The sequence below is a fragment of the Cnephaeus nilssonii genome (assembly GCF_951640355.1).
Source record: "Cnephaeus nilssonii genome assembly, chromosome: 7".
NCBI lineage: Eukaryota > Metazoa > Chordata > Mammalia > Chiroptera > Vespertilionidae > Cnephaeus > Cnephaeus nilssonii.
Window position 1 is genome coordinate 41,903,771 of NC_137078.1, and position 144,179 is coordinate 42,047,949.

Below are 144,179 nucleotides of genomic sequence, written 5' to 3' on the forward strand. Positions count from 1 at the left end.
TCCAGCTGATTGTACACCACAATAAAGTCTTTTAATTTTAACCATTACATTCTTAGTATTTAATGAGGATATGCCTGCTCCAGTTATCTATTGTTGCATAGCAGATTGCTCCAAAACTTAGCTTCTTAAAACAACCAGTTTATTAAGTTCAGAGATTTCACAGTTCACAAATTCAAACAAGTAAAAGTAGAAATGACCTGTTTCTGCACCAAGATGTCTAGAGCCTCAGATGGGAACACTAAACATCTGGGAATGACTCCACAGATGGAGCTGGGATCAACTGGAAGCAACATTACTCACATGTCTGGTGGTTGATGCTGGTTACTGGCTCAGACCACAGGTGAAGATATTGACTCCAATGTTCAAATATCCTATATAATAAAGAGGAAAATTAACCCTCATGTCCTCACAAGATGGCTGCCTACAATCAGGCCAGCAGGGGGGTTAGTGAGGGACAACCGAAAAACTGAACAAGCAGGCTGTGTGGGGCAACCAGGCTGGCAGGGGGGACAGTTGGGGGTGATTAGGCTGGCAGAGGGGGCAGTGAGGGGAGAATAGGCTGGCAGGGGGTGGGCAGTTAGGGGTGACCAGGCTGGCAGGCAGGTGAGTGATTAGGAGTCAGTGGTCCAGGATTGTGAGAGGGATGTCTGACTGCCAGTTAAGGCCCGATCCTGGGGATCGGGCTTAAACCAGCAGTCAGATATTCCCCGAGGGGTCCCAGATTGGAGAGGGTGCAGGCTGGGCTGAGGGGACCCCCTCCCCATGCATGAATTTCATGCACCAGGCCTCTAGTCTATACTAATAAAAGGGTAATATGCTTATTAGGGTGGACGACTTTCAGACATCCATCTGGACATCCATCTGGGACCATAAACTCTTTTGAATGTATAAGTCTGGAGTGGCTGGTGGTTTTAGTTTGTGTACCATGAGGATGAAGTCAATTCTGAGGAAAGCAGGGCCAAAAGTTGGAGAGAGAGACTGATTTCAGATGATATAGTTTGGTCTTTCAGGTCTTTTGTGACAGAAGTCCACCTTTGGACTTCCTGGTTTGTGAGTTCAATGCTTCTGTTTTTTTTTTTTTTTTTTTTTTTTTTTTGCTAAAGCTACTTTGCCTTGTGTTGTCTGTCACTTTTTTAATGAGAGAGTCTTGACTACTATCAATTCCAAAAGTACAAAAGCAAGACTCAGTCTCCCTCCATATATGAAGAAACTAGAGGCCCAGTGCATGAAAGTTGTGCATGAGTAGGGTCCCTAGGCCTGGCTGGCGATCAGGGCCAATCAGGTTCCCTGCCTCCCCGCCTCCCCCTTCCCTTGCTCCCTCAGCAACCTGCCGTCACCGCTGGTCGTCCGCCATGTTTTGTGCCGCCCCCTGCTGGTCAGTGCACATCATAGCGAGCAATCAAACTCCCGGTCTCCCGATCGAACTCCCAAGGGGACAATTTGCATATTAGCTTTTTTATTATATAGAACTAGAGGCCCGGTGAATGAGTTTGTTTGTTTGTTTTTTGCATTGAGCGGGAGGGCGGGGGGGTTCCCCCCAGCCCAGCCTGCACCCTCTCCAATCCAGGACCCCTTGGAGGATGTCCAACTGCTGGCAGTCAGACATCCCTCTCACAATCCTGGACTGCTAGCTCCTAATCACTCACCTGCCTGCCAGCCTGGTTGCCCCAACTGCCCCCCTGCCAGCCTAATCGCCCCCAACTGCCCCCCCTGTCGGCCTGGTCACCCCCAACTGCACTCCCTCTCCGCCAGTTTGGTCACCCCTAACTGCTTCCCCTGCTGGCCTGGTCACCTCTTACTGGCCCCCCGCCAGCCTGGTTGCCCCACGCAGCCTGCTGTTCAGTTGTTTGGTTGTCCCTCACTAACCCCCCTGCCGGCCTGGTCATAGGCAGCCATCTTGTGAGGGTGTGATGGTCAATTTGCATATTACCTCTGTATTATATAGGATGGTACCAATCACACCATATTAAGAAGTATGCAAAACCAGCCCCAAACAAATGACCAGTATGTATGGAGGGAAAGCAAAATGACAAAAAACAAACAAACAAACAAACAAAAAAACAGTGGCATGCAACCTAGAACAACTTAGGCAAGAACACTGATGAGTAGTCTGACATTGGGTTTTAGGTGTTGAATAAGGAGATGTGCTAAGCAGTTTTTTGTTTTTCCTCACTTTTGGTTGTTTGGTTAGTGATTGTTTCCTGAGTTATGGTATAGACAAGAAAGAGTTATCCACAGATCAGTAAGCAACAAAAAAGGACATTGCTACTTCAATGAAAGTGTTTTTTTTGGATGCTAGTTACCACATGATTTATTCACAGAGAGCAATATGCACTAATTCAGCTTTATGCTTCCTGACTTTGACTTAGTATTACAGAAAAAGTAAAACATTTAATAACAAATTGGTTGTGATCATTGAGTATGAGCGTTTAGCATACTGTGTGAAGAAATGAAATGGGCAGCAAAGACTAGTCTTTTCCCCCATATGACATTGGTCTGGCTATTAAAGAAAGACTGCTCATGAGCTTGGAATATGAGGAATGAGATGAAAACATTTTTTGTTAATGACAATGATAATGCTAGTGAGATCATTTCAGTGATATCTGTTGGCTTGCTCAAAAGCATTATCAGTGATATAGTATCTTATTTTCAATCTTGAAAGAAAGGGATCAGGATTTCTTAAGAAGACTTAAATGCTTAAAATGCCTTAATTGCTAAGAGTAAGCCTCATTGTATTTGATGCTTTTTTTAAATGGATAAAAATATCAATGTTCTGTTATTGGGAACATTTTATTTATTTTTGATTAATTACTTTATTTTGCTAATTACATTAAAGACTCAAGCAATTTGACAAAGTACAGAGGAAAAATTATAAAATAATCATACCATCAGTAACATTATTATTCCAGGATTATCCTATACATATATAGAGATAAAAGGTGAGAGAGAGAGAGAGAGAGAGAGAGAGAGAGAGAGAGAGAAACTAAATAGCATTAGTTTTATAAAAATTATATCATACTTTTTAATAGAAAGTCTTCAGTTTGATTTTACTTATATTATAAAATCCAATTTACCAAAAGACACTGAAATGAAAGTAAATGTAATTAAATTTAACACAAGAAAAAGAAATTGAAGTGAAAATGAAAGCTGCTGATAAATGTTCCTTCCCTAAAAAAAGAATTGCAAAATTATAAATAAATAAAAGCAATTGAGAAGTTAGAGTCATCTTATTTAACCATATGTACTAATTTTAGATTCTATTGGTTGACTTCCTGCCAGAAACGGCAAGGAAATCACCAGTCTCACTTGCCTTTCCCATCTTCCAATTTTTTCAGTTATCTTATTCTAATTTTGCCAAGTTTTAACACATTTACATTTGGTTCTATAATTATCATTACCATAGTTGCTTATAATTTAGTATGACATTTAGACAGATTAAATGTTCACCATGGGATTTTATCACTGCTCCATTACAAAGTTGATTCATATTTCAGTTGGATGTAAAGGGTACAAATGTTTTCTATTTCTTTCTTTTGGTTGTTCAAAGGCACCTGTCTTATGACTTTAAATTAAATACAACTTGGTTGGGTATAATGCTTTTGGCTCATACTTTTTTCCTCTAGAACTTTATAGCAATTGCTAAATTATCTTTTGGAATTGAATATTATTGTGAAGATATCTGAGGCTAGCCTGATTTTGTCTCCACGTTGGAGTGACTTGACGTTTTTGCATAAAGTTTTAATCATTGAAGTTCAAAACTTTCACCAGGATATGGCATAGTGTTGAAAGCTCTGTGTCATATTTTCCTGAAAAACAATATAGTCTTTCAATATGTAAATTCAGTTTTTTATTTTAGCAAAAGAGTTTTATATGATATATTAGAATACGTTTCCCTATGTTATTCATTAGTTTCTTAATTCAGGGGTGACAATAAAGGATCATCTTTGTTCTCAATATCCATTACCACCTCTGAATTTTCTTTAATCTTTTAATCTTTTTCTTCTACAAGCACTGTAATGATCTCACTGTAACAACAACAACAACAAAAACAACACACTTTTTTTTTCTATGTTAGTAAGTCTGTGGCTTCAACCCCCACTTACTACTGTATATTTCTATGTGTTTGGAAGGGAGAGTGGGAGAACAAAAGGAGGGTTTATGTGTCTTTAAAGTTCCAACTTGATCAGGAATTTCTTCTAATTCTTTTTTTCTTTCTCTTCTAATTCTTAAAGCTCTTCTGTATCTATCTCATTTCTTATTCACCATTATATTTATTTTAGGTTTTCTTTCTCCCTCTTTGCTTTCCTTTAGATTTCTCAGAAGCTGTTTCTTTCTGGGACCATTTCCTTCTTCTTAGAATACATTTTTAGAAGTTCCTTTCCTAGTATCATTTGGTAGAAAACCTTCACAATTTATTTTATTTGGAATGTCTTTCTTTTTGTACTGTTGTTTTTTTCTCTTACTACTAGAGGCTCGATGCACAAAATTCATGCAAAGGTAGGCCTTCGCAGCCCCGGCTGCCGCCTGCACCCACCTTGGCATGGTGCTGCCCACGTCAGTTGCCACACACCCTCTCCCCCAATTCCCTGGTTCCATGGAGCCCCCTTATTGATTGCCTTATGGAGGGTGGCCTGGGTCTCCCTCTTTGGGGTAATCATGGAGCCACCTGATTGATTGCCCTGCCGGCCAGTGGCCTGGGCCTCCCTCTGCAGGGCAATCATGGGGCGATGGCCAGCCGAGCTCCCAACCCATTAGATCGCACCCACCTTGGCTGGCCTGGCTACAGTGGGTGTCACAGCATGGTTGTACGGACGGTCGTTCTGCTGTTCTGTCATTAGATCGATTTGCATATTATGCTTTTATTATTATAGACTAGAGGCCTGGTACACGAAATCATGCATGGGGGAGTGTCCCTCAGCCCAGCCTGCACAATCTCCAATCTGGGACCCCTCAAGGGATGTCCGACTGCCTGTTTAGGCCCGATACCACTGGTGGGATCGGTGGGATCGGGCCTAAACGGGCAGTTGGACATCTCTCTCACAATCTAGGACCACTGGCTCCCAACCGCTCACCTGCCTGCCTGCCTGATTGCCCCCTAACCACTCCCCTGCCAGCCTGATCGATGCTTAACTGCTCCCCTGCTGGCCTGATTGTCCCTAACTGTCTTCCCCTACAGGCCTGGTCACCCCCAACTGCCCTCCCCTGCTGGCCCAGTCACGTCTAACTGCCCTCCCTTGCCAGCCTGGCTGCCCCCAACTGCCCTCCCCTGCTGGCCTGGTCCCTCCCAACTGCCCTCTCCTGCTGGCCTGATTGCCCACAACTGCCCTCCCTTGCCAGCCAGCTTGTGGTGGCCATCTTGTATCCACATGGGGGTGGCCATTTTTGACCACATAGGGGCGGCCATCTTGTGTGTTGGAGTGATTGTCAATTTGCATATTACCTCTTTATTATATAGGATGATGACTAGGATCACTTTTGTTTCTCTCTCTCTCTCTTTTTTTTTTTTTTACAACTTTTGGTACGGCCTTTATTGGTTGCAACAAGGGGAAGAGGAGGGGATACTACAGCTCCAGGTTCTGTGGCAGCTTCACAGACTTTGTGGCCACCCTCTGAAAGCTGTGCTTCTCTTACTGTGATGACTAGGGTCATCTTTGTTGTTCTGTTACTGTGATGGCGAGGATCCTTTGGTAGAATGTAGAATAGGAGTGGTGATAATGGGAGCATTAATCAAGGTTCTGTCAGAACAATAAAAACCATTCTAGCTATTTCAACAGAGAATATTTTTATTTCTTTTTTTTTCAAGGTCCTCACCCTACCTTAGGAACTACTGGTGTTCATCAAAGTAACCACAACCTACTGCTAATTAAGTTTTATGAAAAGTACATTAAAGTTTTAGTCAAAAGATCTGGGCTTGGTTCCCAACTTTGTCATTATCACCTAGGAAAAATTATACAATTTGGTCCTTATTTCATGGGACTATAAAGTGATAATAATAATTAACATATCAAGTCTTTCATGATTGTTATTTTTCAGTCTTAATATAAAAAAATTGTTCCCATATTCCCATTTACTTAAAGTAAGCCTTTACATATAACTTTATAATAAATCACAATGTTTATTATCTTTGTAAAACATTTCTGAATAACAATAAACTTGTTTGTTTGCTTGTTCACTTCTTATATTAACATCAAATGCATTAGCATGTTAAGTGCATGAGGGTCAACAGAGAAGATGCAATAGAAGAAACTGGTTACCTAGGTGATGGAAGAATAAACAGCTGTACTTCATAATAACAAAAATAAGCACCAGTCATAATAGTACTAAAATTTTTATAAAACCAGCCAAATTAAAGACAAACATTAGGAGGATGAGCAACAGCAGGGAGCTCTATCAGCCTTAGGACAGGAGGGAAAAGGCAGCTGGGGTTTGTAGAGTTCAGGAGCTCGGGATACCTGATGGAACACGGAACCTTGACAGTGACCGGGAATTGGGACAGAGGACTCAGGAGACAGACAGTACAGATCACAGACAGGGAGGGGCACCTTCGGATCATACCTTTCTGCTTCCCTTCAGTCTTTTGCCATCAATTTCCATTGGCTAGGCTTATCTAAATGCCAGAGGGGTAGGGTGCCTGGGAACTAGAGTTCCCCCTTTACAGTAGCTTGCCCAGGTATATAAATCTAAGTAAAACTATCATTCAGAACTTTGAAGACATTATCATTTTTTTTTTGGTCTCTTCATTTTACAACTTTTAGATAATTATCATGTCTCTTAAAGCTAACTTCCCATTTTTTAATTTATCTTTAACATTTTTCTATATCTTGTGAATATTCAGAGATTTCCTAGACCGTATCTTCCAGATCACTACTATATTCTCAAATTATTTTATGTAATTAAAAAAATCATTTTTTACTAAGGTATCTATCTATCTATTCACTCATTGTAGGTGTATAGTTCAAGAAGCTTTACAAATGTATACAGCCAAAATGTTTTTCAGATGCACTCATGTTGCTGCTTGCATTAGTGGTTTGTTCCTTTTTTATTGGTGAGTCGTATTCCATTGTATGAATATACCACCAATCGTTGATTCATTCACTTGTTGCTGGACCTTTGGGTTGTTTTCAGTTTGGGACTGTTATAAAGATGCTATGAACATTCATGCCTTTGTGTGGACATATGTCCTCATCATCTTGGGTAAATACCTAGAAGTAGAATACTAGTCAAATAAGTGAATGATTAACTTCATAATAAACTGCCAAAATATTTTCCAAAGTGATTGTGCCATCTTATATTCCCACTAGCAATGCATAATAGTTCTTGTTGCTCTACTCCAAGCATGTCAAACTCGTGGCCTGTGGGCCGCATGCTCATTTATTTGGCCTATGTTAGCCTTTGAATTTTTTTTAAAAATAAATTTTATTGATTTTTTACAGAGAGGAAGGGAGAGGGATAGAGAGTTAGAAACATCGATGAGAAACATTGATCAGCTGCCTCCTGCACACCCCCTACTGGGGATGTGCCTGCAACCAAGGTACATGCCCTTGACCGGAATCGAACCTGGGACCCTTCAGTCTGCAGGCCGATGCTCTATCCACTGAGCCAAACCGGTTAGGGCTAGCCTTTGAATTTGACATGCTTGCTCTACATCCTCACCAACACTTGATATTATCAGTGTTTTTAATTTTAGTCATTCTATTGGTAGGTAGTAGAATCTAACTGCAGCTTTAATTTGCAATTTGCTGATGAATAGTGATGATGAGCATCTTTCAAGGTACACAGAACTGATATTGCTATTCAATTACATTGTGACAATGTACTTGGCTACTCACTGCATGCATGCTAAGTGTTATGCTTCAGGAAAATCTCAATTTAAGCCTTGGCTGTCTTTGAATTGTGAGAATTGTCTTTACTCCCATTTTTCAGATAATCCTATTTTCCCAACTAAAATGACATTATTAGGTGTGGGAGTCAGTATATTTTCTCCCCACAAGATGTCCACGCCTGGAACCCCAGAAACTATGAGTGTGTAAGGTTATATGGCAAATGAGAAATTGAGGTTCCTCATCAGCTGATCTTAAATGGGGAGAGTATCTTGAATTACCCAGGTGGGCTCAGTTTGCAGGCCTTTAAAACTGGAAGAGGGAACAGAAGGGGAAGTCAGAGGCATGCAACATGAGAAGCACTCGCCTGATGTTGCTGGCTTGAAGATGGAAGAATGGGGTTGTGAGGCCAGGAAATTGAGCAGAAGCTGGAAAAAGCGGGCAAGCAGATCCTCCCCTAGAGCCTCTAGAAAGAAATGCAGCCCTAATGACACCTTGAGTTTAACCCAGCGAGACTGACTTCAGCTATCAGACTTCCAGAGCTTCAGGTAATAAATAACGTTGGCCCAGTCAGCATGGCTCCGTGGTTGAACATCAACCTATGAACCATGAGATCACGGTTCGACTCCTGGTCAGGGCACTTGCCCAGGTTGTGGGCTTGATCCCCATTAGGGGGCATGCAGGAATCAGCCAATCAATGATTCTCTCTCATCACTGATGTTTCTGTCTCTCTCCCCTTCTCCCTTCCTCTCTGAAATCAATAAAAAATATTTAAAAAAAAGATAATAAATTTGTGTTGTTTCCAGCCACCAAGTTTGTGGTAATTGGTTACGGTAGCATTAGAAAACTCACACAGTTAAGACAATCCTTTGCTGTGAGCATTACAACCCACTGAACAATCAGATGACAGAACACCTGGGCTTGTGTCTCAACCCTTTATCCCCATTCCCACTTTCCTTTTGGCCACTTCATTAACATCACCATTAAGATAATAGGCAGGTTTTCTAAACTCAGTGAGCCTGGTGTGTTCACCTTTGTGTTGCACTAGCACTGCTTCAAGAGGATAGCCTGATGCCAAGGGTAAGTCCGACCGCGAGTGCGGAGCGGTTTCAGTGACCCAGACTTTCCCCAACTTCCAGCAGCGACGGTTTCCTGTTTCCTGCTTGCATTCCAGGAAATAGAAACAAGATAGCAGGTGCATTGAGGTTTGTGACCACAATACTGACATCTGATTTTTTTTTTTAATTGTGCTTATGGTAAATTAGTTCAGTTTTGGCTAAGTAGAAAGCATCTGAAGGAATTTCAGTGCAAGCTTTTCATCATGGGAATACAGTGTATACCATGGGAGCATGCGCAGCAGGTGTACTAGCTGACGAGGACTGCCAATACGAAGTACCACTGGGCAGCTTAAACAATAGATGTTTATTTTCTCACAGTTCTGGAAGTAAAGTCCAAGATCAAAGTGTCATCAGGGTTGGCTTCCTTTGAGGCCTCTCTCCTCGGCTTGTAGATGACTGCCTTCCTCTTATGTCTTCATATGGTCTTTCCTTGGTCTGGGTGTTCTCCATGTCCCAATCTCCTTTTCTCTTCTCCTGCTCTCCCTTCCCCTCCCCTCCCCTCCCTTCTCTCTCTTTTTTTTTTTTTTTTTGAGAGGGAAAGAGAGAGAAACATTGGTCGGTTGCCTCCTGTACACACCCAGACTGGCAACCTTTTGGTGTATGGGACCACACTTCAATCAATTGAGCACTAGGCCAGGGCCTACTCTCCTATCTTTATAAGGACACCAGTCACATTGGATTAGGGCCCATCCCTATGACCTCATTTTACCTTAATGCTCTTTTTAAAAGGCCCTACCTTCAAATACAGTCATATTATGATGCACTAGGGTTTGGAATTTCAGCATATGAACTTTGGTGGGACACAATTCAGTCCTTATCAGGGGACACAAAAGCTATTAAATAAGGCATAAAGAAAATGTTTGGGAAGGCGAAAATGAAAGTATTCAACTTCACATTCAAGATTTGTGCATAAGAAATAAAATTAAGTGGAATTCAAATAATGATAGTTCTGCACTGAAGGCCTGTTCATATTTTTAAAATTAGTTACATAGGGAAATGAGCAAACTGGAATTTATATTAAGCTCTAACAAAGATATAATGAAGTAAACACTAGTATAAAAATAATAAGCACCATGCTTTAAAGTGCATCAATATTTATAAATGTGTGTGGCAACAATCACAGCAAAAAAAAATTATTTCTTGAGGTCAAGGACAATTATAGAAACATATACTAATCCACCTGGCTAAAACTGGAAGAGGGAATATGAAGCTCAAAAGCACTTCTGGGGAAAAATGTGTAAAATCACAATTCATTGTTATAAAAGGATGAGAGATCTTGTAGTGACAAGCCTTTAAAGATAGATATTTTCCATATTTAGGTTAAAAGTAATTTGGACAAATAGCACGAGGAAGAAGTAGAAACACTGTTTAGAAGTGATGTAATGAATCTAGTAGTTTCTTAGCAAACACACAGTTGGAGTAGACTGGTGGCCATTCCTCCCCCTGTTACTGTTCCACCACCCAAAGGCCAACCCAAACACATACACATTAGGAATCTGTAAGCATCTGTAGTATCTGCAGAAAACAAATCAGGAGAGAAGGACAACAAACAAAATTCAATACTCAGTAAATTGTTTTATCCTTTGAAGATACTTTAATTTTACAGTTACTGATTAATTAAAAAACACAGTTGTCTTCAGCATTTCCTAGCTACAGTAGTGCATAGGAAATTCCATTCGAAACAAAGAAGTAAGTGATGAAATAACAATACACCTTAACATTTTACATTGATAGGTTACAGGTTACAAGGTGCTTTCACGTACATTATTTCATTTGATTCTTACACTAAGCAGAAAAAAACAATCAGTGGGAAATAAAAAGGATTTTTTTCTTCAAGCTTATAATGAGTATTTCAGGCCAATGGGCAATCAATACATGAACATATCAAAAACATGATAGTGATACCCACAAGCCACAATTTCTTTTTTTGTGTAGGTTGACAGTTTGATATCAATTGGATATTTAGCATCAGTGAAGGAGGGAATCCGAATAGACACGAGGTTCTCATGATGTTCAAAGAGTTATAAGAGATAAGAAGAAGAAAGATGCCCTAAAAGATCACCTTAACCAGATTAATGTCAAACCATGTTATCCCTTTAAAATGTCATAGAAGGAATCCTATCACCTGTGAAAGTTAGAAGGGACCTTAGAAACTGCCTAATGGAACTCTTACATTTTACAGGTAAGAGAACTGAGGCCAAGGTCATGCTGACCAGACCAGGCCTGAAACTCAGATGTCATGACTTCCAGTCTAGGGCTCACATGCCATCTCCTTATTCTTTACCAAATTAATGCATAATTTCTTCTGTTTCAAATAATGTAATTTGAGGTTAAATACTGATTCATGCCACTTATTTCGTATTCAAGTTTTTATATTGCTCTTGGCTAAATTGTGGCAGAAACTGAGAATTTTGTATAATTGTAAGATATTCTAATTCAGTGTACTTCATCAGTTGGAAATAGACTCCCTTGATATATTTAAAAGTTTGCTCATGTCCTTTAAATAGAGAGTAAAATGTAATGGCTAAATAGCTCTCAAACCAATAATGTATTGCCTATGGGTCAACTACCCAGATAGATTCTACAGCAAGTTGTGCTGGACAATAGCAATTTCATTAAAAAAAAATATTTTTAGAATTCATAGAAATTTTTTGAATTATTGAAAACTAAAATGTAATAATCAAATTGTCATCCCCATGATTTATTAAAATAATTTTACAATAATATACAACAAAGCTACCATAGAATTTGTAGCATCCATATAGAATACAATGATCAGCATGTTCTTGGGCCTAAATGAAATACAAAAACACTAATTAAAATATTTTATACAAATGATGTTTTATAAGTTTATTAACATGATGATATATTTTTGTTACAGCAAACTTGCTACAGCAAAGTAGTTCATAGTTTTCTTGCACATTTTAAATATAGGTGGACGAAAAGCTGAAATCAGTATCAGCCTGTAAATGACGTAACCATGCAGAAACACTTGACAACCAAAAGATGTACGGATTGAGCCAGAGAACACCTCAGACAGGCTTTCCCTATGTCTACAAAGGTCTCACAAGGGGTGGTAGAGATGAAAGGAAGAAGAGTCAGTGACCTACCTGCACCGATAATGAAGCAAATAGAATGCTTATATACCTTACGATCAGTTTGACTAAAAACAACTCTTATATGCACGTGAATTGATCATAAAAAATGAGCACAGTTTATTTTCAGCTATTTGGGTGTGTTGTTTTATGATAGGTCACCGACAGAGAGAAAACCAGATGGGCAATTTTAAAAGCAAACGAAAAAACTATTTAAAAAACGGAGTTAAGCCATGAATTCTCAACAAACACTAAACTAAATGTGCAAAAGTGCTTGAAATTTCCACATGACCACAATATTGTTAAGTCGGTTGGCAAAAGAGTATATAAAGAAACTAAACTCCAGTGCTAAAGTTGTACCTGCATGATCACACATTCTGTTTACTGAAAGAAAAGAGGCTGGAAATTATTACATATCTGAAAATATCACACCTCAAAGTTAAAATACAATTGTGGCCATTTATCAAGTTTGACCCTTTCCTCCTTGAGGAAGCAGAGGATAAAAGCCAAAGTTGCCACAGTGCTTCTACCTCAGGCTGACAAATACAGTACACCCGAATAACACCCTGAACAACTTCCTTTCTTCCTCACTGTGACAAAACATAGCAAAGCAAAAACAAATGAAAAACCTCATTTAAATAAGAGTGTGTCTATAGTGTTTACAAAAATTAAGCCATTTGTTTGATTTAGCAAAGTATTTGTCCATGTTAATGTTCTTTTTAGTTCATTTCTTTTCCTTTAAAAAGTTTACAATGAGGGCTTATTTGAGAAACTTAAAATTCTGTCACTTTCATTAGTCACGTTCTATTAAAATACTGGCTAAAACCCTTATGGAAGAGTCAAGGTTTAGAAGTCCTAGAACTCTCTCTAATACTACAGAAATGCTGATACCAAGGGAGAGAATCTGGGTTTGATAATCCGTATCATTGGTTTTGCCTGTGAATGAGACGTTTGTCACACTGCACAGGCTGGACACTAAAGGGGAGGATGATATAAAAAAAGAGGTGAGGGGAAATAGAACCTTTGATCTATAGGATTCCATATTTCTGGGTCTAGCTACTCTATACTAGTCTATCCAAATTTATTGCCAGAACAGTGCATTTTAAGAAAGTTACTGTTTTAATTTGTATACATTTCCTTGGTGATAAAACATTCTGTCTTCAAAAATTGTCAAGAGTTCTGGCAAAACTGAGTCTGAGCTACTCAAAGTAAAATAATTATTGGACAGTATATGCTCGAGCCATTGACCAACAAAAATATTGACAAGAACTACTAAAAGCAACACTTATCCTTCCCTTCAAAAATCACATAGGCATAACACTGCCCATTTGAAACACGGACAAAATAAAATGGAGCATTGTTTGGAGAAGAACTAATGAAAAGGAAAAAGGAACAATGGGTGTAAGGGGAGAGGAGAAAGACAAACCAAAGAGAAGCAGGAAAGTGTCTAGTTCTGTGTGATGGCACAGACGATGCTTGCTTAGCGGTGCCTGGTTACATAGGAGGACGCGGAGTGCACACACGGATGACGGCAATAAAGACCTCACTCAGTCGCTGGAATGAAGGAACTAGGTAACTGCTTCAACAAGGACGGTCTCAGCTCCACCTTTTCTCCCAACAGAGTGCAAAGACTGAGCGTGAGCTCTGCTGTTGTCTCGTTGCTCATCTTTAAAATTCACTAAATTCTTTTCCACATTTTTCTGTTATAGAGACACGGATATCTTCTTCTTCATAGTCATCAAAGTTGCTGGTATCTCCAGAGCCTCTGAACTTTGGTATGAATGGAGCTTCAACCTACAATTGAGATAGAGAGAAAAGTAAGTGTGATATGGTAATTTGTATTAAGAAATATATTTGGTCTTCATCTTGATTTGTGACAGAGTTCCTAAAACCCTTGGAAATCCCAAAGTACAGAGAGTGGCAAAGGCGTCTTTTGTTACATTAATGAGGTGACTCTAGGAAAGTCCCAGCGTTGCCTAACAGTGGGGCTGGTTGACAAGGGAACCAACCAAGTGATTAGAGCGCTGATTTTCAACCATGGAGCCACATGAATTTTTAAAACATGCAATACCTGGCTAGTTAATCAGGGGCACTGACCTCTTTTCCCTTAGATGGTCAAATAAAAAATGACAACAGCCAACACACTAGCTGTCAGGTGTGAATGCCTGTCTTGAACCATAAATATATAGGTCATATAATAGAGTTGCATCTTATTGGTCACATCACATAATAAGGTTGCATCTGATTGGTTAATTATTGGTACCAGAAATCCTTATATAAAAGTACAGGCACCTGATTTTTTTTTTTTTAAGTCACTTTGGAGCAAAAAGGGTAGGTAACTACTATTTTTTTGGTAAATCAATCAAAATTATACCTAATTTTTTTGGTCATATCAGCACACAATATTTTTGGGTGTGCCCAGAATTTTAGTAATTAGTTTATGTATGCCATGAGATGAAAGAGTTTGAAAATCGCTGGATTAGGGGACTGGAACCTTCAGACCACCAGGGGAGGGGGAGGGGGGTGAAGATTGAGCTCAATCACCAAAGGCCCATGATTTAATCAATCATGCCTAGGAAATGAAGCCTCCATAAATCCCCTAAGGACAGGGTTGGAGAACTTCCGGGTTGTTGAATACATGGGGATTTGGGGACAGTGGCATGTTGGGAGAGAGTAGGAGCTCCGAGCCCTTCCCATGTACCTTGCCCCCCCATGTACCTTTTCCATCTGGTGGTTCTTGAGTCATATCCTTTTATAATAAACTGGTAATGTTGTATGTAAAGTTTCTCAGTTTTGTGAGCTGCTCTAGCGAATGAATCAACCCCCAAGAGCTGGTTAGTCAGAAGCACTAGTGACGAACTGGACTTGAGATTAGTGGCTGAAATGGGGGTGGGGTGGGGGGTTGGGGGGGTTTTCTAGCACTGAGCCCTTACCTATGGGATCTGATGCTATCTCCAGGTTGATAGTGTAAGAGCTGAGTTAACTGCTTGTTGGTATGGAAAAACACACACACATTTTGGAATAACAGGAAAAACAAATGCTTGCCAGTTTCCAAACACTAAGGAAATAAATTCCCACTTAATACATGATGGCATCTTTAAATGCCTGTAAGTCCCTAAATGATAACAGCATTAGAAAAAGCAGCGGACAGTAGGTTTGCTATTAATCTCAACGTTTTCATTCAAGGACTAGTACAGGCCAACACACACTTTTAGAGACTTCTAAGATAATTAACTGTTGGCATCAAGTGCTGGCACTGAAGGTTATAGAACTCTCCTTTTTCTTTTATCAGTTCCTTATTTCTAAAGACTTTATTTTCCACCCTCTTTTCCTTAATTTCTTTCTCCTGAGGTTACAGGTTAACTCTTAGACTTACTTTTAATCTCCTTCCTTTTTAAGTCCCCAAGTTTATTTTGTTTAAAATATCTGGCTATCAAAACTTTCTGAAAGTTGGGAAAAGCAAATTTCTTTTAAAATTACAGAATTGTTAAATTCTGAACATTTTTCTCTTTGGACCCTAAAACTATCTTTCCATTATTTAAAATGTAGTCTTTATAAAGATTATGTGGTGTACTGAATATGTTTGAGGAAAAGATTTTAATTGCTGAGTTGAAAATACAACAATATATACAGCATTTATAGTGTTTACAAATAATCATATATATGGTTATATCATTTCTTCCTCAATACAACACTGAGACAGAGGCAGGGCAGGTATCCTTATTACCATGTGACAGATTATGAAACAGAAACTTGACCAAATTCACATGACTAATAAGGGGCTAAAGAAGTCTCAAATTCATGATTCTCTACCACTAGCCCAGAGTCCTTTCTAATAGCTACACCTGTGGCCTCCAACGTATTTTGATTTATCTTTTAATAAAACATAGAGTATATGCCACAAATATATGTATATTTATTTATGTATAAATTATTTACAGGTATGACTCTACTATTATAAGACATACATACAAATAAGACATTTTAAATAAGGTGAAAATAAGTAGGACTGGAAAGTCTAATATCTTTTTGCTTGCCAGCTGGTTGCCTTGCATGTCCTGCTTTGGGGAATGGATGCTATTTGCACCAGGCATAGGAGGAACTAAGGAGACAGTCGCCTCACATCTGGTCAGGAAGCAATTTGGGATCACACCTATTGATACAGTCATTTCTAGAGAATGATTGTACAGTTCGAGTTTCCAAACTACTTCCTTGTTACCGGTATTTCTGCTAGATTCCTTTAGCTAATTCATTGTTCATGAACACTTGGTCAGAGAGTAAAAAAAATATTATAATACTATTCAAATTAACTATTATTTTTGCACTGCTGTACATAGTTACAATTGAGAAAATAATAAAACAAATAGCTATGTTAAAGTACTGAATCATTTTTATTTGTAAATTATCCTGGGATCCCCAAGTCCATTTTTTTTTTTATAATCAAGATTTGCTGTCAATCCATTTGCCCAGTACTATAACCTGGTTTGTTCCAGTGTATTACTTTAGAGGAAGGAAGAGGGAGAGATAGAAACATCAATGAGAGAGAATCATTGATTGGCTGCCTCCTGAACGCCCCCTACTGGAGATCGAGCCCATAACCCACGCATGTGCCCTTGATTGGAATCGAAACTGGGACCCTTCAGTCTGCAAGCTGACGCTCTATCCATTGAGCCAAACCAGCTAGGGCTAGTGTATTACTTTTTGGCAGATAAGCTATGTACTACCTGGGATAAGGTACGCCCTTTGGAAAACACATAAACTCTAAATGAGCAGTAGCAGTTCAGTTCTATACCATCCTAATCCTAATATATAAAAACCCTGGGTCGTAACGACCAGTAACAACCAAGGCTCGACCAACTGTAGCAACCAGCGCTGACTGCTTCTGCTGCAGGCCCGGTGCCACAGCACTGACTGCTGAAGGGGCTGTGAATCAGGGCCAGAGAGAGGCCTGAAGGGAGAAGCAGGGACTGATCCATTGCCTCTGTGGCAGCTTTTTTTTTTTTTTTAATATATTTTATTGATTTTTTACAGAGAGGAAGGGAGAGGGATAGAGTTAGAAACATCGATGAGAGAGAAACATCAATCAGCTGCCTCCTGCACACTCCCCACTGGGTATGTGCCCACAACCAAGGTACATGCCCTTGACTGGAATCGAACCTGGAACCCTTGAGTCCACAGGCCAATGCTCTACCCACTGAGCCAAACGGGTCAGGGCTCTGTGACAGCTTTTGATCAGCACTTGTCTCTCTCTTTCTCTATCAGTCTGGCCAGCAGCTGCACCTCCATTTCTCTCCAGGCCTCCACCGGGGCTGCTGATCAGCCCTGCCTTTCTGATCAGGCCCTGTTGGTAGGCCCAGAGATGCTGACTGGCATAGGAACTGACCAATCAGAACCAAATGTGGGTGCTGTGAAGAACCAATGGCTGCCTAGGAGGTGGAGCTTCTGACTCTGACTGGCATAGACACTGACCAATCAGAACCAAATCTGGGTGCTGTGGGGAGCCAATGGCTGCCTAGCAGGCAGAGCTTTTGACTCTGACTGGCATTGAAACCGACCAATCAGAACCAAATCTGGGTGCTGTGGGGAGCCAATGGCTGCCTAGGAGGCAGAGCTTTTGACACTGACTGGCATAGAAACTGACCAATCAGAACCAAATTGGCCAGCAGAGGGAAGTTGGGGGCAAGATCAGGCCGGCAGGGGAGGGCAGTTGGGGGCGAGATCAGGCCAGCAGGGGAGGGCAGTTGGGGGCAACCAGGCCGGGAGGGGAGGGCAGGTGGGGGCAAGATCAGGCCAGCAGGGGAGGGCAGTTGGGGGCAACCAGGCCAGCAGGGGAGGGCAGTTAGGGGTGATCAGGCTGGCAGGCAGAGGCAGTTAGGGGCAATCAGGCAGGCAGGCAGGTGAGCAGTTAGGAGCCAGCGGTCCCAAATTGCGAAAGGGATCCCCAATTGGAGAGGGTGAAGCTGGGCTGAGGGAACCTCCCTTCTGTGCATGAATTTTGTGCACCGGGCCTCTAGTTTTAAAAATAATTGTTAAAAATACAATAATGATATGCATAGATTATCAAATGTTTGCTAGCAGCAGAAATTTTTACATCTAACTATAAATATGAAAAGATTAAAAATATGTCATAATCTTTAAAATAAGAGTAAAATGGACAAACCTCAAGCAAATTTAATAAATATATCTATATGTAGCATTAACAATAAATATAACAATAAAGATAATATAAACAGTGATAATTACAAAGGAACATGATTAATTTTATTTAACCCTTTGCACTCACTTGCTTTTTTCTCGATTCCTTTATTCTAATGCTAACCGTGTCGAGTCACACTCAACATCCGAGTGCAAAAGGTTAAAAATATACATTTCTAAAACTGACTCAAGAAGAGGCAAAAAATTGAAGACACCGATATCCAAAGAATTAGTTTGTTAAAACTTCCAAGGAATAAATACAAGATAATTTCTATGTTCCTTAACTTTCCTAAAGAATAACAAACAGAAAATTTACAAACTCATTTTATGAATTTACATAAGCTCAATTCCAGAAAAATAAAAGCTATAGGTCAATAAAAGTTATGACTATGGAAGTAAAAACCCTAAAAAAAAATTTAGCATATTGATTTCAGGCAAATATTGAAATAATACCCCATGATTAAATGGTGTTCACTTCAGGAACGTGAGGCTATCTCACTAATACACTTCATCATAGTAATATGTCAAAGATAAAATACAGTATACTAGGTAGGAATCAAGGATATACCCTTAACTTGATCAAGAATACTTATGCAAGACCAATAGCTAATCTTGTATTTGATGTTTGTAAAACAGGAAAGGCACTCCATTTTAAAGAGGAACAAGACAAGTAGCTTAACAGCACTACTGCTTTAAAATATTATTCCAGATATTGTAGCATATATAACAAAATGGAAATAAAAGTATAAATATTGAAAAGGAAGAGGCAAATGATACCTCTGCACCTGTTAATAAAGTCACTGCATCACTGAAAAAGTTATGGAAATCAATAACAGAATTTAGCAAGGTGGCCAATTACAATAAAAACATAGAAATCATATATTTCCCCTACAATCTATCTATCCTATCTAATAAAAGTAATATGCAAATTGACCATCACTCCAACACAAGATGGCTGCCCCCATGTGGTCAAAGATGGACACCCCCATATGGACACAAGATGGCCACCACAAGATGGCCAGCAGGGGAGGGAAGTTGGGGGGGGGGCAGGCCTACAGGGGAGGGCAGTTGGGGGGGACCAGGCCTGCAGGAGAGAGAAGTTGGGGGGGACCATGCCTGTAGGGAAGGGCAGTTGGGGGCAACCAGGCCAGCAGGGGAGGGCAGTTGGGGGGGACCAGGCCTGCAGGGGAGGGCAGTTGGGGGGGACCAGGCCTGTAGGGGAGGGGAGTTGGGGGCAACCAGGCCTGCAGGGGACGGCAGTTAGCAGTGACCAGGCATGCAGGGGAGGGCAGTTAGGGGCAATCAGGCCAGCAGGGGAGCAGTTAGGCGTCAATCAGGCTGGCAGGGGAGTGGTTAGGGGGTGATCAGGCTGGCAGGCAGAAGCGGTTAGGGGCAATCAGGCAGGCAGGCAGGCGAGTGGTTGGGAGCCAGCAGTCCTGGATTGTGAGAGGGATGTCCGACTGCCCGTTTAGGCCCAATCCCACCGGACATCCCTTGAGGGGTCCCAGGTTGGAGAGGATGCAGGCTGGACTAGGGACACTCCCTGCCACCCCTGTGCACGAATTTCGTGCACCAGGCCTCTAGTATATATATAAAAACCTAAGTGACCATCCAACCATCCAACCAGTAGCTATGATGTGCAATGACCACCAGGGGGCAGACGCTCAACGCAGGAGCTGCTGAGCTGTGGTGACTTGGCAGCTACGGTTCTCAGGTGATGCACCCGGAACCAGAGAGAAGGGAGCTCAATTACGGGGTGTGTCACCCGAGAACTGCCCTCTCGCAATCCGGGACCTCTTGGGGGATGTCAGAGAGCCAGTTTCAGCCCAATCCCCACAGGCCAGGCCAAAGGACCCTACTGGTGCACGAATCTGTGCACCGGGCCTCTAGTCTACTACAATGGGAAAGCGAATACATTCATAGTAGCGGGGGGGCGGGGGGGGGATAAATGGTGATTAACGGAGACTTGACTTGGGGTGGTGAACACACAATACAGTGTACAGAAGATGTGTTGTGGAATTGTGCATCTGAAACATGTATAATTTTATTAACTGTGTCACCCCAATAAATTCAATGAAAAGGGGGAAAAAGAAAATATTTCTACTACATATAACTTAAACATCAGCTTTAAAAAAGCTTTTCAACTGAAGAAGGGAAAGGCTCACCTTCCTCTGGTAAATAGCAATCCAATCTGTTGTGGCAAACCACTTGTGAGTCTTGATGTCACTCACACCATTCTTCAGATTTCCAAACCGTTTCGTCAAGTCCACCTGCAGCAGGTTCCGTAGAAGGTCCTTCAGGTCTGAACTGAAGTGCGATGGGAATCGGACCTGCACACACATACTGTGCATCAAACACACATCCCAAGACTCATGCTATTTCTCTTTGGATTTCAGAAAGTTTTCTTAAAAAGATGATAAGTCATTATATGAACAAAAAATATGCGGTGATAATCTTCAAATACTTTTAACTGCACATTTCAGTCCCCATTTAAGTAGTCTTAGAGAAAAGAATTATTTGGGTGAATGAAATTATGCTTTCAGGCCCCTGTTTTGGTCATGAACTCTCTTAAAGAACATAGACGCCCCCCCCCCCCCCGACCCCCCGGAAAAACATGTATGACATATAGAACTTTTCCAGCAGCGTCAGAAGGTTCCCCGTCTCTTGGATCCCACTTTACAAAGTTCTGTCTTAGAGACATGTAAATTTAAACTTGTAACTTAAATATAAAAACCAGAATATAAAGATATCAGTATGCGCATTTTGAAAAGAGATGATAAAAAAAGAAATCTAAAAATGATTATAAAAACCCACACTTCCTTTCACAGCACAGGAAACCGTTTTCCATGTATTTATTAGTGGGTGAATTTTTAACATAATTCTGCTATTATGCAACAGTATAAAAATGATTTAGATTACTTTACAAGCATTTCCTACTTCCTAAATTATGAAGATTTTACAATGAGTTGACTGACCTCCAGCCTTAAAACAAAACAACAAAAAACACCCAAAATAACAGAAGACATTATATATTAGGCAAGCAATAAAATAAAGTATTAGTCCTAGGAGACCTAGGACTATTTTTGGTTTTGTTTTAACAAATTCTTCTCCTCTAACTTTCTACTCCAACATAACTCCCAGTTCTCACCCTCTTATTAATATGTGTACTGAAAAATTAAAGGATGATATTAGAAGGAATAGCTACATCTACATCTTTTTACTCTTTTCTTTCATTACTGCCTCTTCTCCACTGTCCTTTTCCACTTGTCCTCTTCCCCGTCACACATGGAGGTATGTATGTGCAAATATCTATGTATGTCTGTGTGTGCTCATCTGCACTTTAATTCTAATCCCCTTTCTTTATGATGCACGTCTTGGTCTCCTTTCATATTCCCACGCCCCACTAAACACAAACTCTATTTTCTGGATTATCATGGCATTGACTTCCAACTGACTGTAGACCTCTGTAGAAAATGCTTTAAAGAGTTAACAGATCCATTTCTAAACTTGCATGCTTACATTAGTTCTCTACAAGTACCACCATCACCTTATAACTTGCAAAGTGAATCATCATATTACCTCAGTTGATTTCCACAATGCATTCATTCAACTTTGCTGTTGTATTTGTGGATGGCTGTCTTTCATAGAGTAGAAGTTTCTAGAGGGAAGAAACTGTGCCATTTTTGTGTTTTGATTCCCAGAACTCATTAGATCATTTCAAATAACGTAGTTCATTGATTTTATAATTACTTATTGAGTATCTGCTATGTACCAGGCACTATTCTAACTGTTGGATATACAGCAGTGAGCAAAAACAAAGTCTCCTATTTCATGAAACTTACATCCTAGTTAGATAAGACATACTCAGTGGATATGGCATTAACTCTAGAGATGGAGAAACTAAGATTCAGAGATATTATATAACTTACCAAATCATCAGACTATAAAGTGGCTGAGCTGGGACTAGGCATCTAGTCTTATGATTCCTAGCCTTATAAATTCTGCTCTTTGCACTGTCTTCAAACATATATAACTCCCACTTTCAAAAAGCTCAACATACTTGATGTATATTCTTATGTTCTCAAAATAGAAGTTAAGTCATGAGCATGCACAGCTCGATTCTATGGCAATGCCAGAGTCATAACCAGTCTTCTGACTGCCACTCTCATGCCAAATGTTTCCCAAAGCGTGGTCATAGGACCCACTTCTATTGGAATCAATTGGGAAAGAGGATAAAAATGCAGATTCCCTGGGGCTTTACTTCAAATGATGGGGCTTTCGGCTAGAACTCTGAGCTTCTATCTCCAAGTGACTCATATGTACAGACATGGAAGTTTGAGGAGCACTATTTGCAACTCTATTCACTTCTTTATGCAGAAATTTTATTTTTTTCTGCCAGTAACAGATAAAATTTTTAAAATGTAAATGATAAACTAACATTATTGCCAGACTAGAGAAAAACTAAATAATGTTTGCGCCAAGCAACCAAAGACTATTCGAAGGTTGACTAGCTAGTAAATGACCAGGATTTGGAGGTCAACTCATACAAATTAGCAACCAGAAACTTCATTTTTTAAAAGTCTGAATTAACACAGATAATAAGTTTTATGTTTAAAAAAAAGGCATGTGAATTACCACCTTCCTTGGATTTACTTCTCACACAATGGCTTATTAGGAGTTAGGCACTGTGTTAAACAGCTTATATGCATTGGCTTATGAAATCCAAAACGTAGCACTGAGGTAAGTATTATTATTAAAGGTGCTGTAGTTGAGGCCTAAAAAGATTAAGTAATTTGCCCAATACTGCAGAGCTAATAACTGGTAAAGCTGTAATTTCAAACTCTGACTCTAGCATATACACTTTAATTAGTCTATACTATTTCCACGACTCAATAAACTGGTGATAGTTATTGTCAGTAACTTTACAAAAGACTGAAATTTTCATCTTAAAAATATTTGCTATACATTTCTTTATCCTAGTTGGAATAAAAACTAGAGCATATGGGTATTCAAAAGGCACGCTATTTAAAACATAACACAATTTATCTATATATGGTGGTTATACTCTTTGTTTAGATTCCAAAGAAATAACTTATTTGAAGTAGAGCTATCTTTGTTGATGAATAATTCGCATGAACTGTTCAATGTAATGTGTCAGTTATTCTCTCCTTCATGGTGTTCAGAATGGTGGACAGTATGCACTATATATAAATTATCTTCTGAATTCAGGTAATATGCAATGCAATGCATGAAGAATATATACACCTAAATAAAGTAGTAGCTCTTTATTTTAGAATGCAGATAAAATGATGGTTTTGAATTAGTTAATGTGTGTGTGCATCTGTTTAATCTTCAGAACTATGACTTTCAAATGGGGAGTGGCAGTGGGGGGCGGTAATGGTAGATAACAGACTCATTTAGGAACCTTTTCAAGTTGTAACACATCCTCCTCACCTCCACATCACATGCTCTTGCTCCCCAGAGTTTCTGATCAGTAGCCCACACTCTCATAGTAAGCCATTTATTAATGGGAATCTGTCATAGCCTTAAAGCATACTGAGGGAGAATAATGAGAATCCTTGTGAAAGAATCTTCCACAGGATTGTTCTAAAATGTAATCAGAAATCCAGTTTCTTTTTGACGGAACATACACCCATGTTGATTCATCAAGGTGAAATTAGCAAAACAAAACAAACCAAAACAAAAATTCCCAAAACAAAAGCAAAAAACAAAACAGAAAATAACTTAAAATTATGTTTTAATTACAAAACCTTTACTTATAGTATAGGGTGGGGTAAAAGTAAGTTTACAGTTGTTCATATGGAAAATAATAAAATCACTAGTTAATAATACAAGAATAAAATGTGCTTTGCACACTCACAACTGTAAACCTACATTTTGCCACACCTGGAAACACTAAAGATTTCTATAATGGGAAGAATGACTCATTTTTCCTTCAAAACTGTATCTGGAATGGCATTATTTCTATCACTATTATCAATTATAACAACTGTACAAAGTGTAATCAGAATCCTGGAATATCAGAGCTAGAGGGAGCTCAGTTTAATTTAGTCTAAACCTTCATTTTAAAGGTAAGGAACCTGAGCTCCAGTGAAGCTACCAATTCAGTTATTAGGAAAATAACTTAATCCTCCCGACTCTTCCATCTTCCTGCCAGGCCATGCTAGGGCAAATAACATGGAAGCAGCTGTAAAGAGCCAGATATGGAAAAGAGACAGTCTAGACCAGGCGTCCTCAAACTATGGCCTGCGGGCCACATGCGGGTGTTTTTTTACTTCAAAATAAGATATGTACAGTGTGCATAGGAATTTGTTCATAGTTTTTTTAAAACCATAGTCAGGCCCTCCAACGGTCTGAGGGACAGTGAACTGACCCCCTGTTTAAAAAGTTTGAGGACCCCTGGTCTAGACCCATTAAACCATTAGCTCTAAGAGATAAGATTATTGGAAACTGGCATTATTTAACATGAAAGAGGTGTTTGTGCAATATACACTTTTTAGAGTGTTTATTTGGTCCTTTCCCCCCCCCCCCCCCCCAATATTTCCCATTTATGATTATCCCCCTGCACCCAACATTTAGAGACCAAGTTACTTCTGAATTTCCTCATGGTATATTTTTTAGAATAAATATATTTCTATAGTGAAGTATAGGCAAACAAAATACATGGTGTGTATCAAAATTGTCTGTGATCATTTAAAAACACAGATGTTTAGAATACACAGAAGACCAAGTGAGTCAGTATCCCTGACAGTGGGCATCTACTCATGAAAGCTTCTTGGAGGCAGGGACCACACTGATTTGCTGTATCCAGCACTGGTATGGCATATATGATGAGCTCAAGAAATATTTAATGAATGCATATATTCAAATTTGACAAATACCAATTAGACACCTTCAATGGGCTGGGCACTGAATTTGGTGGCAAACAAAGTAAGACAACGATTCCTGTCTTCACAAAAGTTTACATTCTTGTGAGGAAGACAGATAACTTGGTGATGAGTGACACTTTAAAAATGTTGTCATCCTATCACTCCTCACAAAACCTTGCATTGTAAGTTCTTTATTTTTTATTCTGAAGAAAATGGAGAATCATTGCAAGGTTCTGGGCGGAATAACAGGATCTGATTCAATATTTTTAAAGGCTCACTCTAGTGACTCAGAAGACAGCAGTGTCAGTGGAGGTGGTAAGAAGTGATTGAATTCTGCATATTTTCTAAAGATAGAGCCAAAATGGTTTTCCTGTGCATTGGTGAGGTCTCCAGGGTGGTTTGGCCCGAGTAACTGAAAGGATGATGTTGTCATCAACTGAGATGGGAAAGGTGGTGGGAGAAATGCATTAGCTAAGGAAAACAAAAATCTGTCAGTTTTAGATAGGTTGAATTTGAGATATTTATTAGGCATGGAGATTTTAGGTGGGAAGTTGAATACAAGAGTCTGTAACTCATGAGTCAGGTATGAACTAAAAAAAATGAATTTAGAAATTGTTAGCTGGCATTAAAAGTCATGAAGGAGTATGAAGAAAGAAGAAAAGAGGGCCAAGCCAAGAAGAATGAGAAGGAAAGATCAGTAATGCAAGAATACAACTAAGAAGTGAAGTCACTGCAGCCAAGTGAAGGAATAATAAGTGAAACACTGCTCTTGAGTCTATTTCTTGCTTTGCCACAAACTTCCTTTCGTCTTTGGGCAATTCTGAGTCTTGATTTGCCTACATACATGACAAGGGAGTTAAACTAAATAAAACTAAACATTCTTGTCATCTCAAAAATCTACCAAATGATTTCTTCAGTAGAAAGAATACCTGGCTTCCAACCACAACTCCAGTTACATATATGCTCTATGCTTTGGAGAAAACTTCTTCACCTTTCTGAGTCTCAGTTAACTATTCCATAAAATGATGGAAGTATATTTCATCTGCCAGGTATGAAAAGAAACTAAAGAACTTTTATGAAACTGCTTTGCATCATGTCTAGTATCTTGCAGGCACTAATTCAATACATTTTTCATTTTTTCAACTGTCCTATTAGGATAACATTAAATGATCTGGAGCTGAATTTTTGAACCAAAGAAGGAACCTGGAGGGCAGCAATATTTATCATTATGTTTCTAGACAACCAAGGACAGTTTGTGCTCTAAGAATCATCTGGAGGGTGCAGGGAGTCCCTCCTTTCTTCTTGTCTCATGCTTCACCTGTTACTTCACAGAACAAACTCTTTTTTTCTTAAGTTCTTAACATTTGATAGAGTGAGAGAGAAAATAGATAAGTGTAACCTTGTTTTGTAAGGACAACATTGTAAATATAGCTGACATCCCAAACAACTGTCAAATTACATTATGTAATATGCTAAACCAACTATGAAACTCACTCCGAATTGAGCAGACTCAACAGAATATTTGTTCTGTTTTCAGCACCCATGATAAAGTCTTGTACATTTTGGTTTCAGTAATGACTATTTTTTCCTAAAATTTAAGAGGAAGTTACATCCAAAAAGCCAGTCAGTTCACGTTGTTATTGTATCCACACTGGGTGGTTTAAACTAAATTCACTAACTAGTTTACTGACTGTTTTTTCTTTTAGAAATAAAATAAGGTCAAAATCAAATTTGTGTACATGCAGCTCAATCACAGAAATTACAAAGCTCATCTTTGAAGAAGAAGGGAAAATTTTACTGCTGTTCTTCAGGAACTGGCGGGACAAAAGATCATTTAACTAGTTCATTATCCTTTATGCATTCGGATAAAATTTTCTGGGCCAAAATCACCCAAAAGCGTTTGCACACAGCTGATAATAATCTGTTAACTTCTGTCCACAAGTATGTTGGAGTAAATTTAAAGAAATTATCTCTTATAAATTAAGTGCAGTCCTGAGAAATCTACAATCCCAATAAAGAATTTATGTAGCAAAAATTAGCATGTATAATCATTCATTTTTAGAAGGCGTAACAACTTTTCATAGATTAGGCTTTCTATAGATGTGGTGCCAAGTTCCTCACTGCCTCCTAGGGCCTGGTGAAACTTGAATCAACCTAAATCCTATCTATAAACAGAAAGATCTAGGACAATTAAAAATACTTATTAATATTGATTCCACAACTGTGGGCTTTCTGATCTGTCCTCTTACCTGTGCAGAAACAGTGGTAGACACAACAAATCCAGATGGTTGCAGAGGGCTGTCACCCACCCCATCCTCATTCCCTCCCCTGCCAAACAAGTTGCAAGCATTTGCCCATAGGCCCACTAGAGTAAAGGGCTGTCAAAGCAGGTATTAATAAGAATTTTCAATGATCTCAGAAAGGTTTTAAAAATGGCCCTGGGTTTTATGCAAAGAGAAAAGAATGCTTTTGTATTTTATGAAAATGACTTCTGAGTAGTCTAAGTGTCTTTAACTATAGCCATAGTCAAATAGAAAATGGCATTTTAATTTCCCCAAAAGCACATGTATACCTTCACCTTTTTCACACATCCCCCAGCACCCCTCCCCAACTGGCAAAGTCAAAATGTTCTCTGTTTCTATGAGTCTGTTTTTGTTCTGCTTATTCCTTTATTTTGTTTTTTAGATTCCACATATAAGTGAAATCATACAGCATTTATCTTTCTCTGTCTGACTTATTTCATTCAGCACAAAACCCTTTAGGTACATCCATGTTGTTGCACATGGTAAGATTTCATTCTTTTTTATGGCTGAGTCATATTCCATTGTACATTGTACATTCAGGTTGCTTTCATGTCTTGGCTATTATAAATAATGCTGCAATGAACCTATGGATGTATATGTCTTTTGGGTTTCTTTGGATAAATACCCAGAAGTGGAATTTCTGGGTCCTTTTTTGTCTCTTGTTATAGCCTCTATTTTAAAGTCTATTTTGTATAAGTCTTGCTGTCCCAGATTTTTGTTCGTTTCTATTTTCATGAAGTATCTTTTTCCATCCCTATACTTTTCAATCTGTGTGTGTCTTTCAACCTGAAGTGAGTCACTTGAAGACAGCCTATGTAAGGGTCTTGCTTGTTATCCATTCAGCCACTGTAGTCTTTTGATTAGAGCATTTAATCTATTTGCATTTAAAGTAATTATTAACAGATATGTATTTATTGCTATTTTATTATTTATATTACTGATCTTTTCTTCTTAAAGAAGACCCTTTAACAGGGGGAGAGGGCTCTTTTTAAAAAATATATATTTTTATTGATTTCAGAGAGGAAGGGAGAGGCAGTGAAAGATAGAAACATTAATGATGAGAAAGAATCATTGATTGGTTGCCTCCTGCACGCCTCCTACTGGGGACCGAGCCTGCAAATAGGGCAGGTGACCTGACCTGGAATCGAACAGGTGACCTCTAGGTGCAGGGGTCAACGCTCAACCACTGAGTCACACCGGTGGGGTGGGAGAGCCTGTGCCCGGTTTCCTCTGGACTTTCCCCGTGGGCCTTTTCCCTTTGCTGATTTTGCTTTGTATCTTTTCCTTGGAAGGCACCTTACAATGAAGGTATACGTTATAACGTAATGTATCCATTCCTTGATTATCACTATATGCTGAATTCTTTGAGTCCACCCAGTGAATTGCCTAACCTGGGAATGGTCTTAAGAGACTCTGGACACATGAGGAATAGCCATTTGGCTACTAATCAATTTTCCTTCATGCATCTGTTTACAACTTTATTTTTTGTACAGTGTTTCCTTGTACATTTTTGGTGCTTATTAAAAATGGAATAATATTTACTTTATATATAATGAAGTTAACAATTTTTATTAAATTACATAAGTCAAGGGCTCTAAAGGTATGGTTTCCCTAACAACTGTTCCTTCACTGACTTATTTGCAAGTATCATTTTTGAGCACAATATTAACTTTCATATTTCCAAGAATAATGCAGCCAGATAGAGTTGCTATGGAAACCACAAATGATTCTTGTCATAAAGTATATGGAACTGAGCACAAAATTTAAAGACTGCAGAAACTCAGCACATATATTGTTAGGATGAGGCACAAAATGCAGGAATTATAAGACTTTGCTGTTCACTGTGCATTTTAAAACCTGAACCTTAATGTTGCATGAATAATTTGACATTCAAATACCTCTTCTTTTGTTTTTTTTAAAGGCAAATATGTGTAGGAGAGAATCTCACAAGCTGATTGATCATCTTTTTGTATATTTATACTTGAATAAACTTAAAAATACCAGTTTGAGTTACAATATTGTAATAGAGATAGCACTTAACAATCTAATGTTCAAATATATATGTTAGTGAATTAATCACTTCATTAAATACATTTTATTTTAACTTGAATAGGCCACTGATATCTATAATGTTTATAACATGGTTTCAGAATGGAAAATATAATCAACATAAAATGTTGCTACATAAAATAATAATATACATTTTTAAAAATTATAAAAATTCTGGCCCTAGCCGGCTTGGCTCAGTGGATAAAGCGTCAGCCTGTGGACTGAAGGGTCCCAGGTTCGATTCCGGCCAAGGGCACATGCCTGAGTTTCCGGCTCGATCCCCAGTAGGGGGCGTGCAGGAGGCAGCCAATCAATGATTCTCTCTCATCATTGATGTTTCTATCACTCTCTCCTTCTCCCTTCTTCTCTGAAATCAATAAAGAAATATATTTTTTAAAAAAAATTCTGGATGCAAGTATATTTTTAAGTGACATACTGCATCATCAAAACATTTTAACTACAAATACAGTATTTACAAATAAAAGGCCATAATTGGATTAAAAAATATATATATTTTTATTTATTTCAGAGAAGAAGGGAGAGGGAGAGAGAGATAGAAACATCAATGATGAGAGAGAATCATTGATCGGCTGCCTCCTGCATGCACCCTACTGGGGATCGAGCCTGCAACCCAGGCATGTGCCCTTGACTGGAATCGAACACAGGACCCTTCAGTCCACAGGCTGATGCTTTATCCACTGACCCAAACCAGGTAGGGTCATAATTGGATTTTTAATGACTTGAGCAATAAAAAAAATAAATAAATAAAACCAGTTAGTCTCCTATTTGGCTTTTAGCCACTAAGCAGAGGGATAACACTTTTGTAATATGGAGAGAGGTACATCTAGTTTGGATTTCAGTGATGAAACAAATGGTTTTACTGGGGAGTGATGAGTATGATTTTATATTCACACTAGAGGCCTGATGCACGAAGATTCATGCAAGAATGGCCCTTCCTCCCCCTGGGTTCCGGCACTGCCTTCGCTCAGGCTGGAGTCGCCTTTTCGCTCCAGCCTGGAGTGGCCTTTCCGCTTTCCCACACTGCCCAGAGCCCGGAAGTGGCTGGGGTAGTGTGGAACGCGTGTGTCGTTGCTATGGCAACAACGCAAACTTCCCGCCCCTGGCCACTTGGTGCCTGCATATGCAAATTAACCCACCATCTTTGTTGGGTTAATTTGCATACTCACCCCTGATTGGCTGGTGGGCGTCATGAAGGTATGGTCAATTTGCATCTTACTCTTTTATTAGTGTAGATAATGCAGATCCTAGAGATCACTTAATAGCAATATTCTGCTTTCAGGTGTTCTACTTTAACGGAGGAAAGAGAACAAGGAATAAAAATAACTTTATAATATCCAATATGGGGAGAGACTATCTGGCATCTTTAGTCAAAAGTAAAACACCCTATCATATTTCTAAATAAATGAAGAAAAAAAATCAATTATTGTCATATGACAAACTTTTATGTTGCTACTCTTCTAAGGTGATTAAGATATAAACTGTTATTATTTTTAGAATATATGCAGATTTAAAGTTTAAGCTAATATTGGATCCTAAAATTAAAGTTTGATATGAAATAAAAACATATTCATGAACAGCTGAAAAAAAATGTATGCAATATAGAATGATTGGCAAACGGAGGCCAGTTCATACAGATGAAGATATATTTGTTTTTATTAAAATAATTTTTCAAAGTAAATGAAATTTACTTGTGACAGCATCTTGTCAGATAATTTTATTCCTTTTAGGAAGTTAAGCATAAATAAAAGCAATATAGTAAAGATTCAGGAACTTTGTAATTACCAGCAATTAAATTATTTGGAATTATTATAGTTCTGCATTCTTAGTCTTTGGATTGGTAAAATATGCTTCTTCCATTCAGTGATTTTTAAGTATCTTAGTTCTCGTATCATTCTTCATATGACCTTTGGTTTTTATTCTCTCTTGAGAGTTTGCATAATTACTTTTCAAATTCTTAAAATACAAATCACTTCCTCTATGAATTTCTCTTGATGTTTTCTTTTGTTCATTTCAAAGGTTCTTTTACTGTGACTTTAACATTCTGCTTAGTGGAAACAATTACATAAGAAGTGTGAAGCCTAGAGAGCTACCAAAGTAATAAGGGCAGCACTGATACTTAATGACTTAACATACTTCCTTCTGCCTTTCTGTAAAATTTTCACTGCCTATCTTTAGTTTACTTATCTTAAGAGGTATTTATTTTTCACAAAAATTTCCCCATAAAATACATTTAAATATAACTGAAAATCTTTTGACCCCAGTAGACTGCATAAGCACTATGAGATAAACCTGGGTCTTGGTAAAAATTTAAATTACTAGGTTATGGACATTTAGGTTGCCTTCTTAACATTGCAACTTTTAAGTTAACATTGTGAATTTTAAGTTCATTGTTGCTGACTGTCAGCTTTCACACTACCAGTAAATGTAGAGTGTGAACCTGGCTGAGCTACAAAGAAATACAGACTTTTTCTCTACCTCCTTCCAGATTCTTTAGGTTTATTAGGCTAATTTCTGCCTTAAAAGGTCAGAAAGTACAAAAAAGTCAACTACACCACATTTCAGGGTGATGTCATGTCAAGATTAACACCCTATTCCTGGTCATATTCTAAATGGGGCTATGTAATCTAAAAAACAAACAAACAAACAGGAAATCCCACAAATAAACAGAACATACTATGTGTAAAAATAGCAAAAGGGAAAAATAAAAAGGATCCCTTTCCATAAATTTTATCATAAACATGGAAGGCCTTCTTCTGGGGATTTTAAAATTACTCTTTCTTTGCTATATAGTAGAAAGAATCAGGCTCATCTCTATTAAAATTGACTGTAATATTTTTTTAAAAAAGACCTGTGGTATGAGCCAAGGCAAGAGCGAATGACTAACTCTAAACAAATACTTTGGAAACAAAACTAGGGATTATAAATGTAAAAAAAAGAAGGTTTATGGAGTAATTACAAAATGTAAAATACTGTAACAGTAAATCTACTCATGGTCAAGAAAAATTAGTTATTTCCATTTTTGCTAAAGATAAATGACAATTATAATCACAATGAACATGAACAATTGTTTACATAATTTCTATGTTAAAAATACCTATTTTATATTTACTCTCAATTTTGTGGTGTATGACATAATTCAAACATGAAGTCTTTCCTGAAAAAGCAAGAGCACCTTAAAAAAAAAAAGCCCCTAAAACTTCTCTACAAGGAGACATCTACATGAAATGACTAACAATTTTTATTTATTTGAAGGAATACTCAGAATTAGGGCTATGATGCTGTGTTTTGCAAGTGATAAAATTACTAAAACTGGAAAATGTTTTGTTATTTTGCTAATGTGTAGTTATCAAAATGCCCTTTTTTCTTAAGAGACTTTGATAATTTAACATTTATGCTATTATCTTTAATGAATGCTCGATACAAGGGCAACAACTCTGGACATTTCCATATTTTTTGAATTTAGGATAATATGATGATAACAAATGGCTTCAATCTATAAAGCTTAAAATTCATGTACAGAAATAATAACAGAGGAATAATAAAATGTATTTCTTACCTTTCCAGAAACAATCTTTTCATAAATCTGAATTGGTTGGTCTGCAAAGAATGGGGGGTAGCCAGCTGCCATTTCATAGATTAACACCCCTAATGCCCACCAATCCACTGCCTTATTGTAGCCCTAAGAGGAACCAACACCAAATGTCAGTTAGTGTTCACTCCGCAGAGAATGAGGTCATTGATGACTTCAAAATGACCTTCAAGCATGACCTTCAAAAGCAGTTACTAAGTTATTCAGGATAGAATAAAAAAATGAACAAAACTTATCAGGTCAGGTTTAAATTAAATACGGGAAACTTTCTAAATATTGAAATTAGATATTAGAAAATATTATTAAATCTTCTTCCTAAAATCATTAAGAATATTACAGACAATAAAATATTCCCTATTCAACTGTGATATTTTAATTGTTGCTGAACAACAGAAAGGGAGTAGGACAAAATTACCCCTTGAAGTCCATTTTATGCCTATGACCTTTTGAACCAGGTTTTCTAGAGAATGCTGGGAATGTCAAAAGTTTTGAAGCAAAATAGTAGATATTGCATTTCATAATAAGTAATGGAGTTGACTTTAGAATATGCTTTATCGTTGGAGTTTAGGAGGGTCAGTATACTAAGGAAAGTCCCATCCACTTCACAAGATCTTATGATAGCTAAACACTTAACGTGGAACCCAATAAATGTAAATGTTTAAGTATACTTTATCGACTGTATTGCTTCTCATCTCTAAAAGGTATACAGAAAAGGTATTTCATAGGGTTTTACGAGGACTGACTGTATCTAATGAAAGGAACCAACGTGTATAACAAGTGCGTTGAATGTGCACAGCACATATCCTGAAAGGGTGTTGTGAACCAAATGTACAATGCTAAGGTTATTTTTACATGGGTTGTTTATTCAGTTTAAATTTACTAAAATTAAGATATAGAAGTACTTAAGAAGTTCAAATATTAGCATGTTTACATAAAGTTTGTTATCAACAATGATCAGTGTCAATTGGCACAAAAGATTATGAAAGAACTAGAGGCCCGATACACAAAATTTGTGCCTGGGGGTTGGCCCCCGCCACTGCTGCGGCTGCCTTGGCCTCCGCCCTCACAGCCCCGGCTTCATCTGGAAGGTTGTAGGAAGGATGTCTGGAACGACATCTGGTCTAATTAGCATATTATGCTTTTATTATTATAGATAACCCAATCATGGAGAGGAATGAGCTGAGTTCTTGCCAGATCTTTGGTTAAGTGTATCCTCTAATTATCTTCACCACTCCCCACATTTCAACCTTTTCTCAAAAATTTAGCTTTCCAAACTATTTAGTTTTCAAATTATGAGCTAAAATGTAATACTATAAATAGAGATTTTCTTTTCACTTTTGTTCTGCTTCTGCATGTTTTTTAAAAGGGAGAGACTAGTATAATAGGAATAGCACTTTGTTTTGCTAATGGAAATAGGCATCAACTTTGCTTAACTCTTTTAACTCACTAATGCTGTCATTCATTACAATATTTTTATTACAATGAAAGCATGTAATGTTGAACCAGATCCTTTTACTAAACTTTGATTTCTATGTTGTAGATTGTGTGCTAATGTTCATAATAAATGTGCCAGATGTTTTAATGCCCTAGATATAAAGAATGAAAACAAATCAATAAGAAAAAACTAAATTACAATAAATAAATGGGCAAAGGACATGAAATAATAATTCATACACACACAAAGAAATACCAAATGGCTATAAGTATTAAAACAAATCTAATAAAAACATGAGGCTTAAAATAATATTTATTGCCTATTAAATTAGTAATGATTTAAAAATAAGAATATGAAATGCTGGAGAGAGTGTGGTGAAATAGGCACTCTCATATACGGCTGGCAGGAGTATAAAATGTTACCATCTTTTTGGAAAGCACTTTGGCAATATGTATCAAGAGGCTTAGGAATTTATCCTAAGAAAATAATTTAAAATGCAGAAAAGCTTATACACAAAGACCAAAGGAAACAACTTAAATATTCAATGATAGAAGAACGGTGAAATATTTCGTGGTTACATCTGCAAATGAGCCATTAGAATGATGTTTGCATACTTGTTATCATTCAAGTGAAAAAAAGCTGAATACAAAACTGTACATTCACTATATCTCAACTATGATAACATGCATATAAATTATATAAAAGTGTTTGTTTTTAAACGCTGCCTCTGGGTGGCGAGATTATAGGTTTTTTTTTTATTGTTTCTTTATATTTTCCTGTATTTTCTAAATTTTGTACAGTGAACATCTATTACTTTTACAACATATGTACATTTTAAAAGTTTTGGCACTTATTCTGTCATCATATTATAGGGTGGGGCAAAAGTAGATTTACAATTGTGAGTACATGAAACAGAGTTTATTCCTGTATCATTATTTATTACTTATTATGTTATTTTCCATATGAACAACTGTAAACCTACTTTTGTCATACTCTGTATTTGTTAAGTATAGTTAAAAAAGAAATGTGTTAACAGCAATGATATTTTGATTATAAAAGACTAAAAACTAAAAGATTTCAAGTGTGAAAGATGCATATATGCCTAACCAATGGACACAGACAAGAGTGCTGTAGGCCTGAGGTGGGGGATACCAGGTGTCAATGCAGGGGGAAGGGGGACATTTGTAATACTTTAAACAATAAAGATACATTTAAAAAAAAAGTGTGAAAGATAATGAGCGAAAGCTAAAATAAATCTTTTTTATTCTAACACCTCTATAGGTTAGCCACTTTCAATTATTCAGGGGTAGGTATTCAGCTTCTAAATACGGAGGTATGTGGCTTATCCCTTCCTCTTTTCTTGTTCCTATTTGTGCCCAGTTATTGTTAATTTCTCCTTTCTAGCTTTCTCCACCAAAGAATGGCAGTGGAAAAGAGAAGTTAAACCGTTCTTTCAGATATGAGTACACGTTTCTCTCACCACATTTTCACTGTTTGGAGAAGTAGAACTGTCTTCGGTAAGACTGTAATTATTCAATTGCTGTGATATTTCTATGTTTAAACTAAAATTAAAAAACAATGAACATACATTTCTTTCATGTAAGTGGTAAAGTTGAAACAAAGAACTGACAACTAGCACATATCATCTTTAGATTTGCCTCTTGTTACTGCTCTCCTGTGACTGGGAATGATTATGAAAAATCTATGCTTCCAGCTTCAAAACATGGATCTAGAGGTCAGATTTATTAACACCGTTTCTGTTAGATTCAGAGTTAAAATGGATAGTTTATGGGATTAGTGTTAGACTCTATTTTTTTAGTAATTATGCACAAGTAGATTTAAATTTATAATTTAGACTAAATAAAAATGTAATATTAGGTTAATGAACTGTTTTCATAACAGCCCACACTGATGCATGCCTTCTATCTCTACTTCTTACGTAATGACAGTGTAAGTATACCTTGCTGAGGATTATTTCTGGAGCCAAGTATTCTGGAGTGCCACACAATGTCCAAGTTCTGCCTTTAACTCTTTTGGCAAACCCAAAGTCTGTGACCTACAGAAAAACAAACACACACAAAACGATGAACATTATTTCACAATAAATGTATTTATTGAACTGAAGTTGAAAGTTTAAAATCAGGGTGAAAAATAGAATCAGGTAAAACAAATTAATTAAATGGAATTGAGGCTAATCCATGAGGACCACTACTTAGTGAATATAGTTGAAACAACCCAATGCTGAGTAACATTTCCCATCTCTAACCAAGGAGCCAATGACAACAACAACCACAAAAGTCTTAATAAAAGTGCTAGAAGTGTCCCTTAAAATCCAATGTGTCCTTTGCCATTAATGATCTCATCAGAAGTGCAGCAGCATCAGTGGGGAGATCTGGTAAGTGTGTAAAAAGGGACGCTCCCACTCCATCGACAGCAGAAATGGAAAGAAAACACTGTCACCAGTCCAGATTTGGCAGCTGCATTGTAGTGTAAAAAGCATGGACGCTGCGGACAAACTGGATTCCATTCTGACTCCACCTGCTCTGCCTTAGTGTTATCAGCCTTAAACTGAGGATAACAACAGTATTTTCACTTCATGGCATTATCAGGATTAAAAGAGATGATACAGCCCTGCTGGTGTGGCTCAGTGGTTGAGCACCGATCCAGGAACCAAGAGGTCATGGTTCGTTTCCCGGTCAGGGCACATGCCCGGGTTAGGGGCTCAATCCCCAGTAGGAGGCAGAGGATCGATGATGTTCTCTCTCATCAATGTTTCTCTTTCTCTATCCCTCTCCCTTCTTCTATCTCTAAAACTCAATAATAAAAAACACACACAAAATAAAACAAAACACAAAAAAACGGGTCTCTGAGAGAGAGAGAGAGAGAGAGAGAGAGAGAGAGAGAGAGAGAGACGATACATAAAAAACATTTGGAATAACACGTGGCACTAAATGAGTGCTCACCAATTTAGCTATTACTCATTCTTTATGCAGGAGCCTGTGCTCAGTTCACAGCCACAGATCACAGGAGATATAAACAGGGTCTATCCTTAAGGGGACTTTTTGTTCTCTAATAGCACTGGAACCATAAGCTCTGTTTAAGCTATTGGGGAAAAGTAATTGTCTTCTCAAAGAAAAAAACATTTCAATATTGGTAGTTGTCAAATACGTACAACTTGTTACCTAGTATTATCTCAAATACATTATATATAGTATGTTCAGTTCATACCTGGATATAACCTTGGTGGTCAATTAGGAGATTTTCAGGTTTTAGATCTCTGTAGATGAGGTCTAGTGAGTGGAGATACTCAAATGTTAGCACTATCTGAGCTGCATAGAACCGGGCATGGGGTTCACTACAAAGAAACAAAACATTGGATTTCTGTAAAATGGGTTAACACATAGTAATCAGTAGATTACACAAAAAATTAATATGGAGTTGATGTATTTTGGGAGTAAAATGTATTTTTAAAAAAACTATGTAAATAATCTTGTTAATTTCCAAATATTTAGTAAATCTCTAAATTGTCTTCAAATAATGCTTTGATATGATTAGTGAGAATCATACATTGAAGAAAAATATAACTTTCAAATTGTCATATGTTAAATTATTATTGGCTATAGTAGAAGATATTGATATTTTTGTAATTATGTCTGACCTTAAGGATGACTGAAAAGCAAATGTGCCAATTAGATCGTCTGTCATTGTCATCGCTACTGTTGATAGGTTTCATTTACGTTTCTCACACATTTCAATGCTTAAAGAATTTTACTACATAAGAAGAGTTCTTTACTTGAAATCATCTGCTAATTAATGCCATTTTTACCTAGTCTGTTCTTATTACAAAATGATATATGCTCATTATAGAAAAAATATAATGTCAATGAAAAGCAAGACATCCATAATCCCATTCAGAAACCATAGAAACAATCCTGGAGTCTAATTTCCAATCTTCTATGCATGTTTCCACAGACACATAAACACAGGGATAAGCTGTATATTTGTGTAAATATGTACAATTCTTACAGACATAGATGAGATCAACTGATAGCTCAATGTGACTTTGATGCCACATTCTGAGTATTCCAAAAAGATGTACTGACTTTTTAGTCTGAGTTTCTATTTCATCACCTAATGTATACACTGAATTCTGCTAATCTGCCTGAGAAATTGCAATGACTTTCAGATTTGTGACCTCAATGAATAACCTTAACTAGGAATAGAATTTCCCTCAAGACCATTGGCCTGAATTTGATCTAATAGGACCAGAAATATAGATTAATTTCAAAAAAGGATTACATATGCTGCTCTTTTTGCTTGTCACTATATTTTCTAGGTACTAGCCTCATACACATCAGGTGCTCAGTAAATATTTGTTGAATGAATAAATATGTAAAGAAAAATACATTTTGGGGGCAATCCTATCTAATAAAGAGGGAATATGCTAATTGACCCTCATGCTGTCGCAAAAGATGGTGGTGCCCACAGCCAATAAAGAGGGAATATGCTAATTGACTGCCCCGCCCTCAAAGATGGCAGTGCCCACAGCCAATAAGGAGGAAATATGCTAATTGCCTGCCCTCAAAGATGGCGATGCCCACAGCCAATAAGGAGAGAATATGCTAATTGACTGCCCCACCATCAAAGATGGTGGCGCCCACAGCCAATAAGGAGGGAATATGCTAATTGACTGCCCCACCCTCAAAAATGGCGGTGCCCACAGCCACCAGATGGCGGCACCCATTCCTCTCAGCCCTGCTGGGGCGCCTGCCTCTGGAGTCCCCCAGTTCCCTCAGCCCCCCAGCCGCCCAGGACTGGCCCGAGGCGCAGGTAACCAGGGCTGGCCAAGGCTTGCGCTGCCGGCAGTGGCAGCAGCAGAGGTGTGATGGGGTGTCACCTTCCCCTGATTGCCAGGTCGCCTCCCGCCCCTGAGGGCTCCCGGACTGTGAGAGGTGTCAGGCCGGGCTGAGGGACCCCCTCCCCCTCCAGTGCCTGAATTTTCATGCACCAAGCCTCTAGTATTTTATAACACCCTTCCAGTTTCAGCCCCATCTCATCAACACTGTCACAACTGACATCATATGTTGTATGATAAGGAATGAAAATCTAAGTCTATCATCATGTTTTTATGAATCTAATTACCATCATGAGTCCTGTCTGAACTCACACTTACATGTTAGTTACACCAATATATAATATACTGAAAGAGCTGGACCTATTCTTGGTTTCAGCTTCTTTCTATAAGTGATTATAAATGAACAGTAGAAGCTTACAAACTATTACACACAGTAAAGATAACAACCTATAACCTATTTTAATAACTGTGTAGCCTTTATTTGTAATAACCTAATGAGGTACAGTACATATATATTATATATGTATTTTTAAACCTTAACATAGTAACAGCATTAAGAAGAACTAAATTTGTGCAAAACTAACTCTCATAATTTCATCACTATGATATCATTATCATCTTTTCTATATATTGCCTTTTTATCTTTATCCTTACACAAACCTCTTCTCTAGAATTGTGTAATATTTGTTCAATAAATACTGATATGTTTAAATTCAATTAATTTTTGCATTTCTGGAAATTCTAATAATAGATTTCAAACAATACTTACTAATGGTAGAATATTTACATTGGTATCATAGTGCTTTTATTTGATTTTTAAAAGTCAGTATGTGGCCTTTTATCAATATTTCCATGTAATTCTTCATACAGATAAAATATTACTAAATTAAATGAAATAAAGTTTTACATTGACCATCACTTAAAAATTTGTGTTTTTTTTAAAATACACACACGGCAAGATTTAAGGAGAGTAAAGTATTAGTTACCTGAACCTTCCAATTCTTCTTAGATGTGAAAACATTTCACCCCCAGGGACATATTCCATAACCATATATAAATTAGAATTATCCTATAAACCAATAGGAAGGATAAATAAATCAAAATATTTTAAGGTAGCAGCATGTTCAATTAAAAAAGACAAATTTAAAACTCCACCTGGTAGATTACTAACATTGGGAAATAAAGATTAAATAAAAAATGCTCTAACTTTTTTACATTGGGGCACTCATGTTTCCCCCCCTAGTATTCTTCTACAATTTATTCTGGGATTTTGGCTGTTTTTGCTCTTGAAGGGAACACTTAACTTTTAAACAATTAAACAGCACAGTAATAACTTAATGTTATAGTGTATGCAAAGGAATAACTAGGTTAAAAAATAATTTGCAAAAGTTAGTAAGAACATTTACATTTTATGTACTACATTAGGTCAGAGAAATTAAGGATTTTTAACGTCATCAGGAATTCACGGGTCTTTATTTTATTTAAAGAATAAAGAAGAAAAAAGAAAAGAGGATTAAAATGCTTCATATGAATCAATGTTGCAGAGAGGTGCCAAGTATCAGTCCAAGGAACTGAAAAGCTGCCAACTTAAAGAATAAATGTTTTGAAAATTTATGAGACCCTTGAGCGGAGGGTCAAAGTCTGTTCTAACTCGTATGAATGAAAAGACTAGAGCACAAATTACTAAGTGAAAGAAGATAGTGAGATTGTGGCAGAAAAGGCTCTAGAGAAAAAGAAGATATGTAGGTGTACTGATTTGCCTTACTAAATATCACTATGGATTCTGGTAAATTGAAAATTTTATTTTATAATACAGTCTCATGAAAAATTACATATTTTCCTTAATAAATTCCCCAGGGAGAACCAAAACCTTTAAAAAAAATAATAATCTCCATGTTTATTGCCTGGTTTAGAATCTTATTATAGCTTTATATTTTTAAAAATTATAAGGTGAAAATATTTTATTTGGATATTAATAAAATTTACCTTAAAAGAATACTCCAGTCGAACAAGAAAAGGAAAATTTACTGCCTGTAATATTCTTTTCTCATTCAAAGTATGCTCTATTTGCTTCAGTTTAACAACCTGTAATTGAGAGATAAGTATATTAGATGCATTTAAATGAAATTTCAGTTACTATAATTTTATAAAAAGAAAATGAAATAAATGGTTTTCATAAATAATGAACTTGGATAAAACAAAATCGCTAGAGTTGGACAAGGATGATAGTAATAACTACCAATGAGGTTTATTAGATTCAAATGAAAAAAACCTTACAGAGGATTTAAAACTTGGTCTTAAAATGGCAAACTATGATTTTTAGTAAAGAGGCAAGAGCTAAGAAGAATTAGAATTATAAAACCTGAATAAATACAAGAACAAGTCCTGAAAATTCAATTTGCACAGTTACAAAAGAGGATATACACTAAATATTGGCAAAAAAAAATTTAAGAAAAGGTATCTTTAGGGAGATAGAAATAACTATTTTGCATGTGTGTAAATCATGTGTGATAGAGGCTTATGTGGGCTAATCATAGAATTCAAGAAGTTGAACATGGATAAGAAAGGCAATTAAAGATATCACCCAGTAATTAGTATATACAATTATAGTATAAAAATAATTAACTACAAGTCAGAAGATTTGTGTTCTAATCTAGGTCTTCTATTCAACCCGTTTTGTGACTTTGGAAATGTTATTTTAATTCTTAGAATATCAGGGTTTTTTAAAATCTGTAATATGAAGTGGTTGGATCACCACTGTCAACATTCTAACTAGTTACAGAACCAATTAGTCCATTCTTACCATAATAAACTATATAACCCTACCTGGAGAATTAGTATTGCTTTGTGCTTACTACTTTTAATATACTATTTTGTTGTTGTTGTTGCAGTTTCAGGTTCACAGTAGAACTGAGTGGAGGGTACAGAGACTTCCCATATACCTCCTTCCTCCACACATGCATAGCCTCCCATGATCAACATTCCCCACCAGAATGATAAACCTATTATACTCAGTGAACCTACATTGATGCATAGTTGACATTAGGGTTCACTCTTGGTATTCTACATCTATGGATCTGGACAAATGTATAATGACAGGTATCCACCATTTTAATATCATACAGAGTAGTTTCACTGTCTTAAAAACCCTCTGCACACCACCTATTCATCCTTCCCTCCCCTGGCAACCACTGATCTTTTGATTGTCTCCATAGTTTTGCCCTTTCCAGAAAGTCATATAGTTAGAATCATACAGTATGTAGCCTTTCAGATTGGCTCCTCTCACTAAATTATACGCAAAATATTAGGGGCTGTACAAATAATAACATTTTAATGAAGGATTTAATAAACATACAAATTCGAAGCATTTTGTAGTTGTTGCGCTCCATGTCTTTTCATGGCTTGATAGTTCATTTCTTTTTAGCGCTGAATAATACTCCATTGTCTGAGTGTACCACAGTGTTTACTTTTGTACATTATGATATAGTAGGATTTTTAGTTAGGCACAGACAAGGTGTTACCTTATGAAATAGGTATAAAATCTGCAACAGAGAGGCTTTCTGCGTTACAGCCCTAAGTCAACTATGCATATATGGGGCATAACAATTAAATAGACACAAAGATGAGAGAGTGTGTGCCTTCATGTTGCATAAAATCTGTCCAGAAATACGATGCATGAATACGTGAATAAACAATACAGTACAACTGCCAAATGAGAGTTATGTATAGTGTTCAGAGGGGAAAATATACAAAGGTAAGTAAGTCTGAGTGCTAGTCCATTGGGCTAGAGCTTAGGACAGTACCTCTCAAACTTTGGTAATGAGGTATCCCTAAAAGGCAGAGAAAAATTAACAAGTACCCCTAGGGGTTTTGTCCATGTTTTATTTCAAAATTCATATATCATGTTTACTTCCTAACATTTCTGGTGGTTCAAATACATATATTTAAAAGCATTTAAAAATGATTGTCAGCGAATTTTTTTTTTTTTTTTTTTTTTTAGCCAAGCATTTGAGAAGTTTTTAATAAGGAAGATAGGTCGTATATCATCACATACTCCCCTACCCGACTCAGCATGGCACCATATACTTCTGTGGGTCCAGTTTCCATCAGAGAAGTAGACTATAGAGGATGTAGGAGAATAGTGAAAAGTAAGACTGGAGTGCAGTTAGGGAGAAAATTATGAAGGCTTTGAAAGTAGGCTGCAGAGTTCTGACTTCATTTAATAAACATTAGGAAGCCTTCTGAATGAGATGATATGATACGATAAGGAAAATTTGTTGACAATGAAGAAGGTAAATTAGTAGAAGGTGAAAACTGATACTGTGGAAATTAAGATGTTATTGTGAAAGTCCCGTTAATATTAGTGAGGAACCAAGTAGGTGGTGGCAGAAAAGATTTCAGGGATAACGAATACATTTGAAAGGAAAAATTAACATGGAATGTAAGAATAGAAATCTGACAAGCCCCGGTCAACTTCTTGGTTCCTCTCACTAGCTGTTTGACTTTGAAAAGATTACTTAACTAGAGAGGTTCTTGGCTTAAAGGGGAGATGAATGTCACACAATGTTGTGAAGATTCACTGATATAATAAATGTAAAATGACTTGTAATGCTTGACACATAATATGGGATGAAGAAATGGGATTTCCTTAGTCCACTGAATGCCATAAGTGTCTATAGACGGAAGCGGTGGACCTTCCCCACATGCCACGCACGTCTAATAGCCGCAAACCTCGTGCATCAACTCTGGTCGCCCAATTTTAAAATCAGACTTGTGAGTGACATTTCTGGGTTTGTAAAGAAAATTATGGTAACTCAGGTTCGTAAATATTCCAGCGCATATGGAAGAAATGGGGATGGTTTCCGTTTTGGATGAGTGGCAGTTAACTGGTTAATTTCTGTGCTGATTTATTCCCCTCACCTCATACACCCTAAGATAGGAGAAGACAAAAAGAATTAACTGAAAGACCTCAGACGTTATGAACAAAAAGGTTATTATGGAGTGTATTTTGTTACTTAGTTTTATCAAATTAAATAAACTTGAAAAAATCAGAATATAAAGTCTTTGTTGTAACTCTGAATAGATCCAGAACAATGCCATACAGCAACGATTTTCAACCTCTCATGGCACACATAAACTAATTACTAAAGTTCTGCGGCACACTAAAAACCATTTTTTGCCGATTTGACGAAAAATGTATAATTTTGAATTATTCACACTGGACAGCTATTTTGTTGTGTTGGCTGTGATCATTATTTTATTTGACAATCTAAGGGAAAAGAGGTCAGCGCCCCTGACTAAAGAGGCAGGCACTGCATGTTTTAAAAATACTTGCGGCATGCACACTGGTTGAAAATCGCTGCTGTAGAGAAATGACTTAAAATGGCAGCTACTCTTCTGGGAAATACTCTTTCACCATGATTTATTCCCCAAGGTAGCCTTCTCAGTAACTCACTTAACAAGTCACTGTCTTACAAAATATTTAAAAGTGTAAAAATACGTTTTGTAATCCTTTTAATATTTTATGACTAAAGCACATCTTGTTAATTCCTTAAGGAAGATAACATAAAATATTAGGGGCTGTACAAATAATAACATTTTAATGAAGGATTTAATAAACATACAAATTCGAAGCATTTTGTAGTTGTTGCGCTACCAACACAAGCGTACAAATCACGTGCCCTCTCTGAGACCCAATTATGTCATCCAGAAAATTAGGGGAAGCACTAGCTGCTCTCTAAGAGCTCCGTGCTCGGATTGTACAAATGGGAGCACAGGGCCCAAGGATGAGCTGAAGCTTGAATGAGAGTGTACTGGGCGAGTGTACAGAACACACACACACAAAAGGAATCATCCAGAGATTGGTAGACAGAAGGAAAAAAATAAACAGAAAAAGGCACATTAAAAAAAAAAAAGAAGAGGTTAAAGAGGAAGGAGCATAATTAGAAAAGAATGGGGATCCAGAAATCTAAGGTCAAAACAGTTTTAAGGGAGTGGTCAACATGGTTGTAGACTCTAAAAATGTCACATAAGACAAGCAAAAAGAGTCCATTGGACTTGGTGATTAGGACACTGGATTGGTGACCCGTGGCAGAGACATTTTAGTGAAGTAGCAAGAGGTAAGAGATAAACAAGGAGGCAGCTAAATCATTGTGAGTTAAAGAATTAATAGGAAGTGAGTTAGGGATAGAGTGATTAAACTATTTTTTCCAAGAAGCATGGTTAGAAAAATTATGTGAGAGGGCAGTAGACAAAGATGCACAATTCTGCATATGTGTGTAGGGGGGTGTATTTAATTTTAGAGAGACTTAATAAGCCATTACTCCTTTCATGTTAGAGGTTAGCTTTGTGTTTTGTTTTAAAGCAGAGATTGAATCAGAACCACAGACCAGTCTAGCGCTGTGCTGTCCAAAATGGTAGCCACTAGTCATATGTGGTTTTTTAACACTGGAAATGTGGTAACCTGAATGGAGATGTATTGTAAATGTAAAATATACACCAGATTTTGAAGACTGGTATGCTTAAAATATCTCAGTAATTTTTATATTAATCACATATTGCAGTGATAATGTTGTGGATACATTGGACTAAACAGAATCTATTATTAACATTAATTTCAACTATTGCTTTTTACTTTTTTAAAATGAAGCTACTAGAAAATTTTCTTATCTATATATTCCAGTAAGCCAAAATGTGATTACTAAGAAAATAGAAGCTTAATATTTAAAGCATGAAGAATTCAGGTATCCTGATTATTTATATATACCAATATGTGATAAACACTTAAAAATTACTTTTAATTTTTAACTGAGATATAATTGACATAACATTATATTAGTTTCAAGTGTATAATGATTTGATTTTTAATAGTATGTAGGTTTTCAAGTTTTTACTGCTTTAATTGATATTTTTAATTAAGCAAACTTAATCATCTTAAACAAGAGGGCTTCTACTGTCAATTAAAATGTCATAAAATAAAATCACTAAATTTCTGATACTTCAATCTAAGGATCAAATAATTTTTTCCTTTATTTTTCCACGAGGCAGAATATAGTAGAGAAGCCTGTTCTTTACATGTTAAATTCAATATTTTGTTAGTAAACATACACATACCTATTATGTATAAATAATTATTGAAATAATGTTCTCCTATATACTAAAACTATAACTATGGTATCATACAGTCATAATAAGAATGACAATTAAATGCAACAATAAGATTCTTTGAAGTTGTTAATATTTAAGTCATTATATTGCATCTATTTAGTAATGTAGCTGATAAAACTGAAGTTTACCCTTCAAGTAAATGACAACAAAAACACTAACCTTCTGCTTATCTAAGATCTTCATGGCATAATACTGCTCAGTGGCTTTGTGTTTCACCAACATGACTCTTCCGAAGGAACCTGTTCCAAGGGTTTTTTTCCTTTCAAAATCCTCCAGCCCGGCATTATTCTACATATGCATAAAAAATAAAATAAGCTTTAAATTCAGAAATTCTCATAAGAATACTATGGCAACAACAATAGATTTAGTGATAATCAAAATCAATAATTTAATTTATTAACCATCCATTTAAAAATAATATGAAAGGCTATTGAAATTCCAAGTTATTGGTTCTATTTTTCCCTTTGAATAAAAGAAGGATTTAATATTTGAGAATTATATTGCAAAGCAAAGCATAATAGTAATGGGAGGAAATAAGAGCTTCAGCTGAAATATTAAAGGCTATATTCCAATATATATTATCAGTATTGGACTTCTAACAAATTAGTTTCATATTTTAATAATTACAAACTGACCAGAGGTACACTGACCAAGACAATCATGAAAGCCACAGTCTTAGTGCACTCGCAAATAAGTTTATGACTAGATAAGCTGAGGGATCAGCATCCTTTCACTAGAGTTACCTCTAAAGAAAGCACCGTTATAACTTCATTCCTATCTTTACAGGAGCTTATAGAACTAGAGGATAACAGCGTGAGAGATTCTAATAGCTTTCTCTCTGATGTTATAATGACCCAGTATTACCTAAAACAGTAACACTAGGAAAGAAGAGTTCCTCATGCCCACAAAGATAACCAAGAGTCAGAGTCCCAGAACAATAATCAGCCTCTTTTTCTCCTTGAATGGATGCTTTGTTATGAGCAAACATCTTTGTTTGGCTTTGACTATAGCATAGAAGCAAAGAATTGGAAGCATCAATCTATTGAATTTGTTGCTGTCACAACAAAATGAAAATTACTAGGAACAAATTATGTGCTAAATAGCAATAAATAGTAATTGCTGATCCATTTTTAATAGGTTTTCGTTACAAAGATCTCCATAAAAACCTTAGAAAAATTATTTCCAGCCTGTACAGTGTTGAGCTTGAGAAAGTTGAGATGAAATAGGATTCTTGCATAAGCAACTGAATCCACTGTAGCTGGATTTCGTCTCCATTGAAAAACATATTTTCATTTCAGATTTACAATGATTTTAAATTGCCATGAGATTCTATGTCAATGCAAAGAATACGTTCTTCTAATTCTGACTGAATTACTTAAATTTATGAATTAACAAGAGGCCTGTGCATGAAATTCATGCAAGGGGCTAGGCCCTCGCAGCCGCGGCAGCTTGCCTCGGCCCTCGCAGCCTCAGCTTCGTCCAGAAGGTAGTCCAGAAGGACGTCTGGAAGGTTGTTCGGCTGTCCGGTCTAATCAGCATATTACGCTTTTATTATTATTATAGATATTTAATGTTTTGTTTTATCAACATAGATGGATTGAAATGTTTAATATTAGTTCCCAACTAAACAATGAAAATAGACTTCATTAATAGACCACAGAACATCCTTTTTTGCTAGTCATTGCTTTTTATATAAAAATGCCATCTTCTTCACCTCCTAATGTTTCATGTTAGATAATGTCTAACTTTTATACCCACCAGAGGGATTTAAATTATAGGTCATGCTCTAAATCTTGATAATGATGGCATCTTCATAAAACATCACATTTATTTAATATTAAATATTTTTTAGTGAAAAAATACTTGAAAAGATTGTTTTGTGCTAGGATAAAGGTTTTCAAAATTTAATCTACTATTGAAATTCATTACTTATTTTATATCTTCAAAAAGAGATTTTTTATAAGTATAGATGACTTTTTATATAAAATTTTTAGATCTCAGTTAAAATCTAAATTACTTAAATTATATAAAATTTACTCCATCAAAATGTTTATGAAAGAATCCCTGTGTTTGATATGTTATCAACAGCCAAATGTTTGGGATTAAGAATTTGAAACTGTTCGATAGGATCCCTATTTTTGTAATTAATGAAAATAATAAATATGCTAGCATAGGCATAAATCAAAATTACTATATTTGAAAATATCAAGAGTTTGTAGTAGCTTGAAATTAGTATCACAATTTATAATCAGTAATTATACTGGAAATTAGTTCCTTCTCCAATTTAAGTATACATAAAATTATTAATAAATCAAAACAATATTATGGCAGAAATTCCCATGTTAACCCTACATTTATTAATGCTACATGTAAATTAAGATTTCTAGAAGCAGTAAATTATTTAGGCAAGAATCATGATTTTACTTAATAGAGAATTTTTAAATCATAGAAAAATTGAAATATTCCTTACCTGAGCAGGATTTTCCCATTTTTTTAAAAAGTCTTCTTTGGCTTTGGCTAGAAACTCTTTCACTAAAAAAATAGAAAAAATATTTTTAAAAATTTGTCTTGTAACAACTTTCATATTACATATAAATGTTTGTGCTTTAAAAATACACACATCAACTATGGTCACCATAAAACATGTATTTACAACATGATATACTAGAGAGCTATTCCGTTTCTCTAAATAGGAAACAAATATTTTCTCAAATTTCTAAAAATCTCTAATATCTTCCCATATGGAGATCACTTTGATAATTTCAAATCTAATAATAAAAATGCTATTCCTGAAGACATAACCCAGAAGTAATGTAAAAAGGTTAGGACAATCTAGAACAAAATACTAGTAAATAAACCAGTTGTGATAGTTTAAAGGCCTTTATACTTCAGAACTGAAAACATCTGGAGAATTGAAACTTGTTGATTTGTGGAGTTTCAAATGTAATTGATTTTGACAAAGGGCTATTTTCAGGTATTGGAATTTATATTATTAGTTTTTTCTCTACCACAGAATATTAGTGTTTTCTCTACCACAGACTAACACATAAAGAATACCCACAAAGACTTAAAACAGAACAAGCCACCAAAAACAACCAAAAAAAAAAAAAAAAAAAACCCAAAGAGCTTAAAAATCTCATTCTAACTTTGGCAAAACTAAATGTCTGAACGACTAATTTCAAATGTACATGAAGTAAAGCAACTCAAAACCAGATGCTTATATAATGATTGATAGCCACATTATTTTATAGAGCTGTGGTTTGAAGTTTTAGATTTGTTAAATGATAAATAATTTTAAAAGATTACTCATTTTCATTATCTCTCCACAAAGTTACTAGCAATGATTTCTCTTTGCAACCAACTTCATGTGTTTAAAAAGAAATAATGGAAAAAATAATTCCAGAGAGGTAAAAAGGCATAAACGATATGCATTCTTGTTCCTAGTTAGGTATGCAAGCAAAACCTGACTATACAAGAAAAAATTATTTTAGTCTTTTGTTCAGAAAGCTTCCAATATTTCTCTGACACATGAATCTATAAATAAAGAAGAAAACAGCAGAAAAAAGTATTTAAATAATGTTCAAGTAGTAAAAGGCTATGCAAACTGAACAAAGATATACTACAGTGCTGATGATGATAGTGGTGGGTGATGAGGATGACAAGGAAAAGGCAGAATTGAGAGGCTCACAACTTCTTGAATAAGATAATCCAATAAGGTGGTAGTATTAAAATGAGGCACTTGAAGGTACACACGATTATTGCCCCTTCTCCCCAGTGTAGTACCTTTCCCATAACACTGCTACTGACCAAAAAGGCTATTGGCATTCTAAACCTTCTTTGAGGTTTCAAAATGGGATGAGAGGTACCAAGAGCAGACATTATTTTACCAGTTTATATAAGCTGTCATTTGTATTTTGCTGTTAAAACACTTTCAAAATACCTATTTTAAAAAGTTTGAGAAAAATAATTTTTAAATTAGAATTTTCTCATTGTAGGAAAATCTCACCCACCAAAATAATGAATCAAACAAATTGAATGTAATTATGCAAATTGATCTAATCCCACCCCCACCCCCACTAAGGGGGGGTAGGTGGATTTGGGGTGGAAAATTACATTTTCTTTGAGTTTAGGATGGTTGGAATCATCCTAATTCTAAAAGTTAATGTACTAGTTACAACTGGTTTTATAAGTAAGATTGCGGGGGGGGGGGGGGGGGCGGGGGCGTGGATTGAGCAGACATATCTGCAAATGGCACTGACTTGGCAATGACAGCTATAAAATAAAGAACATAATTTATTGTAAATGCAACTGTAGTTTTTAAGAAGCAACTTGTGATTCCCAAAATATAACTGATTATTTTCTTGAAAAACATTTTTAGTTATCTTCTATTTATAGAACTTGCACATCAAGTTGCAGTACAAACTCTCCAGATGCCTGCCTGAGTGTAGATAATTGGAAGACAAGGAAGAGAATCAGAGTAAGAAAAAAAAAAACAATCCCTAGCATCCTGTTCCAGCTTCTCCCGTCACTTACTGCTAAGTGGATCTGGAGTTAAGAAAACCTAACTGGTCAAAGGAGAAACAAAGCAGAGTCTATTGGCCAAAGATGGTAAATTGAAAGAAAATTTCCTTCTCCCTGCTCGGTGAATGAGCAAGAGGAAAAACTTCTGCTGCTACTTTATTTTATTCACTAAGAGGATAGTCAGGAAATTCTTTGACATATTCTTAGTTGACTGATCAGTGGCACTACAGAAAGTAAATAATAGTTTTCATAAAAATCTTATATAAAGTCATCAGGAATGGGTATGAATCAACGATATTAAATTTGGGGAATTATTTCAATAAATAGATTCTCTTTTAGAGTAAAGGATAAGCACTAACTATAAAGTCACTAAAGAGTTCCATGAGGAAAACTCAGTTCCTGAAGCACTTTTGGTCACATAAGTATTATAAACACATAAAATCTCTAGTTTACATGTGCACTATTTACACACAAAGATGAACATAGTTAACTCTTTGTAAAAATATCAGTAAACCAAACTACACATCTTATAAATATGGACACCAAACATAAAGTATTTCACAACATGCCGGATTATGAACAACTCTTAACATACTAGGCAGTCCAGAACCACATGTATTGGCTTGAATTTTATTCTTTTTAGACAGTGGTGAATTTAAATTTCTAAATGCTTTTCTTTGGTTAGTTTTAAAATTTATATCCACTGATATAAGGTAGTGACAGCTAATTAAGAGAATAAATGGTGGAAGAGACAGCCAAATTCAAACCCCACAGCAGAGTTCCCTATAAAGCATAAACGTCCTCAATGTTTTGGGTTTCTTGTTTCTAATATATAATCTATGCCTACATTTTACCATTTAAGCCATTGTGATATCCTGAAGCAGCCACCAGCTTTGGAGCTTGGTGCATCTGAATGAGGATGTTGGCTCTAATACTTCTCAGCTACAGGATCATGGGTACCTAGCTACAAAGCATCGAACAATGATTAGGGAGAAAATATCTCAAGGAAGGATCTTTCTGCAAATACATTTTGTCCCATACTGATTTACAATGTAGCAAACTAGGTCCGTACTACAAACATAAGAAGGACTTGCCACATATTAACTTAATTTCTTCTCAGAAGTGTACATTTCAATTATATTTATTTTCCAAATAAACGTATTTTGTCTTCAGTTTGTGTTATTGCAAGAGTCTATCACATTGCATTCTGAAGAAATCAGCCTACCAAAGGAATCTTTCTGTCACTCAGGGTTGGTGTGTAGGAATGTTACCCACATTCGCGAGATGAAGCAGCTAGAAACAAAGTGCCAGTTTTTATGCATTTCCACAAGAACATGAACACACTCCATTCTTATCACCCTCAAAATATCTCTGTATATGTTTATACATAGGACACAATATAAAAATTATACTACAAAGTTCATTTTAAACATTAGGAAATTAATTAAAAATTCAAATATTGCATATCTTTATTGCATGATATTCAGATACATGACATTCATGTATATCCTTATACAATGAATAAGAGTGCTTTATTAATTACGCTTAGTAAACTTATTAGGTGTTTTGGGGTTCTGTGCTAAATAAACCACATTACTGCTTATATAAAAAGAGCACGTTGCTAGTTATAGTATGCCATTCTTCAATGCTTAAAAGAGACGATCATTCGTGTTTTGTAAGAAGAGTTTAAAAATTACTATACAGATTACAACCATTCCAGATGTTGAGTTCTCCAGTCTCTTTGTAATAAGATAAATGCCACCTGCATCTTTTACACCTCTTTATAATAAAAGCATGGCATTATTTACATTTTATAATGGATGTCAGAAAAGTAGAAGGGATACAAACAGAAAATAGAACAAAATAGAATATAAACTTTCTAGGATAAATACCCAATTAAGTGCCAGCGGTTTTTTACTCAAAATGTATAACTTATAACAGTATATTCTTTCAAAAACCATTCATTAACCTAGGTTATCTAATTTAAGTGGTGTGTATTAATCTGTATTCCGCTACACTGTCAACTCCCACTGCTTCACAGTGCTATATTTGTTGTTTCTAAAATACCACTAAAAAACTGCAATATAAATCATTTCTATAGATAAAACAACATAAAGCTAAATAAACCATTTCCTTCATTAACTGAAATGTTTTATTAACTCAATATGCTTTATAAAAATATAACTTTATGAGGAGCATAACAACTTGTAAACAAACATGTAAAAAGCTCTAAAGGTAACTTTATTATTATTATTAAAAAGTATTTAGTTGCCTACCAGATACTTCTGGAGAAGAGCAAGCTTGTATCCAAGAAAAATAAATTAAACAATGATTAAATGACACACATAAAAACAACATAGTAGCATGAAATCATCTATACACCTTTCCCCAGAACATTATTATACAGAAATAAAACAATAATGTAGAAACTCAATTATTTGGCTGAATACATTCAGGAAGGTCATTTTCAAATTAAATGGTAAAGAAGGAAAATCAATAATTACTGTTTAGTGCCCAAATCAATACCATTGTAATTCTTCTTAAAACTACTAGCAAAACCTTTAGTTCCTCATAGTAATGATGCTAATAATATTAAGTAACATATATCGAAATACATATCCTATAACTATTGCAATACCATCTCTGGACTTCGTTATTTATTCAAAACTTTACTGAGGAAAGACACTCTGAATTTTAACACTTAACCTCCCTTCAGAAAGGCATTAGTGTCGTTCAGGAATTTTACTTCCTTGGTGCTGGTTTAACAATTTTTTTCAGCAATATGTATTGAGCACTGGTTAGTGGTGCCAGAAACTGAGCTAGACTCTGGGAACACTACAAAGAATAAATGCATCTTCACTATTTAAGGAGATGAGAAGCTGATGGGGAGATAGAACCATTATCCTGGAATGTGACAAGGACAACTAAGAAAATTATAAGATGCTATGCAAGCTTGAAAGAGGAAATTCTTGGGTAGTAAAGGTAAGGCAAAATAGAGGACACAGCATTTGTGCTAAATCTTGAAGGACAGTTTCTTTGGCATATGAGTTGACGAAGAAGACATTCCAGGCTGGGGTGCTCTTGTGTAAAAGGCTTGGAGGAAGAAGCATGGTTTATCCAGTAAATGGCAACCGACTTGTATAGGTGCAGCCGAGGGTATAAGGCTACAGCAGCAGTGGGAGGTATAAAGTGTATAGGCAAGCAGGTGTCCAATCATGGAGGTAATTGTTTGCCATGGTGATGCTTGTCAATGTGTGGGAAGGAATCAGAGTAAACGAAGTTATTCATAGTTGCTAGGCTCTATTTCTTCTGGGAAATAGGAGGCAAGATCACTTGCTAAGGAATAAGGGAGCCAGAATAAGGAGGGATAACTGGGGATTAGAGACCTGAATATTTTAAACCTTGATGACTATCTATGTAGTGAATAAAGGAGGGGGCTTATAGAAAGAGCAAATGTTAGGTATTAAAGCAGTTATATTTCTTAATAGTATGTTTTTTGTAATCATAGTTTATAGTTTTTTACTGAAAAGATTATAACTCATGGGCTCTCTAATCACTTTATAATTAAATTATTTCATCCTTTACTTATCAGAAAGCACAGAAAAGGATGGAAACTGAGATAAATTACCTATAAAAATACCAAGTTCTATCAACAAAGAACAGTACAATCCTTTCCAAAACCTCTGCAAAGTGAAATAGTTTGTTTTCTGTACCCCAACCTCAAACACCCACCTCTTTAGAGTTCTGTATTTGTTATTTCTAAGAATACCCTCCCACACACATGCTAAAATACAAATATTTTCAGTAAACTAAATATAAAACATTCTAGTTGTCACAACATTCCTCATAAAAACCAAACATATAGCAATCAAAGTAACAGAATTATTCTGTAAAAGGTGGTTTCCTACCAGATGCTTCTGATGATTTGCGTGCTTGATCAAAGAGAATAAATTAAACAGATAAATATCACATCCAATAACAGGCCCAAAAGAAGTTTCCATCCATATATGTTCATTAGTATATTTACACATAGAAATAGAATGAAAAATACTTGAGCATACAAATTCAGAAGTGTTTTATATAAGTATTACAACACATTCTCTGTATGTATATATATTGGTATGTTTGTATATACATATATATGTATATTTTTTTAACCAACAAAACCCAATTCTAGAAATGTGTTAATGTATTATCATATGCTACTCCTTTAATCTGAAGAGTAATTGTATTCACTTTGTTGAAGGGACATTTTATTTGCTTCACCGTATTCCAGCATGTTCATTGAAAGCAAATTCACTGTAGCCTTAAAAATTGATATTGGGTACAAAGACCTTTAATTGCTGTAAATGAATTTGTGCAGTTGAGTGGATGGGACCATGCTCATTTTTGTAGATGAAGATATCAAGAAGTCATGCACCAAGCTACACATAAGTGCTTGGAAATTTAGCAGGCAATAAAAGCTGCATTTCCTATTGTGACATTTATCTTACTTTACTCTCCTCTTCTTATGCTCTTTTTAATTGATTCTTTATCAAGTCTTATTTACGAGTGAAGAATATAATTGACTAACTTTCAGTAAACTGTAAAAAAATATATAAACTTTTGGTGAAACATCTACTTAAATGATCAAATTATAAAAAGAAACACATTAACCCAACTAGTGTCTACAAGGACAGATGGATATACTAGGAAGCCACAGTGTACTATACACAGCTAATTGCATGTACTTGCTTTCTCTCCCAACTCGCTCTCTGTTAGAGATGCTGTGGAATTTTTAGGCCATCCAAGCCATGTTTGATTGGAGATGTTAACTATAGGATTTTGTAATAAAAACTTACACTAAAAAGATAGTCATAAAATTAATGACCCAGGCAATCTCTGAAATTTTCTTTGAAATGCGCTTTACTTGATAATTGTTCACTGAGGCGTTTTCTCAGAGGAACATCACATGTGCTAAAGATTTTCCCTTTGATTCTTAATATTCTGTCTTGTTGGCAGGCTGTATAGAGCTAGGAGTGGATCCCTACATGATAGGGTATATACATTTTCCACTTAACTAGATGGTAATTGCCACCATATCCTTGATGCTCCATATCCTCACAACATGTCAGACTTTCTAATTTTTGCTAATCTAATGGTTATTAAAATCATATCTTCTTGTTAAAGATTAGGTAAATATCTTTTTTTAAAGTTTTCTTTTTTAAATGGATTTTTATTCGTTTCAGAGAAGGGAGAGGGAGAGAGAGATTGAAACATTAATGATGAGAATCATTGATCAGCTACCTCCTGCACACACCCTCCTGGGGATCTAGCCCGCAACCCAGGCATGTTCCCTGACCAGGAATCAAACCATGACCTCTTGGTTCATCAAGTCTTATTACTCTTTTATTAGATTCATGATTTATTCATAGGTTCTTAGAGGTTTGGTTGATACTGTAAAAGGGAGATTTTTAAAAATTACTGTTTCTGTTTGTTGCTGATGTATAGTACACTGTTGATGCTTATATATTGATCTTATATCTGTCAATGCTACCAGACTGTTATCTAAATATATAAAAGCCTAAGCAACCATCACAACTGAACGAACGACCAAACAGGCTGCATGCGGAGACTAGGCCAGCAGGGGGTTGAGTGAGGGGTGACCAAACGACTGAGCAGCAGGCTGCATGGGGCGACCAGGCTGGCAGGGGGGTTAGTGAGGGGCAACCAAACAACCGAACAGCAGGCTGCATGGGGCAACCAGGCCCACAGCGGGGTCAGTGAGGGGCGACCAGGCCGGCAACAGGGGTAGTGGGGGTGACTAGGCCAGCAGGGGGGGGGCAGTTAGGGCCGATCAGGCAGGCAGGTAGGTGAGCAGTTAGGAGCCAGTGGTCTGGATTGTGAGAGGGATGTCCGACTGCTGGTTTAGGCCCGATCCCCTGGACATCCCCCAAGGGGTCCTGGATTGGAGAAGGTGCAGGGTGAGCTGAGGGCACCCCCCCTTGCACGAATTTCATGCACCGGGCCTCTAGTCCTCTCTAATAAAAGAGTAATATGCAAATTAACCATCACTCCGCTACACAAGCCATGCCCACCAGCCAATCAGGGTAAGTATGCAAATTAACCCCAGCCAAGATGGCTACCAGAAGGGAGGCTTGGGTTTCCCCGGCAACAGAAGAAGCCAAGCTTTCCACACACTCTGGCGGGCCCAGACCTCCACTCAAGGATACAAAGTTTCAATTATAGAAGGTAAACAAATCCAAATGGCAGCCACGATCCAGCAGGAGGCTTGGCTCTGCTCCAGCCTCAAAGTTTCAATTGTAGAAGGTAAATAAATTCCAGATACCAGGGCCTCTGCTTGGGTCACCACGGGCGTGGCTGGCCTGCAAACCACCACAGGCCCCTCGCCCAGGCCGCTCCACGCTCCAAGGGAACCCCACCCTGATCCAGGACACCCTTCAGGGCAAACCAGCTGGCCCCCACCCATGCACCAGGCCTCTATCCTATCTAATAAAAGAGTAATATGCAGATTGACCATCAATCCAACACACAATATGGCTGCCCCCATGTGGTCAAAGATCCTGCCCCCATGTGGACACAAGATGGCCACCACAAGATGGCCAGCAGGGGAGGGCAGTTGGTAGGCACCAGGCCTGCAAGGGAGGGCAGTTTAGAGGCACCAGGACTGCAAGGGAGGACAATTGGAGGCAATCAACCCTGCAGGGGATGGCAGTTAGGAGTGACCAAGCCGGCAGAGGAGGGAAGTTGGGGGCAAACAGGCTGGCAGGGGAGCAGTTAGACATTAATCAGGCTGGTATGGGAGTGGTTAGGGGGTGATCAGGCTGGCAGGCAGAAGCGATTTAGGGGCAATCAGGAAGGCAGGCAGGCGAGCAGTTGGGAGCCAGCAGTCCTGGATTGTGAGAGGGGTCCCAGATTGGAGAGGGTGCAGGCTGGGCTGAGGGACACCTACCCCCCTCCGTGCACGAATTTCGTGCACCGGGCCTCTAGTTCATTATAAAATAACATTCATATGTTCTCTTGAATTTTCTATATAGACAATCACATATCACTTGTAAGTAATGACAATTTTGTTCCCCTTGTCTTTTTCTTGTGTTAATGTACAGGTCATGGCTATCACTACAGAAACAGACAATGAGCATTCTTTTCCTATTTCTAACTTCAGAGAAAATGTTTCTAATTTTCTTTTTCCACACTTTACTTGTAAAGCTATACTAGAGTTAAATAAGTTTAAGAATATCTTCTTGTTTTCAATTTTTTGGAAGACTTTGTACAAGATTGAAATTTCTGTTCTTTGGCTATTTCCCAGAATTTGATTGTAAAACAGTCCAGTCCTAATTTTAATAAGCCTGAGTAAGGCTTTTAACTGATTACATCTTAAATGGGTACAGTTCTCATCAGTTATTTTAAGTCCTTTCCATGAACAGACCTTTGGCTCTCATTTATCTTTATTTACTATTACACTGATTTTTGCTAATGTCTTTATTAAATATTTTCTTCTTTTGACTAACCACACTGTGCTTTTTATTTTTTGTTTACTTGAATACTTACATTGCATCATGAATATCTTTCTCCTTTCCTAATATAAGCATTAAAATTTTTCACTCAAAATTTTTTTGTCTCTAAATCCATTTTAGCTGCACCCTAAAAGTTTTGATGCATAGTTGAATTTTAAATTTATATTGAGTTAATTCTTGGCCTGTGAGTTATTTGAACTTTTAAAATTCAGAGATATAATATTTGTGTGTTTATTTGTTTAATTAGTCTTTTATTATTCATTAAACTTAATTGCTTTATGGTCAGATACCAAAGCCTAATATAACTATTCTGTAAAATATTTTTAATTTTTTTAGTTGTACTATCAATTTTGTAAGTGTTCTATATATTTCTGTGTATTCTCTGGTTACTGGATGAGAATTCTCTCTACAAATATCTATAAATCTTATAGTTATAATTTCTTCCTCTAAATGGGTCCATTTGTGTTATATATTTTGAATCTCTGTTAAGAGGTGCATACAATTTTTTCTCTTAATTTATATTTTTTATGTGATTATTCATTTTAAATGGTAATCTGTGTCTAACAGTTCTACTCTCTGATATTCCTGAAAGGGTCTGATCCAGTTGAATCTGCTGAATATAATTTATACGTGTATGTGTGTGTGTGTGTGTGTGTGTGTGTGTGTGTGTGTGTGTGTTTGTTTTGATTTGGGATTGTGAACTCAAAATCCAGTGGGTCTTTCCCCACACTCCCCCCGCCCCCTGCCCCAAATATATCTATTGATTTCATAAAGGAAAGGAGAAGGAAACAGAGATAGAAACTTCAATGATGAGAGAGAATCATTGATTGGTTGCCTCCTGCATGTCCCACACTGGGGATGGAGCCCACAACCCGGGCATGTGCCCTACCAGGAATCGAACCGTGATCTCCTGGTTCATAGGTTGACGCTCAACCACTGAGCCATGCTGGCCAGGCTCCAGGGGGGCTTTTATCTGAGAATCCTGCAGGGCATGACTAGAAGATGTTTTGTATTAGCTTCTGCCTGGCATCCAGTGAATGTTACTAGCCTGGGACTCTTGTAATAATGTATTTTATCTCAGCAATTTTCAACTGCTATTGTGTGTGTGCTGCAAGAATTTTTAAATCATGCAATACATGACTATTTACTTAGGGGCACCGACCTCTTTTCCTGTCAAATTAAAAAATGGCCATAGCCAATACAACAATAGCCACCTGGTGTGAATGAATCAAAATTATACCTTTTTTTCTTTTTGTCAGATCAGCAAAAAAATATTTTTTTGGTGTGCTGAAGAATTTTAATAATTAGTTTAAGTGTACCACTGGATGAAAAAGGTTGAAAATCACTGCTTTATATTATTGGCAATTCTGGATCACACAATTAATACAAATTAAAACCTTAAATCTACTGGAGGAGAGGCAATTGGTCACAAACTCTCAGGACAGGCATCCCACACACATGAATGCACACCCCTCCCCTGTCCCTAGGAAGCCAAGCCAAGAAATACAAGCTTCCTCATTTTCTCCCAGGGTCAGCAGAGTGGTTTTAATTTCTAATCTATTCTCTTCCTGAGGCTGTAATCCTTTGAGGATCCTAGCTTTATATAGGGGTCTAAGAAATCTCACGTTGCATGGATCAAAGAAATAGTTTTCTGTCTCTGTGAGGCCATTTAGCACCAAAGCCCTTTGGTTACCAGGGTATGAAAATCTCCTTGGAGTGGTCAGGTATGCTCCCTCTTACAGTTCTGGTTTCCACCTACCATTTCACTTTTTGCACACTGGGTGTTTCTATTATATTCTTGTAAGTTCAGTTATTCATTTAGAGGGATGCTTGCTTTATTTTATTCAGCATTTCTAGGTGCTGTTGGATCCATTAATTTTTGCTCTAGAAGGATTTTCTAATTATCAAGTCTCCAATTTTTGGATTTATTTTTCTGTATAAGAGAAACTTTGTGTTAAGTATACGAGGCAAAGAGATTTGAAAGTTTGTGACATTCATTTTTTTTTTTTATTCTTAAAGTTCAAAACTTCCATCAGGATATAATGAGCCGTTGGGTTTATTTTTTTGTTGTTAATCGTTGTCAAAACTCAATGAATTCTTTCAATCTACAAATTCAGGTTTTTCTTCAACTAAGAAGTTTTCCTAATCATATATATATATATATATATATATATATATATATATATATATATATATATGATTTATCATTGTTTCTGTTCTATTAGTCATTACCTGTTCTTTGGGAATGCTATTCACTCAATTTGTAGAGTTTCCTACTTTTATCCAACTTGACTTTCATCTCAAAATTTCTATCCTATCCATTTCCCCTACATTCTGGTAGGTTTTATCAAGCGACTTCTTCACATCATTAATTTCCTTTCCTGCAGTGATTATTTCAATCTTTCCTGCCTCTAATGCAGCATTAGACCCTGCAAATGCCAGGTTCATCTTGTTATAACCTTCCTTTGTATCATTATTGCTGCTTTTCTAGTCATGCCTCCTAACCAGCTCTCTTTTCATTCTAGTTCCTTGTGTTATATTCCATGGTCACTTGAAAATTTCAAGAATTCAACACAGATGCTAGCTGTAATTTCTTATTTTTAACGCCCCCCCCCCCCATATCTTCTAAACATAATTTCAGTCTCTTCCTACGAAGGCCGTGATTTTTATCCTTTAATGATGCACAATCTCTTTTCACAGGCTCCATGCTGTTGCTTTTCTTGTTTATTCATTCATAAACAATGAGAAGCCTTTCAGAAATTTCAAATGTCCTCCAAGTAAGGTGGATCCTCTCATCTCCTACTCAGGCATGTCAGAAGCAACTTCTCAGATCTATTAGTTGACACATATTTACATTATCAGTTAAATAATCCAGTGACTTTCCGAAGTGGGAATGCAGGCAGGACTACAGGGTTTCTAACTAGGGGTGACATCACCACACTTCACAGAAGAGCCCTGTCACATCTGGAAGAAGAAAGGCCACTTTTTCAACTGAATAGCTAACAAATTTTTGATTGTCCCACTATAACTGTTTTAAATAAAAGTAATCAGCATATTGGATCTGCCACTTATCTCCCTAACAGTCTTTCTTAAAGACTAACAGTCTTTCTTATAAGCCTCATCCCTCCAAGTTTGCAAGGGAGAAACTACTATTTATTTCTTTTCCATGAAGCAAGCTACTCCAAGTAAAACTACTAGTTAAACTTTGGTGTCTGATCGTCAATCTGATACTGTACACTCCTGGGAAAGTTTCCTTCCTTAATTTCAGAACTGATGCACTGTTTTCCCCATTTTTGTGTTCTTTTATATTTAATAAAGATCTAGACAGGGGAATTAATTAAGTGCTTGTGCTCAAGTCTATAACTTTCTGTAAGTCATAAAGATTAATGCCTTCTTTGGAGATTTGCTTTTAACTACAGGTGGCCAAAGTTTTCATTTGGAATGGTGCTATGTATGTTCTGATAAGCTTATGAACCAAAAAAAAAAAAAATTTTAAATGGCTGATATTTTTTATTGATAATGTTAAGAAGTGTTCAAATATGCAAAAATTGGTAATTTTTAGTCACTCGTCTATTCTACGAGAATGTATGAGCTCATCACTGTGTTTGGGGCACTAGGGTAAGTACTGGAAATACACGGATGAACATGGCACTCTTAAGAAGTTCAAAGGTTGAAGACTGGAAACTGACATGCTAATATGTAATTTCATTACAATATAAAGAATTATTACAGTTTATAAGCTTGCTTTGGGAGTGCAGGGGGATCATCTAACTCTATAAAGTCGATGACATAGGCACTAAAAAGCACATGTGGTTTTCAGAATTTTTATGATATGATATAAATATAGAAAGGTAGCAAGAAATAATATATGATGTAGTGTAGTATGACTAGATCAGAATTTTATGAGATGCAAATAAAGCCAGAAGGGGAGGTCATGGATCCTGTATGCCCTACTAAGGAGTTTAATCGTTATCTGAGAGACAACAGGAGTAACTAAAAGTTTTGTGTTGAGTTAAGAAATTGGCAGCACGGAAAATGGTTGGAAGGGATATAAAATGAAAGGCTGAGAGACAGTGAGTAGTTCCTGCAGTAGAATTAAAAGACACAGAACCCTGATCTAAAAGCATTCCCAGTGTCAGTGAGACTAGAGAAAATGGATTTCCGAGCCCATTTCTGATGTAGATTCAGTAGAGATTAATGACCGTGTGCATGTTTGGGGGGTAAGAAACAAGTTAGGAATGAGTATCAGGCTTCTGTTTTAAGCTCCTGTATAGACAGTGGGGTCATTAAGAAATATCAGAATCTATGAAAAGGGAGCAGATTTGGGATAAAGAGAATTCAGTTTTGAATTCAATGTTCAAGTAACGAATGAAAATAAAAAGATGAAATAATTCAGAGAGACCGTAGCATTAAAAGAGGGACAAAGATTCCTAAGAAAACTAACACTTAGTAGGCAGGAAGGAGAAAGGGGATAGTTTTTTAAATAAAAGAGAGTACCACATGTACACAAGTACCAAATGTACAGCTCTAGACTTAGCATTTGCTTATTTCTACAAAGAAAACTATACTCCATTTGTAATTTTCCACATTTTGAAATAGCTAAACATTTAACCACTTATAACATGAGTAAAAATTGAACAATCCCGGAAAAATCAGAATGTCTAATTGTGATTGCTCTGATTCCTGTAGTCGAAAAGAGGCCACAAGGGCATGGCGATGTGATCAAGTCTATCAAACAGTATCTGACTAATCCAGAGCTTTCTTGAAAGAGAAATAAAGTAGCAAAGAAGCAGCAACAATTTTCTTGAGCTAAAACCAACACTTCCAATTGTAAAACCTCTACAACACCACAGTGGTTATCTAAAGATTCTGTTATAATCCGAACTTTCAAAGAGAAAACACGCATTGGCCGGATTCAGAGAAATCTAATGTTTTAAGTATAACTAAGTATATTCAGTTTTGATAACCACAGAAATCCTAAAGAATGTTAACATGTTGATTTTGTAATATTAGCCTAAATTTAAAACACTAGACCAGAAATAACTAGCTACTTACAGGATAATAACAATAACATTTAATTCTTAATATTTTGCATGTAAAAATTTTCCTTTAATGTCTAATATCATTCCATAAACAAATATGTAACAGTGAGGATGAGGTTTATGTTAAATTATAGCAGGATAAAAATATTTATTGGCAATAATGAGGTAATCTTCAGTTATGGAAGAGAGGTCCATCTATTTTGACTTATATCATCATACAGCAAAAATTTTACTTTCTCAGGTTCTGAATTCCAATTTCAAATCTTTTAAGTGTAAATTCTAGACTGTTTTAAAAAAAACATATAACACTGCCTTTAAAAAATAGGATTCAAAGATTAACTTCTAAATATCCTCTTTTTTTAGTGAATACAAAAGATACTAATGAATTATGCTCTAAGCAAATATTTCTCACACTAACAACAGGATATCTATTTTTAGCTGCAGGTTTGGCTTAAAGTGAATGGCGTTCACCCTATGATAAACTGTAGTATATACTATAGTATATTTTCTCAAAAACCATTTTTGGAACACTTGAAAATATGTCATATTATAAAAACAAAATGAAACCAATTATCACAAGAGTACTTATTCTAACAAGTTATTTTTCCCAAAATATTATTTCTGAAAAATTTTAACAAAGCTTCCAAAACCAAAATGTACATACTTGTTTCATCACTAAATCTCTATTTCTCAATGAACTATACACAAAAGCAACCAATAAGTCAATAAAATGTTAGCAACATTTTATTCAAGATTAGTATTTTTTTATATAATTAAAAAGGAGCTAACAAAAAATATTAGAATGACATAGCTAATAAAAAGAAAGTTTATCTTCAGGATCAGATACAAAAACATTCCTCTTATGATGGTGGGTCTTTTCACTCACTAATTTATAACAGAATTCATAGCAACAGCACCTAATAAATATAACAAATCAAACCTAAAGAAATCTAGGAACTGATTATGTACATTGACTATTAACAGTATTAATTTTTACAGTTCTTAATGGATTTTAAAAGCAAATTAAGTATAATGCCTAAATGTAAAAGCATCACAGAAATTGTAATTCATTGTAGCTCCGGCTTTACAACTGTTCCTTTAAAATACATGTTTCCTCTTGTAATTAAATATTTTTTAAAAATACAAAGCTGCAGAGTCTCAGAGAGCATACTTACCACTCATGATGAAAACCAACCTTTCCAAAACATATTGTTCAAAACAACAATCCAGCAGCAAAGGGAGCTATGCTAATCTCTAGAGGTGGAAGCCGATGGTGTAAACACACACACTGGAACATGCAGCACACAGAAAATGAAAAGAGCTGTCTATTGTTTTAGAAAAAAAAGCCCTGGAAGCAAAGCATAACTGCACAGCACGAGATAGATATCACTAGCAAACATCAAATTAATGCCCAAGATGCATCTAACTGGATTTAATTTCTTTCCAGCTAGTTATCCTAGCCTCTTTCATATACCACTAGAACAACTCAAAATGGCAGGGAGAAAATATTCGAACCAGGATGTATAAGATGTTCTCAATTATATCAGCATGAGTTGTTACCACGGCAACATTAGACCAGAATTATCGGTTCACATGTAACCAAGGAGTAGCTTTTCTAACGCTCTAATCAACCGAGACAAATACAATACTGTTTTATTCTAGAGCCATATGATTTTCGAATTACCACGTCTCTTAAATTTAAGCACGTATTTACCCTTCTTACATGTTTCAAAGATATAAAAAAAATTGCTGTTTTCTTCAAATACTCACACAATCCCATGTTGAACCTGGCAAGGAACAAACAGCGGAATGATTGCACCTAAACGTCTTTCAATTACACCAGCTCTTACTGCTGGCTGCAGACCTCACTGATATTAAAATGCTGTGTGCAATTGCTAGTAACTATTGGCGATGAATCTCATTGCCCAAATCGCTGATAGCTTTCATTTTTCATGAGCCATAGAGCTATACTGCACCACAAATGTTAACCATTTAAACATTCTGCATTATGGATAAGACAAAATATAATTCTTTATATATCTTTATCTGTAAAGGAGATCATAAAATAACTTGTTTATAAACTTCTATTAAATTCAACATTACAGAGTCAGATGCCACTTAGGTGCTTTTCAAAAGGGGGAGGCACACTGAAGTTACTGGCAATCACTGCTGAAGTGTACGATTCCTTACGTCAAACAGGATTAAGATGACAGATTGTATAGCAAGGTGGGAAGACTGGACAGAATGGTGAACAGGCTTTTCTGACTCCCAGAGACCTAAAGTTTGTACCAACATGGTACAAACGATCCACAGAATCGTGCCGTAAGTGGAACTTCAGCAAGTGAACCTGCCATTTTTAAAATATATATATATATTGATTTCAGAGAGGAAGGGAGAGGGAGAGAGAGATAGAAACATCAATGATGAGAGAGAATCATTGATCGGCTGCCTCCTGCATGCCCCCCACTGGGGATCGAGCCCACAACCCAGGCACGTGCCCCCGACTGGAATCGAACCCAGGTCCCCCCAGTCCCCAGGCTGACGCTTTATCCACTGAGCCAAACCAGCTAGGCTGAACCCGCCATTGTAAAAGTTGCCAGGTGAGACAGGAGTCCCAGTGATGGGGGAAGAAGTAACTCAGCAAATCTTATCCCCAAGAAGCAACCATGAAACTGGACAAAATTGTCAAAAACAACTTCGTGGCTCTGAAAATTCAGCAATCACAAGCAAACTGAGAAGCATTTATTCATGAAAAACTGCTGAACTCTGCATAAGAGCAGGGGGACTCTTGGGTGGTCTTGCTTGGTGCTGCTGTTTCCCCACAGCTCGGTCAGTATACTAGCTCTTTCTATCAGGGTGGGGGTGGCCATGACAACTAGCAGCTTCGCCACCAGAGGGGGCTGCCTTGATTTGAAGGGGAGGCCAAAACCCCCAAACAAGTGATGTTATTTAAAAAAAAAAAAAAAAGCAAATCATCGGATTAGAACAGAGAAGTGTCCAGCTTTGGTAATCTGAAGTGTGGCCTTGGTACGGAGGGGTCAGCAGCAGACTAGTGGTCTAGCAGGAAATTTAAAGGAAAATGGAAATTAGAGAGGCAGAGAGGGCCTAGAGAGACTCTCCGCATATACCTGGCTGACTAGGAAGCTATCCCATTGGGGAGACCCACCTAGGGCCAGCAGCAAGTCAAAACTGGTACAGACTTTAACGTGTCCTGAACCCCGAATGTGTTCCCCCACCCACAAACCACTCCATCAGCACAGACTGGCTCAAAGTGTGTGAGTACAATGTTTGATCAATCACCCACTAACAACAAAGCTATGCAGACACAGGGAAAACCCTAGCAGAGAAATCAGCAGGCAGACACCATGGGAGATGCAGTCCATAACAAAACAAAACAAAACATAAATAAAAACACCCTTCAGGGGAGAAAAAAATAATCAAAATCCAGAGCTATTACAAAAATATTATTTTTTTAAAGTCCATATTTTGACACAAACATTATATAATCCATAATGAGGAAAAAAACACAGTCAATAGAAAATGTCTCTGAATGGGCTCACATATAGGATTTAACAAGCAAAATGCTTCAAGACAACTATTTAAATGTGTCAAAAGCATAAAAGAAAATTGTGTTTAAAGAATTAAAGGAAAATATGATGTCAATGATACAACAAATAAATATTTAATATAGAAAGAAAAATTATTTAGGACAAAAATTATAGACTTGGAAAATACAATAACCAAATTTAAAAACTTACTACACAGGCCCAACAGCAGATTTGAGAAGGGCAAAAGACTGAATCAGTGAACCTGAAGATATATCAATAGAAACCATCCAGTCTGAAGAATACAGAGAACAAATGACAAAAGAAAAAAGAACAGAGCCTCAAGTTACCAACAAGTATGTAATGGGAATCATAGAAGGAGAGGATAGAGACAAAAGTGAAAGAAAAGATATTTACAGAAATAATGGCTGAACATGCCCGAGTTTGATGGAAAATATTAACCTACAAAAAGTTTAAGTAACACCAAGTAGGATAAACAGAAAGAGTTCCATTCCTGCATACATCATCTTCAAATAATTGAAAGAAGAGAAAAATGAGTAATCAAGTACAGGGAAAAAGCAATACAATTAATTATGACTTTAACAGAAATAAAAGAGATCAGAAAGCAATGGAATGATATATTCAAAGTGCTAAAAGAAAACAGAAACAAACTAGTTTACAATTCTCCATCTGGGAACACTAGCCTCCAAAATCTAAGGAAAAATATAAAATTCCAAGATAAACAACCCAACAATTTCTGTTGCAAGCAGAAATACTTAAGGGAGTCCCTCAGGCTAAAAGAAAATGACAAGACACTAGCCAATACTCAAGTTGACAGGAAAAAAATGAAGAGAACGAGAATGGTAAATATATATAAAAAAAGATTATGTAAATACATATTTTTTATGTTTTTTTCTCTTAATTTCTTTAAAGGACTAAACATTTTAAGACAATAATTATAACAGTGCATTGTTGGGTGTATATATATATATATATATATATATATATATATATATATATACATATACATATATATCCTCTCTAATAAAATGGTAATATGCAAATTAACCATCACTCCGCTACATAAGCCATGCCCACCAGCCAAGCCACGCCCACCAGCCAATCAGGGCGAGTATGCAAATTAACCCCAATCCAAGATGGCTACAGCCACAGAGAGCAAGGTTTCCCAGGTAACAGAGCAAGCCAAGCTTTCCATAGCCGTTGCAGGCCTAAGCCTCCACTCAAGCTACAAAGTTTCAATTATAGAAGGTAAACAAATTCAAACAAATGGCGGCAGAATGGAGCTTGAGAGAGCAGGCCAGGGTTGCCGCCGGCAACAAGGGAAGCAAAGCTTTCCCCACACCCTGGCCGGGCTCACCCGCTTAAGGCTACAAAGTTTCAATTGTAGAAGGTGAATTAACTGCCACAGAAATGGCTGCCGCCCCAGAGGGAACAGCAGGCTTGGCTCCACTCCAGGCTACAAAGTTTCAATTGTAGAAAGAAAATAAATTCCAGATACCAGGGCCTCCCCTTGGGTTGCCAGGAGGTGTGGCCAGCCTGCAAACCACCACAGGCCCCTCGCTCAGACCGCCCCACACCCCAAGGGAACCCCCACCCTTATCTGTGACACCCTTCAGGGAAAACCAGCTGGCCCCCACCCGTGCACCAGGCCTCTATCCTATCTAATAAAAGAATAATATACAGATTGATCATCACTGCAACACACAATATAGCTGCCCCCATGTGGTCAAAGATCCTGCCCCCATGTGGACACAAGATGGCCACTACAAGATGGCCAGTAGGAGAGGGCAGTTGGGAGGCACCCGGCCTGCAAGGGAGGGCAGTTGTGAGGGACCAGGCCTGCAGGGAGGGCAGTTGAGAGGGACCAGGCTTGCAAGCGAGGGCAGTTGGAGGTGATCAACCCTGCAGGAGAGGGCAGTTAGGGGTGACCAGGCTGGCAGAGGAGGGAAGTTGGGGGCAAACAGGCTGGCAGGGGAGCAGTTAAGCATCAACCAGGCTGGCAGGCAGAAGCGGTTAGGGGCAATCAGGAAGGCAGGCAGGCAAGCAGTTGGGAGCCAGCAGTCCTGGACTGTGAGAGGGATGTCCGACTGCCCGTTTAGGCCCGATCCTACCAGAATGGGGCCTAAACGGGCAGTCGGACATCCCTCCAGGAGTCCCAGATTGAAGAGGGTACAGGCTGGGCTGAGGGACAACCCCCTGCCGTGCACGAATTTCGTGCACCGGGCTTCTAGTATATATATATATATATATATATATATATATATATATATATATATATGAAAATAATAACACAAAACTGTAGAAGAAATTGAGCTATGTTGGATCAAAGCAGCTTTATTTTACTAGAATTAAGTCAGTACTATCCTAAAGTAGATTGTGACAATATAAAATGCATATTAGAACAACTAAATCACTATTAAAAATATATTTTGGAAGATGGGTGGGTGGGTGGGAAGAAATCAACCAAAGAGATTGTATACGCGTCTGCATAACCCATGGACATAGACAATAGGGTGGAGAAGGCCTGGGGCTTGAAGGGGCCAATGGGGGATGGAGGGGGACATAGGTAATACTTTCAACATAAATATTTTTTAAAATATATCTTAAATAAAGACTTAAAAATATATCTTTTAGTTATTTAGTTAAAAAAATCAAAGAGGAATTAAAATGAAATCCTATAAATATTTAACATAAAAGAGAGGGTAACAATAACAAAAAAATCTATAAGATATAGAGAAAACAAACAGCACAATGGAAGATGTAAATCCAACCATTTCAATAATTGTATAAAATGTGAGTGGAGTAAATATACTAGTAGATCAAGAGCCAGGAATTATCAAACAGGATAAAAAAAAGTAAGGTCCAACTAAATACTGTCTATAAGAGCCACACTTAAGATTAAAAAATATATAAATAAGTTTCAAGTAAAAAGAGAGAAAAGAATATACCATGCAAACAGTAACCATAATACAGCTAGAGCACCTATATCACTGTATCGACTTTAAGACAAGAAATATTACTAGAGACAAAAACGGATATTTCATAATGACAAAGGGGCCAATACATCTGGGAGCTTTAGTAATTAGAAATGCACTGAACAAAAGAGTCCCCAAAATATTAAAACAAAAATGATGGCATTTTTGTCACTCAAAATATGTTCTCTGATCATATGTTTTCCTGTTCTATTGAATTCTGCTCAACAGCATAAGACAAAACAGAGAAATACTAATTACCAAATTTAGAAATGAAAAGACAACAGGCCAATTAGATAAGAAAACTTAGATAAAATGGAGAAATTCATGCAGGGATACAAATTACCAAACAAACTCAAGAAAAAAAAATCTGAAAAGACCTATAAAAAATAAAAATAGGAATTAGTAATTCATTTTTTCCCCACAAAGCTTAGGTCCACATGGCTTTCCTGGGGAAATCTATAAAACATTCAGAGATATAATGCCAATCCTACAAAAACACCTTCAGAGAAGGATGTAATACTTCCTAACTTAATTCTAGGAGGCCTGATACCAAAATTAGACAGGATCAAAAGAAAATTACATCCCTGGCCGGTGTGGCTCAGTTGGTTGGAGCATCATCCCATGCACCAAAGGGTCACAGGTTTGATTCCAGGTCAGGGCATATAACCGGGTTGCAAGTTCAACCCCTGATCAGGGCACAGGCAACCAATCGATGTCTGTCTCTCTCCCCCCTTCCCCTTTCTCTTTCGGTTAGGGGCAATCAGGCAGGCAGGGGAGCAGTTAGGGGCGATCAGGCCAGCAGGCAGAGGCAGTTGGGGGGGATCAGGCTGGCAGGCAGAGGCGGTTAGGGGTGATAGGCAGGCAGGCAGGTGAGTGGTTAGGAGCTAGCGGTCTTGGATTGGAGAGGGTGCAGGCCAGGCTGAGGGACCTCCTCCTCCCCCGCCAGTGCACGAATTTTGTGCACCCAGCCTCTAGTGTGAAATATAAAACTGAAAGCAACAAATGAACAAACAAGGCCAACAAAAAATTCGTAGACACAAGACAACAGTTATCATGGTTACCAGAGAGAAAAGGGGATGAGGGAAAGGTAGCAAAGAGTAAAGGGGTCAAATATATGGTGGCAGAAAGAGATTGACTTTGGGAGGTAAACATTTAATGCAACATACAGATGATGCATTATAGAATTGTACACTTAAAACCTACATAATTTTATTAATCAGTGTTACCCCAGTAAATTTAATTAAAAAAATAAATAAGAAAATTACAGACCAATACATCGCAATGCAAAAATCTTTATTAAAATATTACAAAACCATACAGTAGTATGTGAAAAGGTTAACAAACCATGACCATGTAGGATTTATCTCAGTTAGGCAAGCTTGGTTCAACACTGAAAATCAATTAATGAAATATACCATATTATGGAATAAAAAACAAACCAACATAATCATCTCAATATATGTAGAAGAAGCATGCAAAAATCCACTCCCTGTGATAAAACCTCTTAACAAACTAGGACTAGAAGGAACTTCCTCAGTAGATAAAGGATGTGTGCGTGTGTGTGTGTGTGTGTGTGTGTGTGTGTGTGTGTGTGGTGGGAGAACCAAAGGGTGAATAGCTGACATCATATTCATGGGTAGGCAAAAGTAGGTCTACAGTTGTAATAAAAAATAATACAATAATTAATAAATAATAATAAAAGAATAAAATCTGTATTTTGCATACTTAACTGTAAACCTACTTTTGCCCACCCCTGTATAATGGTAAAAGAGAGGATCTTTTCCCCAAAGACTGGGAATAAGGCAGGATATCTGCACTCACCACTTCTAAGCAACTTTGTACTGGAGGTCCCAGCCAGTGCAATGAGGTTATATTAAAAAAAAGATGTTAAAGGCATAGACTGGTGAAAAAGAAATAAAACTGTATTTGTGGACAACACAAGACTACATGTGGAAAATTCTATGGAATGTACAAAGAAACTACTAGAGCTAATAAGTAACTTTATCAGTATCATAGGATATAAGATCAATATACAAGAATCAATAACATCTTAATATATTAGGAACAAGCAATCCAAAAATGAAATTAAGAAACAAGTTCATTCACAATAGTATTAACAGAAATTTTAAATAATGTTTAGGAATCAACGTAACAAGACTTGTTCCCTAAAAATAGAAAACATGAAATAGAAATTAAAGAACATTCAAATAAATAGAGAGGCATTTCATGTTTATGAAATATTGTTAATATGGCAATTCTCCACATATTATCTAGTTTCAATGTAATCTCATTAAAATCCTAGTAAGCTTTCCTTCAGAAACTGACAAGTTGAGGATAAAATTTATATGGAAATGAAAAGGGCTAGTATAGCCAAAACAACTTTGGGAAAGAACAAAGTTGGAGGACTACAATAATTGATTTTAAAACTTATTTTAAAGTTACAGGAATCAAGACAGTGCATTACTGGCATAAAGATAGACATATATAGATCACTGGGATAAAACTTAGAATTCAGCAGTGAACCCTTACATTTATGGTCAATTGATTTTTGACAAAGGTGCCAAGACAATTCAATAGAAAAAGGAAAGTCTTTTCAACAAACGGTGCAATAAAAATCAGCTATCCATAAGAGGGGAAAAAGATCTTCACTCCATACCTCATATTATATACACAAAATTTAATTCAAATAAAGGATTTCTAGATGAAATTGTAGAATAAAAATCTTTATTACCTTGGTTTAAACAAAGATTTCTTAAGATTTAGCACCAAAGGTGCAATCCATAAGGAAAAGAGAAATATCAGTTGGACTACATTAAAATTACAATCTTTTGCTCTTCAAGGACATCATTTAAGAAAATGAGACAAGTCACAGAGTGTAAAAAATATTTACAAATTATGTATTTGGCAGATAATTTGTGTTCAGAATATATAAAGAACTTTTAAGACTTGATAATAAGACCAAAAAAAAAAAAATCCCTCAATTCTGAAAGTGGGCAAATTATTTGAAAATACATTTCTCCAAAGTAAATACAGGAATGGCTTATAAGAACATGAAAAATATGCTTATCATCAATCATTACGAAATACAAAATGAGAACCACAATGAAATACGAGAATAGCTATACACACACCTGAATAGCTATAATAAAAAATACTGATGGTAACAATGCTATGAAGAAACTGTAACCTTAGCAACAGGAATGTAAAATGGTAAATCCACTTAGGGGAAAAACAAAACTGAAAGTTAAGAAGATAAACATAATTTACCATATGACCCAGCAATTTTACTCCTAGACTAGAGGACCGCAGCATGAAATTCGTACACAGGGGTGGGGGTATGTCCCTCAGCCCGGTCTGCACCCTCTCATAATCCAGGACCCCTCGTGGGACATCCCTCTCACAATCCAGGACTGCTGGCTCCTAACTGCTCACCTGCCTGCCTTCCTGATCGCCCCTAACCACTCTTCCTGCCTGCCTCATCACCCCTAACCACTCACCTGCCTGCCTGATTGCCCCCAACCACTTCTGCCTGCCTGCCTGATCATCCCCAACCGCTTCTGCCTGCCTGCCTGATCACCGCTAACCACTCGCCTGCCTGATCACCCTTAACCACTCTGCCTGCCTGCCTGATCGCCCCTAACCACTTGCCTGTCTGCCTGATTGGCCCTAACCACTCTGCCAGCCTGCCTGATCATCCCTAACTGCTCACTTGCCTGCCTGATTGCCCCTAACAGCCTCTGCCTCAGCCCCCGCTGCAGAGGCTTCGTATGGAATGACGTCCGGAAGGTTGTTTGGCTGTCCGGTCTAATTAGTATATTACACTTTTATTATTATAGATAACTACTAAAGAGTAATGAAAGCACATGTCCATCCAGACTTGTATACAAATGTTTATAGCATCATTATGCAAATAATCCCAAACTAGAAACAATCCTAATGTTCATCAATTGCTAAGTTGATAAACAGAATATGTTATATCCAAACAACATAGTACAATTCAACAATATAACATGGGTGAATCTCAAAAGGCAATTCTAAGTAAAAGGAGCCAGAAACAATAGATTATATATTGCATAATTCCATTTATGCAAAGTATCCAGAAAAGGAAATATGTAGGAACAGAAAACAGATCAGAGTTTGTCTGAGCCTGAAGTGAAAGTGGGAACTGATTGCAAAAGAGTACAAAATAAATTTAGGGGTGATGAAAATGTTCCAAAACTGAATTACGGTGACTGCACAACTCTATCAATTTATTGTTAAATTTATCAGTAATTGTACACTTATAATGAGTGAGTTTTATGGTATGTAAATTATACTTTGATTTAAAAAAAGTTGTCAAGTGCTTCTCTACGTAAGTGGAGCAGTTGGCTTGAAGCAGATCTTTGCTGTGGGAAGAATAACTTCAGTGAACAACTTAATTATGTAAATGTAAGGTTGCTAGGCATCCATTACCTTGGGGGAATTAGGTAACAAAATCCTCTGAAGCTTGGTCAAGGCTGTTCCTTCTCAATACCCCATGGTATTGAGATCAGATCCACAACCTACTTTTCCAGACAATATCTTATTATATCTTTAAGTAAATCCTAAATTTTCATATTTTCACATATTTATGTATTATCCTATATAATAAAAGCCTAATATGCAAATTGTCCCCTCCACTGGGAGTTAGACAGGGAGTTCGACTGCTTGCTATGACATACACTGACCACCAGGGGGCGGCGGGGAACACGGCGCTGGCAGCAGACAGCAGTGGAAGTGCTGCTGGCTCCAATGGGCCCCGACAAGAGTGGGACTGTGGTGGGATGGTGGAGCAGGTGAGCGGGCAGCGCCAGCCAAGCCGGGTGTGAGTGAGGGCCTAATTGCCCCACCAATCGCCACCACTGACGGCAACCAGCGGCGGTGGCAGGGATGCCTGGCCCCGATCCATCCCTCTACAGGCGGATGGTGGAGCAGGTAAAGGGGTGGTGCCAGGCCAAGGCAGGTGTCAGGCGGGGCTGCAGAGCTGTGAGGCTGGAGGTGTGAGCTAGGGCCCAATCTCCACAGGCCACCCTGAGGGACCCCACCCATGCACGAATTCGTGCACCAGGCCTCTAGTCTACAATAATAAAAGTGTAATATGCTAATTAGACCAGACGACCTTCTGGACGACCTTCCTTCTGAACAAAGCCTCAGCAGGCGTGGGCTGCGGCAGCAGTGGCAGGCGGGGCTGGGGCCAAGGCCCTTGCATGAATTTTGTGCATTGGGCCTCTAGTTGTCTTATAATAAAATAACCTTTTCCCACTTTGAGTCTGAAAATTTTATTCATTCTGTAAAATGAAAATTCTATTCATTCTTCAGTATTCTCCAAGGCCCCATCTTCTCTTTAGTGTTAATTTCTTCTTACATTAAATGCCCACAGCAAGCTACTTACACACTTTTAAGCAACCATTTCACTATGCCTTGAATTGTTGTTTTATGTTTCCTTTTCCTACTCTTGTTTTTGAGGGTAAAAACTAGATCTTTTTCTTCCCAGACTTGTTTATAGACTGACGTAGTAAATACTCAAAATTTGAGTTTGCCAAATGAATAAAAACTGACTATTATATCCAGAAGCTTATGGAATAGTTGCAGGTGGAAAAAGTAGATAAAAAGGTAACGTGGAAGGTCTTCTAGCTTAGAAGTTACAATGATACAGATTCAATGGACTAAGAAATAAGCATGGAAGTGAATTGTCTTAAAGACTGTGAGCTTTGGAGAGGTAAAACTGACTACATAAAGTGTTCTGTTATAACCATTTTAGCTATCTAATTATACCTGAAAAATCCTATATAAAATTGTTCAATATAGTATTTATTTATTTACTAGAGGCCCAGTGCATGGATTTGTGCACAGTGAGAGGAAATTAATTAGCAGAAATATTTTAATTTGCCCTTTCTGTATAATACAAGTTTCAACCAAATTCACAATCAACAATGATAGATCGAAACACACGCATGTGATTGGTGCCAACGTGTATCACGCATGCGTGAATCGTTTATTTATTTATTTATTTATTTATTTATTTATTTATTTATTTTCCAATACCTTTTTTGGTTTCAGAGAGGAAGGGAGAGGGAGAGAGAAACATCAATGATGAGAGAGAATCATTCATTGGCTGCCTCCTGCATGTCCCACAATGGGGGTTGAGCCTACAACCCGGGCATGTGCCCCAACTGGGAATCGAACCGTGACCTCCTGATTCATAGATCAATGCTCAACACTGAGCCACGCCCACCGGGCTCAACGTTTATTTTTAAATTGCCAGTGCATGTCATATGTACTGGTCAGTCGAACGGTCGGTCACTTAGCCTTTTACATATATAGATTTACATATTTATTTACCTTTTTTTCCAACGTATAAGACGACTGGGCGTATAGAAGGTTTTCCTGGGTTAAAAAGTCGTCTTATACACCGGAAAATACGGTAACTTAAATTCTTCATTGTTTTAAGTATTACACATATGTCTCCCTTTCCCCCCATTGACCTCTCCCAGGTACTCCCACCCCCCAGCACATGCCGTCACCCCCCTACTGTCTGTGTTTATTGGTTATGCTTATATGCCTGAATACAAGTCCTTTGGTTGATCTCTTATTCCCCCCCATCTCCTTCCCCTCTGAGGTTTGACAGTCTGTTTGATATTTCTCTGTCTCTGGATCTATTTTTATTCATCAGTTTATGTTGTTCATTATATTCCACAAATGAATGAGATCATGTGATATTTATCTTTCTCTGACTGGCTTATTTCGCTTAGCATAATGCTCTCCAGGTCCATCCATACTGCTTAGTTCTTTCTTTTTTACAGTAGCGTAGTATTCCATTGTGTAGATGTACCATTCTTTTCTAATCCACTCATCTGCTGATGGGCACTTAGGCTGTTTCCAAATCTTAGCTATTGTAAATTGTGCTACTACGAACATGGGGAAGCATATATCCTTTCTGATTGGTGTTTCTAGTTTCTTGGGATATATTCCTAGAAGTGGGATTACTGGATCAAATGGCAGTTCTGTTTTTAATTTTTTGAGGAAACTCCATACTGTTTCCACAGTGGCTGCACCAGTCTGCATTCCCACCAGCAGTGCCTGAGGGTTCCTTTTTCTTCGCATCTTCACCAGCCCTTATCATATGTTGATCAGATACATGCAAAAAAATGCAATTAGACCACCAACTTACACCATACACAACAATAAACTCAAAATGAATAAAGGACTTAAACGTGAGATGGGAAAACATAAAAATCTTAGAAGAATCCACAGGCAGCAAAATATCAGACATATGTCGTAGCAATATCTTTACCGATATGGCTCCTAGGACAATGGAAACTAAGGAGAAAATAAACAAATGGGACTACATAAAAATAAAAGCTTCTGCACAGCAAAAGAAACCATCAACAAAACAACAAGAGAGCCTATCACAATGGAGAACGTATTTGCCAATGTTATCTCCAATAAGGTTTTAATCTCCAAAATTTATAGGGCACTCATACATCTTAACAAAAGGAAGATAAACAATCCAATCAAAAAGTGGGCAAAAGACCTAAATAGACATGTTTAGAAAATAGACATACAGAAGGTCAAGAGACATATAAAAACATGCTCAAAGTCACTAATCATCCAAGAGATGCAAATCAAACGACAATGAGGTACCATCTCACACCTATCATAATGGCTATCAATTCAGTATTTAAATGTAAGATTCACCAATATGGGCTTGTTTCTGCCAGAAAAACAGGCTGCCAATTCACAGGAAAGGAGGATAGGTAACGTGTTTGATGATATTCACCTCTTCAGTCCTTCAAATGTTGTAATTAGACAGTCATTAAGTATATAAAGTCCAAGATTTAAAATGTGCAAAACTTCATCAAATTCATCACTATATAACTTAATACACCATTTACAATCCATTTTAAAGGAATTATTAAAAGTTAACTATAATAAATCTGCTAGAAAGAGAACTCAATGAATGTTAATACTCCTATTCATTTTGAGTCAAAATGAAAAGCAGAATTCCTCCATGTTTTTCTTTTGAACTTCATGTACTTATATGTGCATGGAATCAGCTGTTAAATATTTATGTTATCAAACAGGAACTCTTGTTATTTAATTTAGTAGTAAAAGATGAAACACATTTAAGGCACCTGGAAACCACTATGTGGCCTTTATTCTGCATTTCTTCCTATACTTAATGTCACTAAAGAAGAAAGTGGGATTAAAACTCGTTATATTTCAAACATGTCTAAATTGGTAATTAATCTTTACTCCATAGTTTATGAACCTACTTTTTAAAATATTACTTGTAGCTTCTGTGCTTAGTTGATTTCTTAAAATAGCACTTTTGGAACAATCATATTCCAAGTATTTATTATCGAAAGATATTACATTCCTTTTTCTTGTCAAACAAGTTGTGCAAGTAAGCTGCTTTGAGTAGCTTTGAAGAATGTGGTTTGCATAAAATCTTCATATAGTCAAAACTCCTTCTGTAACTTATTCTATAAATGAATAAAATTTTGTGCTTTCATCACAAAAATAAACCTTGGAATTTTTCACTGAAAGGATTCCTCTGTTTCTGTTGTATCAGTGTTTTCTCCTCTATATCAACAGATTCCATAATAGGAAACAAGAGCTGTAAGCTCACCATGCTCATTATTACACATATAAAATTGTTGTGTGTATTTGATATTTTGGGGATATGAAAGACAGAAGAGAAAAAGAATACTTGATTAATGAATAATCAGTTACTATTTTAGTATTTCTTATATCATGCCTATTATTTGAAGGTTACAAGGTTCTCCTAATTTTACTTGTACATAATCCTATTTGTTTTATTTTGTGACATTGCAATAAAAAAAGTTAACAGCATTTTATCAGTGTGTTTTTTCAAAGAAAAAAAATCATGGCTCATGATATTATCTTCCACAACTTATACTTGAAAATGTGTCTCAAAAGGCCCCATACACTTTTAAAATGGTGAAAGTATAGTTCAAACATAACCTTTAATCATTACAAGCCCATGATACTCATTCAAGATACATTTATTAAATACCCACTATTTTGAGGAACAGGTATTAGTGAAACAAAAACAAGTTCAGTATTGTACTCATTCCTCATTGAACTTTTAATTAAATGATCTTTGAGATGCATAAAAAAAGATTTCCAAAAGGCCTTAAGAGATGGCAATTTAACAGAAGAGAGCAAAGTATGAGTAATAAACTTTTGTTGCGTGGTAAATTTTAATAATATACTATATTTCAATATTCATTAGTCCATTAACTTGAAGATATTTGAAATTCCTCATCTATTAACTTGCTATGTAGTAAGAATTAATTATAAATAATGAAAACCTTTAGAGTAAAAAACATTGTACAAATTCTTTACTTTCTTTCTCAAATACCTTGAAGGTAAAAAAAATTCAGATGGAGTAAAAAAAAAAAAATAACTCAATAAGCTTCTATAGAACTATGAAGGTACTATATAAACCAGGGAGTAAATTTTGTAAACCACTCTTGTTTTTGTTAAAACTGAGGTTTTTTTCCCCTTAACTGCTATGGAATATATAAACAAAACGAGGCAAAACCTATGCTGTTTGATGATCAAACAAATATACCAAAAAGGGCAAGAGCAATAAGGGTAGTTCTATTGTTCCTTTAATCAGAGTAACAAAAATACCTTGGGGAAGATTCAAAGTATAATGTGGAATGGAGGTACCGGTATTGTTTATATGTGAAATACATCTTTTAAAGTTCATGTCACCAAATATGGTTACATATCACTCTTGTAGCAAAGCAAGCAATAAATCCAAACATTTTTAACATGCCTGGGAAGAATGTGATGCATGCATAAACAACTCCCCCCTTTAACCATAATTATAAGTAACATAAAATATAATTATGAATGCTTTTGATTTTTTTAAGATGTTATAAATATAAGATTTCACATAGACTAATCATGCTATGCTTTGATATTAGAAATCCTGCTTGCAAAACTAAAGTAACTTTCACACGTGTTTAAAAACAAAAGTTGGAAAATAAGTGAGAAATTTAATTAAAAATTCAAGAATCTTCTGTGTCCTTTCAAATTTTAAGGCTTATACAGCCAAGAAATTTTAAAAAATAAACTATTCATTGTTTCTAAAATTTAGACATTTCACTTTTTTATAAGAACAACAACAACCAAAAAAAGCAAAACAACCAGAAACAGACACTAGAAATGATGTAAACATTCTGTAGAGGTTTCCCACTGATATTCAAAAGTTGTAGATAAAACAAAATAACGAACTACATGGTTCAGCTCAACTTATAATCGAGTTTTTGTGGAACTCTTTCAACTTCAACTCGCAAAATGTCCTTGTGCAAATCATAAAAAGACAAACAAAGCATAGTTCTTTATGTTTGATTCTAAAACTCCAGTTAGCATTTTAGCTTCCAGTTATAATGTATTATTTAAAAACAAAACTTACTTGATCTGTCCCATAAGGCAGTATGTTCAGAGAAATGAAGGCTGTCATTTTCCAGAGCTGTTTTCTGATCATGTGCAGTACCTTTAGAGTGTCTATGAAACAATCGGCTAGCAAAACCTTCCAATTTCTGAAGAGCAGTTGTACCTGAATACTGGCTACCGGAGAGTTCTCTATACGCTGCCATTCATGTGTATTTACACTTTACTTAAAGTAGCTGAAAATTCTTCCAGAAGGAGCTCAACAAGTTCTTACACAGAAGCTAAGAGCTATGCATGTGTCAAACTTCCTGTTTGCAGGGTATTCAAACCACTACTGCTGTTCTGTTTCCTGTTAATATAAAACAGCACATTACTGAGCCTTTCTTAGCAAAACTCTTCATCTCAACCAGGGATGAGGATTTTAAAGATTTGAAATATAGATCTGAAAGGCTCTATGTTTAAGAGTGTTTTAATATCAATATACAGGTTAACTAGAGCACTAACTATAAAGCTTTATCTATACATAGTAGGCTAATTTTTAAAAAAAGGAAAAGTAGTTAAATATGTATTACTACTCTATGCAAACAAGTAAAGGTTCATATAAAAAAACCACTCTCAAAATAAAATGTTAAAATGGTCATATGTGTTTTCTAGGAATTCAGCTAATGTACAGATTTTAAGACTCCTTATAAACAGTTAACTTTTCATCAAAAACTGGTATGGGACAGATATTGCAAGAATTGTAAGACAAATTTATAACATATTTTAACTAAGAAAAAAATCTGAACTAGCACTTAAGAAACCTCATTGACTTAAGTCTAATACATACAGGAATGTGAAAAACGTAGTATGCTAGTTTTGCTTATCAAACTTATAATCTGCTTTCAAGTACCTATGAGCAGTACATTTTAAAACGTTTAAAAATTTAAAAACACACACACAAAATATAAGACTTAAAATTACATAAAATCAGCCATAGCAAGAAATTTCAATTGAAAGGAAAAAATTCCTTCTACTTGACTGAGACAGGTTAACTTTTAAACATAACACAGAGAACTACAGCTTACCTGACCCCTGATTTAAAAGTCTCACTTAGCGTGCCTTCAATTAAAAGTAAATAAAATTTGCCACTGTCCATTTGCAGGAAAAAAGTAACCTGTGACATATAATAATACTTTTTGAGTACTTGTCTTGTTACACTAATTAAAAAATGAGAAGTCTGAGTGGTTTTCTCTTTAGAAGCTCTACATGAGGGAGGGAGGGAGGGACGGAGGGAGGAAGAAAAGAAAGGAAGGAGAGAGGGAGAGGGAGAGGGAAAGAGAGAGAGAGAGGGAGAGAAGAGGGAGAAAGAACCTTTTAAAATAATCTATCTAAAAAATATCTAAGTCCAAGCTTCCTTCCAGCTACTTGACAAATAGAATAGGAATAATGAAAAATAGAAAACATAGGAACAAAAATGTAATCAAAGACAACACATAACACACACACACACACACACACACACACACACACACACACACACACACGAAACACTGACTAAAGAACTTTGCCAAATAACAGCTTATTTATGTACTTTGTTTTTGTGTAATAAAATTAATATCAATCTAAACAAACAAATAACAGTATCTCGAAGACTAAACTTAAATTTGTAGCTTTATGAATGTGCATATAGTAGATCATTTGTTTTAACATCTGACAGTGCTTTAACACAAAACAGACAACGAACAAGTGCCTGCACTCTTCAATAAACATCTGCAGAGCCAGACTGACTGTATGGACAGAAGTAGATAAAGTTCCTGAATTCTTTGACTTGCTCTCTTGAGAGAAATTTATTCACTTCAAGGCTCACCACAAATGTCACCTCCTCACTGAAGTTTCCCACATACTTCCTAGAAAAATAAACTGCTTTCTTCTGTTTCCTTGATCTTAAAAAATTGCTGTTTATAAATATATGCCTCAAATTGTGAATTATTTGAATTCATAAATGCAATGTATGTATTACATACTCAATAAATAGATGTTGAAGTATCCATTCATTTTTAACCAATTAAAAGTCTAAGTAAAATGATCAAACACTTGAATATATTTTAATTTTATTTGATAGTTCACAGTTGTAAATTATCCAACAAGCACCAAGTTGTTCATATATAAAAACAACAGCCACAGAAGTAATGTCTTTTAACTCCTTTTTCTCTATATTCAATCAGTTACTAAATTTTATTCATTTTTTGAGTTTTGTTTTTATTAGTGCAAATGTGGATTTCTGAAATAACTTGTTTTCTCTGTGTCTAGTTATTTCTTCCAATCACTTATCTCTGACATATTAACTTCCTCAAAATATTACACTCACAGTATTCCCTTGTCAATGCACAAACATCCTACCATTTCAGCCTCACCATATTCACTTTTAACACAACATGTCCAGCCAGACTTATAATCATTGTTGCTTGAGTTTAGTACAGATATTTCAGATTCCTTATTAGGACACTAAGAATAATTTATTTAAAAAAATGCATAAACCTTAAAACAAAATTACTACAGGGAAAAGAAAGTAAGCCTCACTGGATAAGTATCTAGCAAATGCTGTATTTGAAATCTGTACTTTTTAAAAAAAATTTAATTAAAGTGTTTCCATTTGTTGCAAAGTCCTTACAGAAAGTAGAATCTTTAGTCCTAAGAGCAATGTTCCTATATATGGTAATGTGACCAGGAAGCTGTTGCTATGGAGGTACTCAGGCCTTTGATTTTTATTAAAAGAACTCTACTGACATCTACTGCTAGAAAGAAACAACTGCAGCTTTAACTAAAATTGAATTCCTTCATAATTCAAATTAATTTAAAGAGGTATATTGCTTGTTATTCTTCCTGATGGTTTTTTTCAGAACTTCAATTTGTACTAAGATGTCTAGTCATGTACCCAAAAATTGCTGTAATGCTATATCTTATACTTTATTAATAGTCTAATTAAATAATGTATGATAAACTAAAGTGTAATCAACTTTAGGTTATAAAGTTCTTATTCATTCTGCATTAATTTTATAAATTATAACAATTTTCATAGTGAATCGCTTTTGCTTGCCATAAGATATCACAAAATACTGGTTTCTTATAGTTAATAAAATAACTCTTTGAATTTCCTATGTCCCTTTGATATAAAATTGTGTGTGTGTGTGTGTGTGTGTGCGCGCGCGCGCACGCGCGCGCACTCGAGCACTTAAATGCCCTGTGCTCATTTTCTATGCTTCCTGCCTTAGTTCTAGAATCAGCCAAGGAGCCCTCGCTCTGCTAATTGGAGAAGGGTATTAGAAACCAAGACCTGGGAACCAGGTGTGCTTGCAGCTACTGGGGTGTTGTTGCAAGTAGGCTCTTTCAGCTGACAAAGAAATATATGTACATACAATGTGTATATATACTGATATCTATGAAGTATTTCTATATGTAACCATCTTTGTCTACAATAAGGTAAATAAGTTCTTGGTGTTTTCAACTTTAATTCATTATTGCATGATTCACTTTAGCTTTGTCCTCTTGCTTATCTGAAAACTCCCACTCCAGTGAGCAACCTGGCTTTCACCATCCATTTACTTACTTGTTTAATTTCAGTACACAAACGTGGCAATATCAGAATTGTTAACCTGGTACAGTTTTAACACCTTCATCCTCATGGGAAACACCTTTGTCAACCAGACTACACTACTATGTACAGTTTTTTGTGTGTGTGTCTAGTCTTACAGACTTCCACATATTTCCAAATGTACTTAGGTCAGCACCTTTAGCCTCATTTTGGGTGATGGTGATACATTTGTAATACAGTTAAGATTGTTTTTTTATCACATTCGGATTTCATTCTGGGATCCCCCGACCTTCTAAACAATGTTTTTAAAATTCTGCATACATTAAGGTTTACTCTGTGTAATGTAAGTGCTATGGGTTTGGACAAATGCATGTCATGTATCCCCAATTATATATCATAGACTAGAGCATAGATTACCACCTTAGTAATCTCCTGTGTTTCCCTGATCTTTGGCACCTGCCAACATTTTTACCAGTGCTAGAATTCGTCCTTTTCCAAAATGGCATACAACCGAAACCATACATTACACACACTTTCAGACTCGTGTATCACTTAGCAATATGCATTTAAAACTCATGCATGCCTTTTTGTGGCTTTATTGCTCATTTCTTTTTATTGCTGAATAACATTGCATTGCATTGCCTGGAATACCAGTTTGTTTGTCCTTCACCTACTGAAGGACATCTTGGTTGCCTCCAGTTTGAGGCAATTATGAATGAACAAAGCTGCTATAACTTTCATGTGCAGGTTTTGTGTGAACACAGTTTTTAAATCAGTGGAGTAAATTTCTGGGCGTGTGGATTGCTGGATTGTATGCTCAGACTATGTTTAGTTTTGCAAGAAATTGCCTAAAGCAGCCACTTCCAAAGTGGCTGTTTTCATTACCACCAGTAATGAAGAGTTTCTGTGCTCCGCATCCTTGTCATCAATCGCAGTTAGTTGTGTGTGTCTTAATTTTAGCCATTCTAAAAGATACGTAGTGTTTCTCATCGTTGCTTTAATTTGCAGTTCCTTAATGACAAATATGTTGAGCAACTTTTCATATGCTTATTTGTCACCAGTATCTTCAGTGAGATATCTGCTCAGGCATTTTGCCCACTTTTTAATGGAATTGTTTGTTACCTTATAATTTTTGTTTGGTTAGAATTCACCAGTGAATCCATGTGTTCCTGATGCTTTGTTTTTTTTTAAAAATTGTTTAATTATAATTTTAATTTTAATATAGACTTATTCAGATGACCTATTTCTACTTGTGTGAGTTTTGGTAGTTTAAAAGTCTTTCAAGAAATTGATCCATTTAATCTAAATTATCAAATCTGTGGGCATGGTGTTTCATAGTATTCCTTTCTTACTTTTTAATCCCCATAGAGGCTATAGTGATACTCTAGCTTTCATTTCTGATATTGGTAATGTGTCTTCTATCTTTTTGCCCTTTGATTAGTCTGGCTAAATAACAATTTTATTTATCTTTTTGTAGAACAAAATTTTGTTTTTTAAATTTTTTTTCAATTTCATCTCTATTTTTTCTTTTCTTTTGCTTGCATTGGGTTTAAATTGCTCTTCTTCTCTACTTTCCTAAGGTGGAACCTTACATTATAGATTTCAGATATTTCTTCTTTCTAGTTATGTATTTATAAATTGCCCTCTATGCACTGCCTTTCTAAATCCCCCAAATTGTGATAAATTATATTTTCATTATCACTTAGAAATATTTCAAAATTTATCTTAACACTTCTTTGACCAATGTGTTATTTAGAAGTGTGTTTTTAAATTAATTTCCACACACTGGGGGATTTTCCAGCTTAGTTTCTATTATCAATTTCTAGTTTAATTCCATTAATTCCATTGTGGCTTGTGAATACACTTTGCATAAGTATTATTTTTAAAAGACTTGTTAAGGTGTGGTTCATGGCCCAGAATGTGATTTATCTTGCTGAATGTTCCATGAAGGTGAAGAAGAATGTATATTCTGCTGTTGTTGAATGGTATATTCTATAAATATTAATTAAATCAAGTTGATTGATAGTGTTTTCCAGGGCACCTACATACTGATTTTCTGCCTGCCTGATCTATTAATTATTGAAAGAGGGGTGTTGAAGTTTCCAACTATAGTAATGGGTTTGTCTATTCCTCCTTTCAATGCCATCAGCTTTTGCCTCATGTGTTTTGACACTCTGTTAAGTGCATATGCTTAGGATTGTTAAATTTTCTTAAATAATTGATTACCAATTCATTATGTACTGTTCCTTTGTAGCCATCACCATTTGCATGGTCCTGAAATCTGTTTTGTCTGAAATTAACACAGCTGCTCCAGACTCTGTCCTTTGATTAGTGACAGCATGGTTCATGTTTCATGATTCCTTTTCTTTTTACCTGGTTCTTTAAAGGGATTGTAAATATAGCTTAGTTGTTTTTTAAATCCTCTTTGACAATCTTTGTCTCTTAGTTAGTGTATTTATGCTGTTTACATTTAAAGTGACTATGACATAGATTAGCATCTATTACATTTTAATTGTTTTCTACTCGTTGCATTTATTTTATTTTTTCCCATTTTTCCTGTCTGAATTGTTCTGATTGTAATTGACATTTTATAGGATTCTATTTAATATCCTCCCTGAACAATCAATTATACATTTTTCTGGAAATTTTTTAGTGGTTGTCATAGTGTTTGCAATATGCATTTTTAACTGATCTAAACCCACCTTTAAATGGCACTATACTGCTTCACTTGTAGTGCTGGTACCTTATAACAGAGTATTCCCAAATCCTTTCTTATAACCCTTATGACACTGTTGTCATTCATCTCACTTATCCACATTCTATAAACCTCTAGTCTACGTTGTTATTATTATAACTTCAAAGAGTTACTTTTAGATCAATGATGAATAAGAAAAGTATTTCATTCTTCATTTTCTTATTTAATGCTTTTTCTTTCTTTATGTACATTCAAGTTGTTAACTTATATTGTTTCCTTCTCCTTGAAAAAATTCTTTTATCATTTCTTGCAGGACAGGTCTGCTAGCAATAAATACCTTTAGTTTTTGTATGTCTGAGAAAGCATGTCTTCCACTACTGAAAAATAATTTCACTGGATATAGAATTATCGGTTAGCATTTTTTTTCCTTTCAACATTTAAATATTTTATTCCACTCTCTTTTTTCCCTCACCCCCTCTGGGTACTTTCAAGATTTTCTTAGTTTCTGGTTTTCTTCAGTTTCAATATGATGTGCCCAGATTATTTTTACATTTATTTTGCTTGGTACTAAATTTTCTGGGCCTGTGTTTGGTGTCTGTCATTAACTTTGTAATATTCTCTGCAATTATTCAAATATTTCTTCTGCTCCTTTTCCTCCTCCTTCTGGTATCCCAGTTATGCACATGTTACAGTTTTGGAAGTTGTCCCATAGCTCTTGGATTTTGGGGTTTTTATCCAATATTTTTTTTCCTCTTTGCATTTTACTTCAGGCAGTTCTTATAGATCTATCTTTAATCTCACCGATTCTTTCCTCTGCTGTATCCATTCTATTGATGAGCCTATCAAAAGTATTTATTTCTATTTCAGTGTTTTTTACTTCTAGCATTTCCTGTTGATTCTTTCTTGGAGTTTTTTCTTTGCTTACATTACTCATGTATTCTTGAATATTGCCCACTTTTTCCATTAGAATCTTTAACGTATTGATTACTCATTATAAATTCCCTACCTGATAAGTTAAACATCTGTAATATCTGAGTCTGGTTCTGATGCTTGCTTTATGTCTTCAGACTTTTCTTGCATTTAAACATGCTATCTAATTGTTTTGTTTAAAGTTCACCATGTAGCACTGGGCAATAGGAAAAGATATAAATAGACGTTTACTGTGTAACTTGTTAATTTGGCCAGGAGGTAGGCCGTGTATAATGTTTGCTATAGGTATCAGAAGCTTCAAGTTCCTCTGGTGTCCTCGTTTGGTTCCCTTTACGGACTCTTCTCAGTACTCTCGCTCAGTGAGAGCCTACGCCTTGCAGCTCTTTCAGCTGTAACTCCTTGTTATTATACTGGAGCCCTGCTACATAGCTGCATTTTTCCACAGTTTTTTTTCTTTTTTGTGTGTTGATATGAGAGTAAGGTGTGCAACAGGAAAAATATTCTATAATTTTAAGATTAAATCTCAATTTTTCAATTGGCCTATTCGTCTGAGCTGTACCTTCACAGTTTTTTCTCCAGTGGTATAGCTTTTTTCCTACCTTACCTTGAGGTAGGATGGCTAGAGGGGGCTGCAGTAAAAGGGATGACCTCCCCAAACTGAGACAGGGCTCTGGTAAAAAAATTTCCCCGAAAGAGCAAGCCTTTGTCAGAAAATGCTCTAGGTATCTATATATATAAAACCCTAGTATGCAAATAGACCGAACAGCAGAACAACCGAACAACCGAACAACCAGTCACTATGATGTGCGCTGACCACCAGGAGGTGCACGCGGGACATGGTGGGCGGCGGCGGTGGCGGGATGGTGGAGCAGGTTGAGCGGGGGCATCAGACCAAGGTGGGGCGCTGGTCACTGTCATTGGGGCGAGCCTCTGGTGGATACTGAAAATTCTTTGCTTCCGCGCACCGCGGTCCTACCCAGTGTTCGCACCTGCTGCTGGTGCCAGCCCTGCTTGCACCCGCTGCTGGCGCCAGAGCCACTGCTCGCACCTACTACTGGCACCCAGAGCCGGCCCTGATTGCCCCTGAGGGCTTCTCCACTTCCCCCTGCCTCCTGAGGGGCGATCGGGGCAGCAGCCACCGCTCACACCTGCTGACAGTGCCAGCCCCAATCGCTCTGCACCGTCAGCGGGTGCAAGTGGGGCCGGTGCTGTCAGCACGTGGGAGTGGCAGCGGCGGGAACAGGGCTGCCAGCAGACAGGGGACCAAAGGCCATGGCAGGAGGGGCGTGGAGGATGGGCCAAGACCCGCCCCTGTGCCCACCACAGCCTCGCGGCCCACAGTTCCTTTCACAGTGCACTAATTTGTGCACTGGGCCCTAGTATTTCATATAATTACTCTTCCCTCCTCCTGTGACAGTGACAAGTGGACCTTTCTGGGGATCTTCTTCTTATGTATGCAGTTCCTAGATTTTTAAATACTGATACAATTGAGTACACCTCCTGCAGAATTTCACAGAACAGCATTTTTGTTTTCAGTTTTTATTCTTCCTTCCAACAAGTAAAGGCTTTAGAATACAAGTCCTATGTCTTATAGGTATTTTTAAGGGACAGGAGAAAATTATCATGCTTACTAATGATATGCTTAAACCACTGATGCACCTGTTTTTCAGATTTTGATAGATCACTATTTTCTAACTGTTAAACTTAGCTGCCGCCGCCGCCCACCATGTCCCGCGGGCACCTCCTGGTGGTCAGCGCACATCATAGTGACCGGTTGTTCGGTTGTTCGGTTGTTCGGTTGTTCTGCTGTTCGGTCTATTTGCATACTAGGGTTTTATGTATATAGATACCTAGAGCATTTTCTGACAAAGGCTTGCTCTTTCGGGGAAATTTTTTACCAGAGCCCTGTCTCAGTTTGGGGAGGTCATCCCTTTTACTGCAGCCCCCTCTAGACATCCTACCTCAAGGTAAGGTAGGAAAAAAGCTATACCACTGGAGAAAAAACTGTGAAGGTATAGCTCAGACGAATAGGCCAATTGAAAAATTGAGATTTAATCTTAAAATTATAGAATATTTTTCCTGTTGCACACCTTACTCTCTAAACTTATTCTATTCTTTGATTTTCCTCCCTTACACATCTTCACCCCATGTGCAAACATACACGTTCTAAATTGCATTTCAGGTAACATGCACAGTGAAATTTATTCAATTTGTCTAATTCACTCAAATAGGACACATTGGCCATGTCTTGAATCAGATTCTACTAGTGAATATTTTATTCTGTGGAAGAATGGCATATATTTCCCAAAAGGAATTAGTGTTATTATCTTTTCAGAAAAGTGTGGTTGCTATTGGTGTAATGCACTCATTTAGAAGCTTGAGTTAAGAAGTTGACATAGTCCAATGGGCCAGGGCTTTTTTTACACAATCAATGAAGAAATAGAGAATATACAACCACCCACAAATGTGTACTGAACATCTAACAATGTCCAAGCATTGTATTATAGAGAACATAAAGTAATTATGTAAATGTAACTACCCAAGGAATTTAAAAGTCACGGTAAAGCCAGTAATATTTACCATATGTAATAACTCAAGATTTATATGATAAAATTAAATACATAACTGTAGAATAGAGACAAATTCCTCTATGGAGTTAAACTTTTATGGCTTGAGATAACAATTGCTTAACAAAATAACCCTTCTGATACACTAACTCACAAGTTTGTGAATACATGGAGGAATTTCAGCCACTTGATCTAAATGGAAGACACCACAGCAAATATAAAATTAAAACTTTGACCATTTTAGAATTCTAACATCCCTGACTATTGGTACTTCTTTCTTAAGGGTTTTAAAGAGCTAAAGAAATTTAAAATACCATAAAGGGGAGTTCAGTGTACACTAGGTATTGAGGGAAATAAAATGGAATATATAAAATTCAAGTACGACAGGTAGAATTTTGAGAATAGGTAGAAATTTGAAGGATAGAATTCAGATAAGCCAGAAAAAGTAAAAAGGGCAATTTAATAAGATAAAACAACATGAATGAAGGCTTAGAGGTACAAATAAATATGACATGCCTTAGTCTCCCCGTTCACTCTCCTTTTCAGGAAATGTGAAGGAAACAGAAGATATGACAGAAAGTAACCTGCAGGGAGAGAACTATTTTATATAGGATGATCTAAAAATATCTGAGAAATGTGACTTTCGAGTCATTAAGACCTGAAATATAAAGAAAAGGAAAAAGTCAGGAATGATGGAAGAAGTTACCAGGCAGAAGAAATAATGACTTAAAGACCTTGAGAGATGAATTAGGCAGAAACAACATGACTACTGGGCAGAGAATGAGTTGGGAAATGTTCTGTGGAGTTTGAAGGCAGCAGCAGAAGCAAGGAAAACAGTTGAAGACTACTGGCAACAGTCCAGGTAAGAAATAGTGGCCTCTTGAACTGGGAGGGAGAGAGAACTGGACAAATTTCATATATACGTTGGAGAAACAAAGAGATTTTCTGATAGACTGAACCTAGAAATAAATAAACGGAAGTTATAAAAAAATAATACTTATACTTTTTGCTTCAGCATCTGGGTAAATAGTGATGCCAATTACTAAGAAGAGGAAGAGTCAAGAAGGAAAAAGTTGGAAGTAAGTTATTATAAAGAAAGATTTTGTTGGACATATTTATTAGACATCAAATTGGAGATTTCAATTTGGATGTGAGTCTGGAACACATCATTGCATACTAAATTCTATCTTCATCACATGCATATCTGTTATCAACTGTTTTACATTTCTGGTTGTCCAGGAAAAGAAAGAATGGCTTAAATTTACTTTAAATAGTAAATAAATCCTCCTCTTAATGCTGACCAAGAGTCTGATATGAATACCAAGGTCACAGTCATTTTGTAATTCCTCTTCTCTCCAAACTTCCAATGTCTTAGTTCCCACTCTCATGATATTTGTCATATTACTAAAACACATCGTTTTTCTAAAACACAATCCTTTGCCATCCCAAAGAAAAACAAACTCAAGTGAATTCCCATGGCCTACAAAGCCCAAACTTTTAGCACAGTAATCAAGGACCTTGCCAACCTTAAACAGGCCTCCATCTAGCTCCATTTCATCAACTTGTATCACAAACAATCTACACTAATAAAAGAGAAAGATGCAAATTGACCAGACCTCCATGACACCCACCAGCCAATCAGGAGTGAGTATGCACATTAACCCAATAAACATGGCGGGTTAATTTGCATACGTGGGTGCCGAGCGGCCTGGGTTCCAGGGACATCCTCGGGAGCCAGACCACTCTGAGCCTGTAGGCCTGCATGTAAGCCCTGAGCGGCCGGGGTCCCAGAATGCCCCGGGCCAGGAGTGGCCTATGGGCACTGATGCCAAGCGGCCCAGGTCCCGGGACAAGTGGCTGGGGGTGCCAAGTGGGCTGGGTCCCGGGACAAGCAGCCGCTTGCACGTGCATCTGCGCTAAGTGGCCCAGGTCCACGCCCCCCCGCCCGGCGGAAACAGTGAATGCATGGCTGCCGGGATTAGAGGCATGCCCCCGGCAGCTGCCGCACGTGTGTTCACCGGGTCCACGCCCCTAGCCCAGTGGACACGAGACAGGATCCTCTGCGCATGGGCTGCAAAAAAAACACCTTTTCTTTTCTTTTTTTAAAAAAATATATTTTATTGATTTTTTTTTTTACAGAGAAGAGGGGAGAGGGATAGACTGTCAGAAACATCGATGGGAGAGAAACATCGATCAACTGCCTCCTGTACACTCCCCACTGGGGATGTGCCCCCAACCAAGGTACATGCCCTTAACAGGAATCAAACCTGGGACTCTTCAGTCTGCAGGCCAACGCTCTATCCACTGAGCCAAACCAGTTCCAGCGTAAACACCTTTTCTGACCGCTCATTGGATAAGCTCCCTGTTTGCTGCCACTTGCAGTGTTCTTGGTAACTTGGGTAATAAAAATCCAAGAAGGTGATCTAGGGTTTTTCCACCTCACTCCTGGAGGAAAAAATGAAGGTCCGCTGCTGGAGGGGCTAAGAAATGTCATATCCTGCCCTAGCCAGTTTGGCTCAGTGGATAGAGCCTTGGCCTGCCAACCGCAGGGTCCGGGTTAGATTCTGGTCAAGGGCATGTACCTAGGTTACAAGCTCCTCCCTGGCCGAGGCCCAGGTCAGGGCTCATGCAGAAGGCAACCAATCAAAGTGTCCCTCTCACACTGATGTTTCTCTCTGTCTCTCCCTCTCTCTCTCTTCCACACTCTCTAAAACTCAATGGAAACATATCCTCAGGTGAGGATAAAAAAAAAAAATAAGGAAGAAATGTCATATCCTATGAAAGACACATCTTGAAAATGCCTAAGAAAGTTCTCATTTTTTCATGGTGAAGGGACTGGAGTCCATGTTGATGAAAACACCTTGGTGGCTGTGGTGGCTGGCAGTGGCTGCAGCAGCAGGGTGATGGAGGTGACGCCTTCATCTGATCAGCTCGGTCGCCTCCCGCAGAGGGAGGCCAGACTGCAGCTTAGGCCCGCTCCCTAAGCTGTCCGTAGGACATCCCCTGAGGGCTCCCAGTCTGTGAGAGGGGGCAGGCTGGGCTGAGGGACCCCCCCCCCCCAGTGCACGAATTTCGTGCACCGGGCCCCTAGTAATAATAATAACTTAACTTCCATATCTTGAGTACAACATTCCCTTTCTTAACTCTACGCCTTTGCACATACAATCTCCGGCTTTGGTTCAAAACTCTATTTGAAAGGTAAACAAGGGATCTGTGATAGGCAGAATGACCCCTCCCCGCCCTCATTGGTTCCATCTATTCCCCAACATATTACAATACATGGCCAAGGGGACTTTGCAGATGTAATTAGGTTACCAATTAATAACCTTAAAATAGAGTCTTGTGGATTATCTAGGTGAGCCCACTCTAATCACATTACATCTTAAAAATAGAAAACTTTCTCCAGCTGGAGCAGAAGAGCGCCAGGACAAGAAACTGTCAGATTCCAAGCATGAAAAGGCTTCAGCACACTCCTGCTGCTCGGGGATACTCGTCCATGTGCAAGGACAGAGAAGGGCCTCTAGGGCTCAGGCAGCCCCCGGATGACAGTCCGCAAGGACAGAGACCTCAGTCCTATAACAAAGAACTCTATTCTGTCATAATATGAATGAGGGTGGAAGTAGATTCTTCCCCAGAAATGGCAGATAAGACCCTCCCAGAATTCTGACCTACAGAACTGTGAGCTAATAAAGGGGGTGTTGTTTCAAACCACGAAATGTATGGTCATTTGTTACAGCAGTAAAAGAAAACTAACTAATACAGGTCTTAAACATAAGAAGAAGACAGTAGTGGGAAAAGTGGGATTCTATTTTCAGAGTACTGAAACATATAAAATATGAAAATATGGAACTTCTAATCATGGATGATGCAGGCACTCTCTCCCTATAGACCTTACAACCCTTTATGTTGATAGAACCTTCCTGATGAAACACTACTGATGCACAACCCAAGATCATGGCCAGGCAGCCCAATAGCTCACTCTCCATGGAGGTGTCTAAGTACCTGACACAGAAGGGGAGAAGGTGAAACGTATTCCTCCGACCCCATCACCAGTGCACAAAAGGAGCCACTCGTTGCACTCGCAGGAGTCCCCATCAGCACAGAGAAGGCCACGCTCCAGGCCTCAGGAATCTGACTGCAGCGAGGGAGGCAGGGTTCCCCAGAACAGGGAGGTGAACACAGGGGACTGGAGGCTCAGGCGGCAGCGTTGCAAAAGCCCACCCAGAAAAATACAGTGTGCCTTTTTTCAGATGAATTTTTGGAGAGTTCTTTCAAGGTCTGTGAAATATGCCGTTGGTATTTTAATGGGGAGTGCATTGAATCTATAGATTGCTTTGGGTAGTATGGACATTTTAATGATGTTGATTCTACCAATCCATGAACATGGTATGTTCTTCCATCTGTTTACGTCTTCCTCTATCTCTTTTTTCAGTGTCCTGTAGTTTTCCGTGTATAGGTCTTTTACCTCCTTAGTTAAGTTTATTCCTAGGTATCTTAATTTTTTTTGGCGCGATGGTAAATGGGATTGCCTTTTTAGTCTCTCTGTCTGTAAGTTCACTATTGGTGTATAGAAAGGCCATAGATTTCTTGGCGTTAATTTTGTATCCTGCTACATTGCCGAATTCCTTTATTAAGTCTATTAGTTTTTTGACGGAGTCTTTTGGGTTTTTTATGTACAATATCATGTCGTCTGCAAATAAAGACAGCTTTACTTGTTCTTTTCCAATCTGGATGCCTTTTATTTCTTCTTCTTGTCTAATTGCAATGGCTAATACTTCCAGTACTATGTCAAACAGGAGTGGTGAGAGTGGGCATCCCTGTCTTGTTCCTGTTCTTAGGGGAAATGTTTTTAGTTTTTGTCCATTGAGTATGATGTTTGCTGTGGGTTTATCATATATAGCTTGTATTATGTTGAGGTATGAGCCTTTTATTCCCATCTTGTTGAGAGTTTTTATCAAGAAAGGGTGTTGGATTTTGTCAAATGCTTTTTCTGCATCAATTGATATGACTATGTGATTTTTCAGAATCACCATGCGGGAAGACTGCTCTTCCTCCCTAAACACAAATGCCTGAAAACTCATTCTTCGAGTGAGGTATGACAAAGCACTCCGGATATGAAAGGCAGTACCACAGTAGTACTAATATGAAATGTGAGAATGTGCAGGTAAACCAGGCTCAAAAATGAAGCACAGACGTCCCATTTTTATGTGTGAAAAATAACATAAATGACATCGGTGCTGCCATCTCAGAGGAAGTGCCATGCATGTCTTACTCCTCAAACCTGGGGAATGTTTGAAATGGACAAAACAATCATTGGACTGGGCCAAAGCAACAGTATATTTATTTCAAACTACTGTTTGCAAAGCTAACAGGAAAGCACATTTGGACTGTGGGACTGAAAAAAGACATTCTTTAGAATTAGCACCACCTTGTATAGCTATAGAAATTTCTTCCTTATTACACTAATAGAAATTCCTTCCTTTTATTAATGGAATTATTCCCATTCCCTTTCTTATGAAATATATGAACACCCACATTATTGAACTGACCACACTGTATAATCCTACCTAATAAAGAGGGAATATGCTAATTGACCATCATGCCCTCAGAAAGATGACAGCGCCCACAGCCAATAAAAAGGAAATATGCTAATTGACTGCCATGCCCTCACAAGACAGCGGCGCCCACAGCCACAAGATGGTGGCGCTCAGTCCCCTCAGCCCCGCCTCATCCAGCCTCAGTCTCCCAGTCCCCTCAGCCCCGCCTCACCCAGCCTCAGTCCCCCAGTCCCCTCAGCCTCGCCTCATCCAGCCTCAGTCCCCCAGCCCCTAAGCCCCATCTCATCCAGCCTCAGTCTCCTAGTCCCCTCAGCCCCGCCTCATCCAGCCTCAGTCCCGCAGTCCCCTCAGCCCTGCAGGGGAGGGCAGTTGGGGACAATCAGGCCAGCAGGGGAGCAGTTAGGTGTCAATCAGGCCGCCAGGGGAGCAGATAGGGGGCTATCAGGCTGGCAGTCAGAGTGGTTAGGGGCAATCAGGCAGGCAGGCACACAGGTGAGTGGTTAGGAGCCAGAAGTCCCGGATTGTGAGAGGGATGTCCAACTGCCAGTTTAGGCCCGATCCCAGGGATCGGGCCTAAACTGGCAGTCGGACATCTCCCGAGGAGTCCCAGATTGGAGAGGGTGCAGGCTGGGCTGAGGGACACTCCCGCCCACCCCCCCCCCCCATGCACGAATTTCATGCACCAGGCCTCTGGTAATTACATAATTATACTTCTAATTCTTCTTGTGTGCTCCTACCATAATTGTCTACTTCTGGAATCCCACACAATGGTGATCACATAGTAAGCATTCAATATATGTTTTGAACTGATTTTTTTAAGAGACACCATAACTCTTTCATGAAGTTTTCTTAAGTGAAGGATGAGTCAGGGACAGAAGCACAGGGCCTTTGTTCAGCCCCAGTATATCACACACAGTTCTACTTTAGAAGGCTATGCACTTCTACTACCTTCAATTTCTCTTTTAATTTCATATTAGATATAAAACTATAAAAATACAAAATTTATTGTCTCAGATACTTTGGAAACTATATACTTATATAAAATATGTAATATATTCTAAATGTTAGAAGATTGATGAGAACACCAACTTATTATATGTCCAGCATTATTCTAAGCATTCTACATGAGGAAAATAAGGTATTTATTCCTCACAGCAACCTACCTTTAAGATGAGTACTATTATCTCATTTTCCTGAGGCACAGAGAGGTAAAGTATGTTGAAAAGGTCACAAAACTGCAATATTCTATATTCTGTTTTAATTCCTCTCCCTACCTCCCCCAAGAAGTATATCATACTTACTTTAAATGAATTACATTTTCTAGTTTTAAATCTCTACCCAAATGTTTTGGGGTTGTTTTGCTAATCCTCACGTGAGGATATTTTTTTCCATTGATTTTTTTAGAGAGTGGAAGGAAGGGAGGGAGGGTGAGAGGGGAAGGAACAGGAAAAGGAGGAGACAGAGAGATTGGCTACTTCCCAAACTCACCCTGACGGGCAGGCCAGGGATCAAATCTGCAACCAGGTATGTGCCCTTGACCTAGACCAGGAATCGAACCCATGACTCTTCATTGCACAGACTGACTCTCTAACCACTGAGCACATCAGCCAGGGTTCTAACAAAATGTTTTTTAATGAAAATACACGGAAGAGTCACAAATCCAAGGACATAAAGCACTAAGATTTCACTAACATGCATATGGTTTCTACTTTTAGAGTTCTAATGTTGACTACAATATTAGTTTCTCTATAAGAACTTAGCAGTAATTTAAATAACTTTCATTTACAGATCACTCTCCAAATAATTTTGTTACTGTGACTGGGATAGCTAAAACCCTTGATATAGTTTTAACATCAAATAATGTCAGAAGAAACTTTAATATTCTGGAAAAGCCAAAAGTAGTTGTAACTGCATACTACTAGAAGAAAAAGCCCCACACATCATCATGTGATACCCTATTCTATAAACTCGAACACATTTTCGAACTGAGAAGTAAATATGAGCCTAAGTCATCAGAACCACACTATAGCTTAAACTGACCACATCTGAAATCTCCCAGACCCCCAAATAAATGATCCGGTGCCAACCAGGCAGGGACAGGCAGATGACACTTAGTTCAGAGCAACATGAGCCGGAGTCAGCCAGAAGGTGGCAGAATGGGGCCATTTAGGCTTCACATACAAATTCAGAAAAATATGTTATTGTCATTACCTTGGGTTTTAGCAATTTTAGATCCTTACACAAGTAAGAATTTTATGTACTAGAGATAGGTTAGAGCAGTATTTCATGTATATAAGTGAAACTATAAAATTCCCACATAGACTGCCACAGTAGAAAATAATCCCCATTCTCTGTCTCTGAAAAACCTTCCCTACTTAACAGAACCATATGAAAGAACAAAGTCCTCCAAAGTTCCCCATATCATTCCAATATTCCATTTGAATTCACTAATAATTCAATGAGTTATTGTAAATGTTGTATCATGTAATATATTTCATTCCCTAAATTCAATCATAGTTACTATATTCTAATGGAAAAGTGAAATTTGTTTAAAATATATTTTTATTGATTTCAGAGAAGAAGAGAGAGGGAGAGAGAGACAGAAACATCAATGATGAGAGAAAATATTGATCAGCTGCCTCCTGCACACCCCCTATTGGAGATGGAATCTACAACCCGGGCATGTGCCCTGACTGGGAATTGAACCATGACCTCCTGGTTCATAGTCAATGCTCAACACTGAACCACACCACCCAGGTAAAAGTGAAATCTTTTGTAAAAACTCATATAACTTTAAAAACAAAAGTTGTTTTCACACTGGGTATTTTAAATGGGGTTTAGACACTGGTTTAATACATGGCAGATTACTCATATTATTCTTCATATTATATATTACATGTTTACAAGAATCTGTTTACTTTTTTATTCCTAGTACCTATCATTGGACCCAGAACACATAAGCCCCTCAAACACATTTGCTCAATTGAGTATAGGATTTCAAGGAGAAAACTGAGGGCTGAAAGCAATTAAGCAGATACCTGAAACACCAACCTGCATTAAAAAGGATTTTCTTTATTTTTCATCAGGTGACCAGCCCCTCCAAACTGAACACAAAACAATAGGAGCTAATTATCATCAAGGAGGGACTAGGCCATCTATAGAGACAAATGAAGGGATCATTAGCTGATTTACCTCAGAGGTAGAGATGGTAGCATCCTGGTGTGGAGCAAATTGTGAGGTAGGCAACACCATTTAGGGGAGCGGGTGTTTCACCTTCACCTCAAATCAAATGTAGAGCTTCTAGGAAAACAGTCAGAGATTTGACAGGTATCCTATCCTCTAGTGTCCACAGAACTACAAGCTGTTTGTGGGGATTCACCAAACGTACCAAATGTAGATAATAAATGGCACATGAAGCCACCAAGCCCAGTGGCAGTCAAGAACTGTATTGGGAGGGCGCCCCACTTGCAATGGCAGGAAAATACGTCCATGTCCCATGGACCCCAGGAAAAGGAGTGTGGGCAAGGGAGTCTAAAATGTCCAGCCAGAGACACATTCTCTCATAAAGAGAACCAAAACCCAAGTTCACAGCAGATTTACCGTGAAGCTAAAATTTCAGCACCCTCAGGTGTGGGGGCAGGGGACGGTCCCTCGCTCCCTAGGACAGACTCTAACATTGTGTGCACAAGGATATATGTTTTTGTAAGATTTGCAAAAGTAAGATATTTTAACTACAATTAGTTACAACATCTGTCTCTCTTCGTTCCAACTTCCCCTCCTTCATACTTCCCATTATTTCAGGTGTTAATGGATTGGCTGCAGGTATTTTAAGAGACTCTGCTAAGGGGAAATTGAGATGGGAATATGCCATTTTAGCTACAATTGGGAAGCTGTTTCAGATTTCCCACTAAAAAAGAAATTACAGACTCATGATTTGAACATATTGTGAGGAGAACCTAATTTTTCATCTCAACTTTGTGTTAAAAAAAACGAAGGTAAAATTTAGATAAAACCATAATGGAATATAAAACAGAATGAAAAAGAGCCATGAAATCAATAAATGTTAATCTTATTTAGAAAAGTGAATAACAGCAAAAATTTTCTAGATCACACAAAAGCACTAAGTTAAAAGGAAAGAATTGTAAATAAAAATAATGAAGGCACATTGTTTCATAATTAAGTTAATGAAGAGAATATGCATGTTAGAAAAATGTTTTTAAATCTCTTGCTGATTTGACACAAAATACTAACATTGACAGAGATACATAAAACTTGTAATAGCTACTACAATGAAGACACTGAAGACAAAATGATTACTGAATACTGTTAATTCAAAATTATTTAAGAATAATTATTGCCTAGAAAACCTGAAATGTCCTCAAACCTTAAAGCTCACATATGAAATTTATCAACCACCAGTATATGGTGGTGTTTCTTCAACCACAGAAAACACAGATGTGAGAACCAGAAGATAGAACATTGTTATTTAAGACCATGAATTGTAAGAACGATCATTTTTTTATGTACCACTTACAAAGAAAAAAGTACAGCAATTAAACTAAAAGATAATGCTTTATTAGTTACAATTTTATTTTTAAGATAATTATTTTACACCTGTTTAGTCATAACTTTCTATTTTATATCACTTGTGCACACATAAAATTAAAAAATATATATATAAACAAAAAAAATTGGTTAAGAAATTCCTAAAACTCCCTCACATTCAGAGTCTGACTTCTGACTCTTAGGAATTATTTTTGAGTCACAATTAGTGTATTTTTACACAATTATTGTCCTTTCTGATATCAAGAATTTATTGATGCCCTATTTCTTAGTTTTCTACTATCGTCTCCTAGATTTTCTCCCAAGAGGCGGATACCCATTTTAACGTTTATGCATGCGGAGACAATGACAAGTATGTCACAAGCACTGCCAGACTGACAGTAACTACAAGATGCCACCAAGTTTAGGAAGCATCCTAATTTCAGAGGCATTAAAATGTGAAAAAAAAGTATGAATTACCCATTTGAAAAATGTTTGCTTCCTTTCCCTGTGTCTTTGGATTCTGATGATTTAGAATTCTTAGTACCCTTGCAAGGGATACTTCTACTAAGGACACATAACAATGAATGCCTTGAAATGGAAGCTAAGAGTACCACCTAGGTATTCTGGTCTCTTCAATGCACTGGAATAATAGGCCAGAAGGCGGTGTTATTTTAACTTGAGTAATTAATTCCAGTTATCAGTGAGACATAGGTTCTTGTTATAAAATGAAGCAGGAAGAACAAGGCTGAAACCTAGGAGACCTTGTGGGGTATCTTCTTGTAATTTCCATATTGAGTGTTTTGTTTTATTTGTTTTTTTTTAATCTTTATTGTTGAGAGTATTACAGACATCCCCATTTTGCTCCCCATTGCCCCCCTCCACCTGGCTCCCACCCCACCCCAGGCCTTCACCCCCCTACTATCTGTGTCCATAGGTAAGATCTTTGGTTAATCTCTTCCCACACCCTGCCCAGTCCCCACTTCCCTCTGAGATTCATCAGTCTGTTTCATGCTTCCATGCCTCTGATTCTATTTTATTCACCAGTTTATTTTGTTCATTAGATTTGTCTATTTAGACTTTTAGATTCAATTGTTGATAGGTATATATTTGTTGTCATTTTATTGTTCACATTTTTTATCTCCCCACCCCCGTCCTCTTCTTCCTCCTTCTTCTTCAAGAATACCCTTCAACATTTCATGTAATACTGGTTTGGTGGTGATGAACTCCTTTAGCTTTTCCTTGTTTGTGAAGCTCTTTATCTGACCTTCAATTATAAATGAGAGCTTTGCTGGGTAGAGTATTCTTGGTTGTAGGTCCTTGCTATTCATCATTTTAAATATTTCTTGCTAATCCCTTTTGGCCTGCAAAGTTTCTGTTGAGAAATCAGCTGACAGTCATATGGGTGCAGTTATCTGGTGACTAACTGCTTTTTTCTTGCTGCTTTTAATGTTCTCTCTTTGTCTTTAGCCCTTGGCATTTTAATTATGATGTGTCTTGGTGTAGGCCTCTTTGGGTTCCTCTTGTTTGGGACTCTCTGCGCTTCCTGGACATGTAAGTCTATTTCTTTCACCAGGTAGGGGACATTTTCTGTCATTATTTCTTCAAATAGTTTCTCAATATCTTACTCTCTCTCATCTCCTTCTGGCACCCCCATAATGCGAATGTTGGTACACTTGAAGTTGTCCCAGAGGCTCCTTACACTATTTTCATGTTTTTAGATTCTTTTCTCTTCTTGCTCTTCTGATTAGGTGTTTTTTGCTTCCTCATATTCCACATCATTGATTTGATTCTTGGACTCCTCTACTCTACTGTTGAACCCCTGTAAGTTATTCTTTATTTCAGTTAGTGTATGCATAATTTCTGATTAGTTCTTTTTCACGTCTTTCACTTTCTCACTAAGATCCTTGAAAGTCTTATGAAGATTCTTGGGCAACCTTATAACCATGGTTTTGAACTCTATACCCAAAAGTTTGCTTGCTTCCATTTCTTTCATTTGTGACATGTTTCTTGGTCTCCCCATTTTGGCCGCTTTCTTGTGTTTGTTTCTATGTACTAGGTAGAGCTGCTACGTCTCCTGAAATCGGTAGAGTGGTCTTGTGTAGTAGGTGTCCTATAGGGTCCAGTGGCTCAGCCTCCTGTTACCTGAGCTGGGCACTCTAAGTGTATCCCTGGGTGGGCTGTGTACACAGTCTTAGAGTTGAGCCTTGATTGCTGTTGGCATTACTGGGAGGAATTGACCTCCAGGCCAAGTGGCTGTGAGGACCAACTGCGGCTACAGTGGGAGAGCTGCTGTGCAGGAAGCACCCGTATGGAGTAGGGCTTGCTTCAGTGGGGCTTTGGTGCTCACTGAGTCTGCCCCTTGAGTGTGTTACTGATGGATGTGTAGGTAATCTGCTATGGTCTGAAGCTGTCCACCAGGTGCACTGGCTCTAGGGGCTCCATGGAGGTACAAAGTCAGCCACTACCTGGAGCCACCCTGTAGGAACTATTTATATCGAGTTTGAAAGTGCCCAGGCCAGGCCCAGCTGTGAAGCAAGGCAGGTTTGTGCTAGTGTAGGGTCTACAGCCTTTAATTGATAGATTTGGGGCTCCCTGACCCAGCTGCAGCTTGTTTGAGAGATGTTAGCAAAGTCTGAAACCTGAGCAATGATAGGCCATTCATATGCAAAAGGGACTGCAAACAGGTTAAGTGGGGCTGCAAATTGGATAGGAAAGGGTCTCAGAGGATCACCAGGGAGGAGCAAACAGATACGGCTGGTAATCAGCCCTGTGACTGGGGAGGTCCAGCCCAGGAGCAATGACCCCTGTGAGCACCCCCCAGTTCCTGCCCTGATGCCAGACAATCTAGTTTCTCCTCACTTATGTGTGGGTTGCCCAGAGCCTCACCCGGGAGCTGGAGCTCAGAGGAAGTGGGACCTTGTAAGTTCAGTTCATTTGCTGGCCCTTTAAAAGGAAAACCTGGGTCTCTAGCAGCCTCCTGTCACTGAGCCCCAATCCCTGCTGGTTTTTACAGCCTGTAGTTACAGGGACTTCTTTACCCAGCTCTGGGAGCCTGGGCTGGGGGTCTGATGTGGAGCTGGGATCCCTTGCTCCTAATTCCGCAATTCCACACCTCCACCCCTCCTACCAGTCTCAGTGTGCTTTCTTCTTTACTTCTCTGGTTGTAGGACTTCCATTCAGCCAGCTTTCAGGCAGTTCTGAATGATGGCTGTTCTGTATTTTAGTTGTAATTTTGATGTGGTTGTGGAAGGCAGTGAGTTCAAGCATTTACCTACACTGCCCTCCATACTGAATGTTAAAAAGTAGATAGGTTACTTCAGCAACCCAATATAAGACACACTACCAAGATCTCAATAATTTAAGAATAATGGTCTGAACTATGATCCTGAACTAGAATCTGTTCTAGATTATATGCTGGCAGAGGGAACAACAGATTGCCACTACATGTTTACAAGTCTCTGAATTTGTGAAACTTCAGTAGAAGGGTTTATGAAGGTGAAGAACAGCCAAAGGAGTGGACCATGTTAGATGTTGCAAATTGGCTCACTTGATATCCTTTCTATTCTATAAGAGAGGCTTGAAAGCTATAATATGTATTTCCTAAACTCTCTATTCCTAAAGTTTAAGATGCAAATAAAGTTCTTCCCATTAGATGCACTTCCACAATATTTGGAAGGTAGAAATGGAGCCTTTTATTGGATAATTTTTATGGCAAGCATGGTCACGGAAATAAGGTCCCCCAGAAGCAGTATTTCAGTGACTTTTGGCTCTAGCTTCTGACCATGAAAGAATCATATCAATAATATAAGACAGAAAAACAAAGAAAGACACAGAAAGAGAGAGAGAGAGATGAATCTAATAACATCATTTGAGGTCCTGGATAACTCAATGCCTAAAGTCAGTTCATCACCCAAATGTTCAAGTTACTTTAGAAAACTCTCTTTGTGTTTCAATCAGGTTGAATTGGGTTTCTGCCTCTTGCAACTGAAAGAAACATTTAATACATATACTCAAAACAGCTATAATTGTTTGGATTATCCCACTTTTTGCAAAAGTCAGCTATCTTCTAAAATGTAAACTCATTGTAAGAGCTAAGTAATGAGAAGTGAATTCCCACACTCTTCTACTGAATAAGTGAATAATGTAGTTTGAAAGACATTGTCAAATTTCATAAGCAAGATTATTGTTGAATGAGAAGTAGAAGAGGATGGCATGTGTGTCTCATGTGGCTATAAGATGTTCAAAGTATTATAATCTGGAAAGTTCACTTACAACATTATGGCCCCTGCCAATAAAATATATACGGTATTTTCCAGCGTATAAGACGACTGGGCGTATAAGATTTTCCTGGGTTAAAAAGTCGTCTTATATGCCGGAAAATATGGTAGTCCAATATATCTAATCCATTATATCTAATCCCATCAATATAGTCCAATATACCGTATTTTCCAGAGTATAAGACGACTTTTTAACCCAGGAAAATCTTATACGCCCAGTCGTCTTATACGCCGGAAAATACGGTAAGCCTAAGACTTTTTCCAGGCAGAGCCCCAGGTTTTCCTGCCTCAGTCACTGATGCTCCTTTCCAAAGGCCAGTGAACTCGAGGGCCAGTTGTTCTGCTCTTGCGCTGTCTTCAGGTCTGCTTTTGTTCACAGGGTTATCGCTGACATTTTGGGGACTTTTTTTCAGTTTTACATTATATATATATATATATATATATATATATATATATATATATATATAGATAGATATATAGATATATCTATATATATAGATAGATAGATATAGATAGATATATAGATATATCTATCTATCTATCTAGATAGATAGATAGATATAGATGTATCTATATATCTATATACATTAGGTAACCAAAGAGAAGGATAGCTCTTCTATATTTGTTTCTTACATTTTGTGTTTTCTCATCCTTATTCCCACCACCCAGAAATACCAGTATTGATATTTTGAAATATTTGCTTCAAGTTCATTTTTCTGTTCATATTTTTTAAAGTTACGTGATGTGGGATATAGAATCTATTTAGAAATTAAAACATTACATACACTACTAAAGGCCCTCCTGATTCCCACCCGCATCCTGATTCCTCTGCCCTGTTCCCTGGAAGCAAGCACTATTCTAAATTTGCTTGTAGCATTCCAATCTCATTTTACATAATTCCACAGAAAACACTTATACTATTTTTTAAAAAATATACCTGAATGGTATCATGCATTATATATTTATCCTTTTTCAAGTTACTTTTACGAATGCACCATATTTTACTTAGCTGGTTCTCTATTAATGGGCCTTAAGGCTGTTTCCGTTATTACAAAGAATGTGATAATGAACATCTGTATTTCTCCCTCTTCCCACCTGCATACCTACCCCTTGAGTCTGTGTGTGTGTGTGTGTGTGTGTGTGTGTGTGTGTGTGTGTGCAGTTGGGGGCGACCAGGCCAGCAGGGGAGGACAGTTGGGGGCAACCAGGCCTGCAGGAGAGGGCAGTTGGGGGTGACCAGGCCCACAGGGGAGGGCAGTTAGGGGCAACCAGGCCAGCTGGGGAGGGCAGTTGGGGGCGACCGGGCCAGCAGGGGAGAGCCATTAGGGGTGACCAGGCTGGCAGGGGAGGGCAGTTGGGGGTTACCAGGCTGGCAGGGGAGCAGTTAGGCATCTATCAGGCTGGCAGGGGAGTGGTTAAGGGGTGATCAGACTGGCAGGCAGGTGAGCAGTTGGGAGCCAGCAGTCCCAGATTGTGAGAGGGATCCCAGATTGGAGAGGGTGCAGGCTGGGCTGAGGGACACCCCCTGCCCCAGTGCATGAATTTTGTGCCCTGGGCCTCTAATATCTTAATAAGCATTAGTTAGCAGTACAGAAAGAATAATTATATTTTAGTTTAGTTTTATGCTCAAACACAGTCTAGCCTCAGCATAGATTTTCTGGTTCAGTCATTTCTGTACCTTTTATTTTGAGGCTTGTGTTTATTTTTAAAGGTAATATGGCTTATTAATATGTACATTGCGGGGATGAGAGTGGAATTGAAGAGTGATCAATAAATAAATGAAGGTTAAAGGGGAAATAGAAGGTTCTGTTCCTGGCTTGGGAAAATGAGCACCCTCTCCCCCCTCCTCCACCCCTACCCTCACCCCCACGCACATACTCTGGGATTTTAAAAAAAAAAAATGTCTGTGATGGTCATTTTTAATGTCAACTTGGCTAGGGTATAGTCTCCAGTTATTCAATCAAACATTAACCTAGGTTTTGAAGTGAAGGTATTATGTAGATGTGATTAAAGTTCATAATCAGTTCACTTCAAGTAAAGATTATCCTAGATAATCTGAGTGGGTCCCCAAAGAAACTCAGCTGTGGACTGCAGCTTCGGCCTCTGCCCCAGAGCGCCAGCTTGCCCTTCCCGACAGCCTGCTCTGTGAGTTCTGGACTTGCCTAGCCAGACCCCACAATCAGTAAGTCAATTCTTTGCATGTATCTGTTATTATAGCCTAGTGATACTGTTTCTCTGGTGTAACCCTGACTGATACATGCCTGAGAGAGTAATGAGTTGACCATCAATGGAAAGATTATTATGAAGAGATAAGTAAATGAAGTAAAAAATTTATGTTTTTAGAAAAGTAGTCAATATGGCATGTGATTAAGAACACAGACTCTAGAGTCAAAATGCCTCAGTTCAAATCCCCATGTAGCTTTGGACAAGTTACTTAACCTCTCTGTGCTTAAATTTTTTCTTGTGTTAAAAAACAACATCTCAACGGGTTATGAAGTTAAATCAGATATTATATATGTAGCACTGACAACAGTGCCTAGCACACAGGAAAAGCTAAGAAACATTCTAAAATGACGATGGGTAGGTGGACAGATCTTCTAAGAGCCCTTTGGATTCTAGAACAGTTTCAAATGCACAATTTTTAAATATATGTATTTGTTATTGATTTTTACAGAGAGGAAGGGAGAGGGATAGAGAGAAACATAGATGAGAGAAAAACATCAATCAGCTGCCTCCTGCATGCCCCCTACTGGGGATCAAGCCCGCAACCAAGGTACATGCCCTTGACCGGAATCAAATCCAGGACCCTACAGTAGGTGGGCCGATGCTCTATCCACCGAGCCAAACCAGTAAGGGCTCAAATGCACAACTTTTAAAAGAAAATTATCATCTTCATGTTAGAGGAGCAATGTAACATAGTGATTATGAGTAGAGGGCCTAGAATCAGACAGACTAAGCTGTGTAACTTTAACTTTTCTAATTCTTAGTTTTCTTACTAGAAAAAATGATTATAATAATAATAGTATCTATTACATAGAGTTCCTGTGAAAAATAAGCTGTTTTATGTAATTTTTAAAAATACATTTTTATTGATTTCAGAGAGGAAGGGAGATGAAGAGAAGGATAGAAACATCAATGATGAGAGAGAATCATTGATCAGCTGCCTCCTGCACACCCACTACTGGGATGGAGGCCACAAACTGGGCATGTGCCCTGACCAAGAATTGAACGGTGACCTCCTGGTTCATAGGTCAAACTCAACTACTTAGCCACACCAGCCAAGCCATTTCATGTAATTTTTAAAGTTTTGATGGATAACTCTAAAATTTTTCCCTGAATCTTTTTATTCTGGATGGTCCTGAGATTGTGGATATAAATCACCTCCTATAATCTATAATTACTCCAGTAGATTAATTTTCTATTTCTAGTTGTCCATTGACTGGCAATTCAGACTTGTTAAAAACATGTGCCCAATTTATATAAACAGTGGCTAAGGGTTTCCCTTAAAACATTTATTGATCATCATCTAGGTGCTAAGAGAAGCACATCATGTACCTAAATCTCACAGCTCAGCACTATCTCCATTTTGCAGATTAGGAAACAATTTTAAAGTAACTGTATGAGCTTATATAAATATATTGTAACATCCATTACAATATATTATTTTCTGAATTGCAGTGTGATCCAGATACCAGGTTAATAATATTAAGTACCCAGGTCAGTAACTTCTGAGCACCTAAGTAGCTAGGTTCTAAATTCTCAAAGGACAGTCAGTTAATTTATTTTAAAAAAGGGAAGGGGAGGGCCAATTCTTTTCTTAATTAGATAAATTAATATTTGCTGTTAATAAAAGCTACATTTCCACAGAGAGTAAGAATACATACCCATTTAAATATGCAGCTATGCATATTTTAAAATTCAAGTAAAGATATTTATTTTAAACTCAAGTATATGCTAATTTGCTAGAGATTGGTAAATGACAATAGGATGGGGAACTGGGGCACGTAGTAGTACAGCTGAATGGTGTAGGCCTTGTCTGCCCAGACTGCTCTAACAAAATGCTTATAAACCACAGAAATGTATTTCTGACAGTTCTGAAGAGGTGGAAGTTCAAGATCACGGAGCTGGCAAATATGGTGCTGGTGAAAGCCCACTTCCTCACCCACAGTCATCTTCTCAGTATAACCTCACATGGCGGAAGGGGCAAGGGAACTCTCAGACCTCTTTTATAAGGACACTGATTCCCCTCATGAAGGCAGAGCCCTCATGACTTCATCACCTCTCAGAGGTCCCCCACCTTCTAATATTATCACCTTGAGGGTTAGGATTTCAACATATGAATTTCAGGGAAACACAAACATTCAAACCACAGCAGGCCTCAAATGAGCAGAAATTTTCCAAGAGGTTGCAAAATAACAGTCTCCCTAATCCATTGTCTTCCTACCTGAAGCCTGAGACCAACCTCTCCCTCACGATGAAAAGAGATATAACTTTGACATATAAATGTCAAATAAACTATGTGCTAAGCAGAGAGGGAAAGAGGCATCCTCTGATCAAGGAAATGGACTAACATACCCAAACAGTCACTCTATTACAGAGACAGCACCTGCCGACCGAGGAGGGAGGGAGGGGGTAAACAATTCTAAAATAGGCTTGAAATTTTTATCCATTTAACTATCCATGATTTTAGCTTCCACCATGAGCTAGGAATTGTGCCAAATTCTAGGGATTAAAACCCTGAACGATGTAGATACTGTCTCTGCCCTTACAGATGACAACGTGTAGTGGGAGAAACAGCTGAGAAACCAACGTTGGTGTAAGCGCTACAATTACAGATGTAAACATCTCCAAAATGGACTCAAAGCTAGTTTCTATTTCAGTAAGTTACAGTCAGAAATTCTATACTTATTCCTGTATGAACTACTGCTTTATTTTTAGCCAAGTATCCATCTCAGGCACCTGTGTATCACTGTAAATTTTATCATAAATATCTGTATGTATCTGTCCCCCAGCTTAAGAAACTGAGTCTTACTTTTATTTAAATTTATGGACAAGGGACAGTGCCTGGTACAAAGCAGGCATTCAATAAGTACCGATTGAGAATAATTAGATGATTGAATGACTAACAAAGAAAAGACTTTTATTTCTCTGTCATTCTATCAGTTGAACTATGGTTTATTTAGTAACCTGAAGACAGCAGCCTAAAGAGGAATTCATATTCTTCCCCAGTTCAATTATCTTTATGGCTCCTACTCATCTAGAGACCTGAGCAAGGATTGAATTGGAGGGGCTAAATTATCAATAGAACTGGCTCCTACAAAGAAGTGAAGTAATCCTGTATAATGAAAGGCTAATATGCAAATTGTCCCCCCCCCACCACCCGGGAGTTTGACCGACCAGGAATTCAACCACCCACTATGACATGCGCTGACCACCAGGGGTGGCATGGGATGAAGGAAGGCCCCAGCCAGCAGGCAGAAGGCCCCGATTGGCCCTGTTCGCTGGCCAGGCCTGGGGACCCTACCCATGCACAAATTGTGTGCACCGGGCCTCTAGTATCTGTATAAACATGTTCTCTCAAGTTTGTGGCCCATATACCACAACGGTCTGCTGATGCTATATGATCAACTACTTAAAAATACTTTCCCACCCTAACCAGTTTGGCTCAGTGGATAAGAGCATCGCCCTGAAGACTGAAGGGTCCTGGGTTCGATTCCAATAAAGGGCACATGCCTCAGTTTCGAGTTCAATCCCCAGTGGGGGGCATGCAGGAGGCAGCCAATCAATGATTCTCTCTCATCACTGATGTTTCTACCTCTCCCTTCCTCTCTTTGAATACACACACACACACACACACACACACACACACACTTTCCCTAGCCAGTATGGCTCAGTGGATAGAGTGTCAGCCCACAGACTGAAGGGACTGAAGGGTTGCTGGTTTGACTCTGGTCAAGGGCAAGACCTTGGCTGCAGGCTCAGAGCACATGAATGTGGGAGGCAACTAATCAATATGTCTCTCTCACATCGATGTTTCTCTCTCTGTCTCTCCCCCACCCTTTCATCCTCTCTAAAAAAATGATAAAAAAAATCCTTAGGTGAGGATTAAAACAAATTTTATAAAAATACTAATGTGGTATATAAATTAAATATTCATTTTGTTAATTAAGATCCTAAAATAATGAGAGCTCAAGACAGTATCTTTAATTTTTTTGAGGACAAAGTTGAGTTGGAGAAAACAGATTTGCCAAAGACTTAAAGGTTTAGATTCAACAATTGTTTTATAGGAAAAGAAAAGTTTCAAAAATCATTAAAAAGTGAACATATGATTAGTAGGCAATAGGGAATAAAACATTAAACCATGACCATAAAGCCTGCAACTTAATAGTAAGTCAGAGAAAGATATGACATCTATATTAGAAGGCAGTCCTGTTGTCAGATATGCTAGTGTATTATTCATCATTGTGAATGACCAATTAGTGAATATTTCTTTTTAAAAAATATATATTTTATTGATTTTTTACAGAGAAGAAGGGAGAGGAATATAGAGTTAGAAACATTGATGGGAGAGAAACATTGATCAGCTGCCTCCTGCACACCCCCTACTGGGGATGTGCCTGCAACCAAGGTACATGACTTTGACCATAATTGAACCTGGGACCCTTCAGTCCGCAGGCCGATGCTCTATCCACTGAGCCAAACTGGTTAGGGCAGTGAATATTTCTTTTTCTGAGTCCCAAGTTTGATTCAGAAAATCATTTGCATAGATACAGAGTATTACTGAATATAATTTTCATTACAACCAAATTATTACTGCAGGAAACATTCTATACAATGCTTCCCACAAAATTCTCATTTACTAATCTAGATCTTCCAATAGACTGTGAGCTACATAAAAACAACTCTATAGCTCCCATCCTCTGTAAATTAAAATAATAATAGTTAAATGGGTGAAATATAACAGATTAAAATATAAAACTTTATGCTACACCTCCACATCAGGGAAAATAATTATTGTTTACATGATAGTAATAAACCTCAATATTAGAAAAAGGGAAGGTATATTTATTAATAGTGGTGATTCTTTTGGTAGGTGTAAAAGCTGAAGGGGTAACAAAACCTATAAAAAGAGAAAAAAAACCTAAATTTGTCTTGCAATTGCTAAAAATACTATCTGCATTTATAAGCATAAATGTTTTACCTTTAACAAATGATTGCAAATCAGTTAAATATATTTATTGTCTAAGCCTAGTTCATTAATGTTTTACTGTATTTCCTTTTACTTGCTCTATAGTTAGCTTTTATACATTTTGAGAACTAGCCCATGGTTCTAGTGTTTCAAATTTAGGTGAACAATCCCAGATTTTCTGTTTATACTACTTGATTTATATACTTCAGTGATGTAGCCCTAAACTTTTTAGATTGAAGAGGTTTTTTTTGTTTTATTTTGTTTTGTATTTAGTTTATCCTCATACAATAGGCCTTCCTTTCTCTTACTCATATTAGTTACCCCTGATTTTAACTTTTTCTGCATCTGCTATAAACAAAACATCACAGCCTCACATTGTATGCTAAGGGTTTCACATTAAGTAGAATGAATAAGTCAGTCAGAGAAAGACAAATATCACATGATCTCACTTATATGCGGAATCTAATGAACAAAATAAAATGATGAATAAAATAGAACCAGAGGCATGGAAACATGGAACAGACTGATAAACTTTAGAGGGAAGAGGAGAGGAGGGGCAGGAAGGGATTAACCAAAGAACTTATATGCATGTATGCATTGCCCATGGACACAGACAATAGGGTGGTGAAGAATAGGGGCAGGAACGGTTGAAGGGGGCAATGGGAAAAAGGGAACATTTGTAATACTCCCAACAATAAGAATAAAAAATAAAGAGTAGAATGTCCTATGTTTTATTTCCAGTGTATTCTCCTGATGACCAACATTCAGACAGTCCCTTTAGCTGTGGAACATGAGAGTACCTTCAAAGATCAACAGTTATTCATAAATTTCTTAAGTCAAAATTTAGAGACTATCATTCTTTAAGTATTAAAAAAAATTCCCTAATTAATTACCTTATATTTGCTCACCCTGAGGCTCATTTACCACTTCCCTACCCACATTATTTTGTGAGAACCTTCTATAATTTATTCCCAAATCTTACTCCTTTTAAAATGTGCATTCTTTCTTTTAATAAATACATTGGAATGATTGGATTATGAAGCTGAAAGAGTTCACAGCCTCATTATCAAACCCATCTTTCTTAATTTTATATTATAGCTTGGAGACATTAAACACTTGTCCAAAGTGAAGTAACAGAATGTATTAGGAAACAGAATTCAGATTTTCTTATTTGAAGTTCATGTTCTTCTTATTAAATTATATCTTAACTTTTAAAAAATATGTTGTTATTGATTTCAGAGAGGAAAGGAGAAGGAAAGAGAGAGAGAAATATCGATGAGAGAGAATCATTGATTGCTGCCTTCTGCACCCTCCCTCCCCCTTATTGGGGATCAAGCCTGAAACCCAGGCATGTGCCCTGACTAGGAATCGAACCATGACCTCCTGGTTCATAGGCTGATGCTCAACCACTGAGCCACTCCGGCTGGGCTATATCTTAACTTTTTAATATCTATTTTAAAAGACTCTTGGGGAAGAAAACTGATATTTACTTAACACAGTATGTGTTTGTACTATATTTTACATGTTCTGTCCAATATTCCACGACTCTTCAATGTTCAAAAACTTACAGAATGCATACTTTAATTATGAAAGTAATATTATATCGGACTTTACATTAATTTGTGTCTTTAAAAGTTACACTGTTCTCATCAGTGATTTGGCTTTTACTCTTTTCAAAGCAAAAATGTTAAACTTTTAGTAGCTACAGTCCTTAACTTATAGAAGTTATATCAGATATTATAGTTATACTAGAGGCCTGGTGCACGAAATTCGTGCACAGATGTGGTCCCTAGGCCTGGCCGGCGATTGAAGTGCAAGCATCTGGCATGGAAGGGCAGGTCCCAGCTGACCTCTGGGCCCTGGGCAGCACCTGGGCCCTCGGGCCACCACGCGCCCCCCTCTGCCTGAGTCACGACACCCGAGTCCCCACACAGAGATGCGGTGAACACGGCTGGATGCCGCAGGCCAGGGCACAGCATGGGCCTCTGGGCCGCTCAGTGGCACCGCACGGGCAGCACGCTCTTTCCTGGTGGGCCTCACAGACTGGCTCCTGCACGAACCCACAGGGAGCCCAACCAGCCCCTGCGGTCCTGGCAGTTGCGGCCCGGCTCACCCAGAAGATGCCGTGCAGGTGCAGGATGGGCTCCTTGCGGGTGCCTAGCACCTGAGCGCAGGAGCTTCCCAGGCGTGCAAGCCCTGGCATCCCGGGGGAGGGTAACAGGGGGAGTGAGAGCGAGCTTGGGTGGATGCCCCACATTCTCACCGCACCTCTGTCCCCGTCACCCCTGCCCCAGGAAGCGGGTGAGAGGTCGCAGTGCGTTGCCAACGCCTGCCATGTTTCATGCTGCCCCCTGGTGGTCAGGTCACGTCATAGCGAGCGGTCGAACTCCCGGTCTCCCAGTCGAATGACTGCCCGAGGGGACAATTTGCATATTAGGCTTTTATTATATAGGATAGTTTCTAAACAGCTGGTCTTAAAAGGGGGAGCAAAATGAGGATGAAATGTAGAAAAGATCCCTTGACCATCCAAGATCATCCCCCACTCCCATAGCTGGGAGAATAAAAGAATATCCACATATAAAACAACCAATCAGACATAATTTCTCAAAAATGCCATAGGCACCACCCCGAGTTCAATATGCCCCTCAAACCTGCTCTTTCCCTTGTATTCATTTCTGACTCCATTATAGGCATCTCAACCCATCCACCAAGACACAGAATCTAAAAACTTGGGAGTTATTTCTAATTCCTCCTTTTCCTCACTTCCCATATGCTATCAGTTAAGTGCATTCCTTCTTTTCAAATTTCCCACATTTCAGATCCTTTCCTTCATCCCTACCGCTCGCACCTTGACTCAGACCCTAAGAGCCCCTCATTTGACTGAGGAAGTCTTCTTGGTCTTCCTGCCTCCACCCCACTTGTTCCAGGGTGACTCATCTTCACATTACCACCGAAGCAATCTCTCTAAAACCCAAATTGTATGTCTCTCCCTTATTTCAAAGTCTGTAATAGCTCCATAATGTCTATGGGATGAAATTCAAACTCTTTCTTTTATATGGCCTCTGTCCATATCTACAGCCTCATCTTTTATTATACAGTCTCCCCTCTTCCCTACCACAAACCCTACCCTCTATCATTCAGTCTAATGGACAGCTTGCTTCCTTTTCCCGAATATGCCATGCTGCTTCACTCCTCTGCATCTCTGCTCACTCTGTACCCCCTCTATAATCCTGGCTGTTGAACACTCACCATTATCAATGCTCACCTCAGGGTTCACCTCCTCTTCGAAGTCCCTTTTGAACCTCACCCTCCCTACCCTAGTGTAAATGGCCATACATTCAGTTGGTTCCCCACTGAATTTCTATGAAAGCACTGTAACAGCTGTGTGTGTGTGTGTGTGTGTAAATTAATTTGCTGACATGTCTGTCTCCCCTTCTGGAATACAGGCACTCTGGAGAGGTACTGTGTCTTGTTCAATCTTTATTTTCATAGTCCTCCTTATAATCTGTCATATATTGAAAGCTCAATTATCTAGAATGAATGATTGAACAAAGAAAAGAACTATATAGGATACTCTTGAAGGAATATTTTTAAAAATTAAAATACTAAAAATTATATGACACTGCCCTGGGTATATTTACCTCCCATAAATTCCACATTTTTCTATTTAACATAATATCTTTTCATTAAAAACTTAAGATTTATTTCCTGAGGAAATCTGGTCACATGTGTGAACTGACATTTATTATCACTGAGATATGTAGATAATTTTATAAATTATACTAATTGTTTTATTTTATCAATTTAATGGAATATCAAAATGATTCATGGTCAACTCCTGACTATGATAGGATCTGAACAGCTCTCCTGGCTTACCTAGGATCTTTCATGTGCTGCTTCTGCCACTCAGCCATGGCCTCCTTGTTTCCTAAGCTGGCTTTCCCACCTCTAATTAGCCTGCTGCTGGCAAGGAAGAACAACAATCTGTCCACATCTAAGTGGAGGAGGGCACTGACCAGGAGAGTGGGAAAAATGGTTCCTGAACATGAGGTAATTTGATAAAGTCGATAAGCTGCACAAAATGAATCGCAGAATCACAAAACTGGATGAGATCATATGTATTTATCATCCAAATAGTGTTACTGTTTGTTTTGACTTTTTAAATTCTTTTTCCTATTTTTTAGCCCAAGGAAGAATATTCCTAAGTACTTCTACTAATCCAGTGAATTGCAAGAAATATCTTCTACTGACTTTGAAAACATATGTATTACTTGAGTATTTAGGGATGCAGAATGAAGCCAGGGCACCAGACCCTCCCTATTCCTCACCCTGCTATCACGGATAGTGTGGCTCAACTCCCGCTTCTTCAGAGCTCAGGTTCTTTGGCTTTGAAATGGAAGGATTACACAGGCTGATCTCTAAAATCACTTATATTTCTAAAACTCTATGCTTTTATGTACCCATGGAAGTTTAAATAAGTACAATTCAAACGTTGAAAGGTATATATTTTCAAGAGTGTATTTTAAAGAAAAACACAGAAGAGTTAGATATATATGGTAAAGTTGTTCTGTTATTAAGTTTTAAGATGTATCAATAACATTTCTTTGTCCACTACAGTAGGACAGCAGCAACATGTGCCTGATAACATTGCTCCAAATAAAAATTACAAACTGACCAACCCATTTGTTACATTTCAAATAATTGTCCCAATGAGACATCGTTTGATATTTTATCACTTCACAAGCTTTATTCCAACTGCCATAATGACCTTCAGTTTCCATTAATAAACTTACATAAAAAGCTGTAACAGTTAAAGCTTAGGAAAGAATTATTCATTGGAACAATTTAAACATATTTAGATGAACATTTAAAGTTTCCATTCTGTTTTCTGTAAATATTCCAAGATTATCCAAAACTATGAGCTTCAAATTATTACTGTCCAGAGGGAGAACTGTTTGATAACTTAATAAAAGAAATACAGTAGTTCCCCCTATCCCTGGGGGATACATTCGCAAGACCCCCAGTGGATGCCCGAAACTGGATTGTGCTGAACCCTATGTATACAATTTTTTCTCTATATGTATATACTTATGATAAAGTAGATATAGTAAGTGCTTAACAATAGCAATAATGAAATAAAAAATACAACAATATACTATAATAAAAGTTATGTGAATGTGGTATCTCTCTCAAAATATCTTACTATACTGTATTTACCCTTCTTCTTGGGATGATGGGAGATGATACAATGCCTATGTGATGAGATGAATGACAGGCATTGTGACGTAGTTTAGGCCACTATAAGGATTACTTGAACATAAGCACTGTGATATAATGACAGTCAATCTAATAACCAAGAGGGCTACTAAGTGACTAACAGCAGGTAGTGAGTACACTGAACAAAAGGGATGGTTCATGTTCTGGGCAGAATGGAGTGGGATGGTGCAGAATTCCATCATGCTACTCAGAATGGCACAAATTTAAAACATATAAGTTTTTTTTCTGGAATTTTCCATTTAATATTTTTGGCATACGACTAACCACAGGTAACTGAAACCTCAAAAAGCAAAACCGTGGATAAAGTAGGACCACTGTATATAGGTCATACAAGAGGTTACTATCATTATGAAAAATATAAGCACTATACAGGCCAGTACTTGCTAATAAAAATCACTGATATGATTCAATTACCAAGTACACTTTTTGTTATGCAATTAGCACATGATTTAGCTTAAATTAATACAGCTTTAAATTAAGAGGGGGAAAATGACAATACATCAGGCACAAATAATTCTTTACACTTTCCATATTCTTAATACTTTTTATTATAGTACAGTTAGTTATTACATTTGTGCAATAAAAAAGATAATGAAAGTTCTACCTCTACATTTGCTTCTTAAAATCTTCATATCACCTTGGTTGTAGAGGACATTTTATGAATTGGACCCCAAAGGCAAGATAAGTAAAGGCAAAAATAAATGAATGGGGCTATAGCAAACTAAAAAGTTTCTGCATAGCACAAGAAACTGAAAACAAAACAAAAAGGCTACCAACCCAATGGGAGATGATATTTGCAAACAACAGCTCTGACAAGGGGTTAATATACAAAATATATAAAGAACTCATACAACTCAACACTAAACAAACAAACAATTCAATTTACAAAGTGAGCTGAGGACCCGAACAGACACCTCTCCCAAGACATACAAATTGCTAATAGATATATGGAAAGATGCTCAACTGCACTAGCTATTATGGAAATGCAAACCATAACTAAAATGAGATACCACCTCACACCTGTCAAAATGGCTATTATCAACAATACAGGTAATAACAGTGTTGGAGAGGTTGTGGACAAAAAGGAAGCTTCATTCACTGCTGGTGGGAATGTAAACTGGTACAGCCACTATGGAAAACAGTATGGAAGTTCCTAAAAAAATTAAGAATAGAGTTGCCATATGACCCAGCAATCTCTCTTCTGAGTATCTACCCGAAAAACTCTAAAACATTTATTTGAAAGATATATGCACCCCTATGTTCATTGCAGCATTATTCACAGTAGCCAAGACATGGAGACAACCAGTGTCCTTTGATAGGTGATTGGATAAAGAAGATGTGGCACATATATAGTATGGAATACTACTCAGCCATCAGAAAAGATTAAATACTGCCATTTGCCACAACATGGATGGACCTTGAGAATATCATGCTAAGTGAAATAAGTCAGTTAAAGCTAAGATCCATAAGACTTCACTCATATGTGGGATATAGAACTGAAACTCATAGACACAGACAACAGTATGGTGGTTATCAGAGGGAAGGGGGTGAAGAGGTAGTAAAGGGTAAAGGGGACCAAATATATGGTGAAGGAAGATGAAAGTGTGTTCATTGATAATTTGTATGATAGTACATCCAACTTTCTAGAGCTCCTGAAAATTAACACAAAGCCTTATTGGTGAAACATACACCATACAATCAATATCAATATTCATATTAAACAAAATGAACAACTAAATCTTTCCAAATCAATTTTGCTTTACTAATACAGGGAAGAAAAAAAAAAGAAAAAACAACAACTTTGTCCTTCATGCTCAATTACAAAATTAGCCTAAAATGTTACAAACACAGAAACATTAAAAGATACTGTTTACACAACTGGAATAAATCATCAGGCATTCCCTCAAATGCTGAGATGTAATTTACTCAAGGTGATTTCACAAATACCTTTTGTTATTCGGTCATTCTGAATTATAAAATCTGAGATGAATCTGACAAAGGCAAATAAATATTTTTTTACACAACAATCCTGCTATGGTAGTATATATTGAGGGGGACCAAAGTTTTGCCACCCCAAAATGTACCTTTGGGGATATAAGTTTTTAGCTGGTTTTTAAGAAACAAAAGACTCAGAAAGAACATCTGACCCTCTCCCTTTACCTGCCTACAGGAATTCAGATAGAAAAATGTGCTCAATGGAAAAAGAGCATCACCTTAGCATCACAGTATGAACTAAAAGTGTCAAAGAGAAATGTAGCAAAGCCAGTTTGTTTGTTAGACTTCTCTCTGTGAACCACTGTTCCTGGGTGGCCCAACAAGAATTTGTTTAGCACGTGTTTGCTCTTTTCATCTACCTGTAAATTGTCTACCTTTTCTTTGGAATCCCAGACTCCTGACCTCCTCCTTTGTCCAAAGGGCTGTATAAACCTCAACTGCCCAATGTGTCTTCAGGTTTCCTATCTTGTGCTAACTCCAAATGTACATCAGTATGAATTCTGGAGATTTTCTCCTGTTGAGCTGCCTCATGTTAACTTATTAGCCCAGTTAGAAAAACTTAGAAGGTGGGAGAAGAACCATTTTTTTTTCGCCTTCACTATATATCCTTATAGCCATACAGACTTTACATTTTCATAATTCTTTCCTGCTTGGTGTGAAGTGTGGCCTGCCTGCACTTTGAGTGCTCAGACGAAATCCACCATATTCTGGAAGCTCTTCCACTCCGAGTGACCTTTAAGTTTTACATGGCAGTAGCAGATTCCTGAATGTCCTAAGAAAAGGCAAGCCTGCATTGCTTTTTTTTTTTTTTTTTTTTTTGTCTAGTGGATGAAGTTGCTGTTTAGTATTATCATACTTTCCATTCCTAATCTGAAGAGGGAGGATCTCTACAACGTAGTTTCCCACTCAGGATGAACGTCACCTGCGGAGAGCAAGAGCAGCAGCCCCTCACCTTGTGGAAAGGTTGGGTTGCAACGGTGATGGGGGGGGAAAGAGCCAATTCCGCCCACAGCACTACCTGTGGCTCCCAAAGAAGGGGGTGTGGGGAGAAAAGCGAAGGTTGGGGTGATACAAGGGCCTTCTTTGTCCGAACCATATTTGGGGAAGTGTTTCAGAATGTGTGAATCCCCTCGCTCTAGTGAGAAGGGGGATTCGCGGGGACCCCTCCTCTCTCCCTCCTCCCTCCAGCCGGCCCAACGCGCTCAGCCCTCACGCCGGCCCGGGGGGAGGGAGGAGGAGGAAGGCAGCTGGTCCCCAGGGTCCCCTCAAGCAGCTCCCGATCGCTGCTGCAAGGCCTGGCCCATGCCCGCGGCCTCGGGGCACCGACCCGGAGGAGCGCCCGATGCCCTCCCAGCCGCCCAGAGGGTCCCCAGTCCCGGCCCCGGACTCACCGCTCTCCACCTCGCTGCCTTTCTTGGCGGTCGCCGCGTTCCCCATGCCTGGGGCGCGGGGAAGAAGGGGTCCGGGAGGGGAATGGGGGCTGGGGCCGCCCCGCCGCTCCACAGGCAGAGGCGACTCCCACTTCTGCACGGGTAAGAGCGGCGAGCGCTCCCGGCGCTGATGCCCTGCGTACCGGCGGGAAGACGGGGCCGGTTCCGAGCGCGGGGACCCAGCGAACTCTTCCTCGGCCCCGGCGAGCGGGAGCGGCGGCGGCGGCGGCGGCGGCGGCGGCGGCGGCCCGGCTGCCACGAGCAGACACTCCCCCTTCCCCGCCCCGCCCTCCCTGCGCGCCTCCGGGCAGCCGCGCGCCCCGGCGGCCCCGGCCCCGCTCCTTTCCGCGGACGGGCGCGCGCCCCGGATGTGACGCACCCGCCCGGGACGCGGATGCCCGGCCGAGGGGGGTCGATCCGGCGGAGGTGCACCCGGGTGGCCGGGACTGGCTGGCAGGCGGCCCGCCGAAGCCGGATGTCGTCGTCCGGGCTGGTGTCCGGAGGCGCCGGGCGTCTCCCGCGCCCTGGAGCGGGGCCTGGGAAGCCGCGCAGGGGCTTGGTGTCCCGCGTCGCCGCGGCCTCTCACTCTAAGGCCGCCTTCTTCCCGCAGACCCTGCCGGGGAGAGCCGCCTCGTCGGGTAGGAGATGCTTGCGAGGCGACATCCCTGGTCCTCGCCGCTGGGTCCCGAGGACTGATGGGCTTCAGCCGCGGAAACGGCCTGGTTCCGAACCACGATGGTGGTTGGGCGCCTCTGGCCTCGCAGGCTCCGAGCCCTTGGGCACCAGCACAAGCCCTTTGGTGTTTCCAGTGCCGTTTCCACTCGCCGGTTTCGCGGATCGCGGTCACAGGTTGTGTCAGACACCCCAGGCGGAGGGAGATCAAGGAAAACGTTACTGTTTCTGCAGAATGCCTCTTGATGTGCGGCGCTGTCGGGAGCAACTTTCTGTGTAGATGTCTAAATAAACGCATTCCCAAGTGTAGCTGCGTTTTTATTAATACACATCTTAGAGCACTTACATTGGCGAGTAGCTTTACTGAACGGGCGATGTATGTGGCACTATCGTACTTTTTTGTTGCATGTTTCTTTGAACTTGGCCCTGTGAGCGTTTATTCCACACTTAGTATAGAAAGACTGCCTTCCCGAGGGGCAGAGACCACCTACATTATTTTGTGTTCTCAAGGCAGTCGGTGTTTAATGGATGCCTGTTGATTTGAAAGTATGCCGGGAAAATTTCTCAGAATTTTTAAAAAATGTTTTTCATTACTGACAGAAACGCAGTGGTAACTGTAGAAGTTTGTCAGTACTAGTGAGCTCTTCCTGCTATTTCTTATGACCGAGTCTGTTCAATCAATTTAACAGACAGATCACATATGCTGTATGTTAAGTACTATACAAATGGTAACTCACTGTATCCTCAAGAGCCCTATAATATGTGTTGCTTTACTATCATTATTTCCCTTGTGAGCAAACTGAGGCACAGAGAAGTTGAGCAACTTAGCCTAGGTTACATAGCTATTTGGTGGGAGCAGGATTTGAACCTAGGTAGTTGGGCTCCAAAGTCTGACCTTTGATTCATTATACTGATCAGGAATCTATTGATGCTGTGGTAAATGGCTTTCTCTCCACTGGAAATCCCACTGGCTTGAAAAGATACATGCACCATGACTTTACTACTTGGGGAAATTCATTACATCTTTTCTAGGTTTCCATTAACCCCAAGTAACATAAAAATAATAGAACAAAGGATTTAGACAGGATGCTGTGAGGTTTTTGTCAGCATGCAACAATGTTGCAACAGTATCACATCCTTTGGATCACATTTAGTTTTGTGTTGTGGATGTGACATTTTTCCCTACATGCATTAGGCCATGCATATACCCAAAAGACAACTTTTTGACATACTTTATTCTGGAGAGTATCTTTCTGGACTCCTGTAATTCTCATACTGCCCTCATTGGGGGTGAGTTTTAAAATGTATGCCTTTATAGAAACCAGATTTAATAATAAAAGAGTGAGCAATGCATAATTTGTCCCTTTACTTAACATAATTTTGAATTCTAGACTTCTAATAAGAAGGCCATCTGTTTAGTAAATCATTAATTTGCAAAGGAGACAGTTGACAGTGACTACAGAGTTAGATACATCATAACTACATCCCAGAAAATTAATAAGCAAAAAAATCAGCTTTACAAAATGTCTCCCTTTCTCATTTAACTTATCATTCATTTAAAAAGCAAATTAATTGTTAATAAAAAAAATGATCAAAAATTGGAAATACCATTTTTTCCTTATACTATTATTTGTTTCCTATATTAGCTTGCACTAATCAAGTAAAATTATACTTTAACAGTATAGTTTCATATACAGCTTTTAGTTAACATTCACAATAATTTAATTGTAATTATATACAAATTGCATTTTCTTTATTAGAAAAGAGTGCTCTGAGAATTCATTGTTTATGTAGCATCTAAAATATTATGTTTCAATAATTTTTTTTTTACATTCTAGAAGAGGCAGAAATTTCATTAACTGTCTAGTTCTTGAGTGATTTGAGATCTGAGCTAGTTTGGGGCAATGATATTCTTTGCCATGAATGACTTGGCTATAACCTAGACAAGTATGTCTCATTTCCCTAGGAAAGCAGATACAGTAAGAAGAGAGTCATACAAAGGAAAGACTTTGAGTCCCCTTTCATATAATATTTTATCTAAGAACACTCAGCACTATGTGGCAGGGGAAATTGTACCAGTGGTAGTTGCTTTGGAAATAATATTCTTATATTTTCTAGTACTTTATAAAAGCATTTTCACATGCCATTTTTAAAATGTGATCTCCACAGTAACCCTACATAAGCAAAACATATTAGTCCCATTTTACAAATGAGTAAAACAAAAGTTTAAAGAAGAAAAGTAATGAGGCCAAGATCATTCAAATGGTGAGTGGCAGAAGCATTATATTATACTAGAGGCCCGGTGCACAAAATTTGTGCAGGCGGGGGTGTGTTCCTCAGCCCAGCCTGCACCCTCTCTAATCTGGGATCCCTCTCGCAATCCGGGACCGCTGGCTCCTAACTGCTCACCTGCCTGCCTGCCTGATTGCCCCTAACTGCCTCTGCCTGCCAGCCTGATCGCCCCTAACCGCTCTACCTGCCTGCCTGATCGCCCCTAACTGCCTCTGCCTCGGCCCCCCACCACCATGGCTTTGTCCGGAAGGATGTCCAGAAGACGTCTGGTCTATCCGGTCTAATTAGCATATTACCCTGTTATTAGTATAGATGTCATTACTGTGTGAAACAAATGTAATCCCAATCCTCACGCAGGTAGATTTTATATCCCCATTTTGCAAATAAGAAAACCAAGGCTTGCCCTAACTGGTTTGGCTCAGTGGATAGAGCGTCGGCCTGCGGACTGAACGGTCCCAGGTTCGATTCCGGTCAAGGGCATGTACCTTGGTTGCGGGCACATCCCCAGTAGGGGGTGTGCAGGAAGCAGCTGATCGATGTTTCTCTCTCATCAATGTTTCTAACTCTATCCCTCTCTCTTCCTCTCTGTAAAAAAATCAATAAAATATATTAAAAAAAGAAAGAAAGAAAGAAAGAAAGAAAGAAAGAAAGAAAGAAAGAAAGAAAGAAAGAAAGAAAGAAAACCAAAGCTTAGGAGCAAAGAACCTTGGTCTTCTCCCTAGACTCACTTCTTAGGAGCAAGAATGTAGAAAAAAAGTTAGTAAATTGTTATTCTTATTTTTTTTTGTAGTTTTTACTTATATTATCAACTTGATTCCAAGACCTTTTAAAGTAAAACACCCTCAATAGCCCTCTGTATATCAGCAATACTTGTTTTTCATATACAATTACCAGGACAGAGAAGCCACAATTGATCATTATTGAAAAAGATGATCAAGTTATTTTGTTTTTATGTTGTATTTACATCAAATAAGTGCAAGTGAGAATGTATTTAACCATCTTAAGATTATATGATTATTTTGAATGATAACTAGTAATCCACATAGTCTACTATGTCATTATTGTCCAGTATTATATGTCCTAGACCAAATGATACCACATTCAAAAATAGGCAAAGGGCAAAAAAATTCTTCCAAAATGAAGAAGCAATTTTATAGTTAATAAATTATAAATATGATTGCTAATTGTTCAAATCATTCTAGTGCAATACAAAGTTTTCTTGTTGGGCATAATTCTAATCCCTTTGTTCGGTAACAAATTTATTATCTGAAGTTCGGTGTTCATATTTTTGGGTATTCCATTGTGGATAAGGAGACTGAAATAGTTGAGAGTGGTTAAGTGACCTGCTCAAAAATCAACAAAAATGAGCTTGTACCGGAGTGGAATTGTGGCTTATCTCTTGCATATGGACTTGAAAACATTAATAAAAAATATAAAACATGGGCAATGAACAAAACCAACAACTTTTTTTCCTTTCCTAATATGTAATATTCTCTATGAGAAAAGGTGTATGTCTGTTTGGATATTCTGATTTTATTAGTGTATTTTATCAAAACTATGGCTGAATTTTTGCTATTTCAGTCTTGTGTTGTATATTCTTTGACAGTATCTGTAAATAAAAAATACCCAAATTTACAAAACATTTCTTTCTTTATGAAACCACCAAACTGATGGGCAAGAGCTTTCATGAAATTTCTGCTTTTATAATTGAGGCCCATCTCTGACCAAGGTGAATCTGGCCCACTAAATTAAAATTATATCCATACTAGAGGCCCAGTGCATGATTTAATCATGCACCTGGTGCACCAGCGGGCTGTCCGCCGGCGCCCCAGGCCTTCCGAAAGCCTCCGGCGCTGCGGAGGCTTTCGAAAGGCCTTGCGCCGGAGCAGACAGGCGGCCAGGTCCCCCGCTTTGGCCTTTGATCGCGGGGGACCTGTCCGGCTGGCTGTCCGCAGGCGCCCCAGGCCTTCCGAAAGCCTCCGGCGCTGCGGAGGCTTTCGAAAGGCCTTGCGCCGGAGCAGACAGGCGGCCAGGTCCCCCGCTTTGGCCTTTGATCGCGGGGGACCTGTCCGGCTGGCTGTCCGCAGGCGCCCCAGGCCTTCCGAAAGCCTCCGGCGCTGCGGAGGCTTTCGAAAGGCCTTGCGCCGGAGCAGACAGGCGGCCAGGTCCCCCGCTTTGGCCTTTGATCGCGGGGGACCTGTCCGGCTGGCTGTCCGCAGGCGCCCCAGGCCTTCCGAAAGCCTCCGGCGCTGCGGAGGCTTTCGAAAGGCCTTGCGCCGGAGCAGACAGGCGGCCAGGTCCCCCGCTTTGGCCTTTGATCGCGGGGGACCTGTCCGGCGGGCTGTCCGCAGGCGCCCCAGGCCTTCCGAAAGCCTCCGGCGCTGCGGAGGCTTTCGAAAGGCCTTGCGCCGGAGCAGACAGGCGGCCAGGTCCCCCGCTTTGGCCTTTGATCGCGGGGGACCTGTCCGGCGGGCTGTCCGCAGGCGCCCCAGGCCTTCCGAAAGCCTCCGGCAGCCATGGTACAGACGCTGAGCTCGGGCGCCAGAGGCGCCGCGAGCTCAGCGTCCTTCTGGCCCAATCAGCTACCCCGGCCACCCTGAGTCCTGCCCCCTGTGCCTCCTGCTGGCCCAATCGTGGGCGTAGCGGAGTGATGGTAATTTACATATTACCATTTTATTATGTAGGATTATCTATATATATAAAAGGCTAACATGCTAAGTGTCTGACCATCCGACTGGTTGGTATGATGTGCACTGACCACCAGGGGGCAGACACTCAGTGCAGGAACTGCCGTAATGCACACAGAGAAACGGTACCACGGACCTGGTGCCCACAAACCAACACTTGGCTTCCCCCAAGTTAGACACAGGCCCTGCCACCACCCCAGAGCGACAGCCCACCAAATCGCAGCCAAAGCTGCCAAGACCCCATGGCACAAAATGTGGCCCACAGCCCAGCCCAGCCCGGAAATGGTCACTGTAGGCGCCCAGTAATGATGTCACGTAGCAACGCCCGGCTTCCTCTCCCTAGTGACAACTAGCCTCCTTGCAGTTTCTTCAGCCCAGGAACATGACTTGCTTTATAGCCAGGTGCAAACATTTCACACTGTAACCAAATGTCTGTGAAGTGTTTTCCCATGCCTTATTTCATTTGATCCTCACATAAGTCCTGGAGTAGGTAGATAAGAGAGTCGGTGGAATCCTACTTTCTTTTAATTACTGGAAAACAGATTTAGAAAGCTTAGAAACTTGACCCAGCTGAAAAGAAATAAGAAATGCTGGAACTTGAAAATGACTTCAGGTTTTCTCACTGCGCAGAATATAGTCAACACTGCTGCAGTTAAATATTTCACTCTTTGTTCTCCCTGCGTGATCTACAATAATAATCTGCTTCGTGTTGATATTTACTGCTATGTTGCTGACAATTACCTGAAAGAGAAGTTGGGGTGCTTCACTGGGCTGGAAAAAGTTTAGCTAAATCAGAAAGCAGGCCTAGTTAAGCAAGTTTATTCTATATGTTAAAAGGCTGAGTTGACTCGCACATGGGTGATGCACATAAAACTCTTGCTGTTACCAATCGCACGCGTGTGTTTCGATCTGTCATTGTTAATTGTGAATTTGGTTGACACTTCTATTATAGAGAAAGGGCGAATAGCGATATTAAAATATTTCTTCTAATTAATTTCCTTTCACTGTGCACGAATTCGTGCACTGGCCCACCAGTTGATAATGACAAACCATAGTGGTGTGTGGTGAAGTTGAAATGGTTTGAGCTTTGTGGTAAGAAATAGTAGGGTTTATGTTATGGTATTGCCATTATCTGCGACCTTCACATAAATTACATAATTTTCTTTTGCCCTAATTTTCCAAAATGTGAAGTTATATGTATTAAATTAAATCATCTATGAAAAGTACCCAGGATAACTTGTTATAAAATAGGCACTAAATAAATGTAACCCTGTATTCCACCCTTCCCCCCAATAATATTCTATGCTCCTGCATTTATGTTTCAACAATAATCATTTAACAAATATGATTCCAATAAATGTAATGAGTTCCTACTATATGCAATGCATATTAGGAGTACAAAGATGAATAAATCTGTCCTCTGCCCTCAAGAAGTTCTTGTGTAAGGCAAGAGGGATATGTAAGTAAGTATGTAATCCTATAAAATAAAACTAACTTTGTAGTATAGTGTAAAAATAAAATAAAACTAACTTTGTAGTATAGTATACAAATCACTGAGGAAGCATCAAGGGAAGTGCTGTTAAATCATCAACCACAGAGAATTTAGCATTGATTTGCTGTTAAGCAGATGGGGAAGAGCATTGAGAACTAAAAATAGCATGAGCAGAGGCTTGCATGACAGTTCTCCCTAGATCATACCAGTTCAGATTGTCAGCATAAGAAACGTTCAAACCTGTAGAGAATTTGTGAGTTTTTTTGAGCCAATCTGATGACAATTGCCAGGAAGCAAAATCTCAACGGATTGAGAAAATCCACCAGTTAACAGTCAGCAATTAACTCAGTAACAGTGAGGGGATTTGTGGCCTCCACTCTGGTGCAGTACCTTTGCTTTGAGGAGTCTGGAAAAAGGAAATTACCTTGATATTCTAAAGGTATATTATATGGGATGCAAAAAGATAATAGACAGGCTCAATTAAGGTAAAGATTGACTTTTGTCAGGGAAGATTCTATCCTATGACATGACTACTCGCCATAGACTGCTTTTAGTTAAAAAGTTTTAATTTCACCCTTTGCTGTTCTTTTAGGTTTCTGAGTTTGTCAGGCCATCATGTAGACCTCCCCTGAGCTTGTCAGGTTTAGTATGTGGCGACTTTTTGTCCACAACATGTTATGGAAGGATTTTGTAGGAGTTGCAACATTCCCACTGGAATGTAAGCTATTTTGTCATTCCTGTGTCTACTGTATCCAGAGTGATGCCTGGAAAAATGTGGGTGCTCAATAAGTATTTGTTGAATGAATGACTAAGTAAATGAATGGTAGTTTCAGACTAGATCATGCTCACTTAGAGAAACCTTACGTGCCACTTAAAAAATGTGGGCTGTGTTCACTATGCAATAGAAAACCATTGAAGATATTTAAAGAAAGGAGTAATATCATCCCACATTTTATTAGTAAGCTAACTTTAATATCAGTGTGATGGATATATTGGATGAACAATAGATTGGCAGCAAGGAGACCTGTAAGGTAGCTGTTGTGGTAGAAGAGTGATGTGAAGTTACTTAGTATAGCAGCAGTAGTAGAGGAAAGAAAGGATGCATGTGAGACATTTGAATATAAGATCAATAGGATTTAGTAATTATGAAGGTTCTTCTACAAGTGGTAGAAGCCCAATTTAAACTAAATTGAAAAAATAAGCAGAATTTATTGGGTTAAAGAACTGGAAAGACTTATGGAACCTGATAGTTTGCATTTTCAGCATTCTAAGTGTTTCTTTTTCTTGAGTTTTAATACTCCTTATCTCAATATTTGATAAATGTTAATTTTTCTTTATTCCTGTACACTACCAGTTATATGTATAATAATAGGAAAATAATTTTCTACGAATTTTTCCTATGATATGAGTTGTGGCTCTCAAAAGAAATGAAATAAATTAATCATGCATGTTAAAAAAAAAAAGAACTGGAAAGTCTAGATTGAACATGGTGTTAGACTTAGATGGACCCAAGAGTTTAAGGCAATGTATCTCCACCTATCCACCCTCATTCTGTTTATACATGGACTGTGTTCTGCCAAACAGGTTCTTTCCACATGGGAGATTTGCATCCTCACAGCTTAGCAACTTAAAGAACAATGTTTTCTCTTTCCAAATATTTATATATTATAAATATATTATACATATTGGTTCGGTATGGGTCACATGACCATTCCTGTGGAAGTAGGGTACCGTGCTTGACATGGAATAAGAGAAGTGCAATTTTCTAGAAGGAATTGTCCTATAGGACAGACAGAATAGATACTTAATACAGTGAAAATAAGAAAGACTTAAAGCTCTCATCCAATTCTCCATCCTGCATGACTGGATAACAAAGGTTAGAAATGAAGGAAAGAAAACTTGTTTGTTTTTAATTAATGGGAGATGTGTGACTTGGATCTTACAGGATTTGAGTTGGTAGTTTGACATCTATATAAGGATGAAGAATAGCAGGCAAATGGAGAGTTCGATCAATATAGAAGTTGTGAATACAGTGCACAGATGAGAGTTCAAGCCATAGCTCTGAGTGGAATCTCACAAAGATAAAATGTAAAGAAAAAAGGCAGCTAACAATGGGCAGTTATGGAACAAAAGAAAGGAGACCTAAAAGTAGCCTGGAGTCCCCAGATAAGTTGAAACAGAACCAGGAAATACAGAAAGGAAAGGAAGAGGGGTATCAATTTTATTACCTGCCTGCTAGAAATTGACTCTAAATACTGTAAGCAACACAGAAATTTACTGACAGAATATACAGATGCTTTTAGAAAGGAAAAGAGCGCAAAAAACTAGGTTTGGCACACTCAGGAACTAGGCAGCTCCAAAGAGTCAAAATAGTGATGGTTGCATGATATTTTCCCTGCAAAGAGCCAATGGAACAACAAGTAAACATATACTGTTTTCAGCCTTGTGCCTTTTATCACAATTCTGTTTCAAAGAAGAGGATTTAATTGGCCTTGGGTTAAGTTTTTGCTTCTTACCCAGAACAAGGCAACTGATTAGCAATCTCATGAGACTCCTCAATAGGGAAGCAGAAATTTCCCAGTTACAAAAAAAGTTGGAATAGAAGTTGAACTCTCAGCAAGACAACATTTACTACAAAGCATTTATTTTACAGAATTAGTAAAGACAGGTAATTTTCCTCAGTGGAGCTGTAATAGACTACCTTTTCTCCCCTCTAAAATATGTGGTAGACTTATAAAATCATAGATTTTTTGGAGGGGAGTTAAATATGCCAGACATATTTACCTGATATGGTAGACAGAATAATGAGTTTAGCAAGGTTGCATGATACCAGGTCACTATTTACAATCACTTGTAGTTTTATTTATTTACTAGAGGCCCGGTGCATGAAATTCGTGCACGTGGGGGGGGGGTGGGGGGGGGCGGGGATTGTCCCTCAGCCCAGCCTGCACACTCTCCAATCTGGGATCCCTCTCACAATCCAGGACTGCTGGCTCCCAACTGCTCGCCTGCCTGCCTTCCTGATTGCCCCTAACCACTTCTGCCTGCCAGTCTGATCACCCCCTAACCACTCCCCTGCCAGCCTGATTGATGTCTAACTGCTCCCCTGCCAGCCTGTTTGCCCCCAACTTCCCTCCTCTGCCGGCCTGGTCACCCCTAACTGCCCTCCCTTGCAGGCTTGATCGCCCCCAACTGCCCTCCCTTGCAGGCCTGGTCCCTCCCAACTGCCCTCCCCTGCTGACCATCTTGTGGTGGCCATCTTGTGTCCACATGGGGGCAGGATCCTTGACCACATGGGGGCAGCTATCTTGATCTTATGTGTTGGAGTGATGGTCAATCTGCATACTACTCTTTTATTAGATAGGATTTATTTATTTATTTGAATATATTTTATTGATTTTTTTACAGAGAGGAAGGGAGAGGGATAGAGAGTTAGAAACATCGATGAGAGAGAAACATCCATCAGCTGCCTCCTGCACACCCCCTACTGGGGATGTGCCCGCAACCAAGGTACATGCCCTTGACCGGAATCGAACCTGGGACCCTTCAGTCCACAGGCCGATGCTCTACCCACTGAGCCAAACCGGTTTCGGCCAATCACTTGTATTTTTATATTTTAGTAATAAACAATTGGAAATTGAAATTTTAAAAATACAATAGCATAAAATAGATGAAATACTTAGGAATAAGTCTGACAAAAGATATGCATGACCTATAAAGCATTGCTGAAAGAAGTTAAAGAAGAACTAAATAAATGGAGATACATACCATGTTCATGGATCAGAATACTCACTTTTGTTAAGATGTCAATTCTTCCAAAATTATCTATAGAGTCAATGCAATTCCAAGAAAACTTATAACAAGTTTTTTTATAAAATTGACAAGCTGATTCTAAAATCCATAGAGAATACAAAAATCTTGAAATAGCTAAAACAATTTTGAAAAAGAAGAACCAAGTTGGGAGACTTTACCTGACGTAAAGATTTATTAAAAAACTACAGGATGTTAGGGTTCTCCAGAGAAACAAAACTGTAAGCTTGAGAAACTAGGAAAGCTGGTGGTATAATTTAATCTGAGTCTGAAGGCCTGAGAACCAATGGAGCCAATGTGGTATAAATCCCAGAACTCCAAGGCCTGAGAACCAGGAGCTCTGTCATCTGAGGGCAGGAGAAAATGGATATCCCAACTGAAGAAAAGAGAATTCACCCTTCCTCTACTTTTTTGCTCTATTCAGACCTTAACAGATTGGGTGATGCCCACTCACATAGGTGAGGGTGAGTGGATATTCTTTACTCAATCAATTGCTTCAAATGCTAATCTCTTCTAGAAACACCCTAATAGACACACCCAGAAATAACATTTTACCAGATATCTGGGTATCCCTTAGCCCAGTAAAGTTGAAACATAAAATTAACAATCACATACAGTAATCAACATAATGTGCTTTTGGTATAAAGATAGACAAGTAGATCAATGAAACAGAAGAGAGAATCCAGAAAGGAACTATACATATACTTTCAATTGATTCTTGACAAAGGCACAAAAAGGTTAAGTTACATATTCAGTGGAGAAAGGCAGTCATTAAACAATTGGTTCCACAATTAGGTATCCATAACTTTGATCCATGTATCACACTATATAGAAAAATTAGCTCAAAAATATATCATATACATAAATGTAAAACCTACAACTATAAGATTTTTCTAGTTAGATTTCATTATTAATTTCTAGTATTATTATGTTGTTGTCAAAGTACAGTCTCTATATTATTTCACTCTTTCAATTTATTTAGAGGGAGTTTATGGCCAGTTATGGTCAAATTTTGTTTATGCTACAAGTCTGCATGAAAAGAACTCTTCCACTAATAAGTAGGAAATAGTTCCATGACAATGGAACCAGGTAGAGTGTGGCCTTGTTCAACTTCATCTGAGTATCTGCCACAAGCAGTTCAAATTTTTTGCAATGTATATGATCACAAATGACCACGAAGGTGCCTTGCATATTAATTTGGGGATTACAAATAAGTTTTAGTGAGTAGATAGATTTGAAAATCTATAGTCCATGAATAACATGATCAACTGTACTTCCTCAAGCTGGGACTACATCTCCCTGTTCAATTCAGTGAGGAGTGGAGAAGGTAGATCTTGAAGATGATAAGCATTATCTTTGAGGCACATGTCTCAAGTGAGGTTCTTGAAAGATTTTTAGCTAAGGAGATACTACTCTTTTCTCACAAGGGGCAGGGCTGTTCTGCTGTTCTGAGTATTCTGGTGATTAGACTCAGGCTTGCCTAGGGGTCTTAGGATTCCACCCTTTGCCTGTTAAGGCCATCTTTCACATTGAAGTTCTGGAAAGGCTGGGCATTCCATCTTTATCATGTCACTGACACTCTTAACAAAAAGATCTTGAGTCTAATTTTCATATAGCCTACAGGAGATAAGGATCACCTTAAACAATACTATTGGGTCACAAAAATATAGATTAATAGTTGGATAACCTGAGCTTGTCTTTTTCTTCTTCAAGGCTCCTAAAAGTTAACAACAGCCAGTATCAACACAATCCTTATAATTACCATTGCTCCCACACCTTTTGAATATCATAGCTATCCTATAACCCAATGTTTTTCTTTCATCTTCACCTATCCCAATCCTAATTGATCACAGATAAGAGAGGTCAACAAAATTCTAAAATAAAAAGCAATAACTTGCTTTATTAGATGTTAAAATATATTTTAAACCAAGGTAGAGTGATGTCCCTCTCGCCCCTCCCCCCTTTCAAACACAACAACAAATATTTTGGCATCCGTCCACAAATAGAAATGCCACCTGGCCGGTGTGGCTCAGTGATTGCAGGTCAACCCATGAACCAAGAGGTCCCGGTTTGATTCCCAGGCAGAGCACATCCTAGTGAAGGGAATGCAGGAGGCAGCCAATCTATGTCTCTCTCTCTCTCTCTCTCTCTCTCTCTCTCTCAAATCAATAAAACAATATATTTTTTAAATGCCTCTGTGGAAACAGTGTGATCCAGCACCACTCTCTAAGTGACCCAGGAAAAGTCTTGCCTGTTTGTGCATCAGGTAATAGGCAGACAGACCTTAGTCCTGGTTGTGGACACTGCAGTGAACCATGAACCAGCTCTAGTTGTACTTGCTCTCACTCAGTTTCAGAGTCCCTGTATAACATTTACTTAGACAATCACTCATGGATAAGAGACCTTTTGCTGAAGCCCTGGTTTCCAGAGGAGAGGACCTAGCATTCCATTGAAGCAAACAAACAAACAAAACTATGAGTTTGAACACATTGGAATGGGCAAGAGGAATAGTTTGACTTTACCTGGGTCACTTCTCCAATGCAGCACAGGTTAGGACCAAGGGAGATTGTCCTTGGCCCATTATTTCTCCTGTGGAGGAAAAGGAGAGCAGGTAAATGAACACCCAACTTCCTCAGCTATATGGATGGTGACAATGAGGCTCATTTTTTTCTTGCTCCATCCAGAGTACTAAGAGGAAATCTCCACGAGTGGGAAGTGACTGGGAATGTGGCATGTAAGACTTTTAGGGGGCATTAAACAGACAGAAATCCTACTAACTGTTTGGTGGACTCCAACAAGCAGCCTGCCAGGGAACTTTTGGGAAAGTCCACCTGTGGATCGCCCCAATTGGCCCATGGGCAACTCTAGCACCTCGTGTGCTTCACCTACACACACCCCCTCTGTGGCCAGCACCTTGCAATGTGCTGCCGAAAGTGACACAACCTGAGTGAAGATTCACTCACACAACAGGAGCTTTGAAGATGGCTAGTGAACATACGTAGAAAGCATGCCCAACTCTGCAGGACAGAGAGAGACCACACACTTGTGCTGCAGCATCACATTTGGGAAAACAAAAAGAGAGGCTGTCAGCACTCAGCCTGGTGCATTGTAGGGTAGAAAGAGGGCATACAAGCTTAAGAATCCTGCCACAAGAGGGAGCAAGAGTGTGTCCATAGAAAGTCTGAGAAAGCCTCAGAATCTAGCAGGGCTCATGGAAGGTATTTTTGCCCTGTCTTCAATTGCAGAGACAGCCACACAAAACTCCAATGAATGTGAAACATTAAGAAAACATGATACCATCAAAGGATCACAATAATGTTCTAGTAACCAAAGATATGGAGATCTATGACTTACCCAATAAAGAATTCAAAATAACTCTTTAAAGGAACCACAATTAGCTACAAAAAAATACAGTAATATAATTTCACAAAATAGGGGAAACAATACATGAACAAAAGAAGAAGTTTAATAGTATATAGCGTACAAAAGAACCAAACAGAAATTCTGTGGCTGAAGAGGTCAATGAATGAAATGACAAAATGCAATCGAGAGCAACAACAGCAGACTTGATCAAGCAGAGGAAAGAATTGGTCAGATTGAACACAGGAGCTTAGAATTATCTAGTCAGGAGAGCAAAGGAAAACATTAAAAAAGACTGTAAGATCTATAAGATACCATTAAAAGAACCAATTTGTGAATCATTTGAATTCCAAAAGGAGCAGAGAAAAAGAGGACAGAAGGCTTATTTAAAGAAAGAATGGCTGAGCACTTCTGAAATCTGATAAAAGATTTGTATATCCAAGTTCATAAAGTTTATAGGTCACCAAGTAAACCAACATAAAGAAGTCCTCTCCAAGTCACATTATAATAAAACTGTCAAAATAAAAAACAAAGAGAGAATCTTAAAAGCACAATGAAATTGAGAGAGAGAGAGAGAGAGAGAGAGAGAGAGAGAGAGAGCCCAACCAGTCTGACTCAGTGGCTAAGCATTGACCCATGAACCAGGAGGTCACTGTTTGATTCCCCATCAGGTCATATGCCCAGATTTAGGGCTTGATTCCCAGTGGGGGATGTAAAGGGGGTGGCTGATTGATGATTCTCTATCATCATTGATGTTTCTGTCTCTCCCTCTCCCTTTCTCTCTCTTAAACCAATAAAAATATATTTTTTAAAAAAGAGCTTATAATTTACAAGGCAATCCCATAAGATCATCAATGGATTTCTCAGTAGAAACCTTACATATCAGAAGAGAGTGGGATGATATATTAAAAGGAACCCTCGTGCACTGCTGGTGGGAATGCAGACTGGTGCAGCCACTGTGGAGAACAGTATGGAGTTTCCTCAAAAAACTGAAAATGGAACTCCCATTTGACCCAGTAATCCCACTCCTGGGAATATATCCGAAGAAACTAGAAACACCAATCAGAAAGGATATATGCACCCCTATGTTCATAGCAGCACAATTTACAATAGCTAAGATTTGGAAACAGCCTAGGTGCCCGTCAGCAGATGACTGGATCAGAAAACTGTGGTACATCTACACAATGGAATACTATGCTGCCATAAAAAAGAAGGAATTCTCATCATTTGCAGCAACCTGGATGGAATTGGAGAATATTATACTAAGTGAAATAAGCCAGTAAATGAAAGAAAAATACCACATGATCTCACTCATTTATGGATAATAAAGAACATTATAAACTGATGAACAAAAAGATAGATACAGAGACAGTAAAGCAACAAACAGACTTTCAAATTACAGGGGGAAAGTTAGGGAGAGGTGGGGGAGATAAGAAATCAAACGAAGGACTTGTATGCATGCATATAAGCATAAACAATGGACACAAAACTCTGGGGGGTGAGGGCATGTATGGGTGTGGGGTGGGGGGGTAATGGTAAGATATGTACACATATAATACCTCAATAAAAAAAAAGTGCTGAAAGAAAAAAAATGCCAACCAAGTATACTTTACCTCACAAAGCTGTCCTTCAGAAATAAAGGAGAGATAAAGACTTTCCCAGACAAACAAAAGCTGAGCGAATTCACTACTACTAGACCTACCTTACATGAAATACTAAAAGGAGTTTTTCAAGCTGAAATGAAAGGATACTAAGTACATACGAAAATCAAAGACACACTGGTAAAAATAAGTATATAGTCAAATTCAAAATACTTCAATACCATAATAAGGTGGTGTGTTAACTCTAATGTCCAGTGGATTACTGAAACCACAGATACTAAAACCTACATATACATATTTTTTCTATACATACATACCTATGATATATTAAACACTTATATAGTTTAACTTATAAATCAGTCACAGTAACAGATTAACAATAATAACTAATAATAAAATAGAACAAGTATAAAAATGTACTGTGATAAAAAGTATGTGAATGTGGTCTCTATCTTTCTCTTTCAAAATATCTTATTGTACTGTGCTCACCTTTGCACTTAGAGGAAGCACTTTATGGCTTCTCTTTGGCATATCTAAATTGCCAGCATCACTACGCTTGCATTTTAGCAGCCATTAGTAAGTAAAATAAGGTTTACTTGAACAGAAGCACTGCGATACTGTGACAGTAAAAGGATGATTCATTTCCCAGGTGGGATGGTTATTTCATCACATTACTCAGAACAGCATGCAATTTAAAACTTATAAATTGTTTATTTCTGGAATTTTCCATTTAATATTTTTGAACCATGATTGACAGTGAGTTACTGAAAATGCAGAAGGTGAAACCATGGATAAGGGAGGACTACAGCTAGAATTTTAGTGGATATTATATCAAGAAATAACATCAAAATAAGAAAATTGGTAATACAATTAAGTACAAAGTTTACCTTACATTCCAAAAAGATTGCTTACATGACCTTTCCTTATGGTCGAAATCAATGGCCAGATCAAATTCTTATTTATTTACATTAGCTCAGAATTTAAATCAGTTTTCTCAAAAATGTCTTCTTGTACTTGAGCCAGGTCACTACAGTAAAGACAAGAAATTTCTAAGCATATTACTTCACTCCTTAATTAATTATCTCTAGTCTTTTCTCACTAGTTATGAAATTAACTCTAAACTCCATGGTCTTCTGTTTAGCTGCACAGAAATGTTAGTCTTGCCCAGCCAGTGTGGGTCAGTGGTTAAGCACCAATCTATGAACCAGGAGGCACATGCTCAGATTGCAGGCTCAATCCCCAATGTGGGGTGTGAAGGAGGCAGCCAATCAATGATTCTCTCTCATCATTGATGTTTCTATCTCTCTCTCTCTCCCGTTCCCTTCCTCTCTGAAATCAATAAAAATATATTTTTTAAAAAAAGAAATGTTAGTCTTTGGTGCTGCACAGACAAGGAGATTCAAGAATGGTGTTTTGAAATGGCTGGTGGACATAATTAGGAAAGAGGGGTTGGAAGAGAATTATCTTTCAATGGAGTGCAAAACATGGGCTAGAACACAGAAGAAAGTGAATTGGATGGGGTTAAATTCTAGAGGGCCTCTAGGGCTTTTATTAGGAATTTAAATTGGATTGAATTGATAATTTAGAGACCATTGTATAGCATCTAAAAAGGAAAATGTGATAAAAAGTCCTTTTTAGGAATATGATTCATACTATAATGTGTAGGCTAGGTTGGCACTGAGACTGTACCATCTTTTTAAGGCTCCCAGTTTAGTAGAGTAAATCATAAACACAGAAACATTTGTAGTTGATTTAATGGCATATCTCTATTTCTTTTGAATAATACTGCAGTTCTGATAAAAATGAGAAGCCTCATCTATATGGTCTCAGTGAGAGAACACACAGAATATGAAAGTGAAAAATCAAAATAATGTGTTTCTGGACCCATGTCTTTGTGTCTTTTTAAAAAACTTTTTTTGAAGCTTAAAAATAAGAATAAAGTTTGATTTTTCACTCTTGGTGTGTGTGTGTGTGTGTGTGTGTGTGTGTGTGTGTGTGTTACTAGATTTTGAGGACAATTACAGGGGCAAGAAAATTTTTAATTTTTTGGCTTTAGTTGGCCTAGATATGGGTTAAAAGTAGGATAAAGTGCATTTGAAGCTCTCATTGTGGTATTACATTAGATGATATTGCTGTGAAGAGCAAAATGGGAAAAATCATGCAAAGTACCTATCACAGCATATGATACAAAGTAAGTGCTAAATAAAAATGTTAGTTACCTCTTGCCAGCATTGTTGCCACAACTTCTGTTTCAGTCAGGGTTCATTCAGAGAAGAAAAGCCACTCTGAGTTTCATAGAATAAGGAATTTATTATATGGATTAGACCTTACACAAATGTAGAAACCACTCAAGAAGTCTATGCCAGACTGTGTGGCCTTTGCACCTGGTTTTGTGCCTAAAGCCACTCTAGGTGAGCTGGCCGGGCAGTTGTAGAGAGCTGGATGAGAACTGGAGGAGGACCAAGTAGAACTTGCAATGATGAATGGAGCCCATGAGAACAAACTGGGTTTCACGAGGACAACTGGAACCTCAATGGTGGGAGGGACCTGCTGGAGAAGTTGGTATTCTTTGCCCAGGATTTTCACATACACTTGCCTCAGGACACTAAGAAGAGATGTCGTGAGAGCTGGAGAAGCTGTGGACCCTGGTGGTATCCCACACCAACAAGGTAAACTAGAATATTAGTGATTAGTGTGAGCTGTCACATTGCCTGGTGCCCTACACTGAACTTTAGAACACAAAAGAGGCAGCTCCAAAATTTTTTCACCATGTAAATTTTGAGCAAATTTCTATTGTGGCTAATATTAACTTGGAACTACAAATTCCAAGGGGATTATAAGATTTTCCTTTTCTGGACATTTCATATAAAAGAAATCATACAATATGTGATCTTTTGCATCTGGCTTTTAAAAAGCAGCATAATGTTTTCCAGGGTCATTCGTGCTGTAATATATATACTAGTATACATATGTATTAGTTGTTCTTTCCTTTGGCTTTGCTTTTCTATTATAGTACACGTTGGCATTATGAGTTATTATGAGTTGCTCTGGGTGATCTCCTGAAGTCCAGATATACTCTTGCTTACCCCATTGTATAGTAATAACACAATGTCCCCTTGATAGACTCAGGCACCCCAGTAATACATTAATTCTCTTTGTTGATTCACTTGCAAAGCAAACCATAAGCAGGCAGATAGTAATCTCAACTTCTGGTTTAATGGAACTATTGCTGTGCCCACTGATGGAAATATGCCACCCTTGGGAATGAAACTCGAGAGCAGCAGAACCCAAAATCATGGACAAAGGAAGCAATAATTTTTATAGAGGATTACCAAGGGAAGTGCCGGTGTAAAAAGGGAACATATGCAACCCTATATACACTTGTCAAAATATCCTCCATATTTGAAGCCACTAGAAAAAGTTAATGAAAGCTCTGCAATTAAAAAACTTGACTATATATGTAGTCAGCTTGCTTAGTCTGGATGCAGGTCATTGTCAACCCTCATCAATCCACCTGGTGGGGTGTGATGGCCACGTGGGCCCAGGAACACTGAACTGATTGGAAATGACTGTTCCCTTTGCACGATAACATAGAGTCATAAGGTAAGCAAAGATATTTAAATTTTTGTGTTTTCATGTTTAAAAATATTACATTAAAATATGATTTCTTGAGTACTAAGTTTTTGCCACTGCATTAAATTTTGCACCCTAGATGAGTGCTTCACTCATCCTAATCCTGGCCCTGATTAGAAGTAATATTGGGAGGAAACATTCCTGTTGCAAGCAGTTAATTCCAAGACCTGTAAATTCTTGAAAATGAGAGAGAGCATCATGTATTGGTCACCAATTTAGAACATGCATTGTATCCTGTAGAACATTGCCCCAGCCTTGCAAGATGTTGTCATCTAGCAGATGCTTTCAACTGAGCCTTCAAAAGGCTACTCCACCATTCTATTCAGTCAGCTACTTCAGGATGATGCAGTACATGGGAAGACCAGTGAATTCCATACAGCTGATTCCACACTTCATTTGCTGTACAATGAACTCCTCAGTGAGAAGCAATGTAGTGTGGAATATGAGGACGGTGAATAATGCATTCTTTGAGTTCATAGATGGTGGCTTTGGCGGAAGCATATAGGCAGAGGAGGCAAATCTACATCTAGAGGATGTGTCCATTACAGTGAAAATAAGGTACTCTGTCTTCCATGACATAAATAGGCAATATAATCAACTAGGAGGTTCTCTGATCCCCCTGGGGAATCGTCTCCTATGGGGGCTCAGTGTTAGTCTCTGCTGTTTGTAAGTTACTTAGCCAGATCAGCTTTAGTGATTTAGAAGTCTGTGTTGCTATGAAGGATATAACCTTCATTCCTGCTGCCTTGGACAGTTTGTCATAATTGGGCAAGGATAAGGTGGCTAGGGAAGGAGGTTGACTGATGGCCAATGAATTGGTCATCATGTCCATTTGATTATTAAAAGCTTTTCTGCTAAGCTTGCTCTTTGATGAGTACTTCCCTGGGATGTAAATCTCTTCACTTTCAGAGATACAGCTCTTCTCCAGGCCTTCTTGTCACCAGTTTTCCAATTATGTTCCTGTCAATTCTATGACCATCCAGTCAAATCATTAGCCACTGTCCATGATTTCTACCTCTGGTATTCCAGGGAAAATGAACAAGCCACTAGAGAAAGTTAACTAAAGATAGGTACACTGGTTAAAGTTCTGTCTACTGGAAGGTGTTTTCTTCAAGGCCACCTCAGAGTGGGGCTATAGTGTGACAGTAGTCCACTATTATCTACTTTTGTGTAGTGTCCGCATATCATGCAGAACCATATGTAAATAAAACACTTTTTCTCCTAAGTCAATAGACTATGGAACACCCCATTAGAGGAAGGAGGAACTGCAGCAGCAATAAGAGCCATGGATATATGGGTTACTTGCTCATGCGACTCACTTATACATTAAAGTCCTTCTCAAGGTCAGTCTCATATATCACTTCTATTTTATAACAGTGCTATTGTGTGTGCCCAACATTATGACTTGGTGGATTAGACAGCACTCAGTTCATGATGGGCAGCTGAGGTTGCATGTTACTTTATGGTTTCTGGTAAGTCAGTATTCCATCTCTACTAGGGCTCAGTAACAAACCAGATGCAGATTCTTGGAGGAAGTATACTTATATGCTGAGAGTGGCAAGAGATTTGCTCCAAATCTTAAATGTCATTTATAGATACCTGTCAAAACTCTATTCAGCATCCCTGCCTGCTGCATACACTTTAAGCACCATCACATCTACTGGGCCATATAACCCAAATGTCAGAGCAGCTTGCATGGCAGCCTGACCCATCCCAGAGCCTTCAATTCCTCTGCACCCCACTCCAAATTAGCAACTTTCCAATTACACACTACATAGGTCAGAATAGCATACGAAAATGAGTATATGTATTACCTTCAAAATTCAAAGAGGCCCATTCATTGTAATGCTTTTTTTCTTAGCAGCGAGGGGGCCTGATACAACTCATTCTTTATCTTGGAAGGAATAGCTTAATATGCCCCAGAACATTGAAACCTTAGAAATTCACTGAACTGTCAGGTCTTTGATTTTTTTATGAATTTATATCCCACCATCTGAAATTCGGTCATCTTACCAAAATGTCTACAAGAATGGAGCCACGATGTCATCAGTGAACTGGACCATAGTAATGTCCTATGCAATGCAGAGGCAATTCAGTTCCTGAGGACCAAAATGTTGGTCTGAGCTGAAGAGTAGGAGAATGAAGAGATATTGTTGGCTCTAGTAGCTGAAAAGAAACTGTTTTTGATAGTTTTGCTGACAGGTTTAGAGAATAAAAGCCAATGCTGGATCAACAACCTGCATACAAAGTATGAGATATGTTGATTTGTACTAGCAACAAAATTCAAATAAAGTTAACATCCGATTCAATTTAGAATACTGCACTGTCATTCTCTAAGGTACATCTGTCTTCAGCAGTTTTAATTTTCAGTTCAGTGGAATCCTTGTCATGTCTCCTGGTGGAAGCATTGCTCCCTTTGGAATTAAGACCTCTAGGCCAGTAGAGCATAAGGTCAATGGGAACAGGAAGAAAAACTGTACTAAGGTAATAGTGAGTGGTGCCACTCCCACTCCCAGCCCTTGATTTATGGATGTGTGAATTTTAGCTGTAGGAGAAACAGTATCATATATTGAGTGCTAATTCAGAACATATATAGCCTTGCAGAGAACCTTGCCCCAGCCCTATAAGCTATTGCCACCGAGCTGGTGCCATAACTGAATTTTCCAAAGGCCATTCCACTGTTCCATCAAACCAGTGGCTTCAGGGGTGGGATCATGGTAAAATCAGTGAATTCCATGAGCATGGGCTCACTGCTGCACTTCTTTGGCTGTGACATGAGTTCCTTGATCAGAAGCAACACTATGTGGAGTACCATGCTGATGGATAAGGAATTGCATAAGTCCACTGATGGTAGTTTTGGCAACTCAGCAGCGTTGAGGGCAAGGAAGGAAAATCTGTAGCCAGAGTAAGTGTCTATTCTAGTAAGAACAAAATGCTGTCCTTTCCATGATGGAAGTGGTCCAATGTAATCAACCCGCCACCAGGTAGCTAGCTGACTGATCGATCACCCTGGGGAATGGTGCCATATTGGGAGCTCAGTGTTAGTCTCTGCTGCTGACAGATTCAGCAGCAGTTGTATCTAGGTGAGCCTTAGTGAGTGGAAGTCTGTATAGCTAAGCCCATGCCTAACCATCATCCCTGCCACCATGGTCACTTTGTCTATGAGCCCGTTGGGTGATGGCAGGGGTGGCTGGGGAAAGAGGCTGAGTGATAGAGTCATCCTATTCACTTGATTATTAAAATCCTTCTCTGCTGATGTCATCCTGTAGTCAGCGTTCATGTGGGACACAAATAAACAACTATCTTTATGGTTTATGCCCATTCCGAGAGGTCTATAGATTTAGATAGATACCTCTTCCCCAAGTTTCCTTGTCACCAATTTTCCATGTCCCCGACCATTCAGCCAAACCACTGGCCAGAGCCCATGAGTTGGTGTAGTAATCCCATGTCTGGTCATTTCTCCTAAGCAAAGTGAACAACCAGTGCACTGCCCAAAGTTCTGCTCACTGGGAGGATTTTCCTTCACCACTGTCCTTCAGGGATGTCCCAAATACGGGGCTATAGTACAGAAGCTGTCCACTTTTGGGTAGTGCCTACATATTATGCAGAAAAATCTGTAAAGAAGGCCTGAGTCTTCTCTTCCACCATCAACTGGTCATAGGGCATCCCCATGAGAGAAGATAGGGTAGCAAGAGTAAGGATCATGGGCATTTGGGCCACTTCTTCATGTAACTTGTTCCTTCAGAGCCCACTTGTGCCTAGTCACATGTATACCACTCCCATTTGATCATAAAGTGCTACTGTGCTCAGTCAATAACCCACATGGTGGGTTAAAGAATTCTCTGTAAGTCCATGACCAGAACTGGTTGGATGATGGGAGATATGACCCTGATTCATGTGGGTACTGTGCAGCTGGGTATAGAGGAACTGATTTTGGAACTGGACCAGAGCAAAAGAGATAATATGAGGAAATATTTCCAAGGTTCTT

At 38.2% G+C, this 144,179-nt stretch overlaps 1 protein-coding gene across 2 annotated transcripts; it reads right to left on the reverse strand.

Moving 5' to 3' along the window:
• Positions 1-10,524: 10,524 nt before the first annotated feature.
• On the reverse strand, positions 10,525-120,913 carry PRKACB (protein kinase cAMP-activated catalytic subunit beta). 2 transcript variants are annotated; one of them, XM_079777918.1, is made up of 10 exons: positions 120,606-120,913; positions 49,008-49,069; positions 46,697-46,825; positions 41,357-41,455; positions 40,357-40,439; positions 37,744-37,870; positions 36,476-36,571; positions 33,048-33,170; positions 20,394-20,558; positions 10,525-13,827 (listed from the first exon to the last, which is right to left on the reverse strand). In XM_079777918.1, the coding sequence occupies exons 1-10, from the start codon at positions 120,649-120,651 to the stop codon at positions 13,702-13,704; spliced, it is 1,056 nt and encodes a 351-aa protein (XP_079634044.1). In that variant the 5' UTR covers positions 120,652-120,913; the 3' UTR covers positions 10,525-13,701. The 2 variants fall into 2 exon arrangements, with proteins under 2 accessions (XP_079634044.1, XP_079634043.1); XM_079777917.1 differs by lacking the exon at positions 120,606-120,913 and adding an exon at positions 80,630-80,972.
• Positions 120,914-144,179: the final 23,266 nt, after the last annotated feature.

Bases quoted from the DNA above. Each gene is read 5' to 3' on its own strand.
- PRKACB (XM_079777917.1), bottom strand. From the start codon at position 80,813: ATGGCAGCGTATAGAGAACTCTCCGGTAGCCAGTATTCAGGTACAACT. The intron at 36,572-37,743 runs GTATGAACTGAA...GTTTTTCTGTAG, and splicing joins ACCACCAAGGTTATATCCAG to GTCACAGACTTTGGGTTTGC. The intron at 20,559-33,047 runs GTAAGAAATACA...ATGTGTGTGCAG, and splicing joins AAAAGATTGTTTCTGGAAAG to GTCCGATTCCCATCGCACTT.